Below are 144,179 nucleotides of genomic sequence, written 5' to 3'. Positions count from 1 at the left end.
TTCATCCTCCTCCTTTTCCTCTTCCTCCTCGTCATCATCATCTATCTCGCTGTCCGCCCAAGCGCGGAATCGCTTTGCCGGCGGATGCTTAGCGGAGGAGGGGGAATCATCCTCCTCCTTTTCCTCTTCTTCCTCTACTTCTTCTTCTTCCTCCTTCCCGTCGGAGGAGGTGGGTTTCACCCAGGGATGGAGGTCGTCTTCGCTGTCGCTTATCAGCTCCCCTTCGATGAGGAACTTGAGGTCGTCTTCCCCATCGGTCAGAGGCAGGTCGCCATCTGACCCGACGAGTGCTTCGGGTGGGCCGTCTGGCACATGATCGAAGTTCCACTCCGGCTCGCTCGAGGAGGAAGACTGGAGGGAGAGGCCGGAGGAGACGGAGGAAGAGGAAGACATTGCTACAGGGATAGAGGGTTTTTTCGTGCCGATAGCTAGAACAGAGGAAGGGGATGAAGAGAGCTAATCAATCGGCATAGTTAAATAAGGAGGACCCTAGTGGAGAATTAATGCCATTGCAATTTCCGAGGAAGTGGTGCTAAAGCTATCAAATTTGACAGAAAAGTTGAGAAGACGAGGCATCATGATGAAGGATACTGCGACGGTTCTGCTCTACCACGACATGACCCGACGAAGGAAAAGCAGAGTGATTTTGGAATTATCAATTCCAAAACCAGGGGGCATGTGTTATCACCAGAATTTGACCAAGTCAGAGGTGGGCCGCGATCAAGATGGGCTTGAAGAATAAACATGGAAGAAATACGTGAATCGGCCTTATATGCAAGTTTGGGCTAGTTTGCCCTTGTATCTGTAACATAGTAGGATACGTGTCGGTTAGTTAGAGTTTATCTCGTGCACGGTGGGGATTATTCCCACGTTAGAAAGTCTACGGACTATAAATATGTATCTAGGGTTTATGAAATAAACAACAATCACGTTCACCACAAATCAATCTAGGCGCATCGCCAACTCCCTTGTCTCGAGGGTTTTCTTCCGGGTAAGCATCATGCTGCCTAGATCGCATCTTGCGATCTAGGCAGTGCAAGTTTATTCACCGTTCATGTGTTGCTCGTACTGAAGCCTTTTTGATGGCGAGCAACGTAGTTATCTTAGATGTGTTAGGGTTAGCATTGTTCTTCGTATCATATGCTTTGTCGTAGTGCAACCCTTATACATCTAGCCGCCCTTATACCTATCTCGGGTGTAGGGGCGGCACCCCGCTTGATCGTTATTTAGTAGATCCGATCTGTTATGATTGCTCCTTGTTCTCCAAGGATTAGTTTAATATCTGCATAGTTAGGCCTTACAAAGGGTTGGAGGATCCAGCGACGCGTAGGGTGTAGTTTGCTAGCCCTAGACAGGATGTTCCGGGGATCAACCTCGTGTTGGTTTTTAGGCCTTGTCTAGGATCGGCTTACGATCACCGTGCGTGACCGCGAGGCCCAATCACGAGTAGGATGATCCGATTATGCGGTGAAAACCCCAAATCGTCGTAGATCGTTTTAGCTTTATCTTGATCAAGCAGGACCACCATATATTCGTACACCTCGTGCGAATCATGGGTGAATCGGCTCCTTGAGCCGATTCACAGGACAACCTGAGAGCCGATCGAGGCTCGTATTTAATGTTTACGTGTATGCCATGCAGGAAACTAAGCGAGGCATCTCCATCACCTTCCTGACCAGGTATAGGTCAGGTGGCACGCCCTTGCACCAGCATCGGACGTGCGTGCCGGAGTTCTGTGCGGGCCATCGCTCGGAGGGACCAGGGCCAGCCGCAGCCCTAAGTTGTTCCCGGCTCTCCTGTGTTGCCCGTCGCTGCTCGCCGGTGGGTTTCGACCGCAACACACATGCGGTATCACTCGAGAGGCTTCCGAGGCTGGCATTGCCGATTTAGCACAAGTACGACGAAGCGCGGAGAAACGGTGTCGAATACGTCCGGCGCTTCATGACCGTTAGGAACCGATGCTATTCGGCTCGTGTGACTGAAAAAGAAGCGATCGAGTTGGCGGTGGTGGGTCTCGCATCACCGATCAAGGACGTGGCCTCCCAAACGAACTACCCTTCAGCTGGCGCACATGGTGCAGAAGCTGTCAGTATATGAACAGCGCCACCCGGATGTATACCAGGATAAATTCAAGCGTGCGGTGGCCCTGGTTGAGGTAGATGAAGACGAAGGCTCTGCGGGAGATCAAGAGGTAGCAGTGGCTGAATGGACTCGGGGGGCAAGCCCCGTGTCCCTGCAAGTGGTTAAAGCCACAAGGTCCTCCCAGAGGGTTTGACTTCGACGTTACCAAAGCTGAGCAGATTTTCGACCTCTTACTTAAGGAGAAGCAGCTAAAGGTACCCGAAGGCCACAAGATCCCCACGGCGCAGGAGCTGAACGGAAAGCCATACTGCAAGTGGCATAACACGTTCACCCATGCCACCAACGACTGCGGGTGTGGCGGCGGCGAGTCCAAATGGCGATAGAACAAGGGCGTCTAATTTTCAGCCAGTACGCCATGAAAGTCGACACACACCCCTTCCCCGCCGTTCACATGGTGGAGTGCACTTACCCTGGAGGGTGCCGGCCAGGATTCTCGTTCAACATCAACATGGTAGGACCTGGACACCACTCTGGTAAGGACGGAGACGAGGGCAGCTGCTCTCATAGCAAGAACACAGAGGAAGCCGTTCCACGCGACCGGCTCCGTCACGATGGCAAGCGCTACATCACAGAGGGAGAAGTGAGGAATGTGAGATATCAGCGACCTCTCTCTGATCACCTCCTCAACAAGTATGTGAGTCAGTATGACCAACGCCGACGACCCAACGACGATGATGAAAGAGATCGTCTGGCTAGGGACGCCAGGAGACATCGTCGGCATGATCGCGACGAGGAGAGATATGAGCGCCACGCCAAGGAAAATTCAAGAGAGCAAGACGACGAGGATAGGCACTGGGACTGTCCCTTCTTCAGACACTGCTGGGATTCGGGAATGAGCCGATTGCCTACAATCGGCAACTACCCAGAATGTAGACAGAAGAGGAAGGATGCAGCTAACGTGTCCGTGTTCGAACGTCTAGGGCCTCTCCCGCCTCGGAACAAGCACGCTGAGTCCTCTCGGGTGGAAGATCTCGAGGATTTGGAAGACGATGATGAAGAAGGAGAAGATAAGTACCACCGGCCAAGGTGGTGCCCTGATGGACTCAGCCATTCCCAAAAGCGTAGGGTTCAGCGACTACGTGGTTTGGAGGAAGCCGAAAGGTTATGCCTGCACACGTTGAGGAAGGCGCGGCCTGATCTGGCCGCTAAAATTCAGCGAACCCTGGACGAAGAAGGTCGGCCACAAAGGAAAGAGTGGCGCCCCAGACAAAAGAAGGCCGATGATGAAACATCGGCTGGCACAAACATGGTGTTCATCCTTTCGACGGAGTTTAGTGCTCCAGGATTAGACGAAGCACCTGTGGCACAACTTGACTGCGGCCCACGGCCAGTTATCTTTGAGAAGCCACGAGAAAGAAGCTACAGACATCTGAAGGCCCTGTACTTGCGAGGTTATATCAATGAGCAGCCTGTCAACAAGATGCTTTGGTGGACACCGGAGCGGCGATCAACATTATGCCATACTCCATGCTACGTCGGTTGGGACGCTCTAGCTCGGATCTGATCAAGACCAACGTGACACTGGCGATTTCAACGGCCAAGCGTCGACGCACAAGGTGTTACGAACGTGGATCTGACCGTAGGAAGGAAAACCATCCCTACGACGTTCTTTATTGTCGATAGCAAGAGCACCTATGCTGTCCTGCTTGGAAGAGATTGGATCCACGCCAACTGTTGCATTCCATCCACGATGCACCAATGCTTAATACAGTGGGATGGAGATGAAGTCGAGGTCGTCCATGCAGATGATTCGGCCGAGATTTCAACGGCTGGCATGAACGTTTGGGAGACAACAGGCCAAGAGCCACTCTCAGGCATCAATTTGGACGACTGCTAGCGCATCGACGTGACGAAGGACGGGGTTAGGCTGGTCTTATCCACCGGCCTGACCGTATAGCAAGAACAAACCTGTGGACAAACGTGGCGAGGCCGGTCCTTGGGATCGGCCCCAAAGATCTATGGAGGAACATTGCAAAACCTTCATTGAGCGATTGAATCAACATGGAGGCCGATTCCAGCAATCGGCCAAAATTATCCTCACCAGACGTTCTGCCTGTGTTCAACGTCGATCTAATGGGCAGCGATTTTACGTCGGCAGATGAGCTGGAAAAAGTCAACATTAGTCCTAACAGAGCCGACGTTCAAATACAGTGCCTTGGCTAACTACAGAGCCGATATCCATGATTACACGACAGATTCGGCTCGGGGGGCACCTAATCAGATGAACATGTGCGATACATGTGCAGTGAAATATTGGGGGCCGATAGAAAAATCGGCCAGTAAAAAAAATTCTCATGGTATACAGCCTATGCACGGACATCGACTTTAGAGCTAAGAAACAAAGCCGATGCACAGCCATCGACTCTAGTACAATTACACAGGATCTACCCGCTGCGTGTTCAAGACGCGGATTTTCACCAAGTCGGTCTTCAGTTCAGCTTCGAGGCCTTCTGCTTCCTTGAGGGAGTGAACAATGAGAGCTTCCTCAGCTGCAATGAGCCGATTTTGGTGCCCGAACTTTCTCTTCAAGGACTTCCAACCCTTTGCGCCAGGTCAGCAGTACTGTCAGAAGCGTCAGTTTTGGCATGCAAGGCAGCCTTTTGCTCATTAAGCCGTTGGTGTTTCGTCTACAATATCGGCTTGCAACGGAAGAAAAGGCGATCGATGAGGGCAAGTTTGGCTGGCTCTGCATGGTGGCTGTCTCAGAATTACCTGAGTTCAAAGCCCTTTGTCTGATCTGTGCATCCTCACCGCTATTCTCGCCTTGACTGAGGCTCGGGGGGCAGCTGGCCTGGTAGATGCTCTGTTTTTAGAAGCCGATTGGGGTGTCATCGGCTGGTCCTTCGTCGCAACCTTCTTCAAAAATGGTGAGTTCTTGCAGAAGAGGATCACTTGGAGGCAAGGGTCTTCCACATTATCCACCAGATCTCAAAGTCATCAGTCAAAGAGTTGAAGGATAGATTGTGAAGAACCGATGCGTTGCCATCGGCTCATTGAGCATTGGCTAAGTGAACAATCGGCAAAGTTAGTATGAGGGGAAATCGGCTAAATTAGCTTAAAGGGAATCGGCAAACTCAAACTGGGGAAATTCTTCATTGATAAATAGGATTTCTTACATAAAGAGCTGATTGCTCTCAAAAGGAAGTACTAGGGGATACATTGCCCCATCTCGCTACTGATCCTATGCTAAGGGTCCTATCTATGGGCCGTCGCTGCCCTCGTCGTCGCCGTCGTCGCGCTGTCGGTGCTACTCCGGCGGGCTCGTCGTCGCTAGCTACGGCGGCCGCCGGCGGGGCCCTCGTTGTCCTCGTCCTCCTCGTCAGCGCGTCGTCGTCGTCGGCTGTCGAAGTCGGCCCAGGTTCCCCGGCCGGCGGAAGCGCTTGGCCGGCGGTTCGTCGGAGGAGGTGTCGTCCTCCTCCTCCTTCTCCTCATCCTCCTCCTCGGGGGAGGTGAAGTCATCACAGGAGAAGCGATCGTCATCGCTCTCCTCCTCCGTTTCCCTGTCGGCAAGGAAGCGGAGGTCACTTTCCCCGTCGGTCGAGGACTTGTCGTTCTCAGACCAGACAGAGAAATCGTGACTGGACTCCTCCCCGGCTTCGATGGCGCGGCGGGTGTTGGCCGCATGGGCCTCCTCCGGGTCCCACTCCGGCGTCGGCTCGCGGGAGGAGGAGGATTGGGTGGAAAGACCCGATGAGCGAGAGGAGGAAGAAGACATGGTGGCGCAGGAGGGCTTTTGGAGTGCTAATGCGAAGGGGATGAAGAAGCAAACTGTTTGGAGCGGTTAAATAAAAGGGGATATAGTGGAGATTCAATGCCACAACAGTTTCCGAGGAGGTGGTGCCCAAAGAGAAAAAAAACTGCCAAGTCACGCGGAGAAATTGAGAAGGCAAGGCATCATGATGAAGGATACTGCGACGGTTCTGCCACGACATGACCTGACGAAGAAAAAGCGGAGTGATTTTGGAATTATCGATTCCAAAACCAGGGGGGCATGTGTTATCACCAGAATTTGACCGAGTCAGAGGTGGGCCGCGATCAAGATGGGCTTGAAGAATATACATGGAAGAATATATGTGAATCGGCCTTATATGCAAAGTTTGGGCTAGTTTGCCCGTGTATCTGTAATATAGTAGGATACGTGTCGATTAGATAGAATTTGGCTCGTGCCCGGTTGGGATTATTCCCACGTTAGAAAGTCTACGGACTATAAATATGTATCTAGGGTTTATGAAATAAACAACAATCACGTTCACCACAAACCAATCTAGGCGCATCGCCAACTCCCTTGTCTCGAGGGTTTCTTCCGGGTAAGCATCATGCTGCCTAGATCGCATCTTGCGATCTAGGCAGTACACGTTTATTCGCTGTTCATACGTTGCTCGTACTGAAGCCTTTTTGATGGCGAGCAACGTAGTTATCTTAGATGTGTTAGGGTTAGCATTGTTCATCGTATCATATGCTGTCGTCGTGCAACCCTTAGACGTCTAGCCGCCCTTACACCTATCTTAGGTGTAAGGGCGGCACCCCGCTTGATCATTATTTAGTAGATCCGATCCGTTATGGTTGCTCCTTGTTCTTCAAGGATTAGTTTAATATCTGCATAGTTAGGCCTTACAAACGGGTTGAAGGATCCCGGTGGCGCGTAGGGTGTGGTTGCTAGCCCTAGACAGGATGTTCCGGGGATCAACTTCGTGTTGGTTTTTAGGCCTTGTCTAGGTTCGGTTTACGATCACCGTGCGTGGCCGCCAGGCTCAATCACGAGTAGGATGTTCCGATTATGTGGTGAAAACCCTAAATCGTAGTTCGTTTTAGCTTTATATTGATCAAGCAGGACCACCATATATTCGTACACCTCGTACGGATCATGGGTGGATCGGCTCTTTGAGCCGATTCACGGGACAACTTTGAGAGCCGATCGAGGCTCGTATTTAATGTTTACGTGTATGCCATGCAGGAAACTAAGCGAGGCACATCCATCACCTTCCTGACCAGGTATAGGTCAGGTGGCACGCCCTTGCACCAGCATCGGACGTGCATGCCGAGCCTTTGCGGGCCGTCGCTCGGAGGGACCAGGGCCAGCCGCGATCTGGGAGCCTCCCGGCTCTACTTTGTTGCCCGTCGCTGCTCGCCGGTGGGTTTCTGACCGCAACATGATCTTGATCATGTTAGGCAGCTCACAAGATCCAACAATGAAGCACATGAGGAGAAGACAACCATCTAGCTACTGCTATGGACCCATAGTCCAGGGGTGAACTACTCACTCATCACTCCGGAGGCGACCTTGGCGGTGAAGAGTCCTCCGGGAGATGATTCCCCTCTCCGGCAGGGTGCCGGAGGCGATCTCCAGAATCCCCCGAGATGGGATTGGCGGCGGCGGCGTCTCAGTAAGGTTTTCCGTATCGTGGCTCTCGGTACTGGGGGTTTCGCGACGAAGGCTTTAAGTAGGCGGAAGGGCAACGCGGGGGGCCACGCGAGGGCCCCACACACCAGGGCCGCGCGGCCAAGACCTGGGCCGCGCCGCCCTGTTGTGGCGGCGCCTCGTGGCCCAACTTCCTTTCCCCCTCGGTCTTCTGGAAGCTTCGTGCAAAAATAGGACCCTGGGCGTTGATTTCGTCCAATTCCGAGAATATTTCCTTTGTAGGATTTCTGAAACCAAAAACAGCAGAAAACAGCAACTGGCTCTTCGGTATCTCGTTAATAGGTTAGTGCCGGAAAATGCATAAATATGACATAAAGTATGCATAAAACATGTAGATATCATCAATTATGTGGCATGGAACATAAGAAAGTATCGATACGTCGGAGACGTATCAGTCGGCATTCACCAGAACTCGCTGAAGAGGACACGTGTGGACTTCCATGTTTCACACGACGGGTCCGAAAAACTCGAGTTCCATCAGGATTCAAGCTACCCGATAGTTTCAAGAAATTCGATGGCCTGCAAGACCCCGAGGATTGGCTAGTCGATTACCTCGAGACAGTAAAATTGATAGGCGGGACCAGAGCGACAGCCATGCAGAGCATCCAGATACATACGAGCGGAGCCGCCAGATCATGGATAAAGAAGCTTCCCCCAGGTTCCATCGACAGCTGGGAAAGTTTTGAGGACGTGTTTATCAAGAATTTCCGGTCAACCTGCAAGAAACCTGCGACACTAGAGGAGTTGAGGTCATGTCGACAAAAGCATGATGAATCAATGAGGAAGTATATCCAAAGGTGGAACATCATCAAAAACTCGGCAGAAAATATATCTGACGAAAGAGCGATAGATGCATTTTTGGGAGGAGTTCGACGAGGAGATTTCGTGGAGGACTTGGGGAGGACAAACCCAAGAACGATGCTCGGCATTAATGGAAATAGCAAACGAGATGGGCAGATGGTGAAGATGCGGTACATAACAAACGACATAGGTCCCCAGAGGGAAGATCGCAGTCGAAATTTCCAAAATAGGCGCCGATTTCCCCGTCAATTTTCAAGTTACGATGCACCTGGCCAAATATCGGCTGGCTTTCGGGGAAACAATGGAGGAAATAGTAGAGATGACTACCAGAGAAGCAACGCACAGCAAGGCGACAATAGAGATAACGAGCAAAATAAGCGGGTCAAGGTTTCAAAGACCTTTTGTGTCCCCCGAAGAGATGATGAACGGGCCGTGTCAGATGCATTTCTTTCTCGATAGCAATGGAAAAAGACAGTCAGGACACTTGCAAAAGGATTGTCGAAATTTCCAGGCAATGTTAAGATGGGCAGGACATGCAAATGCTCAGGCAGCGCATAGAAATCCTCAAGGACCTAGGAGTGAGATTCACTTGCCACCTCCTCTCGCGATTACAGATGAAAATCGACATCGGCTCGAAATAGCGGCAGCACCTGCTCCACTGCCCTATGTTGATCCTAACTCTAACGGAGGCGGTCTCGATGATTCGTAAAGGTAGGCCATCCAATAGAGCTCAGAAAGTAATCTCGCGACAAGTGTTTATGGCAGAGAAAATGCCACCACCAACAGTCGAGTACCTTAACTGGTCAGGGCAAGATATTGGCTTCACAATAGCTGATCATCCACAGCAAGTTCCTCGACCAGGGCAGTCAGCAAGATCTTACCGTGAATTGCGGGATTCGATGTATCTCGAGTATTCATAGATGGTGGCAGCAGTTTAAACCTTATGTACGCGAGATACGCTAAGGAAGATGAATATTTCCTCGCAAATTTGAAACCAACCGACACACGGTTCCACGGCATCACACCAGAAAAGCCAAGTTACCCACTGGGGAGGATCAATCTCGACGTTCAGTTTGGGACCCGAGAAAACTACATGATAGAAAGGTTGGAATTCGAAGTTGTGGATTTCCCGTCGCAGTATCACGCTTTGTTGGGGCGACCAGCATATGCCAGGTTTATGGCGGTCCCACATTACACGTACTTACTTTGGAGGTTACCTGGACCCAAGGGACCAATCACAGTCAAAGGAAGCTTTGCGCTGGCCGATAAATGCGACAAAGATTTTCATCGACTATCAGAAACCTTCGGGATGCAGGCAGAGTACGCAGCGTCAAGGCTCATGACTGATTATGATGTGCTGCCAGACGTAGGGAGGCCCAACAAGGAATCAACTTTCAACACCGCTAAAGATTCTAAGGAAGTGCAGATCCACCCAACCGATCCGAAGAAAACGACATCCATCGCGACAAACATGGACCTCGCATAGGAAAGCGCGCTCGTCGAGTTCCTCCGTGAGCACTGGAAAATCTTCGCATGGTGTCCAGCTGACATGCCAGGAGTACCCAGGGAACTTGCCGAGCACCACCTAAACTTGGATCCAATAGCAAGACCAATCAAACAACCGCTGCGGCGTTTTGAACCAAACCGCAAAGCCATGCTTTGTCGAGAAATTGATCGACTTAGAGAAGCTGGTTTCATTAAAGAGATATCTACCGAGGCCACTTGGGTAGCTAACCCAGTGATGGTGCCGAAGAAAAACACGAAAGTCCTTCGCATGTGTGTCGACTTTACGTGCCTCAATAAACATTGTCCAAAGGATCACTTTCCCCTCCCAAGGATCGATCAGATTATCGACTCCACGGCAGGATGTGAACGTCTTTCCTTCTTGGACGCATATTCTGGTTATAACCAGATCAGATTAAAAGAAGATGACGAAGCCAAAACAGCGTTCATCACATCGTATGGCGTATTTTGTTACAAAACAATGCATTTCGGGTTAAAAAACGCGGGAGCAACATATCAACGGATGATGCAAAAGTGCTTAGCAACACAGATTGGGAAAAATGTGCAAGTAAAGTATACATCGACGACGTCGTCATCACATCAAAAAAGGGGGCAACATTAATCGAGGACTTGAAGGAAACTTTCGACAACCTCGACAAATTTTGTCTCAAGTTGAATCCGACGAAATGTTCTTTCGGCGTCCCTGCAGGAGAACTTCTCGGGTTCCTAGTTTCAGCAAGAGGGATTGAAGCAAATCCCGAAAAAATCCAAGCTATCGTAACAATGAGGAAGCCAACAAAGTTGAAGGAAATACAGCAGTTAACTGGGCGAGTTGCAGCTTTAAGCAGATTCATCGCCAGGCTGGGAGAAAAGGCGCTACCATTCTACGCCTTAATCAAACAAGGAGAGAAGTTCCAGTGGAACGAAGATGCGAACGAGGCCTTCGAGGACCTCAAACGGAAAATTTACGACACCACCAATTCTAGTGGCGCCAAAAGAGAAAGAACCGCTCCTGTTATATATTGCGGCTACACCTCGGGTGGTCGACACGGCGCTAGTTGTCGAAAGAGAAGAAGAAGGAAAACTCCATGGAGTACGGAGGCCAGTATATTTCATCGGCGAAGTATTATCATTGTCAAAACAGAAGGTACCCGCAGTACCAAAAGCTAGCATATGGAGTATTCACAACCGCAAGAAAATTGCACCACTATTTTTTGGCGCATCCGATAATAGTGGTCAATGAGGCGCCTTTATCCAACATACTCAATAATCCAGAAGCTATAGGCCGTGTCTCCCTTTGGGGAATAGAACTTTCCCCTCGGGACATCACGTATGAAAAAAGAAAGGCAATAAAGTCACAAATTCTACCAGACTTCATCGCGAGTGGATGGAATTGCAAAACACAGGACCTCCGGATTTATCAAGAACCTGGACTATGAACTTCGACGGGTCCAAAAGGTTAGAAGGAGCTGGAGCAGGGGTGATACTCATATCACCTGAAGGCGACAAATTAAAATACGTCTTGCGGATGACGTTCCCAAACGCATCTAATAATGAAGCAGAATATGAAGCCCTCATACATGGGATGAAGATGGCAAAAGCCTGCGGCGCAACTCGACTAAAAATATTTGGCGACTCACAATTGGTAGCTCAGCAAGTCATGAACCAATGTGATGCGGTCAACGATAGCATGGTGGCGTACAAAGAGATGTATAATGAGCTGGAGAAGCTGTTTGACGGATGCGAAGTAAACCATATCGATGGCTGAGCAACGATGAAGCCGATGTTCTTGCAAACATCGGGTCGCAGTTGTCTCGCAATTCCTCCAGGTGTGTTAAGGAAGAGATAACAGAAAGATCCACAAAGCCGAAGAAATCACCAAAGAAGGAGAAGAACGAGAAACCCTCGGGGGATGTGAAAGAAACATTGGAAGAGGAAGAAGAAGAGGAACAGGATCTAGTACTGATGGTGCAAATCCCATGGATGCAGGTGTACATATCGTATATCCTAAGGAAAACAATACCCGACGATCCAGTTGAAGCAAGGCGAGTTATCAGGCGCTCCAAAGCTTTCACAGTGATTAAAGGGGAGTTGTACAAACGAAGTATTTCGGGTGTGTTACAAAGGTGCGTCACACCCGAAGAAGGAAGGATAATCTTAAAGGAAGTACACGAAGGAGTATGCGGCCATCACGCAAGCAGTCGAGCTATCGCGGCCAAGGTTTTTCGAGCCGGATTTTACTGGTTAACAGCAATCGAGGACGCAAAAGAGATAGTGCGAACTTGTGACGCGTGCCAGAGATTTGCCGCAAAACCCCACTCTCCGGCGGCGGAATTGATGCCCATACCTTTATCTTGGCCCTTTGCTCAGTGGGGTCTCGACATGGTGGGAAAGTTACACAAAGCCTCGCCAGGAGGATATGAGTATATGCTCGTCGCGGTCGACAAATTTACCAAGTGGATAGAAGCAAAGCCGATAAATTCACCAGATGCAGTGTCAGCAATAAAATTCGTGAAGGGCATCGTTTTTCGGTTTGGAGTACCTCATAGCATCGTCACGGACAACGGCAGTAACTTCACATCCAAGGAATTCAAAGCGTACTGTGCAGAGGTAGGCATTAAATTGCACTTTGCGTCAGCTGCACATCCTCAAACCAATGGTCAAGTCGAGAAAGCCAATGGCATCATCTGCAATAGCATCAAGAAGCGTTTGTTAGGGCCGCTGGAAAAAGCTCGACACACTTGGCCAGAAGAGCTGCCGAGCGTGTTATGGAGCATCCGAACAACGCCAAATACAGTGACACAGGAGACTCCGTTTTTCTGGTCCATGGGGCAGAGGCAGTGCTGCCGATAGAAATAGAGCACGACTCTCCGAGAGTCACGGAATACAATGAAGAAACTTCCAGAAGAGCATTGGAAGACGACGTTGACGCACTCGACGAAGCTCGAGACGAAGTAATGTCAAGGGTCACTAAATATCGGCAAGACCTCAAAATTACCACGATCGACGATTGCGACCAAGGTCCTTTCAGGTTGGAGACCTAGTTCTGCGACTCAATCAAGAGCGTGCGAAAAACTTGAGTCACCATGGCTTGGCCCTTACGTCATCACAGAAGTCATCGAAGGAGGAGCGTACAGGATCAAGGACAAGAAGACAGGGAATCTCGAGAAGAACCCCTGGAATGTGGCACAGCTAAGGCGTTTTTACGCTTAGTGTCGAAATATAGTCCTCCTTGTAAAAATACAAATGTACTGAAACACCCGCGAGCTTTCAGACGCACTCTTTTCCTTTTTCGGGGCACCGAGTGGGGCCGGGAAAGGTTTTTAATGAGGCGGGCTCGCGGGGCTGCAATAAAATAAAGATAGTGGAAATATATATCTTTTCTTCGACACGATCAGGGGCTTACGCCTCGAAGCTGCAATATAGATGAACTTAACTGACAAAATTATCTCGCCTTGGTACCGAATACCTCGCCAGATAAAAAGAAGACACAAAATAGCAACGAAAACAGAGCAAAAACACTAGGGCTTATACCCGCAAATATAGTATACTCAATAAAAATTCAGATGCCTTGGTTTACAACCTCGCATAGAAAATAAAGAGATTTACCACCGAAACACTCGAGGGCTTGAGGAAGAAAAATAGAAATATCCCCTAAAACTTTACAATACAATATATGTATACAACCATACAGATGCCACTTTAAGAGAAAAATCGACAAGTCCAAAGAAAAAAGAAAGTCAATTCCGGCTCAGTATATTATCTATGGTCATCCGCCCAGTATTTGCAGTGCGGGTACTATGTTCAGCATAGCTGCCCCTTACAAAGAATTCAGAGTCCATCCGAAGAAGTTCGTCCATCATATCTTCTGCAACAGTGGTCACATGATCATCAATTTTACTGACGTCCCTCTTTCTTTTCGCCATCTTGGCTAAACACTTGGTAACAATTTGGCTCATGTCAAATTTGGGATAGCAGATTTTGATCATCATCATAGCAAACCTGGCACCGGCAGATAGTTGAGCCCGTACAAAATTATGGATACGAGGAGCATCCCGAAATTTTTCCATTAAACCAAGAAGAGTGTCGGGTGCCTCGTTCCGAGGAAACATTGTCTTGTAAACCAAGGACAAGGTCTTGGTGCAGAAATCAAGGAAATCGTGAACCTGACAGGCGCGATCTTGAAACCTGACAATCTGTCGGGTACGTTCTGGAGTGGCCCAGAAAAGAGAACCATGTTCAAGAGAAAGGTTAACAAGGAGATTAGTCCTTATGTTGACCCTCTCGTCTTCAGCAGCAGCGTCGAGAAATGATCCTATTTGGCGACAGCATAAGAATCGCAACACAGAAATAACAAGGAAGCAGAAGAAGTCTTGATGTGCAATATTATACCTGACATATCCGCACTGGCTTCATTCATCAAATCAAGCATACAATTTTCTCGGATGGTCGCTTTTTCAGCTTCAGAAACAGCGGCTTCCTTAGCAGCTATGGCATCTTGAGCCTGTTGAAGTGCAATCTTCTCTCTCTCGGATGATTTTCGAGACTGCTCCATTATCATAAGTGATTGTTTTTTCAAAGACTGGAGTTGCTGGCGAAGTTCTTCCAAATCCTCTGCTGAATTTGTACTTGAAGAATTTTCAACACGTTCGACAGCCAAAGGAATTTTCTTCGAATGGGACGACGCAGGTAACGCAGCAGAAGGACGAGGAGTCGCAGAATAGTTGTCAAAAATCAACTGAAAGAAAAGGCGTGACATCAATCATCAAGCAAAGATAGATCTCCGTTGATTCTCAAAGTATGTACATTGCTATTACAAAATAAAGGTCCCTACGGGACTATTGAAGCAGCTGTCGCTAAAACTAACTAGGGCGACAGCATCAAAAGATAGAAAAAACTAAAAGAGAAGACAGTGTGGTCTACTAGACCTCCGGCTTGGACGAGCTAGGCGCAGGGGTAGGCGCGAATCCAAGATAAGCGAGGACCTTCTTTGTGTTGGGCTTCGCAGCCCTGATCAGTGACCGCCACTTCGTAGTCTCCATCTCCTGTGTGTCGCCAACTTTGCTCCAGTCGATGTTCTGCTGACTGTCGGCAACAAGGGCAACAGTGCTTTCAACAGCGACCTTCATATTTTCCTGGCGCACCTTCAGCCCAAGATCTTTTGGCGGATTAAAGCACTTGGCAAGAGCAAGGAAAGTTGCGGGTTCCTCTTTCTTCGGGAAGAAGTAGGGGAAGAGTCGCGACAGCCCTGCTTTAGCTTGATCAATGCCCTCACGTGCTTCTGTTCCATGAAACTCAAGGAACGAAAGGGCGTCAAGGAGAGGATCATTGTCGGGATCTTCAAGTTCAAATTCTTGAGATGTTTTATCTGTCAAGATAAAAACTTATTGATTACCAAACGAGTGAAGGAAAGAAAATCCAAAGGATGTGAAGTGGTTCAGATACTTACTGACAAAGCGACGGTTTTGCGACCTTAGGCGTTTAATAATCGCTTCCTCGCGAGCAGATTGTGCGGCTATATGCTCGCTCAGCGAAGTTTCAGCATCGTGAAGTTTCTTCTTAAGATCTTCGACACCAACAGCATCGGCCCTGGCCTTGTCAGCCTCTGCTCTAGCTTGAATAGCATCTGATTCGGCCTTCTTACGAGCCTCTTCACTTTGCTCTAATTTTTGAGCAAGTGTACTGGCACGCTCGTTGACCTCTGCCAGTTTTTCTGCCGAGAAAGTTAAATATAGTTAAAAAACATCGACAACAAAGGAGTAAGAAGGCAAGGGCAAAAAGAAGCAGCAAGGCATTACCTTCAGCTTTACTGGCATAGTTATGGTACCCAACAAATTGGGCACCGAAACGAATGAATTCCTTAATCAAAGGCTGTTAAAAGAAAGAGAGAGAAAGAAAGCATCGGTACGGAATAAAGGGTGATAGCACAAAATAAAGTACACAGAAAAAACATCGGCAGAATCAGAAAATATGCAGGAACTTACATCATCCAGAAGAGGAGTCGAGGAGCCACCCAATTGTAGGGTAGGCTGTGTAATTGATTCAACTCTCGCCCTTTTTGGTGAAGGGACAAGAGGGCTTGCAGGAGGAGTAGGTGCGTCGGTGTTTTGTTGAGGAGGCGAAGATTCCTCTCCTTCAACGTGCACCTCAGAAACAACTAGAGTATGCGACGTACTCGTTTGAGCAGTCGCATCAAGAGCTGGCATTTCTTCCTCGTCATCACTACGATGAAATGACGACAAGATAAGAAACAAGATAGACAAAGGTCTTCAAGTAGCAAAACAATAAGAAACAGAAAATGACTTACGAACTGACGAGAGCTTCCAGGTATGGATCGAAAGCTGCCTTCCGACGTGAAGGAGCAGCTTCTTCGGCTTTGGAAGTGCCGGAATCTTCGACATCAGTCCTCTTCCTTTTGTTCTTCGGAGATACAGCGGGAGGAGGAGAGTGTGTCGAGGTAGTATCCTCGGATTCAGCTTCCTTTTCAGAAGATCCCGCAGATTTTCGAGAACCTGCGGGTTCACTATCAGCGCCAGGAGCATCTTGGTTATCATCATCGATAACGGCTCGTTCGTCGACTTCCCCACCTTCAGGAAGGGGCGGAAGAGAGACAATATTTGGATGGTTCTGTATAAAGGAAAAAGAGATGTCAATAAAGCAGTTATGCAGAAGATGTCAAACAAACATAGAGAGTTGATAAAAAGTTACCTTGGGGAGCGCATTGGCGGCGCTATATGGTTTTACCCGACAAGAGGACGGAACAGGATCTTTTTTGCTGAGGGAGGAAATTTTTCGGACAAGCTTTTCTAAATCCTTGATCGATAAATCCACCGACAGGCGATCCACATCCTTATCGCCAGTATACTTCCAGAGAGGATTTTTGCGAGCCTGCAGAGGCTGCACTCTGATTCTAAGGAAATAGGCCGTGATTTGAATACCCGATAGTTCTTGGCCGCGGGTGTTTTGCAGCTCGCGGATGCGAGTCATCAGTGCTTCCGTCGCCGTTTCTTCTTCTTCGGTAGCATCTGCATCCCAGGAACGGCGGCGGTGGATTTTCTCGGCACCGTCAAAAGGAGGAATATTGTCTTCAGCACATCCATGGTTCTCCTCATGGATGTACAGCCACTTCTTGCGCCATCCTTGAACTGAGTCAGGGAATTTGACATCGAAGTAATTGATATCTGGGCGAACGGAGATAACAACGCCGCCTATATTATAGGAGATATTGGGAGAGCCATTACGGCGGCAGAAAAAGATACGCTTCCACAACGCCCAGTTTGGTTGGACGCCGAGGAAGGATTCACAAAGAGTGATGAAAATGGAAACATGGAGGATAGAATTGGGTGTGAGGTGATGAAGTTGCAGTCCATAAACGAAAAGCAACCCCCGAAGAAAAGGATGAATGGGGGCAGAGAGGCCGCGGATGAGATGATCGACGAAACTAACCCGATACTCCATCGGAGGAGTTGGATAACTTTCTTCACTGGGGAAGCGAATCGCATCCTGTCTCTTGCTGATCCCCAGTTTCTTCAGCAGGTTGATGTCTTGTGAGGAGATTTTGGATCTCTCCCACTCTGTGTTCGCCAGATCTTCAGTCGCCATCTTCGATTCAGGTGTGCTATGCCTGGTGAGTTTACGCGGAGGCATCAACAATGGCGTCGGAGCAAGGTGCGAGTATGGTTGAGCTCAAGAGCTTTACGGCGCAAGGGAGGATTTTTTGACAGAGGAGAACGGAGGAGCGGCGCGAGCGAAAGGACTAGAGGAGGAAGACGACGCCCTTATGTAGAGGTGCGGTGAACCGTCACGCCATTGGATTGACAAATTACGCCACAGATGGTGTACACGTGGACAAGGGGTAAACGGTAATTTCATATAGACGAGAAAGTGTAGCAACTACAGTACTTGCACCAGGAAAAGCGGAGGACGTGTGTCCCCTACTTGCACGACGTGTCAATATGATGCGGAGTTTGGGCCCGCAAGGCAGTGAGAAAGAACATCTCGCAATTTCAATATACATTGGTCGTGGCTGTCATCAGCAGTGATGTCACCTTGGTAAAAGAAAATCTCGGCTATGAAGCTTGGAAAGAATGGCGACAGCATAAGGTTGTTTCGAGAGCTTTTGAACAAATACAAGTTTTTGCCCAAATGCTCGGGGGCTATTTTGGAAAAAATGAAAAGGTTGAGAAAGTCAAAATAAGAAATGGCGAGAGTCTATGATCAAATACAAGTATTTGCTCATAGCCTCGGGGGCTACTCCCATCGGGAGCGCTGTTCGCGCACCCGATAGATTTAAAAAATTATGCGACAAGAGAAAAATATAGCGACATAAGCCATGGAGCCTACACTCAAGCACAAGTTCTTGACTGTAGCCTCGGGGGCTACTCCCATCGGGAACGCTGTTCGCGTGCCCGATGAAATTATAAAAAAAAAAGAGAAGGGAAAGAAAGAAAAAGAAAAAGGAAGTGAGTATACTTCGAGTTATACAAATAACTCTACATATACTCCCATCGGGAAAGCAATATAAGTCATCCATTGACTCAATAAAACTAGCAGGAGGGCCCGCGCATTTGCGCGGCTAGAATCATAATTCATATCACGTGTGTCATGGTTCGCCTTTATCCATTATGTAGTTCTTTGGTGTTTGTAGAATCATAATTCATATCATATGTGTTATATATAACTTCCAAGATATATATACCAATTGAGACTTTATATGTGTATTTCTCATTCCATCACAGAATGCAACTCTTGTCGTATTTGTTAGGATCAGCAGTCATGATTTGTCCTAATGTTATTGTTGAGACATCCTAAATTGTATTCTGATCCAATAGATGCATCACTGGTTGCGCGAAGTGAGTCGGCAATATTTACTATTTATGGTCGTAAAGTATATTCATGGGTTTGATGTGTATATGGGTTTGCACAAACGTGTTTTGTCGCTCGAAAGAAACTGAGAGTACATTATTCTAGCGCAAACTGACTTTTGGCAGTGCCAAACAATCAATATAATAGTTCTAACGGAATAACAGAAGGCTTGTTAAGTCTGTTCAGTGGATTTTTCCTTTATTTTTTCACATTGTTGAGTGACATTAAGAACAATGTGATTTTCTATTAAATATTCACCTGAATGATAAGTGAAATCTAGTCATGATTTGAGTCTGTGTTTTCACTCTACATAATAAATTCTAAATTATAGGTTTACTGATAATCTTGAAGTACAAATTGACTCTCAATTTGCATCTTGGATATCTGACATTCATGGGTAAGCAATGCTATCATTGATTCTGTTGACTTAATCTTGGTGAGAATCTAGGACCATCTTCAAAGTAACCCAAATAATATATAAGTCGCTAATATCACATGGAAGTTATAAATGTAAATATGACTACTGTCATACCTGCTGACTTGGGGCACACTGCCAGGCAGCGCCTGCCCGCGTTTTCGTGCAGTGATCAATGTTGGTCTTTCTGTGACTGTTCTTGTAGAGCATATTGATCCTTAGTGAATTCATAGAAACAACTGAAAAAATATATGATGATCATTTTCACATAATTTTATCTGTAGGAGCCGAAAATATATATCCTGGTAGTAATTTAACAATAGTCGAATTGGTCTAATCAAACAACCTCGCCGCCCTTCCTGTAATATTGCATGTTTGTCATCTTCTGTTAGCTCGCTTAATTTCTTTGTGGACATGTTGTTGTTTCCTTCAGAACTACGTTGAAGAATTTTTTGTTTATTGATAACATACACACATATGAATTTTGATCAGAAAATCAGAGATTACTACAGAAAATGAACATGGATTTTATTTTGTTAATAAGGAAGCTGCGGTAATGGTTAAGATGGAAACATCTAAACACACATGAAGACCTGTGGATATTACTCGTACTTGATTACTTCGTTCAGCTGTGGTGCTCCATCTCCTCGATCTGTGCATGTAGGCTGCATCTTATCACATCGGACGACCTCTTGCTCTTATATGGGCATATGAGCAAATCCAGTTTTAGATTTCTTTGCTTCACTGATTTTGATACTCCTCCATAAACCTGGGCATTCGCGGTTTAGCTGGTTTTGGACGGGTTACTGAAACCGGCATATAATCAGGGGTCTCGTACGGTTTGGTTTGGACGGGTTCAACGGTTTTGGCCGGTTTGCTACTTAGCATAACAGATAGCGCGCAGCGATGCATGTGTGTCAATAGAGATCAGAAAATAGCGAGCATGGATAGGTAACCCAGCAGCGATACATAGCTCGACGCCACGACGTAGGCCGTCCTGGACGTCGAGTGCTCATGCCGCCGCGGCGCAGCTCAACGCAACGATGTCGGCCGTCCTGGACGCTGCGTGCTCTGCCGCCGGGGCGCAGCTCAAGGCGACGACGCCGGCCGTCCTAGACGTAGAGTGCTAGTCCCGCATTGGCGCATCTCAAGTCGACGACGCTGGCCATCCTGGACGCCGCGTTCTCGTGCAACCGCCGCACAGCTCAAGGTGACGACGCCCGGCCAGCCAGGACGCCGCGTGTAGCTCAAGGCAACGACGTTGGCCGTCCTGGACACCGTGTTCTCATCATGACGGCGCGGTGCAGCTCAAGGTGTCGACGCCCGCCCGTTCCTGGACGCCGCGTGCTCGTGCCGCGACGGCGCAGATCAAGGCAACGATGCCCGGCCGGCCAGGACGCCGCGGCGCAGCTCAAGGCAACGACGTCCCGCAGACGTGGCCGAGTATCAATTATGCGAACTTGCAGGTTCTGCTTCGTACTGTGTGTTCATCGTCCTGCACCCATGCACTCATCCGGTGTTGATTCACTGCGCTGCCGCTCGCCGCCGGTGATCGATCAATCTAAGAATGTACGGCAGATCGACGGTACCTCGTTCCTTGCATCCATCCAAGGAGGGGGTCCTTGAAGAAGGTGGGGCGCATGATGACGACGGGGATGGCGCTGTGAAGCTCTGCGAGCAACATCTCGCCCATGGCCTCCTGAGTCCTGACAGCTTCAGCTTCTCGCACTTTGATGATGATCGTGTCCATCGCTCCGCACCTATGCACAGATCAACCGTTAGTTAAACATGAATGCTGCTCATGAGCCGCCGGCAATATCAATCTACCGAATATCAGGCCGACCGGCCGATCGATGGTCGTTCATTGCATCCATCCGTGGGAGATCATTGAAGCTTTTTTTTAGGCGCATGAGATGAGACGATGATGGCGTCGTGGACTCGAGCTGGCCTAGCAGCATAGCAGCACCTTGTTCACACGTTCGTGTTGTAACAACCGAAGTGCTGCCGTGCTGGGAGACCGTAGCAGGGGCAGCTCCTTCATGGATTTTTTCTGTCCTCTGGTCGTCGGCCGGAGCCTTGGCGTCATCGCCGGCGTCGTCCTGCAGGGTCGCCAACCGGCCGCAGCTCGTCCTGAGATATCCTGGTACCTGCCTTCCGCGAGATGCAAGCGATCCCGTCTCTCTATTTATTTCGATCGGTTATATATGCATCTCCTTTTAGATTGGACGTGCGTGCCTAGGCATCTATCGGTGTACCTTTTAAATTTGCTATCTTGTAGCTGAGTCATTTATCTAGATTTCAGATTGCTGTGCGGTATCTTTTTTAGATTGGACGTGACGTGTTGATCTTAGACACGTATCTGTGTACCATTGAAAATTTATTTCTTGAACCGGTGTACATTTTATTTTGAGATTGCACGTGCCGTACCGTTTTAGATTGCAAATGTGCGGCCCTTTGAGTTGGCTCTCGTGCCATGCTATACATAATAAATCTCTACCGTTCCTTAATCTTTGTTTTGGGGGGATAAATCTAAACCATTGGTTTGTTGTTGTTTTAATAATATAATAGATGTGCTATTCCAGCAGCCGAATAAGCACTCAACAATATATTCTCAGAGCAACAAAGTCGCGAATAAATCTCTGAATGCCGCAAAATTTGCGAAGGTAAGACCCCAGATCCGTTCTGTGCGGCGTGGCGCCGTCTCTGACGTCGGTTTGCTACTTTTTTCCGTATCAACAGATACAAAGAAAAATCCTAACGGACGCGTTAGGTACCCGATAAAATATGACTGGGACTCGACAGAATGGTAAGACCTTAAGCGGCACCTGTCGAAGTTTACACCAGTATCCCGAGATCATGTCCGGGGACGTGATCTTGAAGTAGGTTTTTGCGGATTGCCACTAGAGCAGTTAACTAGTACCTGATCCGTCAGATGAACTAGCCCCAATTACCATTATCCCTGTACAATATAGAAATTCATACGAGAAAATATAGAAAAGGTTAAAATTGTCGAGTAAATATAAACAGTGAAGATTTTCCCTGATTCTGCGATTCAAGCAAAATCTCGGGGGCTACTGACATAGGCATACCCAATGGGCCTGCCGAATATGGTACCCGGGGTTTACTGAAGGCCCACGACCCGAAGTATAAGGAGAATCGGAAGCCCAAGTTGTTACTAAGGAAAGCTAGAGTTGTAATAGGAGTTGTTATTTGTAATCTTGCGGGATGGGTTGGAAACCCTCCCGGACTCTGTAAACTTGTGTATCACGAATGATATGCAAGGTATGCCATGCGCACATGCACACTAATTATATATATATTATGAGACAACTTAATCAAATGTGTTTTCATTCAAGATCGAGAACTAGTCAAAAATCAAGTTAATTAATTTATCAGCGCTAATTAGTTGGTCGCCTGCTTGATGCGCAATTAAGTGCCGTTGGCCTATATATGTAGGGTTTAATTAGGGTTTAGGGTTTAGGGTTAGCTAGGGGTTAGGGTTAGGGTTAGGGTTAGGGTTAGGGTTAGGGTTAGGGTTTAGGGGTTTAGGGTTTAGGGTTTAGTGTTTAGGGTTTAGGGTTTAGGGTCTAAGGTTTAGGGTTTAGTGTTTAGGGTATAATTGGGGATTAGGGTTTAAGGTTTAGGGATCATCGATCGAGTGCACACACACACATTATTAGAGGCACCCGCGCCAATTTGCGCATAAAGTACATGCATATATATATAAGTGTGTTTCTTGGCCACCAACGATATATAGATCTAGAGAGAGATTGAAATATATTTAGGGTTTAGGGTTTAGGGTCGTTTAGGGTCTAGGGTTAGGGTTTAGGGTTTAGTGTTTAGGGTTTAGGGTTTAGGAGGGTTTAGGGTCTAGGGTTTAGGGTTTAGTGTTTAGGGTGTTTAGGGTGTCCGTTTAGGGTATAATCAGGGATCAGGGATTAGGGTTTTAGGGTTTTAGGGTTAAACGTTTAGGGATATCATCGATCGAGCTAGTGCACACACACATTATTAGAGGCACCCGCGCCTTTGCGCATAAAGTACATGCGTATATATATAAGTGTGTTTCTTGGCCACCAACGATATATAGATCTAGAGAGAGATTGAAATATATTTAGGGTTTAGGGTTTAGGGTTTAGGGTTTATTAGGGTCTAGGGTTAGGGTTTAGTGTTTAGGGTTTAGGTTCTAGGGTTTAGGGTTTAGTGTTTAGGGTGTTTAGGGTGTACGTTTAGGGTATAATTAGGAATCAGGGATTAGGGTTTTAGGGTTTAAGGTTTAGGGATCATCGATCGAGCTAGTGCACACACACATTATTAGAGGCACCCGCGCCTTTGCGCATAAAGTGCATGCGTATATATATAATAAGTGTGTTTCTTGGCCACCAACGATATATATAGATCGAGAGAGAGATTGAAATATATATATATATATATCCCCAAGAATATGTTCAGATATATATTGAAATATATAGATGCACGAATGATATGTGCATGGTATGCCATGCGCGCATGCACACTAATTGTATATATATTATGAGGCAACTTAATCAAATGTGTTTTCATTCGAGAGAACTTGTCAAGATTCAAGTTAATTAATTTATCAACGCTAATTATTTGGTCGCCTGCTTGATGCGCAATTAAGTGTCGTTGGCCTATATATATATATATATATATGTAGTGTTTAATTAGGGTTTAGGGTTTAGGGTTAGCTAGCTAGGGTTTTAGGGTTAGGGTTAGGGTTAATTAGGGTTTAGGGTCTAGGGTTTAGGGTTTAGGGTTTGGGGTTTAGTACGTGTTTAGGGTTTAGGGTCTAGGTTTAGGGTTTAGTGTTTAGGGTTTAGGTTCTAGGGTTTAGGGTTTAGTGTTTAGGGTGTTTAGGGTGTACGTTTAGGGTATAATTAGGGATTAGGGTTTTAGGGTTTAAGGTTTAGGGATCATCGATCGAGTGCACACACACATTAATTATTAGAGGCACCCACGCCTTTGCGCATAAAGTGCATGCGTATATATATAAGTGTGTTTCTTGGCCACCAACGATATATAGATCTAGAGAGAGATTGAAATATATTTAGGGTTTATGGTTTAGGGTTTAGGGTTTAGGGTCAAGGGTTGGGGTTTAGGGTCTAGTGTTTAGGGTTTAGGGTATAGGGAGTAGTGTTTAGGGTTTAGGTTCTAGGGTTTAGTGTTTAGGGTGTTTAGGGTGTATGTTTAGGGTATAATTAGGGATTAGGGTTTTAGGGTTTAAGGTTTAGGGATCATCGATCGAGTGCACACACACATTATTAGAGGCACCCGCGCCTTTGCGCATAAAGTGCATGCGTATATATAAGTGTATTTCTTGGCCACCAACGATATATAGATCGAGAGAGAGAGATTTAAATATATATATCCCCAAGAATATGTTCAAATATACGCACGAATGATATGCAAGGTATGCCATGCGCGCATGCACACTAATTATATATATATTATGAGACAACTTAATCAAATGTGTTTTCATTCGAGATTGAGAACTTGTCAAAATTCAAGTTAATTAATTTATCAGCGCTAATTAGTTGGTCGCCTGCTTGATGCGCAATTAAGTGTCGTTGGCCTATATATGTAGGGTTTAATTAGGGTTAGGGTTAGTGTTAATTAGGGTATAGGGTCTAGGGTTTAGTGTTTAGGGTTTAGGGTTTACTGTTTATGTTTTAGGTTTTAGGGTTTAGTGTTTAGGGTTTAGGGTTTAGTGTTTATGGTTTAGGGTTTAGTGTTTAGGGTGTTTAGGGATTAGGATTAGGGTTTTAGGGTTTTATGGTTTAAGGTTTAGGGATCATCGATCGAGTGCGCACACACATTATTAGAGGCACCCACGCCTTTGCGCATAAAGTGCATGCGTATATATATAAGTGTGTTTCTTGGCCACCAACGATATATAGATCGAGAGATAGAGATTGAAATCCCCAAGGATATGTTCAAATATACGCACACACATGAATTATTAGAGGCACCCGCTGACATAGGCATACCCAATGGGCCTGCCGAATATGGTACCCGGGGTTTACTGAAGGCCCACAACCCGAAGTATAAGGAGAATCGGAAGCCCAAGTTGTTACTAAGGAAAGCTAGAGTTGTAATAGGAGTTGTTATTTGTAATCTTGCGGGATGGGTTGGAAACCCTCCCGGACTCTGTAAACTTGTGTATCACGAATCCCTCGGCTCCGCCTCCTATATAAGGGGGAGTCGAGGGACAAAGAGAGGATCGAATCTACTGTCAACACAACCCTAGTTTTTATATTGTTGAGCACTTTTCGGCTGAAACCTTCGAGATCTACTTGCCCTCTACATCTAACGAAACCCTAGTCTACAATCCGTAGGCATTGACAAGTTAATCCCTTGTCACCCGCGCCTTTGCGCATAAAGTGCATGCATATGTGTGTTGTTCTGGCCACCAACGATAGATCGAGAGAGAGAGATAGATTGAAATCCCCAAGAATTAGAGGACCCCCTTGCACAAGTGTTGGCCATCTATATATAATATGAATCCCAATAATGTTCATACATGATAGGGCATATGTGTGAAGCAATTTTTTCGAGAACTTGTAAAGATTCAAATTTATCAGTGCTAATGGAAACTAGTGCACATTAGAGAACCCCCTTGCACACGTGTTGGCCATCTATGTATAGTTTGAATCCAAATAATGTTCATACATGATAGGCTATATGTGAATCAATTTTTTCTTCCAAGAACTTGTCAAGATTCAAATTTATCGGTGCTAATGGAAACTAGTGCGCACTAGACGAGCCCCTTGCGCAAGTGCTGGCCATTACATATAGTTTAAAACTCAAGAATGTTCATACATGATAGGCCATATGTGCAAAGGAATTTTTTTCCCCGTGAACTTGTCAAAATTCAAGTTTATCGGTGCAAATGGAAACTACTCCAAAAAATTACATAGAGGTCCAAGAGAACTAGACAATAACTAATAGGACCTGCAACTTTACAAAAAGGACCCCAAAACATATAGAAGAAAATCAATCGAGTCCTTATGAACCGCACATCAGATCTCTGCTCCGCATCCTTTCCAGCAACTCCGTCGCCAGGGACGCACCACTTGGGACGGTGTCGCCGGTAGTCGCCAGGACGAAGGAGAAGAAGGGCCTCAGCAACGGCATATTGGCTCTGAGAAGGGCCGCTGAAAGGCCAAGATGTTCACAGGCAAGACGGATGACGCCGTCGTATGCCCCGAGCTTGTGAACGTTAGCAGCTTGACTTCCCCATTGGCCAGATCTGATGCACTAACCAAAGCAAGCCTCACCGTTAGCGCCATCACCTTGATGGCACCAGATCGGGGTTTGGCCGGCAAGATCCACCAGATCTGATCCGCCAGATTCACCATAGGCCAGATCTGAAGCCGATGACGAGATCCCCGACTCCACTGCGCCATTTTGCTCATGGGAAACACTGGATCTAAGCTTACAACAACATGAACTCCCTCGGATCCAAATTAACTGACTCAACTTTGCTTATCTAAATATGGATGTATCCACACATGTTTTTACTCGAGATACATACACGTCTAAGGAAAGTTGAATCAATTAATTTAGTTCGGAGGGTGTACGATATACAGAGAGAAGTCGGCCTCCTCTCCGGCCGGCGAGGCTGCCGGAGAGAAGGGGGAGAGGAGCCAGGGGAGTGGGAGAGACTCGAGAGAGAAAGAGAAGAGGAAGAAATGAGAGCTCCCTGGGGAAGAACATTATTTTTGTCGTTCTGCTCGTAGCTAGAAACTGAAAATTTCGGCCGCGCGCCAAATCATCCCGCCGCATCCATTCGAAAATCCCGTGACCAGTTTTACCCTTTTAACCCTGGTCCGGAAGCTACAACCCACCGACCATGGAGGGCTCATTCGGTAACAATGAAATATCTTGCCTAGATCCCGAACCCTCCCCACAGGCCCACACCCACCCACCAACCATTCGCCCCATTAGCTCAAAAATACTCTCACACGCCAAAGCTCTGACTCTCTACAGTACTAGATCTGCTTCGCTGCCGGCATACTCCTCCACAGCGTAGCCTTGATCGTGTTGGTTGTCCACCCACCTGATCCACTCCCCCGCCGCCCTTGCCACCGACGGATCTGCTTCACCGCCGACCTCGCCACCGACGGATCTGCTTCACCGCCGACCTCGCCACCGACGGATCTGCTTCACCGCTGACCTCATCCACAGCGTAGCAATCAACGCCTTTCCTGTCCACGCACCGGATCCTCTCCAACGGAACCGTGTCTACTTCACCGCGCCCCCCCCTCCACAGAAGCCAATCTATTCCACCGACTACCTCGGCGCAGCGGCTGTATCAACTTCACCGAATCCCTTGCCAGCCAACCAGATCTGCTTCACTAACGCCCGCTTCTACTGAAACAGGGTCGACTCATCGTCTCCCGCGTTCGCCGCCGCTGGAATGCAAGTTGCCGCCCCCGTCCACCCCGCCGCAGCTTGGTTAGTACGCTGGCCCGTTAGATCGCGGTGTTTCTTTACCCATGTTTTGTGTAGTTATTTGCAGATCTCATATGCCATTAAATTTCTTGATGTGTTACTTCGCATGAAGTTCGTTTAAATATTGTACAGTACCAAAGCATTATCCGGTCGCTACCATCCTGTTCATTCTACTGACACCTGTGTGCATCCACATATTTATAGCCTTATACCCATTCATTTGCTGCCAACTGTTTTTGTACTGCATGTTATTCCTTTTATAGTCATGCTATGGGCATTTCCAATCTGGTTGTTCTTATACCACGTCATTAGCTCACCGCTAGCCGCTAGCTGTTTTCTCGTGTCTGCTATTCTCACACTTCTTTTATAATCATGCTATGTGCATTTCCAATCTGCTTGCTCTTATACCTCGTCTTTAGCTTATAGCTATTTTTCCATGAATGCTCCTGTCGCACAGCTTGTATAGTTATTGCTGCTTGCCTGTCTGGTCTTTGTATTATCGTAGACTAACTTGTCAATGTTATTTTTCCTAGGGATTGATCATGCGAACCACTTATTAGAATATCCAACATTAACAGCGGGGACGCTAGGGAAGGTTGGAATATGAGTTCTTGGTTGGTAACTTTGGCAGTTTACTTCCGTTATTATCTATAACCTATATGCATTGTTCCTTATGCAAGAGATTAACACTTGGAACCCTGCCATAGCAATGCCATCCATGCTTTACTATGTTCTGCCTATTTGATATGCTTGTCTTGGAGCAACTGCGAAGGTGATTTGAACCTGACATTTGGTCATTCTTAATGCCAGTTTACTTTATGTGGAAAACCTTGGCATTACCCTACTCTAAATCTGAATGTCTGAAATTCTTATCTCATGCAAAGCAACATCTAGTTGGTTTTAATCTGATATCTTGTAAATATTGGCTTATTCATTTGGCAGCTCAAGTTTTTTGTTATTTGAAACCAACTGACTTGGTGTTAAATGTGATACCTAAACACAGATTAAGGACAATGGAGCAGGAGGATTAGCAATTCACTTGATGGCTGAACCTAAAATGATAGGCATGTCGACCACGACTAGTGCACGCAAGAGAAGGACCTGCAGCGAGCCAGTATGTTCTGCTACATGCTGTTATCTGATCTCTACATTGCGTAATACATGTTTGAATAGTTAATTGTTGTAACTATTTTTGCAATATTACCAGAATGCATTTTTAGTGAAGCAGTCATCATTAGAAGATAGTCGCCAAAGCGACCCTGTGCAACATTATGATGTAAGTCTGCTTAGTACAAGTTCCATACATTGTCTTATTTATGCAACTTGTTATTATCTTATATCTACATTGCATAATAAATGTTTGAATAGTTCACTGTTGTAACTATGTTTGCAATATTACTAGAATGCAGTTGTAATGAAGAAGTCCTTAGTAGAAGATAGAGCGCAAAAAAGGTTCCGGCGTGAGCCTATGCAACGATATAATGTAAGTCTGCGCTTAGTACTTGTGACTATCTCATATCGACAATGCTTAATACATGTTTGCATAGTTCATCGTTTAACTCTTTTTGCATTATTATCAGAATGCAGTTCTGATGAAGCAATCTTCATTAGAAGAGAGGCCCACAAAAAGTTCTGATCTTTGTTCTGATGCATCCTCTCATAGCCGTCAACCTAGACCATTCTTTTCATCAAACAGTGAACATCTCAAGGCTGTACTTTATAAAAGACATGGTATTGCTGCTTTAAGGTCTGTAGCTGATATGTTGACCAAGAGTACACAAGATTCAATCAAGGCGATTGCCAAATGTCAACGTGTTATTGATGATGCTAATAGAAGTCCTCAATGATTCTATGTAATTTTTTTATTTGGGCACATTAATTGCCTTGTAATTTTCCTAGTTATTTTATTTGTGTATGTAATTGTGTGTATCATTGATATCAGATTTTAGGCTCATGAAATTTAATGCAAGTTGACTAGTCAAACAACCAGGGCCCTATAACAGATTGGGCCGGCCCATTAACAGTAGTGTGGGACCCACTTTCATTTTGGGCCGGCTCACTTACTTACTGGGCCGGCCCGTTAACAGGAAAGTGGGACCCACCTGTGCTTTTGGCCCGGCCCACTATCTTGTTGGGCCGGCCCACTTGCTACATGATGGACCCCACATACTAAATGGGCCGGCCCTGTAAGAGGAAAGTGGGACCCACCTCTGTTTTTGGCCCAGCCCACTAGCGTGTTGGGCCGGCCCACTTGCTATATGGTAGACCCCACATACTAAATGGGCCGGCCCTTTAACTGGAAAGTGGGACCCACCTGTGCTTTTGGCCCGGCCCACTATCTTGTTGGGCCGGCCCACTTGCTATATGGTGGACCCCACATACTAAATGGGCCGGCCCTTTAACTGGAAAGTGGGACCCACCTGTGTTTTTGGCCCGGCCCACTATCTTGTTGGGCCGGCCCACTTGCTATATGGTGGACCCCACATACTAAATGGGCTGGCCCATTAACAGGAAAGTGGGACCCACCTGTGCTTTTGGCCACGGCCCATCAGCTTGGTGGGCCGGCCCATTTGATCTAATGTGGACCCCACGCACTAAATGGGCCGGCCCGATAGCAGGAAAGTGGGACCCACATGCTAATTGGGCCGGCCTAATAACTTCTTGGGCCGGCCCACTTGCTTTAAGGTAGACCCCACTTGGTAAATGGGCCGGCCCGATAACAGGAAAGTGGGTCCCACATGTTTTGTGGGCCGGCCCTTTTGCCTGTTGACCGGTCAAACGAGTGCATTCGGCCCGGCCCACATGCGTAGTGGGCCGGCCCATTAATGTTTTGACCAGTCAACCTTAGAGGTTAGGCCCGGCCCACGTAACTAATGGACCAGCCCACCTATATAGTTGACCGGTCAAACTAAGTCAGCTGGCCCGTCCCGCAAACTTAATGGGCCGGCCCGCTTAAGACGTGGCAGGCCTTGTGTGGGCCTACCATCTACCACGGGGTTTCAGCCAGTTAACGCCGTTGCACGCGATTAATGGCGTCTGCCACGTGTCAGTTTGCATGACGTCAGCAGTCAACGGGCTCCCGGAAACACTTCTGCAACGGTCCGATTTTCCGGGGCGGAAGGGCGCCCTAGCGCGACTGACCGAAAAAATCGTCGTAGGACTTTGCCTGACGCAGTTTCGACAACAGAACCCATATCGTCGGGTTAGGCCCATAGGCGACGAAAAATACCCCTTAGCGGACGATTTTGAGACGTCGTCTATGAGAACTTTTCTTGTAGTGTAAACCCCCCTAAACCCTAAACCGTAAACACTAAACCCTAAACCCTAACCCTAGACCCTAAACGACCCTAAACCCTAAACCCTAAATATATTTAAATCTCTCTCTAGATCTATATATCGTTGGTGGCCAAGAAACACACTTATATATATACGCATGCACTTTATGCGCAAATTGGCGCGGGTGCCACTAATAATGTGTGTGTGTGCACTCGATCGATGATCCCTAAACCTTAAACCCTAAAACCCTAATCCCTAATCCCTAATTATACCCTAAACGTACACCCTAAACACCCTAAACACTAAACCCTAAACCATAGACCCTAAACCCTAAACCCTAAACACTAAACCCTAAACCCTAACCCTAACCCCTAGCTAACCCTAAACCCTAAACCCTAATTATACCCTACATATATAGGCCAACGACATTTAATTGCGCATCAAGCAGGCGACCAACTAATTAGCGCTGATAAATTAATTAACTTGATTTTTGACAAGTTCTCGATCTCGAATGAAAACACATTTGATTAAGTTGTCTCATAATATATATATATATAATTAGTGTGCATGTGTGCGCATGGCATACCTTGCATATCATTCGTGCATATATTTCAATATATATTTGAACATATTCTTGGGGATATATATATTTCAATCTCTCTCTTATCTCGATCTATATATCGTTGGTGGCCAAGAAACACACTTATATATATACGCATGCACTTTATGCGCAAAGGCGCGGGTGCCTCTAATAATGTGTGTGTGCACTAGCTCGATCGATGATCCCTAAACCTTAAACCCTAAAACCCTAATCCCTGATCCCTAATTATACCCTAAACGTACACCCTAGACACCCTAAACACTAAACCCGGCCTATACCCTATACCCTAAACCCTAAACACTAAACCCTAAACCCTAAACCCTAACCCTAGCTAGACCCTAAACCCTAAACCCTAAACCCTAGATATATTTCAATCTCTCTCTAGATCTATATATCGTTGGTGTGGCCAAGAAACACACTTATATATATATACGCATGCACTTTATGCGCAAAGGCGCGAGTGCCTCTAATAATGTGTGTGTGCACTCGATCGATGATCCCTAAACCTTAAACCCTAAAACCCTAATCCCTAATCCCTAATTATACCCTAAACCTACACCCTAAACACCCTAAACACTAAACCCTAAGCCCTAGACCCTAAACCCTAAACACTACACCCTAAACCCTAAACCCTAAACACGTACTAAACCCTAAACCCTAACCCTAGACCCTAAACCCTAAACACTAAACCCCAAACCCTAAACCCTAAACCCTAAACCCTAATTAATTAACCTTAACGCTAACCCTAACCCTAAACCCTAATACTACATATATATAGGCCAACGACACTTAATTGCGCATCAAGCAGGCGACCAACTAATTAGCGCTGGTAAATTAATTAACTTGAATCTTGACAAGTTCTCTCGAATGAAAACACATTTGATTAAGTTGCCTCATAATATATATACAATTAGTGTGCATGCGCGTGATGCGTGCAGTTGACACACGTCCGTTAGGAACCCCAAGAGGAAGGTGTGATGCAGACAGTAGCAAGTTTTCCCTCAGAAAGAAACCAAGGTTTATCGAACCAGGAGGAGCCAAGAAGCACGTTGAAGGTTGTTGGTGGCGGGATGTAGTGCGGCGCAACACCAGGGATCCCGGCGCCAACGTGGAACCTGCACAACACAACCAAAGTACTTTGCCCCAACGAAACAGTGAGGTTGTCAATCTCACCGGCTTGCTGTAACAAAGGATTAGATGTATAGTGTGGATGATAATTGTTTGCAGAAAATAGTAAAGAACAAATATTGCAGCAGATTGTATTTAATGTAAAAGAATGGACCGGGGTCCACAGTTCACTAGAGGTGTCTCTCCCATAAGATAAATAGCATGTTGGGTGAACAAATTACAGTCAGGCAATTGACAAATAGAGAGGGCATAACAATGCACATACATGATATGATGAGTATTGTGATATTTAATTGGGCATTACGACAAAGTACATAGACCGCTATCCAGCATGCATCTATGCCTAAAAAGTCCACCTTCAGGTTATCATCCGAACCCCTTCCAGTATTAAGTTGCAAAACAACAGACAATTGCATTAAGTATGGTGCGTAATGTAATCAATAACTACATCCTCGGACATAGCATCGATGTTTTATCCCTAGTGGCAACAGCACATCCACAACCTTAGAACTTTCTGTCACTGTCCCAGATTTAATGGAGGCATGAACCCACTATCGAGCATAAATACTCCCTCTTGGAGTTAAGAGTAAAAACTTGGCCAGAGCCTCTACTAATAACGGAGAGCATGCAAGATCATAAACAACACATAGGTAATAGATTGATAATCAACATAACATAGTATTCTCTATCAATCGAATCCCGACAAACACAACATATAGTATTACAGATAGATGATCTTGATCATGTTAGGCAGCTCACAAGATCCGACAATGAAGCACATAAGGAGAAGACAACCATCTAGCTACTGCTATGGACCCATAGTCCAGGGGTGAACTACTCACTCATCACTCTGGAGGCGACCATGGCGGTGAAGAGTCCTCCGGGAGATGATTCCCCTCTCCGGCAGGGTGCCGGAGGTGATCTCCAGAATCCCCCGAGATGGGATTGGCGGCGGTGGCGTCTCAGTAAGGTTTTCCGTATCGTGGCTCTCGGTACTGGGGGTTTCGCGACGAAGGCTTTAAGTAGGCGGAAGGGCAACGCGGGGGGCCACACGAGGGCCCCACACGCCAGGGCCGCGCGGCCTAGGGCTGGGCCGCGCCGCCCTGTTGTGGCGGCGCCTCGTGGCCCCACTTCCTTTCCCCCTCGGTCTTCTGGAAGCTTCGTGCAAAAATAGGACCCTGGGCGTTGATTTCGTCCAATTCCGAGAATATTTCCTTTGTAGGATTTCTGACACCAAAAATAGTAGAAAACAACAACTGGCTCTTCGGCATCTTCTTAATAGGTTAGTGCCGGAAAATGCATAAATAAGACATATAATGTGTATAAAACATATAGATATCATCAATAATGTGGCATGGAACATAAGAAATTATCGATACGTCGGAGACGTATCAGCATCCCCAAGCTTAGTTCCTGCTCGTCCCGAGCAGGTAAACGATAACAAAGATAATTTCTGGAGTGACATGCCATCATAACCTTGATCATACTATTGTAAGCATATGTAATGAATGCAGCGATCAAAACAATGGTAATGACATGAGTAAACAAATGAATCATAAAGCAAAGACTTTTCATGAATAGTACTTCAAGACAAGCATCAATAAGTCTTGCATAAGAGTTAACTCATAAAGCAATAAATTAAAGTAAAGGTATTGAAGCAACACAAAGGAAGATTAAGTTTCAGCGGTTGCTTTCAACTTATAACATGTATATCTCATGGATAATTGTCAACATAGAGTAATATAACAAGTGCAATATGCAAGTATGTAGGAATCAATGCACAGTTCACACAAGTGTTTGCTTCTTGAGGTGAAGAGAAATAGGTGAACTGACTCAACATAAAAGTAAAAGAAGGGTCCTTCAAAGAGGAAAGCATCGATTGCTATATTTGTGCTAGAGCTTTTATTTTGAAAACATGAAACAATTTTGTCAACGCTAGTAATAAAGCATATGTATTATGTAAGTTATATCTTACAAGTTGCAAGCCTCATGCATAGTATACTAATAGTGCCCGCACCTTGTCCTAATTAGCTTGGACTACCGGGATCATCGCAATACACATATTTTAACCAAGTGTCACAAAGGGGTACCTCCATGCCGCCTGTACAAAGGTCTAAGGAGAAAGCTCGCATTTTGGATTTCTCGCTTTTGATTATTCTCAACTTAGACATCCATACCGGGACAACATGGATAACAGATAATGGATTCCTCTTTAATGCATAAGCATGTAGCAACAATTAGTGTTCTCATATGAGATTGAGGATATATGTCCAAAACTGAAACTTCCACCATGATTCATGGCTTTAGTTAGCGGCCCAATGTTCTTCTCTAACAATATGCATGCTCTAACCATTAAAGTGGTAGATCTCTCTTACTTCAGACAAGACGGACATGCATAGCAACTCACATGATATTCAACAAAGAGTTGATGGAATCCCCAGAAGCATGGTTATCGCACAACAAGCAACTTAATAAGAGATAAAGTGCATAAGTACATATTCAATACCACAATAGTTTTTAAGGCTATTTTGTCCCATGAGCTATATATTGCAAAGGCGAATGATGGAAATTTAAAGGTAGCACTCAAGCAATTTACTTTGGAATGGCGGAGAAATACCATGTAGTAGGTAGGTATGGTGGACACAAATGGCATAGTGGTTGGCTCAAGGATTTTGGATGCATGAGAAGTATTCCCTCTCGATACAAGGTTTAGGCTAGCAAGGTTATTTGAAACAAACACAAGGATGAACCGGTGCAGCAAAACTCACATAAAAGACATATTGTAAACATTATAAGACTCTACACCGTCTTCCTTGTTGTTCAAACTCTTTACTAGAAATTATCTAGACCTTAGAGAGACCAATTATGCAAACCAAATTTTAGCAAGCTCTATGTATTTCTTCATTAATGGGTGCAAAGTATATGATGCAAGAGCTTAAACATGAGCACAACAATTGCCAAGTATCAAATTATTCAAGACATTTTAGAATTACTATATGTAGCATTTCCCGATTCCAACCATATAACAATTTAACGAAGAAGATTCAACCTTCGCCATGAATACTATGAGTAAAGCCTAAGGACATATTTGTCCATATGCAACAGTGGAGCGTGTCTCTCTCCCACACAATGAATGCTAGGATCCATTTTATTCAAACAAAATCAAAAACAAAAACAAACCGACGCTCCAAGCAAAGCACATAAGATGTGACTGAATAAAAATATAGTTTCTGGGGAGGAACCTGATGATGTTGTCGATGAAGAAGGGGATGCCTTGGGCATCCCCAAGCTTAGACGCTTGAGTCTTCTTAGAATATGCAGGGGTGAACCACCGGGGCATCCCCAAGCTTAGAGCTTTCACTCTCCTTGATCATGTTGCATCATTTCCCTCTCTTGATCCTTGAAAACTTCCTCCACACCAAACTCGAAACAACTCATTAGAGGGTTAGTGCACAATAAAAATTAACATGTTCAGAGGTGACATACTCATTCTTAACACTTCTGGACATTGCATAAAGCTACTGGACATTAATGGATCAAAGAAATTCATCCAATCATAGCAAAAGAGGCAATGCGAAATAAAAGGCAGAATCTGTCAAAACAGAACAGTTCGTAAAGACGAATTTTACAATGGCACCAGACTTGCTCAAATGAAAATGCCCAAATTCAATGAAAGTTGCGTACATATCTGAGGATCACGCACGTAAATTGGCATATTTTTCTGAGCTCCCTACACAGAGGCAGGTCGAAATTCGTGACAGCAAAGAAATCTGTAACTGCGCAGTAATCCAAATCTAGTATGATCCTTACTATCAAAGACTTTACTTGGCACAACAAAACACAAAACTAAGATAAGGAGAGGTTGCTACAGTAGTAAACAACTTCCAAGACTCAAATATAAAATAAAAGTACTGTAGTAAAAACATGGGTTGTCTCCCATAAGCGCTTTTCTTTAACGCCTTTCAGCTAGGCGCAGAAAGTGTATATCAAGTGTTATCAAGAGATGAAGCATCAACATAGGTGTTGGGAGTTTTCTCAACTATGCATTTTATCTTATCTATGTGAGTTTCAGAGGCTCCCTTTTCATTATTCTTAGGTTTGCTATCCTCGTCAAACAAATTTTCAGGAACAAGCCAACCATAGTTATTTTCTAGAGCGCCATTCATTCCCAGGAGCTTACAAGGTATTGTTGTCTTAATCTCCCCACCATCATTAATATTATTAGTGTACCTTACTCTCTCCATATCCATCTTTTCAAGGATACTAACAAAATTGGTATAAGAGCCAAGCATATTGTATTTGATAAAGACCTTTCTAGCCTCTCTTGCTACACCACCAAATTCTTTAAGAAGGGTTTCTAAAACAAAATCTTTCTTTTCCCCTTCTTCCATATCACCGAGCGTAAGAAACATGTGTTGGATTATAGGATTGAGATTAACAAATTTAGTTTCCAACATGCGAACTAAAGCAGCAGCAGCAATTTCATAAGTAGGAGCAAGTTCTACCAAGTGTCTATCTTCAAAATTTTCAACGATACTAACATGATTGAAAAATTCTTCTATATTATTTCTCCCAACTATAGACCCATGTCCTACCGGTATGTCTTTTACGGTAAAATTAAAAGGAAACATGTTGAAATAAGTAAGCAAATATAAGTAACTAATTTTTTTGTGTTTTTGATATAGAGTGCAAGACATTAAATAAAGTAAAGCTAGCAACTAATTTTTTTGTGTTTTGATATAATGCAGCAAACAAGAAAGTAAATAAAATAAAGCAAGACAAAAACAAAGTAAAGAGATTGGATTGTGGAGACTCCCCTTGCAGCGTGTCTTGATCTCCCCGGCAACGGCGTCAGAAAAAGAGCTTGATGCATGCAGTTGACACACGTCCGTTGGGAACCCCAAGAGGAAGGTGTGATGCAGACAGTAGCAAGTTTTCCCTCAGAAAGAAACCAAGGTTTATCGAACCAGGAGGAGCCAAGAAGCACGTTGAAGGTTGTTGGTGGCGGGATGTAGTGCGGCGCAACACCAGGGATCCCGGCGCCAACGTGGAACCTGCACAACACAACCAAAGTACTTTGCCCCAACGAAACAGTGAGGTTGTCAATCTCACCGGCTTGCTGTAACAAAGGATTAGATGTATAGTGTGGATGATGATTGTTTGCAGAAAATAGTAAAGAACAAATATTGCAGCAGATTGTATTTAATGTAAAAGAATGGACCGGGGTCCACAGTTCACTAGAGGTGTCTCTCCCATAAGATAAATAGCATGTTGGGTGAACAAATTACAGTCGGGCAATTGACAAATAGAGAGGGCATAACAATGCACATACATGATATGATGAGTATTGTGAGATTTAATTGGGCATTACGACAAAGTACATAGACCGCTATCCAGCATGCATCTATGCCTAAAAAGTCCACCTTCAGGTTATCATCCGAACCCCTTCCAGTATTAAGTTGCAAAACAACAGACAATTGCATTAAGTATGGTGTGTAATGTAATCAATAACTACATCCTCGGACATAGCATCAATGTTTTATCCCTAGTGGCAACAGCACATCCACAACCTTAGAACTTTTCACATCCGTCCCAGATTTAATGGAGGCATGAACCCACTATCGAGCATAAATACTCCCTCTTGGAGTTAAGAGTAAAAACTTGGCCAGAGCCTCTACTAATAACGGAGAGCATGCAAGATCATAAACAACACATAGGTAATAGATTGATAATCAACATAACATAGTATTCTCTATCCATCGGATCCCGACAAACACAACATATAGAATTACAGATAGATGATCTTGATCATGTTAGGCAGCTCACAAGATCCGACAATGAAGCACATAAGGAGAAGACAACCATCAAGCTACTGCTATGGACCCATAGTCCGGGGGTGAACTACTCACTCATCACTCCGGAGGCGACCATGGCGGTGAAGAGTCCTCCGGGAGATGATTCCCCTCTCCGGCAGGGTGCCGGAGGTGATCTCCAGAATCCCCCGAGATGGGATTGGCGGCGGCGGCGTCTCAGTAAGGTTTTTCGTATCGTGGCTCTCGGTACTGGGGGTTTCGCGACGAAGGCTTTAAGTAGGCGGAAGGGCAACGCGGGGGGGGGGGGGCCACACGAGGGCCCCACACGCCAGGGCCGCGCGGCCTAGGGCTGGGCCGCGCCGCCTTGTTGTGGCGGCGCCTCGTGGCCCCACTTCCTTTCCCCCTCGGTCTTCTGGAAGCTTCGTGCAAAAATAGGACAATGGGCGTTGATTTCGTCCAATTCCGAGAATATTTCCTTTGTAGGATTTCTGAAACCAAAAACAGTAGAAAACAGCAACTCGCTCTTCGGCATCTTGTTAATAGGTTAGTGCCGGAAAATGCATAAATACGACATATAATGTGTATAAAACATGTAGATATCATCAATAATGTGGCATGGAACATAAGAAATTATCGATACGTCGGAGACGTATCAGCGCGCATGGCATACCTTGCACATATCATTTATTCATATATTTCAATATATATCCGAACATATTCTTGGCGATAAATTTATATATTTCAATCTCTCTCTCTCGATATATATATATCGTTGGTGGCCAAAAAACACACTTATATATATATACGCATGCACTTTATGCGCAAAGGCGCGGGTGCCTCTAATAATGTGTGTGTGCACTCGATCGATGATCCCTAAACCTTAAACCCTAAAACCCTAATCTCTAATCCCTAATTATACCCTAAACGTACACCCTAAACACCCTAAACACTAAACCCTAAACCCTAGACCCTAAACCCTAAACACTAAACCCTAAACCCTAAACCCTAAACCCTAACCCTAGACCCTAAACCCTAAACACTAAACCCCAACCCCAAACCCGCCTAAACCCTGAACCCTAGACCCTAAACCCTAATTAATTAACCTTAACCCTAACCCTAACCCTAAAACCCTAGCTAGCTAACCCTAAACCCTAATTAAGCCCTACATATATATATATATATAGGCCAACGACACTTAATTGCGCATCAAGCAGGCGACCAACTAATTAGCGCTGATAAATTAATTAACTTGAATCTTGACAAGTTCTCTCGAATGAAAACACATTTGATTAAGTTGCCTCATAATATATATACAATTAGTGTGCATGCGCGCATGGCATACCTTGCACATATCATTTGCGCATATATTTCAATATATATCTGAACATATTCTTTGGGATAAATATATATATTTCAATCTCTCTCTCTCGATCTATATATATATATATCGTTGGTGGCCAAAAAACACACTTATATATACGCATGCACTTTATGCGCAAAGGCGCGGGTGCCTCTAATAATGTGTGTGTGCACTCGATCGATGATCCCTAAACCTTAAACCCTAAATCCCTAATCCCTAATCCCTAATTATACCCTAAACATACACCCTAAACACCCTAAACACTAAACCCTAAACCCTAGACCCTAAACCCTAAACACTACACCCTAAACCCTAAACCCTAAACCCTAAACCCTAACCCTAGACCCTAAACCCTAAACCCTAAACACTAAACCCCAAACCCCAAACCCTAAACCCTAAACCCTAGACCCTAAACCCTAATTAATTAACCTTAACCCTAACCCTAAAACCCTAGCTAGCTAATCCTAAATCCTAATTAAACCCTACATATATATATATAGGCCAACGACACTTAATTGCGCATCAAGCAGGCGACCAACTAATTACCGCTGATAAATTAATTAACTTGAATCTTGACAAGTTCTCTCGAATGAAAACACATTTGATTAAGTTGCCTCATAATATATATACAATTAGTGTGCATGCGCGCATGGCATACCTTGCACATATCATTCGTGCATATATTTCAATATATATCTGAACATATTCTTGGGGATAAATATATATAGTTCAATCTCTCTCTCTCGATCTATATATATGTCGTTGATGGCCAAAAAACACACTTATATATACGCATGCACTTTAGGCGCAAAGGCGTGGGTGCCTCTAATAATGTGTGTGTGCACTCGATCGATGATCCCTAAACCTTAAACCCTAAAACCCTAATCCCTAATCCCTAATTATACCCTAAACATACACCCCCTAAACACCCTAAACACTAAACCCTAAACCCTAGACCCTAAACCCTAAAACCCTAAACACTAAACACTAAACCCTAAACACTAAACCCTAAACCCTAAACCCTAAACCCTAAACCCTAACCCTAACCCCTAGCTAACCCTAAACCCTAAACCCTACATATATAGGCCAACGACACTTAATTGCGCATCAAGCAGGCGACCAACTAATTAGCGCTGATAAATTAATTAACTTGATTTTTGACAAGTTCTGGATCTCGAATGAAAATACATTTGATTTGCCTCATAATATATATATAATTAGCTAGTGTGCATGTGCGCATGCATGGCATACCTTGCATATCATTTGTGCATATATTTCAATATATATTTGAACATATTCTTGGGGATATATATATATATTTAAATCTCTCTGTTATCTCGATCTATATATCGTTGGTGGCCAAGAAACACACTTATATATACGCATGCACTTTATGCGCAAAGGCGCGGGTGCCTCTAATAATGTGTGTGTGCACTCGATCGTTGATCCCTAAACCTTAAACCCTAAAACCCTAATCCCTAATCCCTAATTATACCCTAAACGTACACCCTAAACACCCTAAACACTAAACCCTAAACCCTAGACCCTAAACGTACACCCTAAACACCCTAAACACTAAACCCTAAACCCTAGACCCTAAACCCTAAACACTAAACCCTAAACCCTAAACCCTAGACCCTAAACCCTAATTAACCCTAACCCTAACCCTAAAACCCTAGCTAGCTAACCCTAAACCCTAAACCATAATTAAACCCTACATATATATATAGGCCAACGACACTTAATTGCGCATCAAGTAGGCGACCAACTAATTAGCGCTGATAAATTAATTAACTTGATTTTTGACAAGTTCTTGATCTCGAATGAAAACACATTTGATTAAGTTGTATCATAATATATATATAATTAGTGTGCATGTGCGCATGGCATACCTTGCATATCATTCGTGCATTTATTTCAATATATGTTTGAACATATTCTTGGGGATATATATATTTCAATCTCTCTCTCTCGATCTATATATCGTTGGTGGCCAAGAAACACACTTATATATATACGCATGCACTTTAATTTATTTGCCTCACAATATATATAATTAATATGCATGCATGGCCTAACCATGTATGCTTATATATGTGTTTAATTTGGGGATTTCAATCACTCTCTCGCCGCTCTCTCGTTGGTGGCCAACAACACACACATGCACTTTGTGCGCAAAGGCATGTGCCTCTAATAATGTGTGCGCAGTCGATCGGTCTAGTTTTGATTAATCATAGCACACAAATATAGAAGTTGTATTTGAATCCACACAACCCTAATCTAAAACACATAGCCCCTAACATGGCCTAATTAACTGACCCCTTCTCTCTAGCTAATTAGTGGAAATTGCACAAAATCAAAAGGGGTCCCTCACTAATTATACATATATATCTAGATTGTGATAAACTTTTGCCCCATATTTGGTGGATGGGTGCATCTTGGCATGTAAAACAATTAATGTTTGCAAATGGCGTTGTCAAAATTTATGTACAAATGATTTCTTTCCATCCAAAGTGCATAAAATGGGAGTTTTAATGAAGAAGGTACAAATAAAACAGCTCAACATGCCTCCACACCCTGATTTTCACACGAAGTAGAGCATATTTAAAGGATAATTCCAGAGTTTTACTATTTTTCAAGCAACTTTGCTAATTTCCACCCACTCACATGACTTTATGTCGATTTAACGAAAATAGGGCGAATTTAAACTACATGGGCGGGATAGTTTGAATTGTGCGCGCGGCAAAGGGAACCGACTATTCCTCAACCTTGTGCACGGCAAATTACACACGCAACTCCATTAAACACCACCTACCGGGCGGCCCGGCCGCATGACCCCCCACCCACCGCTACACAACTTATCCCCGTCCGTGCGAAGAGCTTCCTCTCCCCGTCCCGTCCGTGCGAAGAAGAAGCTTCCCCTCCCCGTCGTTCTTCTCGAGACGCACCGGCGGTCAAGTTGATTCACGGTAGGGTTGCTATCTCTAGCTCAATCATGCATCGGGCAAGACGGCCTAACGATTTATATTTTCTTGATGCTGCTAAAAAAATCGTCAGTATGCTCGAACTAATTGTCACTTTTTAGTTTTCCGCTCGATTTGTCCTCGATCAATTTGTTCATTTGCGTGGGCATATAGAGTCAGTTCTGCACTCGATCCGTTAATTTGCTGAAATGCCATGGCAGAGTTTTGTACACGATCTATTTGCTAAAATGTCGATGGGCATTTTTTGTTTTGTACTCGACATGATTGCTGAAATGCATAATCATGTACTAGTATAGTTTTGTACTCGATGGATATACATTTCCTACTTCGCCTTAAATTAATCACCAACCATTGTATCTCATAACTAAACAGATGGACAGAACTTGGATACTGCATGGACACTTATGTTCCCCTTCATATATAAATGGTGTTCAACCCTTTATGGGGTTTATTAGAGCTCATGAAGGTCACGACCTGGACGTGTATTGCCCGCGCTGCACATGTATGAATGGTGAGAAGAGGCCTCACCATGTAGTGGAAGATCATTTACACATTTTTGGGATGGACCGCGCATATGTTAGGTGGGTTTATCATGGTGAACCACATAATGATCCTTCAGCGGGAGAAGCAGATCTTGCTCACACTGTATGTGTGCTGGCATATGTAGTTAATTATTTATATTGATGTTGCCGCTGTTTCGATCAATAGTTTGCATTGCTGTGCAAGGTTCTGTACTCAAATTTAACTTGTTGCAGATGGATGGACGGGAAGGAGAGAAAAAGCGCTTGCTTCAGGAACCGGGTTTCAGCTCTGGGACATGTGTTGTGCCAGATGAGAAGGTAAATATGTAAAATGGCATTTGTTCAGGTTGCATCCCTTAGATGTTTGTCTAATCTGTTGATGTACTAATTGCAGAAGCATAGAGTTGAAGGGGTCTCTCAGTTTGATGGGAGATTTGAAGATGAATCTCAGTTTGGTGCACCTGTGGATGGTACTGATGACGGGCCTTTCATAGACGAAGGTCCTGCACCTGAGATTATCCAGCCTACAGAAGGAGGCCGTGGACCGAGTACACAGCTTTGCGTTGAAGTGGATGCACGCCCAGAGATCATCAGTGGCGTCCGGGTAGTCTCAAGACCACCCAGCCCTGATGCACCTGTGGATGGTACTGATGACGAGCCTTTCATAGACGAAGGTCCTGCACCTGAGATTATCCAGCCTACAGAAGGAGGCCGTGGACCGAGTACACAGATTTGCGTTGAAGCGGATGCACGCCCGAAGATCATCAGGGGCGTCCCGGTAGTCTCAGGACCACCCAGCCCTGATGCAAAATGTTGAGCTACTTTATGATTCGTACTCTTATGTTCTGGTGTTGTAGTATGTACTATCTTTGTTATGATTTGTACGCCTTTGGCGCTAGAACTATATTTAAGCATTCAGTGGATGATCGCGTTGCAAAATTTGACACCCACACAATCAGTTCATCGTATGAGTAGTAGCACAATTACTTCTACGACCCGATCCTGCCCGGCGCATTAATTGGTAGCATGAAACACTTTCAGGCACTCCCCTCTGATTCATATTAATTGACTCAATTTTGTCTAGATATGGATGTATCTAGATGCATTTGTTAACTAGACTAACAAACTTGAGTCAGTTAATATGAATCGGTGTAAACCGCCCAAGTCCTCGAGTAGCTAGTTTATTGACTCTGGACTCCAAGCCTCTCGCGGCAAGCCATCGACGAAGCTTTGACCAGATCTTGGCCCGCTTTTTTTTTGCGAATAGCAAAGCTTTGACCAGTTCCTCTTGGGATACAGCACGCCGGTGAGCTTGCACGGTTGCCATGAGCACTTTCCGGCGGAACTTCCTCTGCAGCGCCCTCACGCTGCCGCTGCGAGACAGCACGCAGTGCCTCGAGGTGGACGGAACGGACGAACTCGGGATCTCAGGGCGGGGGGTCCGCCTCGTGCGGGAACGATCTCCAGCGGGTTAATGAGGACATGCATGGCGGCCAGGGGATTTGGGGTTTTTTTGTTGTTGTTTGAGCTTGGGATTTGGGGTTTTTTCGGATAGGGGAGGAGGAACCGAGGAAGAGGAAGGAACAGCCCGCGTGCTTGGCGCGTGGCAGTGTGCTTGAATTTCGAATTTTTGTGAAATGTTTCATTTCCCCGCTACAATTCGGGGGTTTTCTTGACGCGCCAATGCGTCCCGCCGGGCAGGTTCAAGTGAATTTGGGGTGCCACACTATGGGCCCCAGTTTCAGTGAGACATGTAATGACTAATCACATCAGTAAGTTCACTGTGTAATAAAATATGTTACCCCTCCCCTTTATGTAGCCCCCTTGTCTCTCCCGATCGAGTGCCAACAGCCGACGGATGCAAGCTGCTAGCTCGATCCCCTCCTTTCGCCTCCACCGTCCAGGCATCCAGCTTGGAGGGGCAAGCTGCATCTAGACCAAGCGGATTAGGTAGTACTAGTACTGCTCTTTCCTTTCTCGAGATCGGTTCTTTTTTCCTCACCTCGATATCTTGCGCATCTATTTCCTATTCTGGGCGAAGGGGTGTCTTTCTGGTCACCCTCGCGCTGGGAGTGATTGATGGGGGTGGGGGGCGGGGGCTACCTTTGCTTGGATTGGGGTGTTCTTCCTTTATTTGTCGACATTTGCAACCTTTGTAGTTTCTGCAGATACTCAATGTATCTTTTGTCAGCTTGTACAGGAAAGGAAATACCTCGGTGGTGGTGGGGGGCAATGGAGCGTAAGGCCACCACGCATGTGGGCAGTTGGCTGAGCCTGAGCTGCGTCCCCAGCCCCGCAAAGCAGGTACTCCGTTTGCTTATCCACTCTGTCTGTCTGCATCCTCAATCTGTTCCTGTTCTGGAAGATGCTTAAAATAGCACTTGTCTTCAGCTGTTTGTGCATAAAGCCTCTATGACACCATGCTCTATATTCTCTGTATCAGTTTGGTACCTCCAGGTTCCGTGCTGAGGCTATGGGGAACGAGAATAGCGCCCCACCTGCTGCAGGAGCATGGCCCGATCTGCAGCACAAGAAGCGAAATGCCACTGCCGAGCTGGGCAGGGACCGCCGAGGGGTATTTTTTTTAACCAACTTACCATGATGTAGTCTGAATCTGATACTCCCTCAGATCCAAATTAATTGACTCAACTATCTGTAGATACGGATGTATCTAGATGTGTTTTTAGCTCTAGATACTACTACCTCCATCCCAAAGCTTGGGGATTATATTATTTTTAGAAAGTCAAACTATACCATGTTTGACTAAGCTTTTACCAAAAATCATTAACATGCAAAATACAAAATTAATATCATTAAATAGGTTGTGAAATATATTTTCCTACGGTATCTACACAGTATTATATTTGTTGATAGAATGTTCTAAAATTTTGGTCAAACTTTACTTGTTTTGATTTCTCAAAAATAAATAAGCCTAAAGCTTTGGGATGGAGGTATCTAGACAAAGCTGAGTCAACTGGAGTAGTTTTTTTTGTCTGTCCATAGCTAGTGTTCATGGTGCAAAAGGCTAAGAGCATCCACTATATGCATCAGTCTATCTCATACAGTAATTCAATATCACTGCTGAGGTCTGCCTTTTGTTTTGCTATTCATATGCAGACTGAAACTTTAGGGCCTTTACTCAAAAGGAAGATCAAAACTGCGGCTGATCAGGCTGCCAGTATGTTGATGCCGCCCCCATCTTCTAAATGCCTCTACAAGCACAAGGCCACGCGCCCGCTGGGTGGTGATCTTTTAATGAATATGGTATATTTTCTTAATCCACAAAACATGCCTTGATTTTTATCTGTTTATTGTCGGTTTTTTCTAATGCTTGCCAAAAGTTTACAACAACAACAACAACAACCAAGCCTTTCAGTCCCAAACAAGTTAGGGTAGGCTATAGTTGAAGCCCATAAGATCTCGAAGCCAAAAGTTTAGAAACACCAAATTCGTTTGCTTACAATCATCATACAGTAATGTTCATCTACTCTCCAGTTCCCCTAACCCAACAAAAAAATGATGTTAATTACGATTTTTAGATTAAAAGAGCACCATTAGGCGCTATTAATTACGATTTTGAGATTAAAATGTCATTTGCAATTGCTAATTACAATTTTGAGGCAAATGATTAGTTTAACCTTGATCTGTTCTGCTCTCCATTTTTCCCAACCGAAAAAATGTAACCATTCCATTCCTCTGAAATGGAACCATTCCATTCCACGCTGTTTCAGAACCGAACACACCCTTGCATTGTTGTGAACTGTTGCCATACACAGCCATACCCTTCCACTTACATCCAGCACTATATGCATCGGTCTGTCTCAGAGTCATTCAATATCACTGCTGAGATCTGTTCCCATTCTTATGCAGGCTGAAACTGCTGCGCCTTTACTCAAGTGGATGCAAAATGAGGCTGATGAGGCTGCTGTGAGGACGATGGTGTCGGCACCATCATCCGAAAACCTCTACAAGCACGAGGCCATGGGCCAGCTGGGTGGTGACCTTTAATGAATCTGGTATATTTTCTTAATCCACATACATGATTTTATTATTATCTGTTTAATTACTGTTGGCTTTGCCTAATGCTTACCAAAAGTTCAGAAACACTGCGTTTGCTTACAATCATCATACACTAATTTTTCACTTTTCAGTCTGTCTCATACAGTATATAAACTGTTGAGTTCCGTTGGCTTGTTTTGTAATCATTTGCATTGTTGTCAACTGTTGTCTATGCACAACCATATTCTTCCACTTACATCCCGCACTATTTGCATCAGTCTATCTCATAGATTTATTAAATATCAATGATGAGTTCTGTTGCTATTCATATGCAGGATGAAGCTTCTGTGCCTCTACTCAAATGGATAAAAAATGATCTTGATGAGGCTGCTGTGAAGACGATGGTGCCGCCACCATCTTCTGAAAACCTCCTCAAGCACAAGGCCACGGGCCAGCTGGGTGGTATCCTTTTCAGTAAGCAGGTATATTTTCTTAATCCTCATACATGATTTGATTTGTCTGTTTATTGCCGGCTTTGTCTAATTATGCTTACCAATAGTTCAGAAACACACACAACCCTATTCTTCCACTTACATCTAGCACTATATGCATCAGTGTCTCATAGATTCATTTTATATATCACTGCTGATGTCTGTTGCTCTTCAATTTTCATATGCACACTGAAACTGCTAAGCCTTCATTGGTCAAAAGGATTGCAACTGCTGCTGATGAGGCATCTGCAGAGGCTGCCACCAAGTTACTGTCAGCCCCACCTTCTGGATGCTTATATAAGCTCAAGTCCAAGGACCAGCCGGGCCGTAACCATCCAAGGGTTCGGGTATATTTTCTTAAGCCACATATACATGCCATGATTTATGTCTGATATTATCACCGGCTCTGTCTAATGCTTCTTGGAATTCGGAAACGCCAAATTAGCATGTTTATATTCATCATACACTAAATTTTGACTGTTCAGTTTGTAACATAGTGTTATGCACTCGCTTGTCAACATTTGCATTGCTCTGAACTATGCACTTTACACAACCTAATTCTTCCACTTACATTCAGCGCTACGCACCAGTAGTACCTCCCATGTTTCCTTCACCATCCCGATGCCGAGCTTGCGGGAATATGGCGGGCCCATGTACATACCCCGCATATAACACCTCCTATGGCTCTATCTACATTTCTAATAACTCCTTCACAGAGTTACAGGTATGTATTCTCAGTGGTTTAGCATGAATTGGTATATAGTAAAGTCTTGTTTTTAGTCTTCCTGCTTCTTACATTAGTATCAATTTTCACCTGCAGACTGTACCTTGTGAACTTCGTCCAATGATTAACCAGATGTGTCCGCATGAAGGGTCTTTCACTATGCATGGCAATGGCAAATTGATGAACACCTACACGGTCTATGAGGTGTATGTCTACAAGACGCATGCCATCACATATTTGTATGGACATGATTGGAGAAAGTTTGCTTTTGACTACGGTCTGAAGAAGGGCGACGAGCTGAGGATCAGAAACTCAAACGGGCAGATATACGTAACTGCTTACAGAGTTGGAGACACTTCCAAATATATAATATGTAACTTTTTTGTACTCATATCCTTTGATTACTGCATTCTGAGCAGTTGTTCTAAACCATTCCCTCTGTTCTAGCTTGCTGGGTTTAACATGATCAAAGCTGCAGATCTCCTGATGGAACAGGAGCGGATGTCACAAAGGGCACCCACACCAGCACCGGCACCAGCTTCCCACTCTCCTGCATCAGCACCGGTTCCTGTACCAGCACCGTTTATTGCATCTACCGGTAGGCCCCTACATCGGCATTGGTTCTGTAGAGGCCCCATATACTACACCTGCCCGGCAGGCTCTGCATCGGCCTTTGGTTCCTCTAGCCTGCACCGTTCTTGCACACCTTGATCTCCTGCATCAGCACCGGTTCTTCTAGAGGCACCGTTTATTGCACCTGCCCAGCAGTCTCCTGCATCAGCACCAGCTCGTGTACTAGCCCAGGCTCCTGCACCTACCCCAGCCAGATCGCCGAGGTCTCAGCTCATTGCTGTGGCCACCCGTGTGGTGACCAGGACGCATCTGAAGGCTATGTTCGTGAGTATATGATAGCATAACTGCTCTTATCTTGATGTCTTCTCTGCTCAAAGTCTCACATGGTTTAGTCTTCAGTGCATTGGTGCCATTGACTAATTTTTGTTGGTATCTCTTGCTTTGAATCAGAAATTGCCTAAAAGTATCACCAAGGATCTCAATGCTAGCCGAAGGGGCAAGATTTCCCTCTTCATGGAGAGTGAAGGTCTCACCGTGGAGGGACGGTACTCCGTCAGTCCCACAGATGGCTGCTTGGCTGTTACTTCCAGGTGGAAAAAGTTCATTGACGGTGCCAAACTTCGCATTGGATCAAAGTTGAAGGTCAAGATCTTTCGATGCCGCTGTGACATGCTTGTCATCAAGTTTGCGGTTGTCTAGTTCTATTGTCCCATGAGCCCTTAGCAAATGCATTTGTAGTTATACTTATATAAGGTTGTCTTATCTGAACCGCTAATTAATTGTATGGGTGGTAAAACTCTGGCAAGCTTTTGCTCTTAGCAAGTATGTATGCATGATCAGCTATTATGATAACTAATGTTTGTGTTCATCTTAATTTGCATTTTCGTTTTAGAAAAAAACTTAATTTCTATTTTGGCTGACCTGTTAGAGAACTATCAGATTGAATCCACAACATGATTCAAATAGATTCATTACACCAAGCCACATGTCTTGACCTTGCTATACACTAGTTCCATTAATCAGTGCAAGAAGGCTTACGAGATGCAGAACCACGGCAGATTCGAATCCACCTTAGCTATCTAGCTAGAAATACAACCTTTGCAGAAAGAGGATTTGCAGTACGGGGAGGCTGACATTGGGGACCCATGAGCCAGCAGCGTCGTCAACGTTTTAAAGGCGGCAGGAGATCGAAACAAAAAAAATAAGCCAAAAATCAGTTGGTAAACAAAATCCAAGAAATGAAACTTTTACCTTTCTGAGAGGATGACATGCGGGACCCATGAGGCAGCAACATCCTCAACTATTCCAAGGCGGCAGGGGATCAAAATAAAAATAGGAAATAGCCAGAAATTAATTAGGGTCAAAAATAAATCTATCAAAGGAAACCTTTATTGTTCATAGAGGATGACATGTGGGACTGACCTGCCAGCTGCGTCGTCATGGTTTCAAAGGGGGCAGGGGATCAAAAGAAAAAGGCAAATAGCCAGATATTAGGGGTAAAAAATAAATCCAACAAAGGAAACTTTTATTGTTCATAGAGGATGACATGCGGGACCCATGAGCCAGCAGCTTCCTCAACGTTTCAAAGTCGGCATGGGATTGAAAGAAAAAGGCAAGTGACCAAATATCAGGAGCCAAAAATAATCCAAGAAAAGAAATTTTATTGTACATAGAGGATGACATGCGGGTCCCATTTTGCAGCAGCGGTCTCAACGTTTCCAAGGCGGCACATGACCAAAAGAAAAATGAAGTAGCCAGAAATCAGGGGGTGAAAAAAATCCAAGAAAAGAAAGATTTCAATTGGGCTGCATCTGGACATCTAGGCCTTCGAACTATCATGCTGGGCCTTTTGACTCGTACAATTTCAGCCCACTCCAAAACAGGAAAGTTCGGATTTTTCTAAAAAAAAAGGAAAGTCCTATGCTTCGCAAAAACACAAAACAAGGAGATTCAACATATAAGTTTGTTTATGTAAAAATAAAGATTTAATTTATCCGTTTGCAATAGCTCAGAGCGAAATACAATGTTTATTGTCTGCAAAATAATCAAGATATCACATGTTTCTTGTACGGGGAGGCTGACATCGGGGACCCATGAGCCAGCAGCGTCGTCAACATTTTAAAGGCGGCAGGGGATGGAAAGAAAAAATAAACCAAAAATCTGTTGGTAAAAAATCCAAGAAAAGAAACATTTTCGTTCTGAGAGGATGACATGCGGGACCCATGAGGCAGCAGCATCCTTAGCGTTTATTGTTCATAGAGGTTGACATGTGGGACCCGTGAGCCAGCAGCGCCCTGAACGTTTTGAAGGCTACAGGAGATCGAAAGAAAAAATAAGCCAAAAATCGTTTGGTCAACAAAATCCAAGAAAATAAACATTTACCGTTCTGAGAGGATGACATGCGGGACCCATGAGGCAGTAGCATCCTCAACGATTCCAAGGCGGCAGGGGATCAAAGGAAAAAAAGGAAATATCCCGAAATTAATTAGGGGTTCAAAATAAATCCATCAAAGGAAACTTTTATTGTTCAGAGAGGATGACATGTGGGACCGACCTGCCAACAGCGTCCTCATCGTTTCAAAGGGGGCAGGAGATCAAAAGAAAAAGGCAAATAGCCAGAAATTAGGGGTCAAAAATAACTCCAAGAAAGGAAACTTTTATTGTTCGTAGAGGATGACATGCGGGACCCATGAGCCAGCAACTTACTCAACGTTTCAAAGGCGGCATGAGATCGAAAGAAAAAGGCAAGTGACAAAATATCAGGAGCCAAAGATAATCCAAGAAAAAAACTTTATTGTACATAGAGGATGACATGCAGGTCCCATGAGTCAGCAGGGTCCTCAACGTTTCAAATGCGGCTTGAGATCAAAAGAAAAAGAAAGTTGATTGTACATAAACGATGACATGCGGGTCCCATGAGTCAGCAGCTTACTCAACGTTTCCAAGGCGGCAGGGGATCAAAAGAAAAAGGAAATAGCCAAAAATCAGAGGGTGAAAAAAACCCAAGAAAATAAACTTTTATAGCACATAGAGGATGACATGCGGGTCCCATGAGCCAGCAGGGTCCTCAACGTTTCAAACGTGGCATGAGATCGAAAGAAAAAAGGCAAGTGACCAAATATCAGGAGCCAAAAATAATTCAAGAAAAGAAACTTGATTGTACATAGAGGATGACATGCGGGTCCCATTTAGCAGCAGCGGTATCACCGTTTGAGAAGCGGCAGGGGATCGAAAGAAAAAGGCAAGTGACCAAATATGAGGTGCCAAAAAAATCCAAGAAACAAGTCAAAAAAAATCCAAAAAACGAATGTTTTATAGTACATAGAGGATGACATGCGGGTCCCATGAGCCTGCAGGTTCCTCAATGTTTCAAACGTGGCATAAGATCGAAAGAAAAAGGCAAATGACCAAATATCAGGAGCCAAAAATAATTCAAGAAAAGAAACTTGATTGTACATAGAGGATGACATGCGGGTCCCATTTAGCAGCAGCGGTATCACCGTTTGAGAGGCTGCACGGGATCGAAAGAAAAAGGCAAGTGACCAAATATGAGGTTCCAAACAAAATCCTAGAAAAGAAAGTTTTATAGTACATAGAGGATGACATGCGGGTCCCATTTAGCAGCAGCAGTCTCACCGTTTGAGAGGCGGCAGGGGATCGAAAGAAAAAGGTAATTAAGTGACCAAATATGAGGTGCCAAAAAAATCCAAGAAAAGAAAGTATTATAGTACATAGAGGATGACATGCGGGTCCCATTTAGCAGCAGCGGTATCACCGTTTGAGAGGCGGCAGGGGATCGAAAGAAAAAGGCAAGTGACCAAATTTGAGGTGCCAAAAAAAACTCCAAGAAAAGAAAGTTGATTGCTCATAGACGATGACATGCGGGTCCCAATTAGCAGCAGCGGTCTCAACGTTTCCAAGGCGGCAAGGGATCAAAAGAAAAAGGAAGTAGCCAGAAATCAGGGGGTCAAAAAATCCAAGAATAGAAAGAATTTTGGTTCATAGAGGATGACATGCGGGACCTATGATCCTGCATCGTAAACGGCTCGATCGGAAAGCGTTGAACGAGATGGCACGATCGAGAAAAAAAACAATGCCAGAGAGGCTGCCATCTGGGCCCTACATCCCTCGGTGGTGCGGATTTGCGTTGACTCGGCCGGCGAACCCGAGAATTCGAGATGCACCACGTCCCGGGACACCATACGCCATGTTTTGGCCGTTTTCGTCGGGCTAGGTGGCCTCAAAAACGAGAAAAAAAACGTTTTGACATGCACAACGGAGAGACCAAAAATCATCGGCCATGGTGCACCAGCAACCACGGCGCGACTTCAACTTTGTCGGCCATGGCAACTTTTCTTGTAGTGCTCGATGGCTATCACAAAGGAAAGTAAGCTCGGGTATAGAAATAACCGAGTCACGCGGAGACGAAGATGTATTCTCGTGTTCCCTTCCTTTGCAATAAGGTACGTCATGATTGGAGAGGTGGGGGTCCCACGAAGGATTCCCCAACGCCACGATGGCTCACCTTCTTCTCTTAGCAAAACCCACGAAGGATAATGGCTCTTTCCTTATGGTTAACTTTTCCTCCACTTCAGAGATGGAAAGCTCCACAACCACTTCACAAGCTCCACGAAGGAGAAGCCCGAGCCTCTTCACAATCTTCCACGAAGAGGTCACCGGGATAGCAACCAACACTACAAGAAAAGTTCTGATAGGCAACGTCTCAAAATCGTCCGCTAAGGGGTGTTTTTCGTCGCCTATGGGCCTAACCCGACGATATGGGTTTTGTTGTGGAAACTGCGTCAGGCAAAGTCCTACGACGATTTTTTCGGTCCGTCGCGCTTGGGCGCCCTTCCGCCACGGAAAATCGGACCGTTGCCCAAGTGTTTCCGGGAGCCCGTTATTCGCCGACGTCATGCAAAGCGACACGTGGCGTACGCCGTTAATCGCGATTAACGGCGTTAACCGCTGAAACCCCGTGGTAGATGGTAGGCCCACACGAGGCCTGCCACGTCTTAAGCGGGCCGGGCAGTGACATAGTTTGACCGGTCAACTATATAGTTGGGCTGGTCCATTAGTTACGTGGGCCGGGCCTAACCTCTAAGGTTGATGGTCAAAACTTAAATGGGCCGGCCCATTTACCATGTGGGGACCACCTTACAAAGAATCGGGCCGGCACAAGAAGCAAGTGGGCCGGGCCAAAACACAGGTGGGTCCCACTTTCCTGTTAAAGGGCCGGCCCATTTAGTGTGTGGGGTCCACCATATAGCAAGTGGGCCGGGCCAAAAACACAGGTGGGTCCCACTTTCCAGTTAAAGGGTCAGCCCATTTAGTATGTGGGGTCCACCATATAGCAAGTGGGCCGGCCCAACAAGATAGTGGGCCGGGCCAAAAATACAGGTGGGTCCCACTTTCCTGTTAAAGGGCCGGCCCATTTTGTGTGTGGGGTCCACCATCACGCAAGTGGGCGGGCCCAACAAGATAGTGGGCCGGGCCAAAAGCACGAGTGGGTCCCACCTTCTGTTAAAAGGTCGGCCCATTTAGTATGTGGGGTCCACCATATAGCAAGTGGGCCGGCCCAACAAGATAGTGGGCGGGCCAAAAACACAGATGGGTCCCACTTTCCGGTTAAAAGGCCGGCCCATTTAGTATGTGGGGTCCACCATATAGCAAGTGGGCGGCCCAACAAGATAGTGGGCGGGCCAAAAACACAGTGGGTCCCACCTTCTGTTAAAGGGCGGCCCATTTACCATGTGGGACCACCATATAGCAAATAGGCTGGCCCAACAAGATATTGGGCCGGCCCAATAAGCATGTGGATCCCACTATCGTGTAACCGGCCTACTAAAGAAGTGGGCTGGCCCAAAATGAAAGTGGGTCCCACACTACTATAAGTGGGCCGGCCCAATCTGTTGTAGTGCCCTACTTGTTTGACTAGTCAACTTGCATTACATTTCATGAGCCTAAAATCTGATATCAATGATACACACAATTAAATACACAAATAAAACAGTAGGAAAATTACAAGGCAATTAATGTGCCCAAACAAAAAAATTACATAGAATCATTGAGGACTTCTATTAGCATCATCAATAACACGTTGACATTTGGCAATCGCCTTGATTGAATCTTGTGTACTCTTTGTCAACATATCACTCTGAGATCTTAAAGCGACAATACCATGTCTTTTATAAAGTACAGCCTTGAGATATTTACTTGTTTGATGAAAGCAATGGTCTAGGTTGACGGCTATGAGAAGATGCATCGGAAGAAATATCGAACTTTTTGTGGGCCTCACTTCTAATGAAGATTGCTTCATCACAAGCGCATTACGATAATAATGCAAAAAGAGTTAAACGATGAACTATGCAAACATTTATTATGCAATGTAGATATAAGATAATAACAAGTTGCATAAATAAGACAATGTATGGAACTTGTACTAAGCACAAACTTACATCATAATGTTGCACAGGTCGCTCTGAGATCCTTTTTGGCGACTATCTTCTAATGATGACTGCTTCATTAAAACTGCATTACGGTAACATTGCAAACATAGTTACAACAATTAACTATTCAAACATGTATTACGCAATGTAGAGATCAGATAACGACATGTAGCAGAAATAAGCACAAGATAAGATAAGATGCATGTACTAAGCACATCTTGGCTCATTCGGTCCTTCTCTTGCGTGCACTAGTCGTGGTCAACATGCACTGTCATTTTAGGTTCAGCCATCAAGTGAAATGCTAATCCTCCTGCTCCATTGTCCTTAATCTGTGTTTAGATATCACATTTAAGACCAAGTCAATTTGGTTTCAAATAACAAAAAACTTGAGTACCAAATGAATAAGCCAATATTTACCGAGATATCGATTAAAACCAACTAGATGTTGCTTTGCATGAGATACGAATTTCGGACATTGATTTAGAGTAGGGTAATGCCAAGGTTTTCCACATAAAGTAAACGGCATTAAGAATGACCAAATGTCGAGTTCAAATCACCTTCGCAGTTTCTCCAAGACAAGCATATCAAATAGGCAGAAACATAGTAAAGCATGAATGGCATTGCTATGGCGGGGTTCCAAGTGTTAATCTCTTGCATAAGGAACAATGCATATAGGTTATAGATAATAACGGAAGTAAACCGCCAAAATTACCAACCAAGAACTCAGATTCCAACCTTCCCTAGCGTCCCCGCTGTTAATGTTGGATGTTCTAATAAGTGGTTCGCATGATCAATCCCTAGGAAAAATAACATTGACAAGTCAGTCTACGATAATACAAAGACCGGACATGCACGCAGCAATAACTATATAAGCTAAAGACGAGGTATAAGAGCAAGCAGATTGGAAATGCACATAGCATGATTATAAAAGCGATGTGAGAATAGCAGACACGAGAAAACAACTAGCGGCTAGCGGTGAGCTAATGACGTGGTATAAGAACAAGCAGATTGGAAATGCCCATAGCATGACTATAAAAGCGATGCGACAATAGCATGCGGTACAAAAACAAGAGGCAGCAAATGAATGGGTATAAGGCTATAAATATGTGGATGCACACAGGTGTCGATAGAATGAACAGGATGGTAGCGACCGGATAATGCTTTTGTACTTGTACAATATTTAAACAAACTTCATGCGAAGCAACACATCAAGAAAGTTAACGGCATATGAGATACGCAAATAACTACACAAAACATGGCTAAAGAAACACCGCGATCTAACGGGCCAGCGTACTAACCAAGGCTGCGGCGGGGTGGACGGGGGCGGCAACTTGCATTCCGAGCGGCGGCGAACGCGGAGACGATGAATCGACCACTGTTTCGATGAAGCGGGCGTTAGTGAAACAGATCTGGTTGGGCGGCAAGGGATTCGGTGAAGTTGATACAGACAGCTGCGCCGAGGTAGTCGGTGGCGAGGTCGGCGGTGAAGCGGATCCGTCGGTGGCGAGGTCGGCGGTGAAGCAGATCCGTCGGTGGCGAGGTCGGCGGTGAAGCTGGATCCGTCGGTGACGAGGGCGGCGGGGAGCGGATTAGGTGGGTGGACAGCCAACACGATCAAGGCTACGCTTGTGGAGGAGTATGCGCGGCGGCAGATCTAGTCTTGTAGAGAGTCGAGCTTTGGCGTGTGAGAGTATTTTTGAGCTAATGGGGCGAATGGTTGGTGGGTGGGTGTGGGCTTTGTGGGGAGGGTTCGGGATCTAGGCAAGATATTTCATTGTTACCGAATGAGCCCTCCATGGTCGGTGGGTTGTAGCTTAGGACCAGGGTTAAAAGGGTAAAACTGGTCACGGGAATTTCGAATGGATGCGGCGGGATGATTTGGCGCGCGGCCGAAATTTTCAGTTTCAAGCTACGAGCAGAACGACAAAAATAATGTTCTTACCCAGGGAGCTCTCATTTCTTCCTCTTCTCTTTCTCTCTCGAGTCTCTCCCACTCCCCCGGCTCCTCTCCCCCTTCTCTCCGGCGGCCTCGCCGGCCGGAGACGAGGCCGACTTCTCTCTGTATATTGTACACCCTCCGAACTAAATTAATTGATTCAACTTTCCTTAGACGTGTATGTATCTAGAGTAAAAACATGTGTGGATACATCCATATTTAGATAAGCAACGTTGAGTCGGCTAATTTGGATCCGAGGAGTTAGTGTTGTTGTAAGCTTAGATCCAGTGTTTCCCATGAGCGAGAATGGCGCAATGGAGTCGGGGATCTCGTCATCGGCTTCGGATCTGGCCTATGGTGAATCTGGCGGATCTTGCCGGCCAAACCCCGATCTGGTGCCATCAATGTGATGGCGCTAACGGTGAGGCTTGCTTTGGTCAGTGCTTCAGATCTGGTCAATGGGGAAGTCAAGCTGCTAAAGTTCACAAGCTCGGGGCATACGACGGCGTCATCCGTCTTGCCCATGCACATCTTGGCCTTTCAGCGGCCCTTCTCAGAGCCAATATGCCGTTGCTGAGGCCCTTCTTCTCCTTCGTCCTGGCGACTACCGGCGACACCGTCCCAAGTGGTGCGTCCCCGGCGACGGAGTTCTTTGGAAAGGATGCGGAGCAGAGATCGATGTGCGGTCGAGAAGGACTCGATTGATTTTCTTCTATATGTTTTGGGGTCCTTTTTGTAAAGTTGCAGGTTCTATTAGTTATTGTCTAGTACTTTTGGTCCTCTATGTAATTTTTTGGACTAGTTTCCATTGGCAGATAAACTTGAATTTTGACAAGTTCACGGGGAAAAAAATCCTTTGCACATATGGCCTATCATGTATAAACATTCTTGAGATTTAAACTATATGTAATGTGCCATGCATTAACCCTAAACCATATATATGTAACTAACCCTAGCTGATCAAACCCAACTTAATTAAAACAAATAACCCTAAACTATACGCATGCACTTTATGCGCATAGGCGCGGGTGCCTCTAATAATGTGTGTGCGCACTCGATCGATGATCCCTAAACCTTATACAACCACAAACCCTAATCCCTAATCCCTAAACCCTAAACACCCTAAACACTAAACCCTATACCCTAAACCCTAACCCTAAACCCTAATTTAACCCTATATATAGGCCAACGACACTTAATTGTGCATCAAGCGAGGCGGGGGTGCCTCGCGGTCCTCTAATTAAATTAAATGTGCCATGCATTAACCCTAAACCATATATATGTAACTAACCATAGCTAATCAACCCTACTTAATGAAAACACATAACCCTAAAGTATACTAGCTATAACCCGATCTAATAAAAACATGCTCTATATATAGCAGCTAGCTAGCAAACCTTAGATTAACACCAATTAATATATACATGGCCTATATCGATCATGTTGTATAACATATCCCTGAGATTAATTAATTAATTATATAATTATCGTGATAAATTAATTAACTCTAATTTTGACAAGTTCTCTCGAATGAAAACACATTTGATTAAGTTGCCTCATAATATATATATAATTAGTGTGCATGCATGGCCTACCATGCATTCGTGCATATATTTTAATGTATATTTGAACATATTCTTGGGGATTTCAATCTCTCTCTCTCGATCATCTATATATCGTTGGTGGCCAAAAAAACACACATATATATGCATGCAATTTATGCGTAAAGGCGCGGGTGCCTCTAATAATGTGTATGCGCACTCGATCGATGATCCCTAAACCTTAAACAACCCTAAAACCTTAAATCTCTAATCCCTAATCCCTAAACCTAAACACCCTAAACACTAAACCCTAAACCCTAGACCCTAAACCCTAACCCTAACCCTAACCCTAACCCTAAACCCTAGCTAACCCTAAACCCTAATTAAACCCTATGTATAGGCCAACGACACTTTAATTGTGCATCGAGGCCGGGGGTGCCTCGCGGTCCTCTAATTAAATTAAATGTGCCATGCATTAACCCTAAACCATATATATGTAACTAACCCTAGCTAATCAACCCTACTTAATTAAAACACATAACCCTAAACTATACTAGCTAGCTATAACCTGATCTAATAAAAACATGCTCTATATATAGCAGCTAGCTAGCAAACCGTAGATTAACACCAATTAAAATATACATGGCCTATATCGATCATGTTGTATAACATATCCCTGAGATTCATTAATTAATTATATAATTATCGTGATAAATTAATTATCTTGAATTTTGACAAGCTCTCTCGAATGAAAACACATTTGATTAAGTTGCCTCATAATATATATATAATTAGTGTGCATGCATAGCCTACAATGCATTCGTGCATATATTTTAATGTATATTTGAACATATTCTTGGGGATTTCAATCTCTCTCTCGATCATCTATATATCGTTGGTGGCCCAAAAAACACACATATATACGCATGCACTTTATGCGTAAAGGCGCGGGTGCCTCGATCTAATAATGTGTGTGCGCACTCGATCGATGATCCCTAAACCTTAAACAACCCTAAAACCCTAAATCCCTAATCCCTAATCCCTAATCCCTAAACCCTAAACACCCTAAACACTAAACCCTAGACCCTAGACCCTAAACCCTAACCCTAACCCTAACCATCTGCCCTAGCTAACCCTAAACCCTAATTAAACCCTATGTATAGGCCAACGACACTTAATTGTGCATCGAGCAGCCCAGGGGTGCCTCGCGGTCCTCTAATTAAATTAATTAAATGCGCCATGCATTAACCCTAAACCATATATATGTAAATAACCCTAGCTAATCAACCCTACTTAATTAAAACACATAACCCTAAACTATACTAGATATAACCCGATCTAATAAAAACATGCTAGCTCTATATATATAGCAGCTAGCTAGCAAACCGTAGATTGACGCCAATTAAAATATACATGGCCTATATCGATCATGTTGTATAACATATCCCTGAGATTCATTAATTAATTATATAATTATCGTGATAAATTAATTAACTTGAATTTTGACAAGTTCTCTCGAATGAAAACACATTTGATTAAGTTGCCTCATAATATATATATAATCAGTGTGCATGCATGGCCTACAATGCATTCGTGCATATATTTTAATGTATATTTGAACATATATATTCTTGGGGATTTCAATCTTGATCTCTCTCTCTCGATCATCTATATATCGTTGGTGGCCCAAAAAACACACATATATACGCATGCACTTTATGCGTAAAGGCGCGCGCGGGTGCCTCTAATAATGTGTGTGCGCACTCGATCGATGATCCCTAAACCTTAAACAACCCCTAAAACCTTAAATCCCTAATCCCTAATAATCCCTAGCTAATCCCTAAACCCTAAACACCCTAAACACTAAACCCTAAACCCTAAACCCTAACCCTAACCCTAACCCTAACCCTAAACCTAAACCCTAGCTAACCCTAAACCCTGAACCCTAGACCCTAAACCCTAGACCCTAAACCCTAACCCTAGCTAATTAACCCTAAACCCTAGCTTACCCCTAAAACCCTAATTAAACCCTATGTGTATAGGCCAACGACACTTAATTGTACGTGCATCGAGCAGGCCAGGGGGTGCCTCGCGGTCCTCTAATTAAATTAAATGTGCCATGCATTAACCCTAAACCATATATATGTAACTAACCCTAGCTAGCTAATCAACCCTACTTAATTAAAACACATAACCCTAAACTATACTAGCTAGCTATAACCCGATCTAATAAAAACATGCTCTATATGTAGCAGCTAGCTAGCAAACCGTAGATTAACACCAATTAAAATATACATGGCCTATATCGATCATGTTGTATAACATATCCCTGAGATTCATTAATTAATTATATAATTATCGTGATAAATTAATTAACTTGAATTTTGACAAGTTCTCTCGAATGAAAACACATTTGATTAAGTTGCCTCATAATATATATATATAATTAGTGTGCATGCATGGCCTACAATGCATTCGTGCATATATTTTAATGTATATTTGAACATATATATTCTTGGGGATTTCAGTCTCGATCTCTCTCTCTCTCTCTCGATCATCTATATATACTAGTTGAATGCCCGTGCGTTGCTACGGCTTCTTTTTTTCTCACATTGTGTCAATACAATAGTTGTAAAAAATCACGTGTATCAAAATCACAGGATATTTAGAAAAAATTATAAGATTCTAACCAGTCTGAAATATATTTAACAACCATATATTTGACATCGTTTGAATATGCAATAAGTACTCCACTAATTAACTATTTTATATTAAAAAAATGTCCTCCTCGATACTTCTTAGAGTATGTTGTACAATGTATGGAATATTTTCGAGTGCTTCATTTTGATGGTACTTGAGCAAGCGTACCAAAAAATTCTTCCTCAGGTCCATAATATTCTGCACAACAATACTTATCATTAGCATGTATAGTTTTAGTGAAAAAATAGAAAGTGTAGCGTAAAGTACCCACCGTGCATATTGGATGAACCAACTTTTTACCATTCCATGAGAACATAATATAAAAAATGAAATAACCAGACGCTTTCCTGTAGATAAATGACTCGTTATTATCTTAATTACCGAAGAAATTAAAACATATAGGTTTTATTTTAGAGATACTCACATGCTTGAACTTTGCGGAATATCAGTTGGCGACGTGCGTGGCCAGAAAAATATATCGGCATCCCAACCAGGTTGTGCTAATGCAAGTACGTCGGTTAGGTAGATTGCAATTCTTTGTAAGATCAATTTCATCTTATGCGACCGAACCATTTTACCCTCCGACGATGACGGCATGGACCAAGGATCAATAACAGACACAGTACATTCATGCTTATCGATGGAGAACAAGTTAAAGTGACCCGCGGATACATAAGGGAGAAAAACCTTCAAAAGGACAACCATTAGAAACACATGTAATGTGACACCATTGGATAAGTGAATATATTTACCAAGTTGCGTGATGCGATTTTGTAGTCTATCCCAGGCCAACTATTGAACAATGTTGCTAGGGACTGTACATTTGGCTTTACTCGGTATTTTTTACCTCGTGCGGAATCCACCATTGCCGCCTGAGAAAAAAAAATGTTTAGAAACATAGTGACAACAATGAAAATGCCAGATTGAAGTAACTTACACAAAAGCGTAGATCCATGTAGTGCACATCAGTCTCTGCTATCTGTAGGATCTCATCGCATGCCACTATACGAATTCCCAAGTTGAAGCAGTCATTGTCCATATGTTGGTCCATCCTAAGTATGTCCTGGATTTTCTTAAGACTCAAGCCTATTGGATACGGTTTGGAGCTCCGCACCCATTCCTGCCTATGAGAAAAATGTTAAAAATGATAAAACCATAGCAATGCATATTATCGTATTTTTTTAACATACTACTTACTCCAATAATTTGGGGTCTTGAATCGCCATGATGTGTTGCAAAAGCTCGTCAACTAACTTGCGTGGGTTTGTGGGTATGATGTGGACTTTATCACTCAAGTATAGTTGCTTCGGACCCTCCACAATCACACAATCAGAAGTAGACACATTGTTTTCATTGGTAGGTTTATAGTATATTGGCTTTCCTTTTATCTTATTCAATTCAAACTCCACCAGTACAACGATTAATTTTCGGCGAAATTCTTTCATATCCTTCTGCAAAATATGATATTTAAAAACATCTCCTTAAGACAACTATTGAAAATGTAAGCGGCTACTCATGTTATCCTAAAAAATAATAACACACCTGAGTGAACTGATCAGACAACACATCACCTGTCCAATATTCCATATAATTAAGCATGAATAACCCGCACGATGCGCTACAAGATTATTAGGCACTAATTCAGTAATTCATATAGAAAAATCAACGTAAATACATTTGAACATGTATAAAATTAATTGTACCATTGGTACACGTATAAACCCATCCATCTAAAAAAGAGAGGTCAACATACCCATCAGTTTGCATACGTTGTTGAAACTGTTCTACTACTGGCCATGTTGTGACATCGAGATCCATCCACCTATCACCTTTGTTAAAATCTTTCATTTGGGATGCGATTTTCAAATGCTTCTCAAGTCCCTGCAACTTTTATATGAGACAAAATGTATTAGATATTGAGGCAAACATAATGTAAAAAGCGAATCAAAATCAATAGGTATTTACCATAACACTGATGTCACTCCGCCCCATTGAATCACCAAGGGAGTCCAATATTTGTATCACACGCTTTTTTGCATTTACGACCAGTAAATACCAGTGCGTCTTACTTATATTTATAGGAAATAAGACCTGAAGTAAATATTGTATAATACTAAGAAACAGCCATATTCAAAACACATGAATGAGATCCATAGGGAGATCACATAATTCTTACCATGTCATGCTTTAGATAAAGATGCACCCGTTTCATGGCACGGTGATGTTCTGATTTTTTCAGTACGGCAGCTGCGAATGTGGTATCGAGATATACCTTTCCACCCGGTCTCTCCCGCAGATGATCACATGCGCTTATACAATAAATATATGCATTTATAACCTATAATCGAACACATAAAAGATATTTAAGTTCAAGACAATTTTAGATAATGTGTAAGTAGTGGTCTCTGTGTTGTTGACTTACGTCGCCTGGCAAGAATGCATCATCACGTGTAAGACATCTCAAGTCATCATTAGATAATAAAGAATCACCAATGTCGACGAACTTAGTATCTTTAGGCGCAGACATGATTGATTCAATAATAGCAAAATCTTCACTGGTGCAGACGTAGTCTGCCATGATATTTAAGTTCGGTAAAAATAATCAAGCATAAAGGAAATGAGGACAACCGAGCGAAACTAAGTACCTTCAGGTATAACATGTGTGTTTGCTTTCTTGGGCTTATTATGCCGTGAATGCATCTCTTTTGACTGCGTATAAGCCTGTGAAGTCTCTTCCAAAAACATCGTGTTTGGCTCTTTGATGGTACCTTGTTCTGGAACACTGATGACATCCATATCTATATTGTTCATGACCTGCGAAAGTGGAACATTTTTATGTGCAAAATTTATGGAACAAAATTAAACTTAAAACATTGGCATATGGAAACAACATGCGTAGAAAATAAAGACAATCACCTTATTCGGTTGTTTAATAGTCGATGAGTTTTTTATCTCTTCTACCAACATTGGATCTGTCCCTATGGCGGTGTGTTCTTTCGGAGTATCGATAATATCTGTTTTGGCCCCGACAATGATCTACAAAGGTGAAACATATTATCAAATAAAAACTCTACATACCGAAATATGAAAAATGCATTTAAACATAATTTTTCATTGCACCTCGTTTGAATGTGTCAAATTCGGTGAGCTTTTGTTTCCGTCAAACATCATCCGGTCAGGATTTGTTGTCTCCATGTGTTTATGTGATCTAAAAAACATATAACAAAGTTAGAAAAATGGAAATAGCTGAAATAAATGATAAGTATACATGTGACAATCTCTTAAAAAAAAAAACCCTTCTCACTGTCTCTATCGTATTCCCTCCCCAGTCCCCATCCTGCCCAAATCCTCTAGCCGCCCGGACGAGAGGTGCGCCGCCACGCCTGAGCCCGCCCGGCCGGCAGTCCTCCGCGCCACCACTGCTGAGCCCGTCCGCCCGCCCGCCCGCCCGGCCGTCCTCCTCTTCCTCCCTTTCCCTCAACCCCGCCGACCCAATCATCGAGCCCGCGTCCCGTCGCCGCACACGTCTCCCGCCTCGCCACCGCGGCCCCTGCACGCCGGAGCCCGCGCCGCCGTCTCCCGCCTCGCCACCGCGGCCCCTGCACGCCGGAGCCCGCGCTGCCGTCTCCCGCCTCGGCACCGCGGCCCCTGCACGCCGGAGCCCGCGCGGCCGTCTCCCGCCTCGCGTGTGCGGCGCACGCACGCCGGAGCCCGCGCGGCCGTCACCCGCCTCGCGTGTGCGGCGCCCGCACGCCGGAGCACTTGCGGCCGTCGTCCGCCTCGCCGGCGCGGCGCCTGCACGCCGGTGCCAGCGCGGCCTTCCTCCTCCCGGCCTGCTCGGCGCCTGCACGCCGGAGCCCGCGCTGAACCCCGCCCACCCTGGTCCAGACGCGCCCGCTCCTCTGCGCTGCCGCAGACCCCCCCCTGTCGCATTATGCCGCAGCGGCAGCTGTCGGTAACCTGGCCGAGAGGAAGGCCTAGGTGCGGGGCGCTGACGGACGAATTCGAGGGCGCGGCGTTGATGGTACAGGGATTTGGCGGCGCACCTCTCGTCCATGCTTGCCGATGAGGATTCGTTGTACCGACGCAGCTGGTGAAGGTTGATCAGGGAGGAGAGGTAATCTCTTTTGTTTTATATTGATAGATATGATCGAAATTTGGTAGGTGTTGTAGCACAGAATATTTCCTGTTTATTTTGGTGTAGGATCATGTTCTTTTAAGGTGATTGATCCTGAGCACTTCCTGTTTATTTTGGTAGCCTATAATGTATTTTTAGCTTCCATCTTTGTTATTAAACTTTAAAATAGAATTGAATCTCAAGTTTGTTGAGACACCGATGTCTGCATATGTGCAGAACATTCAGATCAATGACCTGAATAAAGCAGATCGATCATTCACCGTGGGACGGCTGCACCCTGGTAGACTTTGTCATGCCTTTTTAGATTTATTTAATTAGATTTTCTTAAAGTTCACCGCATCATGTATGTATGAGTATATATGGTGCAATATTAAAATTCTTGGTTGTACATCATGCCAATACACAGGTCGAACATAAAAATTGAAAGTATTTTTTATTGCAAGGAAGAAATGCACCTCTTATCTTACGCAAAAGGAAGCAAAGCAAAAAGTCTCTCATGTCAACCTTTTTAATTTCTTAATTTCCACCCACAGATGTGGAGCTCGTTGTCTGTGTAGATATGGCACTAATTTTTCGACTGCATTTAACAAATAAGAATGATTTTTATGGTAACAAGCAGCGCATAATTCAAGTTTTTTTAATTCTTTGCTGGTATGTTCTTTCAAATAATTGCTTAAGCACGGACATTTTTTTAACTATGTTCTCTGTTCCTCAGTGAAGCAGATCAAATTTACAAAATCTGTAGCATTATTGGCACTCCAAAATCATTATAAGGACTCCAGCTTGCAGCATCTATCCATTTTTTCCTCGGGTAAAATCCTTTAATACTCTTCTCTCTAATTCAGATATCTAGTTTAGGACATATAATATTGATGTTTAACTGGTAAATATTCTCAATAGTCTGGAATTATAGTTGTTTTGTTATACAAGATTTTGCTTTGTTTGCTGCTTTCAAAATTTATATGATTTTCGAAGGATGATCAAATATAATTAATTAGAAAAATGTGTACAAAATTGAAAGATTGTTTTACGGATGACCAAACATATCAATGACTTATCGAAATGATACAAACTTATAAGAAAGTTACAACCATAGATAAATAATTTGTTTCACATATGACAGTTTGAATTAAAAACTTCATCGATAAACACCACCTCATGACCACACTAATTCTTATTTATTTTTATTCTGGACCATAGATAAATTTAATCCAGCACGTCCATCTTGTTCTCTGGTATGATTCCTTCGGGCTGCGTGCGGCTTGTTCCAACTTCAAAATTTTCATTTTTTAGAGGGAGCTTCTTCAAAGGGATCGATGTTACCCTCGTACATGTCTCTCCTTAATAGTACTAAACTTTTGACTTGCTCCCGTATCGACATGTCAATGCGAACATGGGCTCTGACACCTAAGACATAACCAAATGAACATTAACGATATATAAAATAATATTTAGTCAGATTCCAAACAGCGGATAGTGTCCAAAAGTAACCTGGTCTATGCGGATAGTGTCCAAAAGTAATCTGGTCTTGCGCAACAAATTTTCCTACCAGTGCAAAGATTAAAATCTTGCCAACATGACATTACGTTTCATAACAGCTATCAGCTCATGGCACGTCCCTTTCAAAGCGTTACTGACAAGTTCAATATCATTTTGGCAATAACCAAGACATTTCTGGGAAAAATGATGTGATTCTCAACTTATACTCTCTGGTCCTAAAATGATAATAGTAGTCTACTCCGAGCTATAACCTCTAGTCTCGAACTGCCTAGATATAATTGACAGCAACAACACTGCCAGCCATAAACTTTAGCTGCTTTATTGGTTTTTAATGTCATCTACACACATGTAAAATATTCAAATAGATGAATTGACAGTTAACTATGAAACGTTCATATAACCATTACAGATTTCAAGAAGCCGGTACTGATGTTCTCTACAATACTCATCATTTAAGATGATCAAATTGTCTCTGACGTGTTCAAGTGGTAAGGACTTCCTTGTAGACAATGTTCTTCATGGTCGTTACCAAGTCCTCGGATCTCTTTCGCTTTTTGGAATTATTGTTCTGGTCGGTGCCCTCGTCTTTACCTTTGCCTAATGGACCTATGACGATCTCCTTGCCCTTGCGCTTATCTTTGATGGCGAGGATCTTAATGTTAACCTTTGCAGTTGCTCTAGACAACGCGACATACAGCTGGCCATGGGAGAATACGGGTTCTGGTAGGTAAACACCGACAGTAGGGATAGTCTGCCCTTGCGCCTTGTTAATCGTCATGGCAAAGCTGAGTCTGATCGGGAATTGTTTCCTTTTGAATTTGAATGGGAACATGTCGTCATCAGACGGGCAGAGAGGTATCCGAGGCAGGAACACCCTCTCCCCAGTGTGTTGTCCTACCACGATCTCCGCATCGATAGCGTTCTTCTGGAACCCTCGAACGACAAGCCTCGTGCCGTTACATAGTCCGTTAGCAGGATCAATGTTCCTAAGGAGTATAACGGGACAATTTATCTTCAACTTAAGCTCATGCGGGGGCAGCCCATTAGGAGTTAGCGAGTGCAAGAACTCTTCAGCGTAGTACCCATGCGGATCATCCTCTGCACTGTCGAAGCTGTGGTATATCTTCTCCTTGCCGTTAAAACGTTCTATCATGGTCTTGTTTATACCATCAACATAGTCATTTTTGGTTGAGAGAATCGCCCGAGAAGTCATGTAATTCGGATCGGCCATGTTATCGCCTAGAGAAGGAAATACATGCTTGATCAGCTTCTCTAGGTCGTCCTTCTCCAGGTCTGTGGACGGTACACATATATCTGTGGGGAGCTGTATGTTACCTTCCTTGTCAGTTTCCTCGGTGCCATTCCCTACCCTCAACAAGTAATCCGCGAACCATGGGTCGCTATGCGCCCTCATGTTGGTGACGAGCGGCAGTTGATGCATGCCCTTCCAGAGGTGTGAACTCCGCAAGGCTGCGTCGATTATCTCGGCCCGTGTCCCCTTCCTGACAACCGGAAGCACTTGCCTAAAATCCCCTCCGAAAACGATAGTCTTTCCTCCGAACGGTAGGCCCCGTTGCCCCATGATGTCACGCATGCTGTTGTCTAACGCCTCAACTGCCTGCCGCTTTGTCATTGTCGCCTCGTCCCATAATATGAGCGAGGCCATCCTTAGGAGCTTGGCTGTCCCACTTTGCTTTGTGAAGTTACACGACGACCCATCTTCGAGGTTCAATGGGATCTTAAATCTCGAGTGGGCAGTCCGACCTCCAGGCATGATGGAAGCGGCAACGCCTGATGTCGCCGTTGCAATCGCAATCTTTTTCTCGCCTCGGACCTTAGCAAGGAGTGCCCTGTACAAAAAGGTCTTCCCCGTCCCCCCCGGGCCGTCGACAAAGAAGACAGCTCCATCACCATTATCAACGGCTGACAATATCTTGTCATAGGCACGCCTTTGTTCTGGATTTAGTGAGGATGCTAGAGCGCTATCATTTGGATCAACCTCGATATTTCTCTCTTCAATGATCTCTCTGGCTTCGCCTCCTGTGGTGTCATATGTCTCGTCTATATCGGGGAGATCAAACATCTTTATGTCTTTGCCCATAGATTGCAACATGCCACTAATGTCAAGTAACACATTCTGCTCTACTACGTTTGGGCACGTGTGATGTCTCCGGAAGTCATCTGACATTGCTTCTAGGTGCCTATTCCACAAACCTCTCACGTCACCAGGCTCACAGAATACCAAGATTGTTGCGAAGAGCCTCCTGAGAGAAGCTGGCATTGCGAACTGTTCTGACTCGGTGAGACACTCATCGAGCGTGTTGTCTGCCTCGATGAGACCCCTCCTCTCAGCGGCCTCGCGAAAGCTGCCACACAACACACCATCGACAGTTTTAAGATCATCAAAGGATGTTGATCCTGGTACATGGTTTAGCAGAACCCTCAGAAAGTATCGATCCCCCTCAGCTGGATGGGCTGACATGGCTCGACCTACTTGATGACGTTCTTGCCTTGGCTTCCAATACTTAGTCGCTTGCCATGTGAAGCTTCCGGGAAAATCCCTGTACAAAATATGTCGAGCCCACGGATGGTTATTGTTAGCCACGAAATACTCTGTGAGCATTGAACTCTCCACATTATCCCGAGCGATAACGTCTTTCAGATCCTGTCCCGCTGTGAAAGTGACCCTGTGCATATCTGGAAGATGAAGCGGCAGCTGTAGGACCGATGGCGAGTTATCACAGAGCTTGAAGCCAAATATCCTCCACATAGCCTCCGGTGGAGTAACCCACCTTGCGTCAATGTATCTCTTGATTTCATCTATGTTACCGTCACTGTCAGGCTGGTCGATGTTGAACGAAGCCCGATCGTGCCCCTTGTATATGTACTTATAAAGGTACTTCACAGCTTTGATGCTTGAGCAGACCTCAACATTGATGTGGCAGTTAAACATGCGGAGAAGGTATGGGTTATAGGGCACAACCCATCTGTTGTCCAGAATCTGACCACGGACCTTAGCGACGCGACCGTCCTTTCGTCTGCGATAAACAGGGTAGGAGTCCTTCCCTTGTACGGTGTTCTCGTTGAAAGCTCTGGGGTATCTGCATTTGCACACCCCATCTTGCATGCACACGTTGTTGGGCTTGAGAACTCCGCATGGGCCGTGCATCATATGCTTTACGACCATGGCATAGAGTTCCGGGTACTTTTTCTTGTCAGGGAGCTCGGCAGATATGACACGGTCGTACTGATCTGGCACAACGAGCTTATATGTTGAATCCATGATCAACAGGAAATGGGCATGGGGGAGGCCTCTCTTCTGGAACTCGACGACATATACATGTGCTGTGACAACACCGAGGATGTGATTTTTTAGGAGCATCTCCTTCATGGCCTCCAGCTTGGCTCTAAAAACACGGGCAACAAGATCTGGTCGATCTTGCGGGGTCTGGCCAGGCAACAAGTCATCAACTATCTCCGGCCAGTTTGGGTTGCAAGTCATTGTTAGGAAAATGTCAGGCTTTCCGTACGTTTGCACCAGTGCCATGGCATCCATATGTCTCTTCTTCATGTCTCGATAACCCCCATTGAAGGTAGATGGGAGCACTGTCCTTATGCCAACAGCGGCAGCTCGAGATTCTCCTGCAGCGACGCTATCAACAATGCCTTTATACAAATCAGCACGTATCTCCTTCTGGTGCTCCCTGAACCAGTTCAACCTGCAACCCTCAATCTTGATGTACATGTCTACAGCAAACTGCTGGAACAATCGTCCTCCATGCAGTATGGGGTTGAATATGGCAGGACGCGTCTGCAGCCTATAGCAGTAATAGTCCCTGACAGAGACGCACATCCTGCTTCTTCCCTCTGTCGAAAGGCAAAAGAGAAAAATATTAGGCATCAGATGGGAATGAATAGCAGAAAATATATGAATATATACGGCAGATCGAACCTGCATCGTTATCCCGTTCTGCTCTTGACTTTTGTGCAGCTGCGTATGATACATTATGTTTAGGTATGTTAGGATGCCAGCCGAGCTCAGCATTTGGGAAGAACAGGGGGTATGAGAGCGGGTCGTAACAGCCCTGTGTCGCCTGTATACCATATCTCTCATTGTTATTACCATGGAGGATAATGCTGCGCTCGAACCTTCTTGCTAGGTTGTTGCCCTCTACCCAAATAGCAGCCACCTCATCTGATATAGGTTTGTTATATCTCCTTTGGTCTAGCTTCTGGTCAGTGTTCAGCTCAATGCGGTACTCATCAAGATTTTCCTGCTGGGCTCCTAGTCTCCTAAACTGTTTTGAGTAGGGGTTTTCTTTGAGGATGTCCACCAACATCTTGACGACATTCTGATCTAAATTCTCTGTGGATTTGGCACGATGGTTTAGGTTCGGGTCATCGTCGTAGAAGTATAGCTGCAGATGTTCTGGACGAGAACCTGGCCCGAATGAATGCACATTGTGGTACATAGTTCTCTGTGCTCGAAACGTGTACACCCCGGACTTCATGTTTGTGTAGTTGTTGTCGAGGGTGACGCCAAGGGTTGTGAAGGAGAAGTGGCCGTTGAAGAACCGGATGCTCTCCCTGAAATGCCGAGAGTCCGCATCGGAGCTAGACCAGAGCCTCATTAGCTCCGGTATAGGTTCCGGTTCAAGCAACTCGGTTTGCCCATTCCGACAGCAGAAACCGTCGGTCTCGTACTGGAATTTCTTGGCGTTGCAGTGTTCGCAGTTCTCGGCGTGCTGCAGGATGTGTGTGCTGTCTGGCAGGTTTGAGTAAACAAATTCAAAAGGATCCAGGTTGATGGTGTCCGTGCCAGTCGACTCTGGTTCATCGAAGTCCATGCCATGAACATCGGAACCTGCACGGGTTACGGAGTTATATAGCATGTAATACCATTACCTGCCAGGTTTATATAATGGTAGGCAATCAGTCATACCTTCACCTTCATCGGCGAAAAGATAATACTCATCATCCATGAGGTCTCCTGGGGTGGGATTTTCCTCCATGAGCCTGGCAAGGAATGCCTCCATATCACCTTCACAATTTTTTAGTCGGTAAGTAATAAATGATATATGATATATTCCTTGTGCATATATAAGAAGATGACCAAGACACAGCTAAGTTACCATCTGTCCCAACGGTGTAAGCTGGTGTGCTCGCTGAAGCTGATTCAGGGGGTGATGCTTGGGTGCTTGATGATGGGTCGGGCGGTGTTGAGGTTGATGCACCGGGGCATGACATTGTAATGGACTCGGCGCGTTGAGTGGTCTGCTTAGCCGAGAATCGTGCATTCGAACGTTGTTGCTGTGCATGCCTCTCACCGTGTGGTATGTTTTGTCTGTTAGATCTTCGGTGTGCAATTGAATCTTGTATTTCAGCCTGTTCCAGCAATACTTTTTCAGTTCGCTCCCGAGACCTTCTATGAGCTCTGCTCTCTTGCGTCTGCTCGTCTGCTTGCTGGTCATTGGTCTGTTGCGTCTCATTCATGAAGCCATCATGTATTAGAGTATTGCCCAATGTCCTGCTAAGATACTCTCCTGCACAGTGATTGAGCTGGTCATTAATTGTTCGATTAGATGATAAAATAACTGAGCAAAGATGATAATTTACCATCAGTTTCAGTGGTGTAGTTTGGAGAGCACCCTGAAGGTGCAGCATGAGGTGGATCGGATGTCTCCATGACCGATGATGCATTCGTGTCTGTTGGTGGGCATGACATCTGTAAAGTTAGAGCATGTGGGCACATCATTGCGATGGATTCAGGGCAGGGGGTGTTCCGCCTAGCCATGGCTTTTGCATTGCGCTTATTTAGCATTTTCTGCCTATCCCCTGGGGTTAGGGTGTGGCTGCGAGCTCTTCTTTGTGCATTTATGACTTGTATCTCATCTGATGTTAGGTTTTTTCGACGTGCTTGATCACGATCCCGCCTAGGTTGATTCTTGTCAGTGTCATGTGTCCCTGAACATGATTGACCTACTTGAATAAGTGTCATTCCAATAATTAAATAACGATTCATATATTTGCTTACCTTGGTCTGGAAGATGCAGAGTTGTAGCCTTTTTCTGTTGGCGTGCGATCCGCTGCTTCAGTAGGTATTCCTTTTTCTTTTCAGCAGACATCCGTGAATACCAACTCGTACTACTACTTGGTTTCTGTTCTATATTCTCATCATCAACAGCAAAGTTTATGTTGTTAGTAGTAGTAATAGCTGGATAAGAATGTTTTTGCACAGAACGTTTCGAATACTGGTTATTATGTGTTACCTTTTTGTGCGAACTGCTTTGGTTCCGTACAATTGTCACGCATCGTGTCTGCATATGTCTCAGTTTGATTTGGCGATGGTGACACTCCAGCTTCAGCAGTTGGATGTGCATCGTCAAAGGGAAGCAGCACTTTTTTCGCAGCCATGTTTTCAGAACATGGCTTACTTAAATGAGTGCCTGATGATAAATTAGATATCAATAGTTGAATTAGTATGTGTATACAAGAGATATGAATAATTAAATTCTGATTTGTACGTTTCATACTTTGATCTGGAAGCTGCCTTGGGTCCTCAGCTGAACTCGTACCAGTTCCATTTGGCGATACTGACACTTGAGATCCATCCCTATTTTGCGCATGATCAAAGGAAACCAGAAGATTTTTCCCAGTAATAATGTTTTTAGAACATGGTTCACCTAAATGATTTCCTGCTGATCAATTTGATTTAACATGATTTGTATGTATACAAGAGATATCAAATTGATTTTATGTATATACCTTTTCCTGCATTTAACGTTGGGTCATCAACTTTACCAACTGAACCCAATAGAGCTGCATCTTTTTTTTTGCGGTATGCTATCCGCTTTTTCTGTAGGTATTCTTCTTTCTTCTGAACAGACATTTGAGCATACCGACTCCTATTACTGCCTTGTTCTTGGTTTTCGTCAGTAGCTTTGTTGGTTATGTCACTAAAGGGGGTACGATTTCCTGTTTATTTATGACAGGAAATAATACAGATATTACTGCCTTGATTGATCTGGTGTGGACATGACTTAAGATGGTATGGCGTACCTTGCTCTCGTTCATGATTTGGAGTCTCCGCCTTTTTTTGTTGCCGGGCGATCCGCTGCTTGTGTAGGTACTCTTCTTTCTCGTGAGCAGACATTCGACTATACCAATGCTTGCTCTTTGCTTGCTCACCTGTCTCACAGGTATCTTTGTTTGTTAGGTCTTTAAATGGGGTATGCCCATCCGGCGGAGATTCTGATGAATTCTCTTGATATATCATCTGCTAGGAGTATTGAGAGCCACGTATAAAGTTGGACAGGTTCCCATTTGAAGAGAGCTCCAGCAGCAAAGTTATTTAGTGACTGTAAAGTTGACTTACTGCTGTGTTGAACAATAGCTGGAATGCCGGAGATATGACAAGAAACAATGGCGTGAAGGTGATGATGGCAACGAGCTGAGGCGACGGCGGGCACGGTGACCGGGTGAAACTCGGAGGTGGCGCGGTGACCGGGTGAAACTCGGAGGCGGCGACCGTACGCGGCGGGTGATCCTGGCGGCGGCGATCCTGTCGTGGGCGGCGGGCGAGGCGGCGGCGATCCTGTCCTGGCGGCGGGTGATTCTGGCGGTGCAGCAGGCGTGGGCGGCGGGTGATTCTGGCGGTGCAGCAGGCGTGGGCGCGGGTGATACTGATGGTGCGGCTTGCCGGTTTTCAGAATGAGTTTGCAGCGCGTGACTTCAGGAGCTTCCATGTTTGATTCCAGTCTATCTGGGAAAGAGAGCATACGTGGTACGTGGAAAGGAAAGATATTTGCAGCGCGTGATTTCAGTTAACTGTGAAAGGAAAGATTATTAGAGCATACGTGGACAAATATTTGGTTGCCTTACAGACGTTAGATTTAACCGAACGGTCAGGATGTTCCCAATCTCCTCACCAAACGCGTTGTATGACGTACGACCAACTCGAATTTAATAGTAAAGATATCGTTGGTGGCCCAAAAAACACACATATATACGCATGCACTTTATGCGTAAAGGCGCGGGTGCCTCTAATAATGTGTGTGCGCACTCGATCGATGATCCCTAAACCTTAAACTTAACAACCCCTAAAACCTTAAATCCCTAATCCCTAATAATCCCATTCCCTAAACCCTAAACACCCTAAACACTAAACCCTAAACCCTAGACCCTAAACCCTAACCCTAACCCTAACCCTAACCCTAAACCCTAGCTAACCCTAAACCCTAAACCCTATACCCTAAACCACCCTAGACCCTAAACCCTAACCTAACCCTAACCCTAACCCTAACCCTAAACCCTAGCTAACCCTAAACCCTAATTAAACCCTATGTATAGGCCAACGACACTTAATTGTGCATCGAGCAGGCCAGGGGGTGCCTCGCGGTCCTCTAATTAAATTAAATGTGCCATGCATTAACCCTAAACCATATATATGTAATAACTAACCCTAGCTAATCAACCCTACTTAATTAAAACACATAACCCTAAACTGTACTAGCTAGCTATATATAACCCGATCTAATAAAAACATGCTCAATCTATATATAGCAGCTAGCTAGCAAATTAAACGGTAGATTAACACCAATTAATATATACGACATAGCCTATATCGATCATATGTTGTATAACATCTCCCTGAGATTCATTAATTAATTATATAATTATCGATGATAAATTAATTAACTTGAATTTTGACAAGTGTTCTCTCGAATGAAAACACATTTGATTAAGTTTCCTCATAATATATATATAATTAGTGTGCGCACTCGATCGATGATCCCTAAACCTTAAACAACCCTAAAACTCCCCTAAACCCTAAACACCCTAAACACTAAACCCTAGACCCTAAACACCCTAAACACTAAACCCTAAACCCTAGACCCTAAACACCGTAAACACTAAACCCTAAACCCTAAACCCTAAACACCCTAAACACTAATTAAACCCTAAACCCTAGACCCTAAACACCCTAAACTAAACCCTAGACCCTAGCTAAACACCCTAAACACTAAACCATAAACCCTAAACCCTAGCTAACCCTAAACCCTAATTAAACCCTATATATAGGCCAACGACACTTAATTGTGCATCAAGCAGGCCAGGGGTGCCTAGCTCGCGGTCCTCTAGTTAAATTAAATGTGCCATGCATTAACCCTAAACCATATATATAACTAACCCCTAGCTAATCAAACCCTAGTTCATTAAAACACATAACCCTAAACTATACTAGCTAGCTATAACCCGATCTAATAAAAACATGCTCGATCTATATATAGCAGCTAGCTAGCAAATTAAACGGTAGATTAACACCAATTAATATATACGACATGGCCTATATCGATCATATGTTGTATAACATCTCCCTGAGATTCATTAATTAATTATATAATTATCGATGATAAATTAATTAACTTGAATTTTGACAAGTTCTCTCGAATGAAAACACATTTGATTAAGTTTCCTCATAATATATATATATATATAATTAGTGTGCATGCATGGCCTACCATGCATGCATTCGTGCATATATTTTAATATATATTTGATCGAACATATTCTTGGGGATTTCAATCTCTCTCTCTCTCTCGATCATCTATATATCGTTGTTGGCCAAAAAAACACACACATATACACATGCACTTTATGCGCAAAGGCGCGTGTGCCTCTAATAATGTGTGTGCGCACTCGATCGATGATCCATAAACCTTAAACCCTAATTCAATAAACCCTAATCCCTAATCCCTAAACCCCTAAACACCATAAACATTAAACCCTAGACCCTAGACCCTAAACCCTAACCTCCTAACCCTAAACCCTAAACCCTAATTAAACCCTATATATAGGCCAATGACACTTAATTGTGCATCAAGCGAGGCCAGGGGGTGCCTTAGCTCGCGGTCCTCTAATTAAATTAAATGTGCCATGCATATATATATGTGTTTAATTTGGGGATTTCAATCGCTCTCTCGTATGTAGATCTCTCTCTACCTCTCTCTCTCTGTCTCTCTCTCTCTCTCTCTCGTTAATTGGTGGCCAACAACACACACATGCACTTTGTGCGCAAAGGCATGCGCCTCTAATAATGTGTGCGTGATCGATCAATCTAGTTTTGATTAATCATAGCACACAAATAAAGAAGTTGTATTTGAATCCACACAACCTAATCTAAAACACATAACCCCTAACATGGCCTAATTAATTAACCCCTTCTCTCTACCTAATTAGTGGAAATTGCACAAAATCAAAAGGGGTCCCTCACTAATTGTGCATATCTGCTAGATTGTGATAAACTTTTGCCCCATATATATTTGGTGGATGGGTGCATCTTGGCATGTAAAACAATTAGTGTTTGCAAATGGCGTTGTCAAAATTTATGTACAAATGATTTCTTTCCATCCAAAGTGCATAAAATGGGAGTTTTAATGAAGAAAGTACAAATAAAACAGCTCAACATGCTTCCACACCCCGATTTCCACACGAAGTAGAGCATATTTAAAGGATAATTCCAGAGTTTTACTATTTTTCAAGCAACTTTGCTAATTTTCCCCCACTCACATGACTTTATGTCGATTTAACGAAAATATGGCGAATTTAAACTACATGGGCGGGATAGTTTGAATTGTGCGCGCGGCAAAGGGAACCGCCTATTCCTCAACCTTGTGCACGGCAAATTACACACGCAACTCCATTAAACGCCACCTACCGAGCCTTAATTATCACCCCGGCGGCCCGGCCGCATGACCCCCACCCACCCCTACACAACTTATCCCCGTCCGTGCGAAGAGCTTCCCCTCCCGTCCCGTCCGTGCGAAGAAGAAGCTTCCCTCCCCGTCGTTCTTCTCGAGACGCACCGGCGGTCAAGTTGATCCACGGTAGGGCTGCTATCTCTAGCTCAATCATGTATCGGGCAAGACGGCCTAACGATTTATATTTTCTTGATGCTGCTAAAAAATTCGTCAGTATGCTCGAACTAATTGGCACTTTATAGTTTTCCGCTCGATTTGTCATCGATCAATTTGTTCATTTGCGTGGGCATATAGAGTCGCTCGCACTCGATCCGTTAATTTGCTGAAATGCCATGGCGAGTTTTGTACACGATCTGTTTGCTAAAATGTCGATGGGCATTTTTTGTTTTGTACTCGACATGATTGCTGAAATGCATAATCATGTAGTATAGTTTTGTACTCGATGGATATACATTTCCTACTTCGCCTTAAATTAATCACCAACCACCGTATCTCATAATTAAACGGATGGACAGAACTTGAATACTTTGCATGGACACTTATGTCCCCCTTCATATATAAATGGTGTTCAACCCTTTATGGGGTTTATTAGAGCTCATGAAGGTCACAACCTGGACGTGTATTGCCCGCGCTGCACATGTATGAATGGTGAGAAGAGGCCTCACCCTGTAGTGGCGGATCATTTACACATTTTTGGGATGGACCGCACATATGTTAGGCGGGTTTAGCATGGTGAACCATATAATGATCCTTTAGCAGGAGAAGCGAGATCTTGCTCACACCGTATGTGTCTTTGGCATATGTAGTTAATTATTTATATTGATGCTACCGCTGTTTCAATCAATAGTTTGCATTGATGTGCAAGGTTACGTACTCAAATTTAACTTGTTGCGAGATGGATGGACGGGAAGGAGAGAAAAAGCGCTTGCTTCAGGAAACGGGTTTCAGCTTCTGGGACATGTCTTGTGCAGATGAGGAAGGTAAATATGTAAAACGGCATTTGTTCAGGTTGCATCCCTTAGATGTTTGTCTAATCGGTTGATGTACTAATTGCGAAGCATAGAGTTGAAGAGGTCTCTCGGTTTGATGGGAGATTTGAAGATGAATCTCAGTTTGATGCACTGTGGATGGTACTAATGACGAGCCTTTCATAGACGAAGGTCCTGCACCTGAGATTATCCAGCCTACAGAAGGAGGCCGTGGACCGAGTACACAGCTTTGCGTTGAAGTGGATGCACGCCCGGAGATCATCAGGGGCGTCCGGGTAGTCTCAAGACCACCCAGCCCTGATGCACCCTGTGGATGGTACTGATGACGAGCCTCTCATAGACGAAGGTCCTGCACCTGAGATTATCCAGCCTACAGAAGGAGGCCGTGGACCGAGTACACAGCTTTGCGTTGAAGAGGATGCACACCGGAGATCATCGGGGCGTCCCGGTAGTCTCGGGACCACCCAGCCCCGATGCAAAATGTTGAGCTACTTTATGATTCGTACTCTTATGTTACGAGTGCTTTGTAGTATGTTATGATTTGTACGCCTTTGGCGCTAGATTAAGCATTCAGTGGATGATCGCGTTGCAAAATTCGACACCCACACAATCAGTTCATCGTATGAGTAGTAGCACAATTACTTCTACAGCGATTCCTGCCAGCGCATTAGTTGGTAGCATGAAACACTTTCAGGTACTCCCCTCTGATTCATATTAATTGACTCAATTCTGTCTAGATATGGATGTATCTAGATACATTTGTTAACTAGACTAACAAACTTGAGTCAGTTAATATGAATCCGTGTAAACCGCCCTTGATCCTCGAGCAGCTAGTTTATTGACTCTGGACTCCAAGCCTCTCGCGGCAAGCCATCGACGAAGCTTTGACCAGATCTTGGCCCGCAATTTTTTGTGTGTGGCGAATAGCAAAGCTTTGACCAGTTCCTCTCGGGATGCAGCACGCCGGTGAGCTTGCACGGTTGCCATGAGCACTTTCCGGCGGAACTTCCTCTTCGAGCGCCCTCAAGCCGCTGCTGCGAGACAGCACGCGGTGCCCTCGAGGTGGACGGAATTCTGGATCTCGGGCGGGGGTCCGCATCGTCCGGGAACGATCTCCAGCGGGTTAACGAGGACATGCATGGCGGCCAGGGTTTTTTTTTTTTTGGTTTGAGCTTGGGATTTGGGGTTTTTTCGGATAGGGGAGGAGGAACCGAGGAAGAGGAAGGAATAGCCGCGTGCTTGGCACGTGGCGGTGTGCTTGAATTTCGAATTTTTGTGAAATGTTTCATTTCCCCGCTACAATTCGGGGGTTTCTTGACGCGCCAATGCGTCCCGCCGGGCAGCTTCAAGTGAATTTGGGGTGCCACGCTATGGGCCCTAGTTTCGATGAGACATGTAATGACTATAGTCACATCGGTAAGTTCACCGTGTAATAAAATATGTTACCCCTCCCCTTTATGTAGCACCCCTTCTCTCCCGATCGAGTGCCGATTGCCGACGGATGCAAGCCGCTAGCTCGATCCCCTCCTTTCGCCTCCACCGTCCAGGCATCCAGCTTGGAGGGGCAAGCTGCATCTAGACCAAGCGGATTAGGTAGGACTAGTAATGTTCTTTCCTTTCTCGAGATCGGTTCTTTTTCCTCTCCTCGATATCTTGCGCATCTCTTTCCTATTCAGGCGAAGGGGTGTCTTTCTGGTCACCCTCGAGCTGGGAGTGATTGATGGGGGTGGGGGCGGGGGCTACCTTTGCTTGGATTGGGGTGTTCTTCCTTTATTTGTCAACATTTGCAACCTTTGTAGTTTCTGCTGATCCTCACTGTATCTTTTGTCAGCTTGTACAGGAAAGGTAAGACCTCGGCGGTGGGGGCAATGGAGCGTAAGGCCACCACGCATGTGGGCAGTTGGCTGAGCTGAGCTGCGTCCCCAGCCCCACGACAGTACTCCGTTTGCTTATCCACTCTTTACCTTTTAAGTGTCTCTCTGCATCCTCAATCTGTTCCTGTTACGGAATATGCTTAAAGTAGCACATGTCTTCAGGTGTTTGTGCGTAAAGCCTCTGTGACACCATGCTCTATATTCTCTGTATCGGGTTGGTACCTCCGGGTTCCGTCTTTGAGGCTATGGGGAACGAGAATAGCGCCCCACCTGCTGCAGGAGCATGGCCCGATCTGCGACACAAGAAGCGAAATGCCAGCTGCCGAGCTGGGCAGGGACCGCCCGAGGGTAATTTTTTTTAACCAACTTACCATGATGTAGTCTGAATCTGATACTCCCTCGGATCCAAATTAATTGACTCAACTATACGCAGATACGGATGTATCTAGATGTGTTTTAGCTCTAGATACTATGCCTCCATCCCAAAGCTTTGGGCTTATATTATTTTTAGAAAGTCAAACTATACCATGTTTGACTAAGCTTTTACCAAAAATCAGTAACATGCAAAATACAAAATTAATATCATTAAATAGATAATAAAATATATTTTCCTACGGTATCTACACAGTATTATATTTGTTGATAGAATGTTCTAAAATTTTGGTCAAACTTTGCTTGTTTTGATTTCTCAAAAATAAATAAGGCTTAAGCTTTTGGATGGTGGTAGTACATTCATATCTAGACAAAGCTGAGTTAACTAGTTTTTTGTCTGTCCATAGCTAGTGTTCCCACTTGTTGCAAAAGGCTAAGAGCATCCACTATATGCATCGATCTATCTCATACGGTAATTCAATATCACTGCTGAGGTCTGCCTTTTGTTTTGCTATTCATATGCAGACTGAAACTTTAGGGCCTTTACTCAAAAGGAAGATCAAAGCTGGCTGATCGGGCTGCCGGTATGTTGATGCCGCCCCATCTTCTAAATGCCTCTACAAGCACAAGGCCACGCGCCGGTGGGTGGTGATCTTTTAATGAATATGGTATATTTTCTTAATCCACAAAACATGCCTTGATTTTTCTCTGTTTATTGTCGGTTTTTTCTATGCTTGCCAAAAGTTTACAACAACAACAACAACAACCAAGCCTTTCAGTCCCAAACAAGTTGGGGTAGGCTAGAGTTGAAACCCATAAGATCTCGAAGCCAAAAGTTTAGAAACACCAAATTCGTTTGCTTACAATCATCATACATTAATGTTCATCTACTCCAGTTCCCCTAACCCAACAAAAAATTATGTTAATTACGATTTTTAGATTAAAAGAGCACCATTAGGCGCTGTTAATTACGACTTTGAGATTAAAATGTCATTTGCAATTGTTAATTACAATTTTGAGACAAATGGTTAGTTTAACCTCGATCTCTTCTGCTCTCCATTTATGCCAACCGAACAAAAATTTAACCATTCCATTCCTCTGAAATGGAACCATTCCATTCCATTCCACATTTGTTTTCAGAACCGAACACACCCTTGCATTGATGTGAACTGTTGTCCATACACGGCCATACCCTTCCACTTACATCCAGCACTATATGCATCAGTCTGTCTCAGAGTCATTCAATATCACTGCTGAGATCTGTTCCCATTCTTATGCAGGCTGAAACTGCTGCGCCTTTACTCAAGTGGATGCAAAATGAGGCTAATGAGGCCATGGGCCAGCTGGGTGGTGACCTTTTAATGAATCTGGTATATTTTCTTAATCCACATACATGATTTCATTATTATCTGTTTAATTACTGTTGGCTTTGTCTAATGCTTACCAAAAGTTCAGAAACACTGCGTTTGCTTACAATCATCATACACTAATTTTTCACTTTTCAGTCTGTCTCATCCAGTATATAAACTGTTGATTTCCATTGGCTTGTTTTGTAATCATTTGCATTGTTGTCGACTGTTCTCTATGCACAACCCTATTCTTCCACTTACACCCGCACTATTTGCATCAGTCTATCTCATAGATTTATTAAATATCAATGATGAGTTCTGTTGCTATTCATATGCAGGATGAAACTTCTGTGCCTCTACTCAAATGGATAAAAAATGATCCTGATGAGGCTGATGTGAAGACGATGGTGCCGCCACCATCTTCTGAAAACCTCCTCAAGCACAAGGCCACGGGCCAGCTGGGTGGTACCCTTTTCGATGGCAGGTATATTTTCTTAATCCTCATACATGATTTGATTTTTGTCATTTTATTGCCGGCTTTGTCTAATGCTTACCAATAGTTCGTAAACACACACACCTATTCTTACACTTACATCCAGCACTATATGCATCGGTGTCTCATAGATTCATTTTATATATCACTGCTGATGTCTGTTGCTCTTCAATTTTCATATGCAGACTGAAACCGCTAACCCTTCATTGGTCAAAAGGATTGCAATCGCTGCCGATGAGGCATCTGCAGAGGCTGCCACCAAGTTCTTGTCAGCCCCACCTTCTCGGATGCTTATATAAGCTCAAGTCCAAGGACCAGCCGGGCCGTAACCATCCAAGGGTTCGGGTATATTTTCTTAAGCCACATATACATGCCATGATTTATGTCTGATATTATCACCGGCTCTGTCTAATGCTTTTTGGAATTCGGAAACACCAAATTAGCATGCTTATATTCATCATACACTAATTTTTCACTGTTCAGGTTGTAACATAGTGTTATGCACTCGCTTGTCAACATTTGCATTGCTCTGAACTATGCACTTTACACAACCTAATTCTTCCACTTACATTCAGCGCTACGCACCAGTAGTACCTCCCATGTTTCCTTCACCATCCCGATGCCGAGCTTGCGGGAATATGGCGGGCCCATGTACATACCCCGCATATAACACCTCCTATGGCTCTATCTACCTTTCTAGTAGCTCCTTCACCGAGTTACAGGTATGTATTCTCAGTGGTTTAGCATGAATTGGTATATAGTAAAGTCTTGTTTTTAGTCTTCCTGCTTCTTACATTTGTATCAATTTTCACATGCAGAAAGTACCTTGTGAACTTCGTCCAATGATTAACCAGATGTGTCCGCATGAAGGGTCTTTCACTATGCATGGCAATGGCAAATTGATGAACACCTACACGGTCTATGAGGTGTATGTCTACAAGACGCAGGCCATCACATATTTGTATGGACATGATTGGAGAAAGTTTGCTTTTGACTACGGTCTGAAGAAGGGCGACGAGCTGAGGATCAGAAACTCAAACGGGCAGATATACGTAACTGCTTACAGAGTTGGAGACACTTCCAAATATATAATATGTAACTTTTTTCTACTCATATCTTTTGATAACTGTTCTGAGCAGTTGTTCTAAACCATTCCCTCTGTTCTAGCTTGCTGGGTTTAACATGATCAAAGCTGCAGATCCCCTGATGGAACATGAGCGGATGTCACAAAGGGCAACCACACCAGCACCGGCACCGGCTTCCCACTCTCCTGCATCAGCACCGGTTCCTGTACCAGCTCCGTTTACTGCATCTACCCAGCAGTCCCCTACATCGACATTGGTTCTGTAGAGGCCCCATATACTACACACGCCTTGAGGCTCCCGCATCAAGCTTGGTTCCTCTAGCTGCACCGTTTATCGCACCTGCCCAACAGTCTCCTGCATCAGCACCGGTTCCTCTAGAGGCACCGTTTACTGCACCTGCCCAGCAGTCTCCTGCATCAGCACCAGCTCGTGTACCAGCCCAGGCTCCTGCACCTGCCCCAGCCAGATCACCGAGGTCTCAGCTCATTGTTGTGGCCACCCGTGTGGTGACCAGGACGCATCTGAAGGCTATGTTCGTGAGTATATGACAGCATAACTGCTCTTATCTTGATGTCTTCTCTGCTCAAAGTCTCACATGGTTCAGTGCATTGGTGCCATTGACTAATTTTTGGTGGTATCTCTTGCTTTGAATCAGAAATTGCCTAAAAGTATCTCCAAGGATCTCAATGCTGGCCGAAGGGGCAAGATATCCCTCGTCATGGAGAGTGAAGGTCTCACCGTGGAGGGACGGTACTCCGTCGGTCCACAGAGATGGCCGCTTGGCAGTTACTTCCAGGTGGAAAAAGTTCATTGACGGTGCCAAACTTCGCATTGGATCAAAGTTGAAGGTCAAGATCTTTCGATGCCACCGTGACATGTAGGTCATAAAGTTCGCGGTTGTCTAGTTCTGTTGCCCCATGAGCCCTTAGCAAATGCATTTGTAGTTATACTTATATAAGGTTATCTTATCTGAACTGCTAATTAATTGTATGGGTGGTAAAACTCTGGCAAGCTTTTGCTCTTAGCAAGTATGTATGTATGATCAGCTATTATGATAACTAATGTTTGTATTCATCTTAATTTGCATTTCCATTTTAGAAAAAAACTTAATTTCTATTTTGGCTGACCTGTTAGAGAACTATCAGATTGAACCCACAACATGATTCAAATAGATTCATTACACCGAGCCACATGTCTTGACCTTGCTATACACTACTTCCATTAATCAGTGCAAGAAGGCTTACCCGAGCTGCTGAACCATGGCAGATTCGAATCCACCTTATCTATCTAGAAATACAACCTTTGCGAAAGAGGATTTGCGGTATGGGGAGGCTGACATTGGGGACCCATGAGCCAGCAGCGTCGTCAACGTTTTAAAGGTGGCAGGAGATCGAAAGAAAAAATAAGCCAAAAATCAGTTGGTAAACAAATTCAAGAAAAGAAACATTTACCTTTCTGAGAGGATGACATGCGGGACCCATGAGGCAGCAACATCCTCAACTATTTCAAGGCGGCAGGGGATCAAAAGAAAAAAGGAAATAGCCAGAAATTAATTAGGGTCAAAAATAAATCCATCAAATGAAACTTTTATTGTTCATAGAGGATGACATGTGGGACCGACTTGCCAGCTGCGTCGTCATCGTTTCAAAGGGGGCAGGGGATCAAAAGAAAAAGGCAAATAGCCAGAAATTAGGGGAAAAAATAAATCCAACAAAGGAAACTTTTATTGTTCATAGAGGATGACATGCGGGACCCATGAGCCAGCAGCTTCCTCAACGTTTCAAAGTCGGCATGAGATTGAAAGAAAAAGGCAAGTGACATAATATCAGGAGCCAAAAATAATCCAAGAAAAGAAACTTTATTGTACATAGAGGATGACATGCGGGTCCCATTTTGTAGCAGCGGTCTCAACGCTTCCAAGGCGGCACAGGACCGCAAGAAAAATGAAGTAGCCAGAAATCAGGGTGTGAAAAAAAATCCAAGAAAAGAAAGATTTCAATTGGGCTGTATCTCGACATCTGGGCCTTCGAACTATCCTGCTGGGCCTTTTGACTCGTACAATTTCAGCCCACTCCAAAACAGGAAAGGTCGGATTTTTCTCAAAAAAAAAGGAAAGTCCTATGCTTCGCAAAAACAAAAAACAAGGAGATTCAACATATAAGTTTGTTTATGTAGATATAAAGATTTAATTTATCCGTTTGCAATAGCTCAGAGCGAAATACAACGTTTATTGTCTGCAAAATAAAATATCACATGTTTCTTGTACGGGGAGGCTGACATCGGGGACCCATGAGCCAGCAGCGTCGTCAACGTTTCAAAGGCGGCAGGGGACCGAAAATAAAAAAAAGCCAAAAATCAGTTGGTAAAAAAATACAAGAAAAGAAAACATTTATCGTTCTGAGAGGATGACATGCGGGACCCATGAGGCAGCGACATCCTCAACGTTTCAAAGTCGGCATGAGATCGAAAGAAAAGCCAAGTGACATAATATCAGGAGCCAAAAATAATCCAAGAAAAGAAACTTTATTGTACATAGAGGATGACATGCGGGTCCCATTTTGTAGCAGCGGTCTCAACGTTTCCAAGGCGGAACAGGACCAAAAGAAAAATGAGGCAGCAGCATTCTCAACAATTCCAAGGCGGGGGATCAAAAGAAAAAAGGAAATAGCCGTAAATTTATTAGGGGTCAAAAATAAATCCACCAAAGGAAACTTTTATTGTTCATAGAGGATGACATGTGGGACCGACACATGCCAACAGCGTCCTCATCGTTTCAAAGGGGCGGGGGATCAAAAGAAAAAGGCAAATAGCCAGAAATTAGGGGTCAAAAATAACTCCAAGAAAGGAAACTTTTATTGTTCGTAGAGGATGACATGCGGGACCCATGAGCCAGCAGCTTACTCAACGTTTCAAAGGTGGCATGAGATCGAAAGAAAAAGGCAAGTGACCAAATATCAGGAGCCAAAAATAATCCAAGATTTATTGTACATAGAGGATGACATCTGGGTCCCATTTTGCAGCAGCGGTCTCAATGTTTGTAATGCGGCTTGAGATCAAAAGAAAAAGAAAGTAGCTAGTAATTAGGGGGTGAAAAAAATCCAAGAAAAGAAAGTTGATGGACATAGAGGATGACATGCGGGTCCCTTGAGCCAACGACTTACTCAACGTTTCAAAGGGGGCGGTGATCAAAATAAAAAGGCAAGCCAAAAATCGAGGGTGAAAAAAAAATCCAACAAAGGAAACTTTTATAGCACATAGAGGATGACATGCGGGTCCCATGAGCCGACGAGGTTCCTCAACGTTTCAAACGTGGCATGAGATCGAAAGAAAAAAGGCAAGTGAAAAAATATGTGGAGCGATAATTAATTCAAGAAATGAAACTTTTATTGTTCGTAGAGGATGACATGCGGGTCCCATGAGCCAGCAGGTTCCTCAACGTTTCAAACGTGGCATGAGATCGAAAGAAAAAGGCAAGTGACCAAATATGAGGAGCCAAAAATAATTCAAGAAAAGAAAGTTTTATAGTACATAGAGGATGACATGCGGGACCCATTTAGCAGACGGTATCACCGTTTGAGAGGCTGCAGGGGTTCAAAAGAAAAAAGAAATTGCCAAAAATCAGAGGGTGAAAAAAACCAAGAAAATGAACTTTTATAGCACATAGAGGATGACATGCGGGTCCCATGAGCCTGCAGGTTCCTCAACGTTTCAAACGTGGCATGAGATCGAAAGAAAAAGGCAAGTGCCCAAATATGAGGTGCCAAAAAAAATCCAAGAAAAGAAAGTTGATTGCTCATAGAGGATGACATGCGGGACCCATTTAGCCGCAGCGGTCTCACTGTTTGAGAGGCGGCGGGGATCGAAAGAAAAGGCAAGTGAACGAATATGAGGTGCCAAAAATAATCCAAGAAAAGAAAGTTTTATAGTACATAGAGGATGACATGCGGGACCCATTTAGCAAAGCGGTATCACCGTTTGAGAGGCGGCGAGGGGATCGAAAGAAAAAGGCAAGTGCCCAAATATGAGGTGCCAAAAAAATCCAAGAAAAGAAAGTTTTATTGTACATAGAGGATGACATGAGTGTACCATTTTTGTTAAGCTGTATCACAGTTTGAGAGGCGGCAGGGGATCGAAAAAAAAGGCAAGTGACCAAATATGAGGTGCCAAAAAAAATCCAAGAAAAGAAAGTTTTATAGTACATAGAGGATGACATGCGGGTCCCATTTAGCAGCAGCGGTATCACCGTTTGAGAGGCGGCAGGGGATCGAAAAAAAAGGCAAGTGACCAAATATGAGGTGCCAAAAAAAACTCCAAGAAAAGAAAGTTGATTGCACATAGAGGATGACATGCGGGTCCCATTTAGCAGCAGCGGTCTCAACGTTTCCAAGGCAGCAAGGGATCAAAAGAAAAAGGAAGTAGCCAGAAATCAGGGGGTCAAAAAAAATCCAAGAATAGAAAGAATTTTGGTTCATAGAGGATGACATGCGGGACCCATGATCCTGCATCGTAAACGGCTCGATCGGAGAACGTTGAACGAGATGGCGCGATCGAGAAAAAAAACAATGCCAGAGAGGCTGCCATCTGGGCCCTACATCCCTCGGTGGTGCGGATTTGCGTTGACTCGGCCGGCGAACCCGAGATTTCGAGATGCACCACGTCCTGGGCCACCATACGCGACGTTTTGTCCGCTTTCGTCGGGCTAGGTGGCCTCAAAAACGAGAAAAAAAAAGTTTTGACATGCACCACGGAGGGACCCAAAATCGTCGGCCATGGTACACCAGCAACCACGGCGCGACTTCAACTTCGTCGGCCATGGCAACTTTTCTTGTAGTGCAAGCCAACTAGGAGGTCACCATCCAAGAGTAACAAGCTCACGGTCTCTCACTCGAAATAATCGTGGCGGAGAGCTCAACACTATGCAATGATGCAAAGCAAGAACATGAAAGGTGTTCAAATCCTTCACACTCAAATTCCACCAAAGCAACAAATGCTAGGATGAGATTAGAGAGGAAGAACAAAGGAGGAAATCAACAAATGACTCCAAGATCTAGATCCAAAGGGTTTCCCTCACTTAGAGGAGAAATGGATTGGTGGAGATTGTAGATCTAGATCTCCTGTCTTAGATCCCTCAAGAATGAGCAAGAATCATGGGGGAATCAATAGGGCAAGTTCTTCAAAGTCAACAATGGAGGAGAGAGAGTGGAAGAACTTACCCAACCCAAGGTGGAAGAAGGTCTATTTATAGCCTAAGGAGAAATAGAGTCGTTGGGGAATAAAACGGGCAGAAAAACGTCCCTGCCGGCCAACCAGCCGGTCCACCGGGCCGGGCGTCGGACAGGCCGGCACACAGGCCGGCAGCGCCGGCCGCCAGGCCGGACGGGGTGCAGCGAGCCGATGGTGGCCAAAAGAGCCCAACCGGCAGAGGGGCCGGTTCGGCCGGGCCAGGAGCCGGACCATCCAGACCAGAGGCCGGTTCGGCCGGGTCAGGGGCCGGACCGTGCGCCGGGCCATATCCGGGCAAAGATGAAAACATTTCTGGATTGTGCCCGGTTGGCACTGGCGCCATGGTCGGTGGCAGGCCCAGCGGTGCCGGGCGGTGGGCCGGACTGCTTTAGGCCAAAACATTTTTCTTTTTTCTTTACTAGCAAAAGTGCCCGTGCGTTGCACCGGGAGACGAAAATTACATATATATTTTGTTCTTTGGCGTTGTTGAACCACTCGTGTTCATCGTCGGCTACACTTAGATGATAATTTTGGGTGAGCACCACCACCGGGACATCGAGGGATTACTCCCTATACCTAATCTTCGCACCAACCGCATCAAATATCTTCTTATTTTGCATGGTTATCACCTCGACATTATGATAATACAAACTGATTTATCAGTTCTTTAATTAAATTTTATCAGTCTCTATAACCATAGATCACTGATTTATCACTACTACTTTGAGAAAACTAAACAAAATTAAACTATAATTAGAGAAAATAAAAAGACATGGAGCTTACAAAAAAAACTCATAGTACTCCTACCTTATTCTCTAGAATAAATTTTTGTTGGTTGTAACTAAAATAGTTTTTTCATTTGTGGTATAGAAATAAGCTACATAAGCAGACTGAAAAACATGGAGAGAGGAAGACTACACTTTTTTTAAACTCTTTTATGTTGCACGCGTGATATCTGGATCACATCTCTTGTTCTGTTGTGGGTCCCATGACTAAAAAAATCTGCTCGCACGCATCCTTCCACGGACACCAATAATGATGCATGTTTCCCTTTCTGTGCATCTCTCCTCCATGGCTGATCCCCAAGAGCTCCAGATACTTGCGTCTCCGTTCGGGTCCTGTAAAATTGACGATATATCTTTCTTCCCATCCTGTGCACGAGCTAATTTATCTATTCATGGCGAGAAACTCATCCCAAAGCTTACCATGGAGAGAGCCGCATAGGTGACGACTTCGACGAGCTGGTGCTGCTCCTCCTGCTTGCAAACTCCGCGTGGTAGTGTTTGTCGCGTGTGGAAGAACAACGGGTTTTGTCGTACCGATACAGTGACGGGAGGGCCACCCTGGGCTAGGAATCGAACCAACAAATTGGTTCCTCCGGCTGCAACCCAGTTCCTCACCTCGCCGGAAGCCCTGGTCTCCGACGGAAAGCCTCCTCGGCTGCTGGCCGACATAGAGCCCCTGCTCCGGGCAGCATGTCCCCCTCGTGCGCAACTCAGGCCAGCCTGAATTCCTCGTCTGAGCGCAGCCCCGTCCGCTCGGCCGGTCCCGCCGCCGCCGCCCCTCTCCTCTCGCCGGTGCTGGGAGCGGGCGGCCGGCTCAGGCCGTCCTGAATCCCTCTTTTGAGTGCAGCCCTGTCCGCTCAGTGAATCCCGTGGCTGCCATCCCTGCTCCTTGCGCCGTTGCCGAGGGTACGGCGAGCCAGATCGGCGAACGAGGACAAAGGCATTGGTGGGGAGGCAGCTAGCCACCGGGAAGGAATCGGATGTGGATGTCGATCTCAAGCGGCGCCGGGGACTGGGGACAGAGCCGGGGATGAGGAAGGGCGCTCGCCGGCGACCAGGTACTGACGCTGGGTGGGTATCAAGCGCAAGCGGTGGTCATGCGTCTGTGCGGGTCCGACTTTTCTATTCGAGACTACTGAAACGTTTTTAATAGCGAAACGTTATATCACTCAGCGGTGGTATGTCCAGTAAATATTTTCAAAATCCAGGGTAGTTTCGGAAGTCGGACGAACGACCGAGGGAGAAATCTTTTTCCTTTATTATTATATTATTATTATTAGGGATAGAAAATAGAAAATGCTCCCGAACTCCGATTGACATGAAATCAATTTTTTTGGAAAGATAACAACAAATTGAACCCCAACATGCTTGGGCTTGTTGTAAAGCTAGCAACAAGCTCAACAACCTCACACAGAGAAACACCAAGAAGTAATAGGGATATGCAAAGTATGCAAAGGGTTGAGCTCCCTAAGACGATGTGATCAAGTTACCCAACCGAAAGCCCATCTTGATAGTGCAGCTACCTATCCTATAACCCGGTCTCCCAACAACCACCTTGAGACCGGTAGAAGAAAAACCTAGCAAGACCATACCTTTGCCTTGCGCATCCCGCTTGATCTTGATGATAACTCTTCAAGCTCCACTCAATCTGAAATGCCTTACTTGATCATTGTTGCTTCGTGAAGACTCACAAATGCTCCCCCATACACCATGATGGGAAATCTCCATTGATGCACATCTTCACATGTCCATTATCACTAAATGGATGGAAAGCTTCAAGCATGTGATTCTCTTGAGATGCTCAACTTGAACTTGCCCAACTCAACCTTGATGACGATCACCACTTGATGTCATCCTCTCATGGGCTATATGAGATCTCACTTTTGATGCATGCCCATGAAAAGATACCTAACCCATATAGACAACACAAGGACACATATATGATGGGTTAGTTCATGAAGCATAATTGAAAAGGCTTACCATACCACATGACTTCATGTGGCACATTCTTATGCTTCATGTGTTGACCAAACTAGAATCTATTCTCCACTCTTTGTATTGGTCAACCTTGTATCTTCTCATGCTCTATCATACTATCTTGGGGTGTATAAAGAACTCTTCATTTGTTTGCATGCTCTAAATCTTAGTCAACCATAGCTCAACTCATGAGCCTATCATGATACCGACTTAGAGCCATATCTTGAGTTCTTCATTGGAAATAAGCACTCAAGATCTTGATCATTCATTGTTTAACACATAAGCTAGAGCTAATATTGAGTTCCACATAAGAACTCCATCTTCATTTCTTCTTCTTGATCATATCACATATATGTTTTCAAATCGATAATCTTGATACCAATACTCAAGGTATATATTTTATCATCATGGCATCCATACTTGAATCCAACACATGAACTAGAAGTAGTACCTATGAAATATTCCTTCATATAAAATCAATAAAAACATTAGTTCATAAGGATTATCATTAATTACCAAAACCACATGTAGCGGCAATGTACCCTTTCAGTGGCAGACAAATGATAGACAAGAATACAATCAAATGGAGTCTAATCTATATCAGGATGAGCCGATGAGGTACACCGTCATATATAACCTTGCTGTGTATATTTACCTAATTGACATAACATGACTAACTAACTAACCTTTTTTTTTGCTTTTAGTCTGCACGTGCGTTTATTTCAAAGGCCAGAGCACAATATATATGCATGAATATAGATCAACTATTTCTGAGATAATGCATGATAAGAGAAGGTGAAAAATATGAAAAGAATACATGCAATATGATCTGCTGCTTGAAGGAACGTATGATAGATATAAAGTATGTTGCTTCCCTGTCCTCAACTTCACAATATCCTGAATGATACGATCAACTATTTACAATTGTAGAACAATGTAATTTAAGTGAGTTCTAATTGCTTTTCTTTTATGATATTCTTACTATGCCATCTCTATACTTATTCCTGAAGAAATGGACCATGATGGGTAAAGATGAATAAATGTACTCCCTCCGACCCAAAAACTGGGCGGGCGGGCGTTTTAATTCAATTTTATTGAAAACCCCTTAGAATTTTAAAAACTTTTGCAATCAGGTCCTCCCGTCGTGTTCCTCGCATCCTGGCGACCTGATGCGTGTAGTTGACACGTCCGTTGGGAACCCCAAGAGGAAGGTGTGATGCGCACAGCGGTAAGTTTCCCTCAGTAAGAAACCAAGGTTTAATCGAACCAGTAGGAGTCAAGAAGCACGTTGAAGGTTGATGGCGGCGGGATGTAGTGCGGCGCAACACCAGAGATTCCGGCGCCAACGTGGAACCTGCACAACACAACCAAAGTACTTTGCCCCAATGAAACAGTGAGGTTGTCAATCTCACCGGCTTGCTGTAACAAAGGATTAACCGTATTGTGTGGAAGATGATTGTTTGCAGAAAACAGTAAAACATGTATTGCAGTAGATTGTATGCGATGTAAAGAATAGGACCGGGGTCCACAGTTCACTAGAGGTGTCTCTCCCATAAGATAAAAGCATGTTGGGTGAACAAATTACAGTCGGGCAATTGACAAATAGAGAGGGCATAACAATGCACATACATGTCATGATAAATATAGTGAGATTTAATTGGGCATTACGACAAAGTACATAGACCGCTATCCAGCATGCATCTATGGCTAAAAAGTCCACCTTCAGGTTATCATCCGAACCCCTTCCAGTATTAAGTTGCAAAACAACAGACAATTGCATTAAGTATGGTGCGTAATGTAATCAATAACTACATCCTTAGACATAGCATCAATGTTTTATCCCTAGTAGCAACAGCACATCCACAACCTTAGAACTTTACATCACATGTCCCAGATTCAATGGAGGCATGAACCCACTATCGAGCATAAATACTCCCTCTTGGAGTTAAGAGCAAAAACTTGGCCAGAGCCTCTACTAATAACGGAGAGCATGCAAGATCATAAACAACACATAGGTAATAACTTGATAACTAACATAACATAGTATTCTCTATCCATCGGATCCCGACAAACACAACATATAGTATTACAGATAGATGATCTTGATCATGTTAGGCAGCTCACAAGATCCAACAATGAAGCACAATGAGGAGAAGACAACCATCTAGCTACTGCTATGGACCCATAGTCCGGGGGTGAACTACTCACTCATCACTCCGGAGGCGACCATGGCGGTGAAGAGTCCTCCGGAGATGAATCCCCTCTCCGGCAGGTGCCGGAGGAGATCTCGAGAATCCCCGAGATGGGATTGGCAGCGGCGGCGTCTCGATGGAGTTTTCCGTATCGTGGCTCTCGATGCTGGGGTTTCGCGACGAAGGCTATTTGTAGGCGGAAGGGCAGGTCGGGGGCCACACGAGGGGCCCACACTATAGGTCGGCGCGGCCAAGGCTGGGCCGCGCCGCCTATGGTTTGGCCACCTCGTGGCCCCACTTCGTCTCCTCTTCGGTCTTACGGAAGCTTCGTGGCAAAATAGGACCACAGGCGTTGATTTCGTCCAATTCGAGAATATTTCTTTACTAGGATTTACGAAACCAAAAACAGCGACAAAGACAGCGGCACTTCGGCATCTTGTTAATAGGTTAGTTCCAGAAAATGCACGAATATGACATAAAGTGTGCATAAAACATGTAGATATCATCAATAATGTGGCATGGAACACAAGAAATTATCGATACGTCGGAGACGTATCAGCATCCCCAAGCTTAGTTCTGCTCGTCCCGAGCAGGTAAAACGATAACAAAGATAAAATAAGGAGAGACATGACATAATAACCTTGATCATACTATTTGTAAACATATGTAATGAATGCAGCGATCAAAACAATGGTAATGACATGAGTAAACAAGTGAATCATAAAGCAAAGACTTTTCATGAATAGTACTTCAAGACAAGCATCAATAAGTTTTGCATAAGAGTTAACTCATAAAGCAATAATTCAAAGTAAAGGCGTTGAAGCAACACAAAGGAAGATTAAGTTTCAGCGGTTGCTTTCAACTTATAACATGTATATCTCATGGATAATTGTCAACATAGAGTAATATAATAAGTGCAATATGCAAGTATGTAGGAATCAATGCACAGTTCACACAAGTGTTTGCTTCTTGAGGTGGAGAGAGATAGGTGAACTGACTCAACATAAAAGTAAAAAAGAATGGTCCTTCAAAGAGGAAAGCATCAATTGCTATATTTGTGCTAGAGCTTTTATTTTGAAAACATGAAACAATTTTGTCAACGGTAGTAATAAAGCATATGAGTTATGTAAATTATATCTTACAAGTTGCAAGCCTCATGCATAGTATACTAATAGTGCCCGCACCTTGTCCTAATTAGCTTGGACTACCGGATCATCGCAATACACATGTTTTAACCAAGTGTCACAATGGGGTACCTCCATGCCGCCTGTACAAAGGTCTAAGGAGAAAGCTCGCATTTTGGATTTCTCGCTTTTGATTATTCTCAACTTAGACATCCATACCGGGACAACATGGACAACAGATAATGGACTCCTCTTTAATGCATAAGCATGTGGCAACAATTATTATTCTCATATGAGATTGAGGATATATGTCCAAAACTGAAACTTCCACCATGAATCATGGCTTTAGTTAAGCGGCCCAATGTTCTTCTCTAACAATATGTATGCTCCAACCATTAAGGTGGTAGATCTCTCTTACTTCAGACAAGACGGACATGCATAGCAACTCACATGATATTCAACAAAGAATAGTTGATGGCGTCCCCAGAAACATGGTTATCGCACAACAAGCAACTTAATAAGAGATAAAGTGCATAAGTACATATTCAATACCATAATAGTTTTTAAGCTATTTGTCCCATGAGCTATATATTGCAAAGGTGAATGATGGAATTTTAAAGGTAGCACTCAAGCAATTTACTTTGGAATGGCGGAGAAATACCATGTAGTAGGTAGGTATGGTGGACACAAATGGCATAGTGGTTGGCTCAAGTATTTTGGATGCATGAGAAGTATTCCCTCTCGATACAAGGTTTAGGCTAGCAAGGTTATTTGAAACAAACACAAGGATGAACCGGTGCAGCAAAACTCACATAAAAGACATATTGTAAACATTATAAGAATCTACACCGTCTTCCTTGTTGTTCAAAACTCAATACTAGAAATTATCTAGACTTTAGAGAGACCAAATATGCAAACCAAATTAGCAAGCTCTAGGTGTTTCTTCATTAATGGGTGCAAAGTATATGATGCAAGAGCTTGATCATGAGCACAACAATTGCCAAGTATCAAATTATTCAAGACATTTTAGAATTACTACATGTAGCATTTTCCAATTCCAACCATATAACAATTTAACGAAGAAGAAACTTCGCCATGAATACTATGAGTAAAGCCTAAGGACATACTTGTCCATATGCTACAGCGGAGCGTGTCTCTCTCCCATACAGTGAATGCTAGGATCCATTTATTCAAACAAAACGAAAAAAAACAAAAACAAACCGACGCTCCAAGCAAAGCACATAAGATGTGACAGAATAAAAATATAGTTTCAGGGGAGGAACCTTATAATGTTGTCGATGAAGAAGGGGATGCCTTGGGCATCCCCAAGCTTAGACGCTTGAGTCTTCTTAGAATATGCAGGGGTGAACCACCGGGGCATCCCCAAGCTTAGACCTTTCACTCTCCTTGATCATATTGCATCATACTCCTCTCTTGATCCTTGAAAACTTCCTCCACACCAAACTCGAAACAACTCAATAGAGGGTTAGTGGACAATAAAAATTAACATGTTCAGAGGTGACACAATCATTCTTAACACTTCTGGACATTGCATAAAGCTACTGGACATTAATGGATCAAAGAAATTCATCCAACATAGTAAAAGAGGCAATGCGAAATAAAAGGCAGAATCTGTCAAAACAGAACAGTCCGTAAAGATGGATTTTATTGAGGCACCAGACTTGCTCAAATGAAAATGCCCAAATTGAATGAAAGTTGCGTACATATCTGAGGATCACGCACGTAAATTGGCTTAATTTTCTGAGCTACCTACAGGGAGGCAGGTCGAAATTCGTGACAGCAAAGAAATCTGAAACTGCGCAGTAATCCAAATCTAGTATGAACTTTACTGTCAAAGACTTTACTTGGCACAACAAAACACAAAACTAAGATAAGGAGAGGTTGCTACAGTAGTAAACAACTTCCAAGACTCAAATATAAAACAAAAATACTGTAGTAAAAACATGGGTTGTCTCCCATAAGCGCTTTTCTTTAACGCCTTTCAGCTAGGCGCAGAAAGTGTAAATCAAGTATTATCGAGAGACGATGAATCTTCAGCGGGGTTTGGAGTTTTCTCAACCATGCATAGTATATTGGATACATAAGTTTCAGCGGCTCCCTTTTCATTAGTCTTGGGCTTGCTACTCTCATCAAACAAATTTTCAGGAACAAGCCAAGCATAGTTATTTTCTAGCGCTTCATTTATCGCTAGGAGCTTACATGGTATCGGCGCTTTGATCTCCCCACCATCATTAATATTATTAGTGTACCTTACTCTCTCCATGTCCATCTTTTCAAGGATACTAGCAAAATTGGTATAAGAACCAAGCATCTTATATTTACTAAAGACCTTTCTAGCTTCTCTTGCTATACCACCAAATTCTCTAAGAAGGGTTTCTGAAACAAAATCTTTCTTTTCCCCTTCTTCCATATCACCGAGTGTAAGAAACATGTGTTGGATTATAGGATTGAGATTAACAAATTTAGTTTCCAACATGCGAACTAAAGCAGCAGCAGCAATTTCATAAGTAGGAGCAAGTTCTACCAAGTGTCTATCTTCAAAATCTTCAACGGTACTAACATGATTGAAAAATTCTTCTATATTATTTCTCCCAACTATAGACCCACGTCCTACCGGTATGTCTTTCGTGGTAAAATTAAAAGGAAACATCATGAATCAAGTAAAGTAAATGCAAGTAACTAATTTTTTTTGTGTTTTTGATATGGAGTGCAAGACAGTAAATAAAGTAAAGCTAGCAACTAATTTTTTTTGTGTTTTGATATAATGCAGCAAACAAAGTAGTAAATAAAATAAAGCAAGACAAAAACAAAGTAAAGAGATTGGGAAGTGGAGACTCCCCTTGCAGCGTGTCTTGATCTCCCCGGCAACGGCGCCAGAAATTTGCTTGATGCGTGTAGTTGACACGTCCGTTGGGAACCCCAGGAGGAAGGTGTGATGCGCACAACGGCAAGTTTCCCTCAGTAAGAAACCAAGGTTTAATCGAACCAGTAGGAGTCAAGAAGCACGTTGAAGGTTGATGGCGGCGGGATGTAGTGCGGCGCAACACCAGAGATTTCGGCGCCAACGTGGAACCTGCTGTTATCACCAGAATTTGACCGAGTCAGAGGTGGGCCGCGATCAAGATGGACTTGAAGAATATACATGGAAGAAATACGTGAATCGGCATGTTATGCAAAGTTTGGGCTAGTTTGCCCGTGTATCTGAAATATAGTAGGATACATGTCGGTTAGTTAGAGTTTGGCTCGTGCACGGTTGGGATTATTCCCACGTTAGAAAGTCTACGGACTATAAATATGTATCTAGGGTTTATGAAATAAACAACAATCACGTTCACCACAAATCAATCTAGGCGCATCGCCAACTCCCTTGTCTCGAGGGTTTCTTCCGGGTAAGCATCATGCTGCCTAGATCGCATCTTGCGATCTAGGCAGTACAAGTTTATTCGCTGTTCATGCGTTGCTCGTACTGAAGCCTTTTTGATGGCGAGCAACGTAGTTATCTTAGATGTGTTAGGGTTAGCATTGTTCTTCGTATCATATGCTGTCGTAGTGCAACCCTTAGACATCTAGCCGCCCTTACACCTATCTTAGGTGTAGGGGCGGCACCCCGCTTGATTATTATTTAGTAGATCCGATCCGTTATGGTTGCTCCTTGTTCTTCAAGGATTAGTTTAATATCTGCATAGTTAGGCCTTACAAAGGGTTGGAGGATCCAGCGACGCGTAGGGTGTAGTTTGCTAGCCCTAGACAGGATGTTCCGGGGATCAACCTCGTGTTGGTTTTTAGGCCTTGTCTAGGATCGGCTTACGATCACCGTGCGTGACCGCGAGGCCCAATCACGAGTAGGATGATCCGATTATGCGGTGAAAACCCCAAATCGTCGTAGATCGTTTTAGCTTTATCTTGATCAAGCAGGACCACCATATATTCGTACACCTCGTGCGAATCATGGGTGGATCGGCTCCTTGAGCCGATTCACAGGACAACCTGAGAGCCGATCAAGGCTCGTATTTAATGTTTACGTGTATGCCATGCAGGAAACTAAGCGAGGCATCTCCATCACCTTCCTGACCAGGTATAGGTCAGGTGGCACGCCCTTGCACCAGCATCGGACGTGCGTGCCGGAGTCTTTGCGGGCCGTCGCTCGGAGGGACCAGGGCCAGCCGCAGCCCTAAGTTGCTCCCGGCTCTCCTGTGTTGCCCGTCGCTGCTCGCCGGTGGGTTTCTGACCGCAACACATTCTGGCACGCCCGGTGGGACAATCTTCGACATCAACCACATCGCCATCTACATCTGAGATGGCGGATGGCACTCCAGTCACATACGAGGATCTGACCGAGGAGCTCAAGAAGAAGTATGACGAGGTCAAAGCGATCCTCGAAGCCGACCTCATCGGCTCCTTTCACAGAACCCGCTCACATGGCATCAGGTGGAAAGGGTTCTCGCCTGAAGGTGCGCTCGATGGAATAGACCTGTCCGCCCCGTCAGAAGAACGCACCAGGTCCCTGCGTCAGGAGATTAACTACATGGTGGCTCACTCGCTGCACCGCCACTCTGAGAACCTGGTGAACACTTTGGAGCGTGTTGCTCTTCGGGTGATCCAGGAGATCATGAGGCACCAGTACTCTCCGTCAGGACCAGCTCTCGGGACATACCAAGGAGAGATGCCACTCCAGTCCCGTCCACCGCTGCCATTCGCGTTGGCAGCACTAGAAGTGCCGAATTCACCGGCATTCATCGTCTACAAGATCGGTGGTGACCCTAGTGACTACCAGTTCTTGCACGAGGCGCCTAAGGAGATCCCTCACAGGTACACGTGCACATACGTGCCAGACTGCGGTAACTGGGCACTCACAAACCAGGCCGCAACAGCAGGGACTTCTGGAAAAGCAGGAGGAACTTCAGCGACGGATCTTGAGAAGCGAGACGTGGCTAGCTAAGTACGCCACTCCAACAAACCTCCGAGCTCAGCTCCTGCGGTTGGCTCGAGAGATGGAAAAGCAAGCATGGCTGGCTAAGTATGCCACTCCGGCGAATCTTCGTAGTTCGACTCTGCAGCCAGCACCGCGGATCAAATCGATACCATGCGAGAGACCAGTTCGGCATGGTGCCGAAAAGGAAGACAATCGGCTATTCCAAGCCGTACCCCAACGAGTACGAGTTGATCCTGCTACCACCCAAATATCGGCTCCCTGATTTCTCCAAGTTCAAGGGATCAGATGGTTCCAGCTCCATCGAGCATGTGAGCCGATACTTGGCACAGCTGGGCACGATCTCAGCAGCAGATGAGCTACGTGTGAGGTTCTTCGCACAGTCCCTCACAGGATCGGCTTTCAGGTGGTACACTTCGTTGCCACCAGACTCGATCCGGACTTGGAAGCAGTTGGAAGAACAGTTCCACATGCAGTATCACTCGAGAGGCTTCGAGTCCGGCCTTGCCGATCTAGCACAAATACGTCGAAGCGTGGAGAATCTGGGGCAGTATACGTCCAGCGCTTCAGAAATCTAAGGAACCGATGTTATTCGGCTCGTGTGACTAAAAAGGAAGCAGTCGAGTTGGCAGGGGTGGGCCTTGCATCACAAAGCCAGTATATGGCCTCCCAAGCGAGACTACCCTTCACCGGGCGCACATGGTTCGAAAGCGTCATTATATGAACAGCGCCACCGGGACTTGTACCGGGACAAATTCAAGCGTGCGGTAGTCCTGGTTGAGGCGGATGAAGACGAAGGCTCTGCGGGAGATCAAGAAGTAGCGGTGGCTGAAAGGACTCGGGGGCAACCCCGTGTCCTGCAAATGGGTTAAGCCACCAGGTCCGCCCGAGAGGGTTCGATTTTGACGTGACTAAAACTGAGCAAATCTTCGACCTCTTACTCAAGGAGAAGCAGTTGAAGTTACCCGAAGGCCTCAAAATCCCCACGATGCAGAGCTGAACGGAAAGCCATACGCAAATGGTAACTCGTTCTCCCATACCACCAACGACCGCAGGGTGTGGCGTCGGCAGATCCAAATGGCGATAGAACAAGGACGTACGATTTTTAACCGATGCCATGAAGGTCGACACCCACCCCTTCCCCGCCGTTAACATGGTGGAGTGCACTTACCACTGAAGGTTGCTAGCCAGGATTCTCGTTCAACGTCAACATGGTAGGACCTGGACACCACTGCAAGGATGGAGACGAGGCAGCTGCTCTCGTAGCAAGGACACTGAGAGGAGGCCGCTCCACGCGATCGGCTCCGTCACGATGGCAAGCGCTACATCACGAGGGAGAAGTAAAGAATGTAAGATATCGACGACCTCTCTCTCGATCACCTCCTCAACAAGTATGTGAGTCAATATAGCCAACGCCGACGATCCGGCGACGATGATGATAGAGATCGTGCGGCTAGGGACGCCCGAGACATCGTCGGCATGATCGCGATGAGGAGGAGTACGAGCGCCGTGCCGGGGAAGAATCGAGGAAGCAAGACGACGAGGATAGGCACCGGGATTGCCCCTTCTTCGGACAACGCTGGGATTCAAGAATGAGCCGATTGCCTACAATCGGCAGCGCCAGAATGTAGACAGAAGAGGAAGGATGCAGCTAACGTGTCCGTGTTCAAACGTCTAGGGCCTCTCCCACCTCGAAGCAAGCGCGCTGAGTCCCCTCGGGTGGAAGATCTCGAGGATTTGGAAGACGATGATGAAGAAGAAGAAGAAGACAGGTACCACCGGCCAAGGTGGTGCCCTGATGGACTCAGCCGTTCCCAAAAGCGTAGGGTTCAGCGACTGCGCGGCTTGGAGGAAGCCGAAAGGTTATACCTGCACACGCTAAGAAAGGCGCGGCCTGATCTGGCCGCGAAGATCCAACGAACCCTGGATGAAGAGGGTCGACCACAAAAAATGGAGTGGCGCCCCAAGCAAAAGAAAGCCGATGATGAGACATCGGCTGGCACAAACATGGTGTTTATCCTTCCGACGGAGTTTAGCGCTCCAGGATTAGACGAGGCACCTGTGGCACAACTTGACTGCGGCCCACGGCCAGTTATCTTTGAGAAGCCACGAGAAAGAAGCTACAGACATCTGAAGGCCCTGTACTTGCGAGGTTATATCGATGGGAGGCCTGTCAATAAGATGCTGGTGGACACCGGAGCGGCAGTCAACATTATGCCATACTCTATGCTACGTCGGTTGGGACGCTCTAGCTCGGATCTGATCAAGACCAACGTGACATTGAGCGATTTCAATGGCCAAGCGTCTGACGCACAAGGTATTCTGAACGTGGATCTGACCGTAGGAAGGTAAACCATCCCTACGACGTTCTTCATCGTCGATAGCAAGAGCACCTATGCTGTTCTGCTAGGAAGAGATTGGATCCACGCCAACTGTTGCATTCCCTCCACGATGCACCAATGCGTAATACAGTGGGATGGAGATGAGGTAGAGGTCGTCCAGGCCGATGACTCAGCCGAGATTTCAATGGCTGGCATGAACGCTTGGGAAACAGCAGGCCAAGAGCCACTCTCAGGTATCAATTTGGACGACTGCGAGCGCATCGACGTGACGAAGGGCAGGGTTAGGCTGGTCTTATCCACCGGCCTGACCGTGTAGCAAGAACAAACTGATGAGCAAACGTGGCGAGGCCGATCCTTGGGATCGGCCCCAAAGATCTATGAAGGAACATTACAAAACCTTCATTGAGCGATTCAATATGGAGGCCGATTCCAGCAATCGGCCAAAATTATCCTCACCACATGTTCTGCTTGTGTTCAACATCGATCTACTGGGCAGCGGTTTTACGTCGGCCGATGAGTTAGGAAAAATCAACATTGGTCCTACCAGAGCTGACGTGCAAATACAGTGCCTTGGCTAAGCTACAGAGCCGATATCTGCAGTTACCTGACAGATTCGGCTCGGGGGGCATCTAATCAGATGAACATGTGCAAATGAACATGTGTGCAGTGAAATGTTGGGGGCCGATAGAAAAATCGGCCAGTAAAAAAAAAAATCAGCATCACGATATATAGCCGATGCACGGACATCGACTTTAGAACTAAGAAACAAAGCCGATGCACAGCCATCGACTCTAGTACAATTACACAGGATCTACCTGCTGCGTGTTCAAGACGCGGATTTTCATCAAGTCCTCTACTTCCTCGAGGGGGCAAACAATGAGAGCTTCCTCAGCTGCAATGAGCCGATTGCAGCAGTACTGTCAGAAGTCAGCTCTGGCATGCAAGACGGCCTTTTGCTCGTTAAGCCGTTGGTGTTTCGTCTACAATATCGGCTTTCAACGGAGGAAGAGGCAATCGATGGGGGCAAGTTCGGCTGGTTCGACATGGTGGCTGCCTCAGAGTTACCTGAGTTCAAAGCCCTTGGTCTGATCTGTGCATCCTCACCAATATTCTCGCCATGACTGAGGCTCGGGGGGGCAGCTAGCCTGGTAGATGCTCTGTTTTTTAGAAGCCGATTGGATTGTCATCGGCTGGTCCTTCGTCGCAACCTTCTTCACAAACTGATGAGTGCTCGCAGAAGGGGATCGCTGGAGCTGGTGCGAGAAATTTAAGGGCTCTCTTGAAAACTCTACAGTATCCACCAGATCTCAAGGACATCAGCTGAAGAATTGAAGGATGGTTTACGAAGGACCGATGTGTTTCTATCGGCTCATTAAGCATTGGCTAAGGGGACAAATCGGCAAAATCAGTATGAGGGGAAATCGGCTAAATTAAGCTCAAGGGAAATCGGCAAAATCAAATTGGGAGAAGTTCTTCATGGATAAGCAAGATTTCTTACATAAAGAGCTGATTGCTCTCAAAAGGAAGTACTAGGGGATACATTGCCCCATCTACTACTACTGATCCTATGCTAAAGGTCCTATCTACGGGCCGTCGCTGCCCTCATCGTCGCCATCGTCACCGCTGTCGGTGCTACTCCCGGCGGGCTCGTCGTCGCTGCTCCAGCGGCCGCCGACCGGGCCTTCGTTGTCCTCGTCCTCCCCGTCAGCGTCGTCGTCGTCGCTGTCGAAGTCGCTGAGGTTCCCCGGCCAGGGGCAGAAGCGCTTGGCCGGCGGCTCGTCGGAGGAGGTGTCATCCTCCTCCTCCTCCTCCTCCTTCTCCTCCTCCTCCTCCTTGGGAGAGGTGAAGTCGTCGCAGGAGAAGCGATCGTCATCGCTCTCCTCCTCCGTTTCCCCATCGGCGAGGAAGCGGAGGTCACTTTCCCCGTCGGTCAAGGACTTGTCGTCCTCAGGCCAGACGGAGAAATCATGGCTGGATTCCTCCCCGGCCTCGATGGCACGGCGGGTGTTGGCCGCATGGACCTCCTCCGGGTTCTGCTCCGGCGTCGGCTCGCGGGAAGAGGAGGACTGGGTGGAAAGATCCGATGAGGTAGAGGAGGAAGAAGACATGGTGGCGCAGGAGGACTTTTGGAGTGCTAATGCGAAGGGGATGCGGAGGTAAACTGTTTGGAGCGGTTAAATAAAAGGGGATATAGTGGAAATTCAATGCCACAGCAGTTTCCGAGGAAGTGGTGCCTAAAAAAAAAACTGCCAGGTCACGCGGAGAAGTTGAGAAGGCAAGGCATCATGATGAAGGATACTGCGACGGTTCTGCTCTGCCACGACATGACCCGACGAAGAAAAAGCAGAGTGATTTTGGAATTATCAATTCCAAAACCAGGGGGGCATGTGTTATCACCAGAATTTGACCGAGTCAGAGGTGGGCCGCGATCAAGATGGACTTGAAGAATATACATGGAAGAAATACGTGAATCGGCCTGTTATGCAAAGTTTGGGCTAGTTTGCCCGTGTATCTGTAATATAGTAGGATACTTGTCGGTTAGTTAGAGTTTGGCTCGTGCACGGTTGGGATTATTCCCACGTTAGAAAGTCTACGGACTATAAATATGTATCTAGGGTTTATGAAATAAACAACAATCACGTTCACCACAAATCAATCTAGGCGCATCGCCAACTCCCTTGTCTCGAGGGTTTCTTCCGGGTAAGCATCATGCTGCCTAGATCGCATCTTGCGATCTAGGCAGTACAAGTTTATTCACTGTTCATGCGTTGCTCGTACTGAAGCCTTTTTGATGGCGAGCAACGTAGTTATCTTAGATGTGTTAGGGTTAGCAATGTTCTTCGTATCATATGCTGTCGTAGTGCAACCCTTAGACATCTAGCCGCCCTTACACCTATCTTAGGTGTAGGGGCGGCACCCCGCTTGATTATTATTTAGTAGATCCGATCCGTTATGGTTGCTCCTTGTTCTTCAAGGATTAGTTTAATATCTGCATAGTTAGGCCTTACAAAGGGTTGGAGGATCCAGCGACGCGTAGGGTGTAGTTTGCTAGCCCTAGACAGGATGTTCCGGGGATCAACCTCGTGTTGGTTTTTAGGCCTTGTCTAGGATCGGCTTACGATCACCGTGCGTGACCGCGAGGCCCAATCACGAGTAGGATGATCCGATTATGCGGTGAAAACCCCAAATCGTCGTAGATCGTTTTAGCTTTATCTTGATCAAGCAGGACCACCATATATTCGTACACCTCGTGCGAATCATGGGTGGATCGGCTCCTTGAGCCGATTCACAGGACAACCTGAGAGCCGATCGAGGCTCGTATTTAATGTTTACGTGTATGCCATGCAGGAAACTAAGCGAGGCATCTCCATCACCTTCCTGACCGGGTATAGGTCGGGTGGCACGCCTGCACCAGCATCGGACGTGCGTGCCGGAGTCTTTGCGGGCCGTCGCTCGGAGGGACCAGGGCCAGCCGCAGCCCTAAGTTGCTCCCGGCTCTCCTGTGTTGCCCGTCGCTGCTCGCCGGTGGGTTTCTGACCGCAACACCTGCACAACACAACCAATGTACTTTGCCCCAACGAAACAGTGAGGTTGTCAATCTCACCGGCTTGCTGTAACAAAGGATTAACCGTATTGTGTGGAAGATGATTGTTTGCAGAAAACAGTAAAACAAGTATTGCAGTAGATTGTATGCGATGTAAAGAATAGGACCGGGGTCCACAGTTCACTAGAGGTGTCTCTCCCATAAGATAAAAGCATGTTGGGTGAACAAATTACAGTCGGGCAATTGACAAATAGAGAGGGCATAACAATGCACATACATGTCATGATAAATATAGTGAGATTTAATTGGGCATTACGACAAAGTACATAGACCGCTATCCAGCATTCATCTATGCCTAAAAAGTCCACCTTCAGGTTATCATCCGAACCCCTTCCAGTATTAAGTTGCAAAACAACAGACAATTGCATTAAGTATGGTGCGTAATGTAATCAATAACTACATCTTTAGACATAGCATCAATGTTTTATCCCTAGTAGCAACAGCACATCCACAACCTTAGAACTTTCATCCATCGTCCCAGATTCAATGGAGGCATGAACCCACTATCGAGCATAAATACTCCCTCTTGGAGTTAAGAGCAAAAACTTGGCCAGAGCCTCTACTAATAACGGAGAGCATGCAAGATCATAAACAACACATAGGTAATAACTTGATAATTAACATAACATAGTATTCTCTATCCATCGGATCCCAACAAACACAACATATAGTATTACAGATAGATGATCTTGATCATGTTAGGCAGCTCACAAGATCCAACAATGAAGCACAATGAGGAGAAGACAACCATCTAGCTACTGCTATGGACCCATAGTCCAGGGGTGAACTACTCACTCATCACTCCGGAGGCGACCATGGCGGTGAAGAGTCCTCCGGGAGATGAATCCCCTCTCCGGCAGGGTGCCGGAGGAGATCTCCAGAATCCCCCGAGATGGGATTGGCGGCGGCAGCGTCTCAGTAAGGTTTTCCGTATCGTGGCTCTCGGTACTGGGGGTTTCGCGATGAAGGCTATTTGTAGGCGGAAGGGCAGGTCACGGGGCCACACGAGGGGCCCACACTATAGGTCGGCGCGGCCAAGGCACAGGCCGCGCCGCCTATGGTTTGGCCACCTCGTGGCCCCACTTCGTCTCCTCTTCGGTCTTACGGAAGCTTCGTGGCAAAATAGGACCCTGGACGTTGATTTCGTCCAATTCGAGAATATTTCTTTACTAGGATTTACGAAACCAAAAGCAATGAAACAGCAACTGGCACTTCGGCATCTTGTTAATAGGTTAGTTCCAGAAAATGCACGAATATGACATAAAGTGTGCATAAAACATGTAGATATCATCAATAATGTGGCATGGAACACAAGAAATTATCGATACGTCGGAGATGTATCACGACCGTGCGCCGCTGCTCCCCGGCGACCTTGCGCAGGTACGGCGCGCCGTCCATGCTCACCTTGACGTACAGCCCACCGCCCGCTGGTTTCTTCCCGGCCGCGGTGGCTTCCCACGCCTCGCTGGCGCCGTCCTTCTCCTTCGCGGCCGTGGATGTGGACGTTGCCGACTGGAACGTGCTCTTCCTCTATGCGCCCACCGGAGGCCAGCCCACCACCTGCACCCTGGAACCAAGAAGTCATGCGCACTGTCAGCTCTTGTTCGTGATGTAGTTGTGATGAGGTTTAAGACGGCGGAGCCATGATGAACCGTAAGCTTACTTGGAAGCCGGTGCGGTGTCGTGGTCATCGGTCCCGGAGGCCTCGCTCCTGGCCGCTGCCGCCGCTGACGACGGGGACGGCCGTTTCTTCTGCGCCGCCGAAGCGCCGAAAGCCAGGTCGCAGAGGCTGCCGGGCGGGCCGAGCCGCAGCTCCGCGTCGATGATCTCCATGGCCGGGAAAGAAACGAGGAGTGCGTGAGAGAGATAGCAGCTAGCTGGGTTTGAGTTGCTGAAGTGGATGGACTTCACTGGATCCTGGTGCAGTTCTTACCATGTTGGCCTTCTTGGCTGACTTTGCCCTCCTGTTAATCCCCAGAGAAAGGTTTTTCTGTAAAATTTGGTTTAACACTTAGAATCTAATCACTAGATTAAACCAAATTCACTAAATATGGGAAATACATACTCAGCATCAACTATCCGGCGCTGATCCAGCATATCTTTTCCAGTGATACCGCCAGTTATCTTCAAGGATGCCAAGGCCTCCCTACACATTTCAGTTTGAACTGTGAATATCATGTCTGTAGGCTGCTCTAAGGGAAAGATCATTGCAACAAGGAATCTGCTTAATTTCATCCAGATTATCATTTGTTCTTCCAAATTTTGATTTAGGACTTCTGCCTTCCTTTTAGTACAATGAGACAAGCAGGATACCTTAACTAGACTTGAATGTAGCCAAAAGAGACAAGCAGGATACCTTAACCCTTCTTCGATCTCTGTGTTGCCTGCCTCCAATTTAACACCTTCAAGAAATCCACCACATGTCTTTTCGTAGTCCTGAAGACAAAGAGCTTGCACGTGCATAAAGAATGAATTTGCCACAAAAATGCACCACATGCCTTTTCATGCTTATGTCAATGAATCTTAGTTTGGCCAAAAAAAAAGAGAACTTCAACTGTAAATTGGCAGCACCCAATAATCTACAATTTTTCACCTGGCAGCACCCAATAAATTGGCACCAAAATCACACAAACACTACCATGACTGAATATATCCATATAAACAATACATAAGCAATCCATACTATTACAAGTTGCATCTGGCAGAAGGAGAAGAAGCTACAGGAAGCTTACCATTGCGCACCTAATGCTTATAAGCAAAGAAGAAGAACTGATACATGTCTCAGTTGTTCCTAGGTACTCCAGCTTAAGTAATGTGTCTGCTGGTTCCATCTTGTCTACCAGCTTAAGGAACTCATCTTCTTGCTACATAAAGTACTGTTGATACAGGCCTAGTAAGGAAGGCTCAATTTCCAGAGCAAGGAGCACTCGCTGGGATCTGCCTCGGCGTGATCCGCCTCCGTATAAAATCCTGCTTTAGTACCTTAGCAAATTTCTTTAGTACCTTAGCTACTTCAAGTTTCTGCATCAAAGGAAGTAACAATCAGTATAAAATCCTGCAGACCATGTAATCATGTAATGCTTAGTTTAGGCAGCTGCCATGAATCATTATTATCATGCCAAATTCTTGATGTAAAGCATTTATCGATGCTCTAGGAAAAGTCATGGTCATACCGCGCCATTAGTTTCGATGAACACCGCAGATGTTCATGCAATGGACAGTAAGGTAACAATCAGATTAGTTGTCGTACCAGTTGCGGCGATGTTGGTGTGCTTCTCCACTAACTGCTCCTCCTCAGACCTGAAGTGGAACAAGAAGATTAGATGAGCTTACACAATAATAACCATCAGTTTATAATGTTTTTTGCGAGGTGAAATGCACTTTGACAGGATTATAAGCTAGTATGCTACAGTCATGCTTATAATATGGAACATTGTAATGACATGGATTTATTTTCTGCAGCTGGTCCATAATAGGCGAAAATTGTCCTGCTCATTGATATCAACTCAACTCCTCCAGAAGAGGAGGATGATGTAGGGAGGGTTCTAGATCTGAACTTCAGTCCACATACTCCACAAGAACAAGAACAAGCTGCTCAGCCAGGTCACATTCCAGATGAACAAGAACAAGCTGCAGAGCTAGAACAGAATCCAGAACAAGAACATGAACAAGCTGCGGAGCTAGACCAGAATCCAGAAGAAGAAAATTTGCAGCGGGGCCGTAAGGATGTGCTAGAGAAAAGCAAATTTGCCTCATATATTGCATTGAAAGCTTTAGGAAAAGATAGACCTGTTGTGAAGGTAGATAAAGAAAATGTGGCTCAACTCTTGGGAATAAGTCTTCGATCAGTCGAGAAGATATGGAAGAAGGCAATGGATCAAGAGGCCAGGAATGAAGTGGTTGATTTCTCCAATAATCGGAAGATGTGTGGAAGAAAGAGGAGAGAGCTTAATCTGGATGAAAGGGTTCCTCAAGTTTCATTGAACCAAAGGGGTACACTGAGGGCGCTGGCAAGGTCCCTTGGTGTCCCTTTCTCAACACTACAAAGATGGTTGGCATGGGGCGATTTAAGGTGCCATACTAATAGTCTGAAGCCATATCTATCTTTGGAAAACAGACTCAGAAGACTTCTATATTGCATCTCAATGATAGATGAAAAATGGCTGAAGGATCAGACAAAAGGCGATTTGATGCTAAAGAATCTCAATGTTACTAGAGACGTGATGCGGGAATACCTCTGTGAGAAGGTAATTCCAGCAATTGTTGAAGTATGGCCCGACGATGGAGACGTGGGAACCATATGGATACAACAGGACAATGCAAGAACACATGTTCCGCCTGATGATCCTATTTTTCAAGCCGCCGTAAAAGCTTCAGGATTGGATATTAGGTTGACTTTTCAACCTCCTAACTCCCCGGATGTGAATGTTCTGGATCTTTGCTTCTTCAGTTCAATCCAATCCTTGGCATTTGAGAGTGCACCCAATACTCTCAAAGAACTGAGAGAATCAGTAGAACAAGCTTACGATGCATATGACGTGAATACACTTGCCAAAGTGTATGCCACCTTGCAGTCTGTCCTTGTGCAGATTATGAAAAACCAGGGTGAAAATACGTACAAGCTAATTCACATGGGCAAGGACAAACTGATAAAGGAGGGAAACTTGCCTGACACACTAGAGGGTGATAGCGAACTATATGAAGAAACCTTAAAGTTGATAGAGGAATATGAGATCCAACTAAAGGAGGAAGAGATCAAGGCTACACAAGCAAAGAAAGCATCAAAGATAAAAGGAAGATCCCAATTAATTGTGGATGATGACCTAGTTATCACAGGAAACGAATATGGCACATGGTTGGAGGACCCATCAAGCATTGTCCGTCCAAAGCGACGAGTCAAGATTGTATGTCCATGTCTTATTGCTTGTAATTTCTGTTTTAAGATAGGTCTAAACAGATGCATCTTACTGACAGAATTTATGTTTACTATTTACAAAAAAACTTGATCTCATCCAGGAAAGACAAGTAAGCGAATTTGAAGTTGCAATACAAAAAAAGAAGCCTGAGGAGGAGAAGCGAAAGGGAAAACAACCAATAATAGAAGAGAAGCATGAGGAGAAGAAGGTGAGCAAAATAAGAAAACAACCCACAATAGAAGATACTAGAGCAAACAAGAGGCCAAGGAAGGCATAAAACAAACACCTAGTCATCATAAACTAGCTGGCATGTAATCGCCACCACATCTACTCTATTTTCTGCAATTTGTTCAACATTGAGGCAAATGCAGTTCAACATTGTTGCGCTATTTGAAGGTCTTCTTCTAGCTTTCAACCTACGATACTTGCAAGGTATCAACTAGTACTGGACTATCACACAGAGTAGTATCAAGCAAGCAAGGAATAGAAAATAGGTATCCATAGTTTATCATGTATCCATAGTTTATCAGAGTTATCATGTATCCAGAGTTTATCAAGCAAGCAAGCAATAGAAAATAGGTATCCATAGTTTATCATGTATCCATAGTTTATCAGAGTCATCATGTATCCAGAGTTTATCAAGCAAGCAAGCAATACAAGGAGAATCGATAAGAGTTATCATGTATCCATAGTTTATCTGAATATGTACTGATAAATCAGACAGTGCCAGATGCAAACCCAACAGGTAGAGTTACTCATATTGTCCATACTATATCTGAATGTAAAAATAAATCGGCAGTGACATCAGCTTATCAGAAAAGGTTAGAAGCAATTGAGTATTGTACCTAGTTTTGAGGCTTGCTCAGTTTTGGTTATTTGACCTATACATTGAACTCAAGCGTGTAGCCTACAACAACTGAACCATAAATTTGGTGTATCCTCCTAGTAATAGCATGTGCCACGAATTTAAAAACAAGTCAATTTTCATGTTTACCAATGTTCTATTGACCACGCTAGTCCATCTTTGCCCCCATGAGTCTGAAACTTGAATCAATAAGAAGTAATCTGTGTATTCTACTGCTTAGCATGTATCTTTGACAGAGTTATCATGTATCCATAGTTTGTCTGAATATGTACTGATAAATCAGACAGTACCAGATGCAAACCCAACAGGTAGATTTATCATATTGTCCATACTACAGTATATCTGAATGTAAAAATAAATCAGGAGTGACATCAGCTTATCAGAAAAGGTTGGAAGCAGCACGCATTGGAAGAGGAACCTGACCTGCTGTGGCCCTGGCGGCCGGGCCGTGCTCGTGGGCAAGGCACGGCTGGAGGGAATCGGACTGGTGGTAGGCGTAGAAGAAGGAGGCGGACATGGGGAAGAGCGAGCAGACCGGGACGCCCCTCCGGTTTCCGACGCCGACGAAACACGTAGCTGTCGGCCACGAGCGCGGCGACCGGCAGACCCTCCTCCTCCGGTGAGCTGGACGACGGCGCCGGCGAAGACCCGTCCCTCGAGGCTGTCGAGGATTTGTGTAGCCGCCGTCCAAAAGAATCGAAATTGGATCGAAAAACAGAGCCTTGACTGAGCCTCGGCTAGGGTTTGTGGAGGGGCTGCGTAGCCAAGCTTCCAGACCATGGGATCTACAGGGAAGGATGCGGTAGCTCTGGGCGGTGGTCGCGCGGCGAAGGTGGTGGGCGGAATCAACCGGAGACGGCCTGGCGCCGGCGGCGGGTGAAATGGGGAATGGGAGGCGGACAGGATGGGGCGTTGACGAACTGATTTCTTCAGGTGAAAAACTGCAGGGGCGTTTTCGTAAAATTACCCGTGCAAACAGTTTTTCGGGTCGGAGGGAGTAACTTGATTATGAGATTTTAATTAGTTTATCTGCATATTCCTATTAATTAATCATTCACTTCTATTTTTAATTCCATATAGCTTTTGAAGCTTATATTAATTCAGTATCATATTTTTTCTCTACACTGTCAGTGTGGACAGCGGGTGCTGACAGGCGACACGCTCAGTTTTGATGATGATGATGGGCGCCTGGCGACGAACCTCGTAGTGCTCATGGCGTCCAGCACGAACTGTAGTTGGTTACCCCTTGCTGCCGCAACCAACAGATGACCCTGGAGTGGCCGTCCTCGAACCCGAGCGATTGATTCTCGTCCAGGTAATCTCTTCTGTTCTCCGCAGCTAATCTCAGCCTATTACACACCAAAATAAAGTTATATGTGGCACTTATATGAAAAATAACATGGACTATTTTTGACCAATTAATTATGCACCCAGGGACCAAACCACGCAAACTTTCACACTGCATGGAGATAGGCACAAATAATTAATCTTTGGATACAGCGCTGATTGAAGCCATGAATTGGCTAGTGTGTGGGCAGGTATACGATGTTTGGGAACATCATGAACGCCTAGATGGCGACGGCACCGACGATGGGCAACAGTACGGCAGTGATGTTCCTCTCGCTGGCCCTCCATTGCCAGATAGAAGCACGAAACAGTGTCCTTGTCTAGCGTCGTCAGGGTAGGGAACGCCATGAGGGACAGGCCGCGTGCACGAAAAATAACTGGCGTGGTGGTTGTACCCGGATAGGTCTCTTCCATTGGCAGCACCCTGATAATCGGAGATTGTGCACATATCGCGCCGGAAGGCTATCTCTGGCGCCGGCGTGCGGATCAATGGAGAAACCGCGAATCCCTCACAGGAAACCCACTCGATCGGAAGGCTGGAGGACCTCCATCGTTCCGCCCGAACCGACGGCGCCGACAGGGACGGGGATTGGGTTCACTTAAAGTTTGACTCGCAGCTGCAGCCTCCTCCTTACGGCGAGTGAAACGACGGACCGGTGGCGGCGCTGCCGCTGAAGGAACCGTCCGCCGTCTGCGTCATCCACAGCCAGTCCCAAACGAGTCCAGTGGAAAATTGGGGATTTCCGGCCGGTGACCCTCTCTTCAGAACCAGCGCTCTGGGAGGGCGCGGCGGCAGATTAGAATGGGCTCGAGCCTAAGTAAAAAATGATAAACGTGTGGATCTGGATATGCATATTTCAAATCAGGGCGTAGGAAGTGCCTCATCCCTCGCCTGGTGACTGAGGAGGGCGAGATCTCAGACCAGGCCGAGCTGATGGGGCATGTTTACCAATTCTACCATGGCTTAATGGGCGCTGAGGGGGAGGAAAGGGCTTTCTCTCTAGCTCAGAACCTTTGGCCGCCTAACAAGAGGATTTCCGATGAGGAGAACAGGAGCCTGGAGCTTACCTTTACTTCGGAAGAGTTGGACGAGGTGCTCGCGGGCATGAAACCAGACTCGACCCCAGGCCCGGACTGGCTTCCGATCCTCTTCTTCCAGAAATTCTGGGATTTTCTGAAAGGACCGATCCTCCGGATCCTGAACGACTTCGCCCTAGGGAGGGTTGACATAGCGCGCCTTAATTTTGGAGTCATCTCTCTTATTCCGAAAGTTCAGGGGGCAGACACCATCAAGCAGTTTAGACCCATCGCTTTAATCAACGTTATTTTTAAATTCGTCGCTAAGGCTTACGCTACCCGCCTTGCCCCGCTAGCGCATAGGACGATCGATCGCAGCCAATCGGCATTCATCAAAGGGAGATGCCTGCACGAGGGTGTGCTTGCACTCCATGAGATCGCCCACGAGTTGAGGGTTAAGAAACTCAAGGGCCTCCTTCTCAAACTTGACTTTGAGAAGGCCTTCGATCGGGTAAGTTGGGACTTCCTGAGAGAAGTTCTGTTGAGGAAGGGCTTCTCCCCCATGATCGTTCACCGCTTGATGCAACTGGTCTCGGGTGGCCAGACCGCGATCAACGTGAACGGTGTCATCGGGGAAAACTTCAGAAACACGCGAGGTGTGAGACAAGGGGACCCTCTTTCCCCGATCTTGTTCGACTTCATGGTGGATTCCCTGGCTGCTATCATCGCCAGGGCTACCGATTCTGGGCATCTCAAGGGTGTGGTGCCCCACCTGATCCCTGGAGGGATCACCCACCTCCAATATGCGGATGACACCTTGATTCTGATCGAGCCATCCGACTTGGGGTTGGCCAACCTTAAGCTCCTGCTCCTCTGCTTTGAGAACATGTCATGACTTAAGATTAACTTCGCTAAGAGCGAAGCGGTCGTGACAGGGGTCCCCGACCTGGAACGTCAGCGGGTGGCTGACGCCCTCAACTGCAAGCTGGGGAGCCTGCCGTTACACTACCTCGGCTTACCGGTCAGCGACCGCCCCCTTTCTGTTGCGGACTGGAACTTCCTCACTGAGAAGGTTGGCCATAGGGTGGAGCCTTGGCAAGGTCTGTTCCTTGCATCAGCCGGCAGACTGGAGCTCACCAACTCCTGCCTCTCTAGCCTACCGATGTTTGCAATGGGTCTCTATCTGCTACATGACTCGACGCATGCAGCGATGGATAAACACCGGTCCCGCTTCTTCTGGGAGGGGGTGGGACCCAAACGGAAGTACCATATGGTGGACTGGGCTACGGTGTGCAAACCATGCGAGTTTGGAGGGTTGGGAATCCTCAACACCAAGTGCATGAACATCGCCCTCATGCTAAAATGGATCTGGAAGATCTATCAGAATGAGGAAGGCCTATGGGCTGACCTTCTTAGGGCTAAGTACCTGGGGGACCATGATCTGTTCTCTCCGGTGGTTCCCACCAAAGGATCACAATTCTGGAACGCCATCCAGAAGATCAAATGGTACTTCAAAATGGGTGCGAAGCATCAGGTTAACAGTGGGCGGCGGACCTACTTCTGGTTAGACTGGTGGACGGGCACGGGGCCCCTTCGCTTTACTTTTCCTAGGTTGTTCGCATGCTGCGACAACCACTTTGTGACTGTTCAGGGTGTTAGGTCCAGCAGGGGCTGGAGAATTCGCTTTCGACGCTCCTTCGGCCTTGCAGAGAGGGTGGAATGGGACAACCTCTGCAGGATCTTCGACCTATCGCCGGCCTCGGAGGGTGATGGTGTGGTCCGATGGGCGCTTGAGCAATCTAGGGAGTACTCCACTCGCTCGATGTACTCCAAACTGTCCCGGGGTGGGACGGTCGCACACTTCAAGGATATTTGGCGCACTAGAGTTCCGCCAAAATTCCGGGTCTTCCTCTGGCAACTCATCCGAGGGAGGCTCCCGTCAGGGGACCAATTAGTAAAGCGCCACGGGCCATCGAATGGGCGGTGTGCCCTTTGTGGTGAATGGGAAACTTGCGACCATATCTTTTTCACTTGCCATATCGCGAAGTTTATGTGGGCAGGGATCAGGGACCTTCTCTCCTGCTCATGGAACCCAGCAGGGGCTGCAGACTTCATCGCCATTGCCAGCGGCTTGTCGGGTAGACTCCGTAGGATAGCTTGGTTCACTTTCGCAGCGCAATGCTGGACGCTGTGGAACATCCGTAACAAGCTAGCTATCGAGGGCTCTCTCATCTCCAGCCCGGCTGATGCTATCTTCAAAATGTCTATCTAGATGCAGAGCTGGAGGGTTCTGGTCAGACCGAGGGACAGACCACTGCTGGACGCGGCGCTGGACGAGGTTAGGAGGCTGCACGCGAGGACCCGGGCCGGAGGACACTGACGCCATCGACGACTGCACGCTGCCGCTAGCGTCCGCTCCTCGCACTTTACCTCCCCTGTTTTATCTTTGAGTTGTTCTTGGTACCAAACTATGCTTAGTTGTATTGTGGCACCAGCACTTTGGAGGCATCAATCTTTGTTGGGTGTGTGTTGTATCGCTACTCTATGGTTGCCATGTTGGCTTTATATATAAAGCCGGGCCAAGGGCTTTATGTTTAAAATATTTCAAATCTCCAAATTTTAACAGATTTTTTTGTGAGTAGCCTACAATATAATACATGCTAGTAAGTTGCTTCATTTACTATGTCCAGATTTATTTTTAGATATTTTTGAAATAAATATGTATGGTTTTCGATTTTTTTTAAACAGCTGGAGTATTGGTGCCGAAGAGTCAAAGACAATTTTCGTTTGATTGTTCCCTATACAGCTAAATTGGGTACAACTATACTTCAGCATGCACCAAGGTGCGTAGAACCACCGATAACGTAAGGAACTACATACATCATCTAATTTATAGTCTTCCATATACAACTCAATTGGGGAAAAATGAACAAACTACCGGAACCTACACCATGGCCCGCCTAACAACATGTGGATCTTCATGCAAAAGGAGTGTGTCTACGCTCTACCATCCACCTAATTTCAAAGTTGAGATAAGAACAAGACAAAATTCGGCAGCATAGAATCGATCCTAGAATCGAAGGGAATCTAGGCCCTACATGGGGATTGGGGATGTGCCATGTGGTGGGGGGATTTTAAGCACACATGCTTATGTGAGGATCTCGATATCCCATTGCTCACGCATGCAAAGCTCTCCGATGACCAATTCGACGCCCTCCTCTCGCACGGGGGTCGATCTCCGTCGCCAAGTTTGACGCACTCCCGTGCGCCTCGCCATCCGCCCAGAATATGATGCTCCTCACGATTGGGGAGCGCTCACGCTTTAAAATCGGCTCCTGCCTCGTGCGAGGAGGTCGATCTCCGTTGCTGAGCTTGGCGCAGTTCTGCATGCCTCGCCTACCAGTGACAACCTCCCGCTTCTTAAGAGTGTGAAGCTCCCTCTCGATGCCGACCTAGAAACCCTCCTCCCTTGTGAACCCTTCTTGTAGATGACCAAACCCCTCAAACCCTACAAAAATCGGAGGATGCAAACCTCGTGATGGCAGAGAGAGAAGTGAAGGGGAAGGACGTTCAACCTACATCTGGGCATGGGCAGCCCGGCCCGAAAATCCCTGGCCGGGCCGGGTCGGGCTTGCACATCGGGCCGGGCTCGGGCCTGAAATCTGAGCCTGAACGTTGGGCCAGGCCGGGCTCGGGCCTTCATTTTCCGCATTTTAGCCTGGTCGGGCCGGGCTTCTCGGGCCGGGCCGGGCTTTTTGGTCGTTCGGGCCAGGTTCGGGTTTAAATTACAGGCCCGACGGTCGGGCCGGGCCGGGCTCGGGCCTAACTTTTTACCCGCGGGCTTTTTAAAGCCCGGCCCGAAGCCCGGCCCGGCCCGGCCCGAACTTTGTCCAGGTGTAGTTCAACCCCCATGCGCGCATCCAACCATCCTTCTCACACCACGCATGCTATGGGCTAGATCCCTCTGGCGGAAACTGGTCGAGACGACCATGCTCGCGGGAGCCATGGATCAGATGATCGAACGGCTGGTAATCGACGGGTCGGCAAGAAAGCTGGCCAGCTCACTTGGGAATACTATTGCCCTGAAAACTGTCCTCGGATCCGGGGACGAAGAAATCAACCTAGTCAGACGGTGCGTGATGACAAAACCTAGCACGTCTTTCTTAACATGCTAAGGGCATCTCCAACGCGGGGACGCAAAACGCAAAACGGACAGCCCGCGCGTCCGTTTGGGTAAAAACATGACCCAATGCGCGGACCCAAATGCAAAACGGACAGCCCGCGCGGTCCGCCACGACCCAAAGCCGGCCTAAATTTAAGAGCTATTTGCGTGGTGACGGACGTGTCCGCGCGTCCGTCCTTGTCCGCTGTGTCCGCCCCCAACCCCACTTGGCAGCCACCGCGAGCCACGCGTGAAGAGGCCGCCCGCGCCGCAGGCCGCCGCCGCCGGCCGCGCGTCGGGCCGCCGCCGCCGGCCGCGCCGCGCCAGCTGCGGACACAGCCATCGTCGGCGCTGCCGCAGTAGTACCTCTGGAGCGCCCTGGGCAGGTAGAAGGGCACGAGCAAGGCGAACAGGTTGGCGCCCCAGAAGGCGAGGTTGGCGACGGCGAGCACCCTCCCAGCCACGAGCCGCCGCGGGTCGACGCCGGGGCCACCGCGCTTCTCCTCCATCTCCTGCCGCACCCACTCCCCGGCGGCGAACATCCTTGCGCGCGCTGTACATGACCAGGACGGCGGCCCTGACTGGGAGCGAGAAGCCACGCGTGAAGAGGCCGCCCGCGATGCTGGCCAGCCGCCGCCGCCGGCCGCGCGTCGAACGCCGCCCGCCAGCGCGCGTTAGGCCGCCGCCGCCGGCCTCGAGCCAGCGCGCCGCTGCGGACTGGCCGCGCGTCGGGCCGCGCGCCAGCGCCTCGGGCCGCCGGCCGCGCCGCGCCGGCTGCGGTGACGCGCCTCGGGCGCCGCCGCCGCCGCGCCGCGCCGGCTAACTGGCCGCGCCGCTGGCCGCGCGCCGGCCTCGCCGTGGCCGCGCCTCGGGCCGCGGCTATCCCGTGCCTCGCCGTGCCTCGCCGCGGGTGGGGCTGCCGGAGCAGAGCTCGCCGGGGCGGAGGTCGACGCGGGCGGACCCTGCCGGAGCCAGAGCAGCACGTGCAGCGCGGCCACGCCCGAGAACCAGCCGAAGAGCTTGCCGGCGTCGGAGACGAAGGCCAGTAAGTTGAGCTGCACCTGGGAGATGCTCCTTGAGCTGCGACGAGTAGACGGGGAAGTCGCCGTTGATGGTCTGCAGCCAGATGCTGCCCACGACTGCTAGTTGGTGTTTATCTGCTGCCTGTTGCTGCTCGCTCCGCCAGATCTGGTGTACTGCTAGGGGAAGAAGAAGGAGAAATAATTATTTGGGTCACAGTGCGTTGGGGAACAAAATGGGTCGCGGACGTTTCGGACTGTCCGCATGTGCGGAGGCCGACCCAAACGAACCAAAACGGACGTCCTAAAGCGTCCGTTTAGGTCGCTGCGTTGGAGATGCCCTAATCACTCCACACTCCCAGTTTTCTTCCCTCCCTTGACGGCACGTGAATGGATGGATACGCACGCACTGCTACTCCCGATGGGCGAGGATAAACATCGTATGACTACGAGCACAAGGATGGCGCCAGTCCCACAGTGCGCGTCGGGAGACGAGCCCGAAAAGTCCAAGTCAATGCTCCCCTTTCCCCAGCCAAACAAACAAACAGCCGGGAGCCGGCCGTGCCATCCTCCTATCAATCAGCTATCAGCGAGCACCACCCCGCCGGATATTTTTGACGGCACCGGACCCGACGGCCCACCCACGCCACGACTCGCATCGCCGCACGCACCACCACTGGCTGCGCCGCGCCCGCGCCCAGCCGCCCGTGTGGCCGTGTCCCCTTTATAGCTACCGGCGTCGTCTACCACTACCAGTACGGCAGAGCAGAGCAGAATCTCCTACCCAGACCACGCCCAGCCCACCCCGTCTCTCTCTCTCTCTCTCCCCTTCAACTCCTGCTCTGCCCCCGGCCCTTTCGCCATGCCGCTCCCCCGCTTCGGCCGCCTGCTCCTCGCCGTCGCCGCGTGCCTCGCGTGCGCGCTCGCCGACGCCGCCCCGAAGGAGCTCAAGGTCGGCTACTACGCCAAGACCTGCCCGGGCGCCGAGTACGTGGTGCGGGAGGCCATGGCGCGCGCGCTCAAGCGCGAGGCCCGCAGCGTCGCCTCCGTCATGCGCCTCCAGTTCCACGACTGCTTCGTCAACGTGAGCGCGCGCTCGATCGATCCCTCTCCCTCCGTCCCTGCTTTGCGCGCGCGCGCGTGATCGAGCGATCCCGTCTCTGACCGGTGGTTTCCTCTCGTGGCAGGGGTGCGACGGGTCGGTGCTCATGGACGCGACGCCCACCATGCCGGGCGAGAAGGAGGCGCTCTCCAACATCAACTCGCTCCGCTCCTTCGAGGTCGTCGACCAGGTCAAGGCCGCCGTCGAGGACCACTGCCCCGGCGTCGTATCCTGCGCCGACATCATCATCATGGCCTCACGCGACGCCGTCGTCCTGGTACGTACGCCCTGTCATCCCAAGCAGCCCGCAGCCGCAGCGCAAATTCTCCCTAGCTTCTCCCGTGCACCAGACGAGACGAGACGACGCGGCGACGATGCCGATGCGCACGCGAGCTTTTATTATTCTCCTGCCTGCCTGCCTGCCGTTTCCCGTTTCCTGCGCAATTGATCTACCGGCGACCGGCCGGCGGTTTCGGTTCCGGAATCCAGAGTCACCCCCGGGTCTTTCAAAACGAAAAACGGAGAGCAAAACATTAGTACGAGCAGTAGTTCAAAATTGCCTTGATTAATGCTTTTCTCGTCGAGTAGTAGCACTGCTGCTTGGTCGACGGCGCTCACTGTGGCAGGCCAGCTTTTTTCGTCGCCAGGCGACTACGTGTGGTCAGCGTCCCTCCCACGCACCGTCATCCCCTTGACATTTTTCCACTTCGTTGGTCCAGAGGCTCCTACACTATGCATGGACGGCCCAATCAGTGACTGAGAATCGCTTCATTACCTTCCAACTGACTTTACTCTTCTACGGCCATTTTTGTCAAGTTGTGAGTCCAGAAACGCGGGAATAACACGGGAAATTAGCTTCTGCATTAAACGTTTTAATGTCATTAACCTTTGGCTATGTTTGGTGGAAAGTACTCCATACGTCCAAAAAATATGTTGCATGTATTTTTTACTAGTATAAATGGGAAGGAGGGAGTAACATCGAATTCATATTAATATAATTATTTATATAATTGATTAAATTTTACAAAATTTAACTTTGACAAAATATTATATGCAACATATTTTAAGATGGAGGGAGTACTTTTAAAGTATTTTAACAATATGAAATCAAGTAGTGCCACAGAAATAAATAATCATGCCCAAGTGTATGTATGTCTTGAGCGTATCTCGAGATCATCAATTTGACAAATACATACTCCCTTTGTTCATGAATACTATAAGACCACATTGTTTTCCGTGTCAAAATTTGACCAATGATTTAGTCAACCAAATATAAGTTATACTATGTCATTTAGAAATATACAATTGAAAAATTCATTGAAATGTGCACTCGATGATATAGTTTTAAATTTCATGCAACTTATATTTAGTTGACCCAATTATTAGTTAATGTTTGCCTAAAAAATAGCTTTGTATTTAAGAACGGGGGGAGTATTATAAATTGTACACCACAAAAATATACAATTAGAAACTATAACATCTAAAGTTCCTAATAATTACTCTCTCCGTTTCTAAATATAAGGTGTATAGTTTTTGGCACGAAAATTAAGAAACACACATTGAGGCAAGTTACACGAGCTTTGGGCAAGATTACCCATGAATTATTGCTTTGAGAAAGTAGAGGAGTTTGCATTAGCTAAGAAAAATGCAATCGAATCCGTAAAAAAAAGTCCAACTAACTAGTTCTACGCAATACACGTTATATCAAGGAACGGAGGAGTATGTTTTGTAATATAGTATATTATATACTTATTAGGTTGGTTAAATTGGTGATTTAGATTACACATAGTGGGAGTAACTAAGGTAGTAATATAGAGCTACATGCATTGCCAACTAGGCAAATTGATGACATGGCATGATATTAAATGAAGAAAGAGATGGTTGTGGTAACTAGCTATGTTACCACAACACTTTTCAAGATAGAATGAGTCTACAAGCTAATTAATGCACTCATGCATGATACTACATCTAAGTTACTATGCATGACACTACTATATGATACTCCCCACTATGACTAGTCTTAGAGATACACGCATGACCTATATACCAAGACCGAGGTAGTACTTCATGATGTGACTAAATGTTGTGGTATTAATACTTCAGTATCTCTAAAAAATGTGTTATTTGTTAAGCATTGGAAAAAAACAACCCCGACCACTTTTTCTGAAAATAGAGTATTGCTAGCCCAGGCATTTAGATATTACTATCATTTTGTAATACTTTAAATTTGAAAATACCGAGATGCCAAACTAGGCCGGCCGCAAATGCTGATTTGACAGGGACGGCAGCATGTGTGCCCTTGCTCCCCGTAACCACCACACTGCGGCACTGAACAAGATGAGGCAGAATGGCGTCAGCGTCAGCCTCCTCCATCCTGCACACTGCACCTGCACCTGCACATGACTCCCCGTAGGCAGGCAGGCGCATTGAACGAGGCCGGCCGGAAAAGGCCACGCGAGGTGGGCTCGACGACGGAAGCGCCAACGGCACGGCCTACAGCTATAGGAACCCTGGACGCTCTCGTGCCGACACCCAACCTGGTCCCTGCGATCGACAGGCGTAGAGCATCGAGGATGGGCCTGCGTCGATCGTCGATTGGCGATCCTTTGCCCTTCTCTCGCACGCTCCTGTCGGATCAGAAGATGATAGTGATGCTGCGGGCTCGTTTTCGTACTTGGCCTGCTTCCTTGTTCGTTTGCGCGTGTGTCGCCATGCCAGCCATACCATTTTTTCTTCCCTCCTCTGAGATTCCTGGTGCTTGATTGCTGCAGGTGATGGCGATGCTACTACCGGCATAGTATTTCATTTTCGTATCTAATTAGTGGTCTGTGTTTAACTTTAAGCCATTGCTTGACGGCTCAAATGCTCTGCCATAATTAAACACTGCGCCATTACTCATGAGCCTTGATTTTCATTATTTCCATCAGCAATTAAGCTCTGAGTGCGCCAAGCTTTGACTGACAATGGAGCCAGTACGCTGACTTAGCTCGACTCTAACGTTTTTCTCCCTTCTCCGGCAGACCGGCGGGCCGCACTGGGACGTGAAGCTGGGGCGGGAGGACAGCCTGACGGCGAGCCAGGAGGACTCGGACAACATCATGCCGAGCCCGCGCGCCAACGCGACGGCGCTCATCCGCCTCTTCGCCGGCCTTGGCCTCAGCGTCATGGACCTCGTCGCGCTCTCGGGGTCCCACTCCATCGGCGAGGCGCGCTGCTTCTCCATCATGTTCCGCCTCTACAACCAGTCGGGCTCCGGCAGGCCCGACCCGCACCTGGACCCGGCCTTCCGGACCACGCTCGACGCGCTCTGCCCCCTCACCGGCGACCAGAACGTCAGCGCCGGCATGGACGCCACCCCCGTCGTCTTCGACAACCAGTACTTCAAGGACCTCGTCGCCCTCCGCGGCTTCCTCAACTCCGACCAGACGCTCTTCTCCGACAACCCCTTCACCCGGGCCATGGTGGAGCGGTTCAGCAGGGACCAGGACGCATTCTTCAGGGCATTCGCCGACGGGATGGTCAAGATGGGCGACCTCCAGAACCCCAGGAAGGGGGAGATACGGGCCAACTGCCGCGTCCGAAACGGCTCACCGCCTCCGCTCAAGAACCACGCCGCGCCGTTCCGGCTGCTCGACTTCTGATTCATCTCTTCTAGGCCCTGTAGCTGGGTGAGCGCTCTCATGTCTCCGGGAAAGTGATCGATATGTTTAACATAGGTTTGGTTGGGGCTCGCAGCTCTGTGCTTACTACCTAAGATCGGTTTCAGGTCTACCTATTGCTTATTGCTAATTGTTGAGGAATAATACAGAAAATCGAGGCCTCCTGGTACTGATAGCCAAAGGCTCAATCAATCAAGCATTGCTTCTTTGTTCACTCACCAGAGGTTTTTTTTTTGCTTTGTTCATTCTCCAAAGGTTAACTACTTCCCAAATGCCTCTTGCCCTCGATCCTTCCAAGATCATTTTAACGCATCCCTTGCCAAAACTTTCATCGTTATAAGTAGAGTACTCACTACCAAGCACCCAGAAGAACAGTTCCAAGAAATCATCAGAACGTAACAAGGATTGTCTCATTGTTGATTATCTACAGGCTAAGGGCATCTCCACCAGTATTTTGAACACCAATTTTTTTTTTGTCTATTTAGGTCGAGCCGCTGACACAAATTCAGCCGTGTCCTCTCCTTACCTTTTTGGGTCGGGTGTTAGATCCAAAGGCCAGACCCATTTGGTCCGCGCTACCTTTTGCATTCTTATTCGCTTAGGGCATGTACAATGGTCTTATCTTAGTCTTATCTTAGGAATGCCACATAAGATAATTGCTGAGTTGGAGGAGAGAGAAACAAAAAAGGATCTTTGCCTTCTCTTGGCTAAGAGATCATCTCTTAGCACAATATGTCTCACCATATTTTTAGGAATACACGAGACTAAAGATAAGACAAAAAAAATAACTCATTGTATACCATGTTTTGTTGTTATATCAACAGACATAAGATAAGACCGTCTTATCAACCATTGTACACGCCCTTATCAACCCTTGGCACGAATGAATGGAAAACATAGGTTTGATCGTGTCGCAGTTCTGTCCTACTTAAGAATGGTTTTAGATCTAGTTATTGTTTATTCCTAATTGTTGAGGAATAATATAGAAAAGTCGAGGCTTCTACCACTGATAGCCAAAGGCTAAACTAAGGTGCGATCCACTAGGTCTTTCTCATTTCAACTCTTTTTTTTTTTGAAGTCTTGAGTGCAGGCTTCTGCCTTGAAGTGTTGGTGAATAATATATTCTTTAACCTTATGATCTGTGACCCAGCCATTAGTATTACTATGCTTGATTTTTTTTCACTCGCCCTTAGGTGAAAAAATCTCGTGTTGGCATCTGCCTCTTTGATATTGCAAACCAGCCACATTGTTTCTTTCTTGCTCACTCAATCACGGCCCAAGCATCTACTTCTTTGATGTTGCAAACCAGCCACATTGCTTCTTTCTTGCTCTTTCAACCACGGCCCAGCCAAATACTTCTGTTGTAAGACGGTGCCAAATATCAAGCTCAGTTTCAGACTTTCAGTTACATGTTCTCCAAATTCACGCCCCAACCAATTCCTTTTCGACTTTGCCGAAGATCAGCGCGTTTTGAGTTACACGTTCTCCAAATTGACCAATATTCCACCACTGCCACAGTGCCACTCATGTTCATCAGTTTCATTATATCTGAAAGTGGAAACTATGCTCTTGCATTCGGAGGAAAAGTTCACCACCACAACCAGTGCATCTCTCCCAAAGCACAAAGTTCAGTGTGAGACAGAACACCAAGCGCAAGACAACGCTGTGAAACAACAGACGTCGCACTCGTTCCAAAACAGTACCTGTTTGAGATACATGAATTTCACAACAAATTAGAGCATTTGTTTGGTAAACCAACCGAGTTTTTCAAGATTCCCAAGTTCCAAAGTAGTCCTAGCCTCCTAGGCCAATACCCAATGCAAAGACAGAACAGACAAACTTGACAGCTATGCAGAACCCTTCAAGGAAGCCAAACACCAACTGCAAACGTTAGACAAACGGAAAACAACACAAAAGATAGAACTAAATACTAAGCTAAACCTAAAAAAAAGAATATGCCTTCTAGAGTACTAAAAAATGCCTCTTCCAGCTTACAAACTGTCCTCTCCTGACACAAGGTCGAAAGAGAAGAAAAGAGAAAACCCTACACTACCTAGAGCAAAGCGAACACCTAAACAACTTTTACAGATGCTCAACGGAGATGAGCAGCACACAAAATCATCTATTATCATCATTTGGACAGCTAGCTCGCAGACACTGAATCATCCTCAGTTGGCTGTATAAATGCTAAACAATCAACAAATAGCTGGACCATATTTACCGAAGAGGTATCTACAGAAAGCCTGTGTAACTGCTCTTGATCACATTGTCCTGTTGCCGAAATGAAACCGATTGCTGACAACAAGGTTTTCTGCAAGTAGAAGGATGGGAGTCCTGATGGCCTTAGCATTTGGAGAGACAGACTCCGGAAGACTGGGTAAGCAGGTTGGTAGATGTTCACCATGTTCCTCAGGATGAAAATAGAAGAGGACTGCTCGACAGAAAATAAATCTGACAACAAATAAAGAAGAATGTTAACACTTACATAAAAGAAATCAAGAGTGTCCAGAATGCACGACAAATAACTTCATGTAGAAATAAATGCTGGGAAAAAGATACAAACATAAAATGGAGAAAGCATAAGATATGCAAACATAATAAATCTAGCTAGCCAACCATATTGCCAGGACAAAATTTAGTTGGCATATGCGATGAATTTTCAATGTAAACGCGTTCTTTTACCCCGCGAAATGAGTATGCATGCAAATAGTATGGACATACAGTTCATGTTTCAAGATACCTTTACATGTTATACTGCAAAACTAACATGCAACTGCCAGAAACTCAAGGATTGAAGGTACTCCATATGAATTAATGTACCTGAGAATCAGTCGCCTGAGAAATGGATCAGGTAAAATTTGTCCCCAAACAATGTTCAGCCCAACAGACGTACAGAGGGTTTCTTCATATTGCTCCAAAGCAGACAAAAGTATGTTTTCAGCATTGGCATATGTATCCTGAAACCAAGACCGAAAAAATAAGACAACTGAAATAAATATCTCAGGAGTACTCAACTCAAGCATAAAAGAACGTACAACGTCAATGTCGGAAGTTATTCCAGCTAATTGGCAGAAGGCTTGCATCGGTGCAGTCAGGAAATACGTAAATTGGCCTCCATTACACAAAGATTCTGCACCAGGCATTGCCGATGATATCCTAGGAGAAAGAAGTAAGGCAGCTGGCTCTCCTTTCTCTGCATTATGTATGGCCTGGCAATGATACAAGCAAATGATAATTCGTTCAAGGAAATTTGTTCTGCCTTGTCATTACAAACATAATGGAGAAAGAACCACTTCCAAAAATTAGAATTTACTACTCCCTCCGATCCAAATTTATTGACTCCACTTTTGCTAGATATGGATGTATCTAGACGCATTTATTATCTAGACAAAGTTGAGTCAGTTAATATGAATCGGAGGGAGTATCATTTGTAATCCCGTCTTCATGAGATAAAATGGGTTGTTATAGAGAAAAGCTTGTTCTAGAAAGTTTTTACCAATCCATTATGAATTGTACTCCCTCCGTCCATAAATAGATGTCTTATATTTGTCTAAATTTGGATGAATCTATACACTAAATAGTGTCTACATACATCCAAAATTTGATAAACCTAAGACATCTATTTATGGACAGAGGTAGTAATATAACTATGTGCAAGGAAAACAAAAGGACCAAAGAAAGAAGAAGTGCATGGGGTGGCTTTACATAACAAGGGCAAGTTTTCTGTATGACAGTAGGTAAGGCTACATATTTCAAATATAAAATTAAGTGGAACAGAGATAGCTCCATAATACTGAGCTCACTAGAACTAGAAACCAACCTTCTCAATTCAGAATATGTTATGCATCAGATGACCAATATGCTATGCATCAGATGACCATCTTAATCTCTATTTAGTGGTTTAAAGATAAAAAAGCCATGAATCTATGAGCCCTATTGGACAACAATACCATAATAAATATAGAGATGCTTCCGCTTAGAAAACAAGTGAGTGTTTGACCCTTCAAATTCAATTACTCACTCTGGCCCTAAATACTTGTCACAGGTTCAATGAATTTAGACACATTTTAGCCAATATTTTGCCTAAATATGTGACAAGTACTTAGAGCCGGAGGGAGTAATACAATAAATCATTAAGTGAACTACAATGAGAGAAAAAGATACTACATACATAAAACAACTGAAAGCTCACACATTATGGTAACAAAAAAAATTCTACCAAGCCAAGATTAAGTTCTGACAAACCTGCCTTGAATGCATGACTATTTTCACTGTCAATTACAAGGAAGAGTGGATATCTTGTAAACGGTATCAGGTCTTCTGGATAAAGATTGTTTGGACCTGGCAAAGTGATAACCTTGTGAACGTGAGAAAAAGCCGGTTATCCATCCTTAAAAAATAAGATATTATTTCACAATCTAGTCTCCCACCAAACTAACAAACCATAACAAGTGGACTTAATTGGTAACTGACATTGCCATGATATATAGTTCGGTAAAACAGTCATGAGAAAACAGGAGCATACCACCATTTCCACGAGGACCAAGCCATAGATGACTATTTGAACCAGTATGTGAATTTGGCTTATCGGTGGAGAAAGCAGAAGCAGACCTTGCACTTGATGAGGAGCTAGACGCATACTTTTGAAAAGCATTCTGGTCAGGAAAGCCTGAAAGTGTAATGCTGGAAGTTAGAAGTGAAACCTACTAAAAACGAGAGTGCAATATAAATTAGAATGTCAGATAAAAAAAGGAACCTGATGCTGATATATAAATGAGTAAAATGCTATCTTGAGAAAGCTCCTCGCAGATTGTGGCAAGAACCTGCAATTACCATTCATGAACTGGATTATTATGAAGATTCTGGTGGCAAAAATAGAGAAAAAATACTATGCAGATCAAAATTATTTGTTGTCGGTATCCATGTGACATGAGTACGTGTCCCACAAGATGTAGTGATATATTAAAGTTTAAAGATGTTATTATCAATTTGTAGGAAAGTCTGAACATCTACATATGCAATTTGCCACGCAGTACCTCTGCTCAAAATTCTGAAGCTTCTGCTAACAACCGTGTATAACATCACTATGCCTATTTACAAGATGTGTTATTACCAGTGAATGTGCTATGGGGCCATTATTGGCAGTTAACGTGCGTATTGGAAATGTCTGTATTCACAACTCAGATATTCAATTCCTCTTTTCATCTTATTCTTGTAGAAGGGAGAAAAGGTATACAGTCCTATGCACAACAGTCCTATATCATATGGAACTTCAAACTGAGAAATATTAAATACATCTCCATGGACTGCAGCAAACAACTAAAGTGGTAAAGCGGAACTGCAACATCACAGAGCTGAAAATCTTCTAATAACTATTCCGTCAACAAAACAGGATAATGAACATATCACAAAATACATGTATCCCAGGGTTGAGAAGGCGACACATCCAACTCACAGTGAGGAGCAAAGGTCGCCTGCCAACCATGTTGCAGCAGTAATGCAGGCAATACTTCAGTTTTGCTCAACTTTTTTTTTTTGAACCGTTTCTACTTAACTTATGCTCAGTTTAGTACACTTTGTCGTAACTTTATTTTATTGCATAAAAACAATATATTCTATATCATTTCTTTGGTCGACAACACAAACAATTTTACACAGCATTATATCAGTAATCAAATCACAAACATCAACCACACAATCAACATGCAGGCATGAAGCATCTTTGTTGATTAACTCAATACTGCAATTTTCCATGAAAAATCTATAAGATTATACCAGTATTACTCATGCCGCTTATAGATATGCAAAATTTTAACTTAAGAGGGGAAGCAAAAAAAATTGAGAAGATGCCTACCGCTATAAGATGAGAGACTGTAGGGTGATATATAATTGCTTTTTGAGGATTTGAAGGAAGATTTCCGTCAGCGATTTCTGTGGAAAGGTGAATATCAATCAGACCAGAGGGTCCACTCTGATCACTCATAGTGCCATTTTCTGTAAGTTCTTTAACTGCTATTTGGTAAGACCCTGTGGGCTCCCATTCTAAACACTGTAGCATTCTGAAAGTGTCCAAAGTTAGCTCCGTGAACTTAACCTGCAGACAAACAAATACCATGAGGGATTATAACCATAATATTCAAAAGAAGCTAAAACTAGAGGAATAGTAAAATTATTGATGAAGGGGGTATATAAGTAACCTCATTTCGGCGGTAACTTGTTAATACAGCTTCCTTCAGTTTCAGTACCCGTTTCGAATGGAATCTTGCAATAGATGCAAGGTTCGATGCGTAGGAATCAAACAAATTGTCATAACGGAGTGATCTAGATCCCTTGTATGCTCCATCAGCTTTCAAGAATCTCTCGAGCTCTTGAAGCACTTGTTTCCATTCCTTGAAATTGGTTTTCTGAGAACAGGTCCCAGTGTAAGTTATGATGGAAGAATTAAACGATAAGCAAAACAGACTTAAAATGCCACAGTGTACTGAAATGAACAGAAATTGGAACCTGGTTTCAAGAAATTCCAACACACATTACATCACGATATGTTTCAGCTTTCATGCAGGCATAGTAATAAAATACTCATCACTGGCCCCTCACGCTGTTATGCATAGGCCTATTGATGTGTTGCTCCATTCCTAATAATGTACCAGTGATTTTAAAATTGCCCTAATGTGCACAATCATTTTCAACCATCATCCACAAGTAACCAAAAATTTACAGATCCTAACGGAACTCCCTCTCTTGTTATGATCATCAACCCTCAGTATACTCAAATATAAACGAAAACTGAGTGATACCCCTTGCTTAGGCTCTTTTGTAAACTGAACCGCAGCAGGAAACAACAACAAAAAAAAAGGAACAGCATAAGTGCCACACAACACAAGCAGAATCGAGTTGTAACTCAAACTGAATTGCAAAAAAAAAACTACTCGATTGAACTGCTGGCAAAACAACTCACGAACGGCAAATTGGGAAGAAAAAATCATACAGTAGTACATTGGTTCGCTAATGGGGAGATACTAACCAAAAAAACAAGACCTAAACGCGTTAGGCTGTTCCCAATTGGAATTCGAGTTCGAAGCACAGAGGAGGAGGTGAGCTTTCTTACGGGATAGGCCGACTTGGATTCGTGGACGAGCGAGCGTAGGCGTCCGGCGAGGTGGTCCACCGCCTCGGCCCGTCGCATGAGCATGGCGACGACGAGGAAGCGCGCGATGAAGCGCAGCTCCTTGTATCGGATCAGGAGGCCCTGGTGCTTCCCTCCTCCTCCGGCCGCAGAGCCGGAGGCGTGGGCGGGTGCGGGCGCAGCGAAGTAGCCTCGGCTGTAGATGGCCTCGTAGAAGACGTATGCGCCGACGAGCGAGCGCGGCTCGGCGGTGCGGAGGTAGCGCGCGTAGTAGAGCTGGCCGATCCGCGAGGCGACCTCGCCGATCTCCCAGCGGCGCAGGCCCGCGGCGACGAGGTCCCGGCGGCGCTCCTGCTGCAGGCGCCACAGGCGCGTGTAGGCCTTGAAGGCCTTGCGGCTGTGGTGGTCCCCGCCGCCGTAGAGCGGCAGGTCCCGCGCGCGCGCGAACTTGCGGTCCGCCGCCTCCACCAGCGCCTTGAACTCCCTGTACGCGGCCTCGCCGTCGGCCATCGCCGGCGACGGGGCGAGGAGGGGCGCGGGGGAGCTCCCACCCCTCGCTCTGTCTGTCCTACGGATTCGGGCGGCGAATGGGCGGAGGCGAGATGGCGACGGTGGAGAGAGATAGAGAGAGAGTAATAAAAGGGGAGTTGGTTCGAGAAGAGATAAAAAAGCGGGCGGAGTGAGGGCTGAGGGGTGAGCTGTTTGTTGCTCTGTAAAAACGCTGTCATTAATTGGGCTGTTATGGGTCAATCATTCGAGCTTTGTTTAATGGCCTCCTCGTCCTCCCTGTCGCTCCACACACCAGCCACAGTGTGAGCATTTTCATTTTGACAGTGATAGTCTACGCCCATCTATCTCGTTTGGTTCTGCTGCGTAGTACTACAAGTCAGTCAGTGTGGGATCCATGTCACGATTGAGGAAGTCGCGCTGATTGACCGAGGTGAAAGCGATGAAGATACGCACTGGCAGACAGGGGGGAGAAGAAACGCAGCGAGTTGGACCCAAAAGGCACAGAGAATTGACTCCCCTGCCGGGACTGTCAGACAATGTTTAGTCATCTTCGATTCGGTTTGGGATCTTCGCTCGAGAACTAGTAACGGACAATAATCAAAGTGAGTGAGCCTGATATTTAGTTGCCAATAATCAAAGTGAGCTAACGGACAATAATCCAAGTGAGCGAGCGTGATATTCAGTTATGAATAAGCTCACCAGCGTGTCCTTGTCGGGTGAAGTCTGGTCGAACTGAGGGGCACGATGCAAACGGATTAACATGATCTATTTTCTTCCGCGTGGATAGAACCGTAGAAAACCCTAGCCTAGCGGTTCGACGCTAAGGTACCGAGTTGTTCACGGCAACATATTTAGTGCCCATATTTGAGCTAGGAATGCATCAGGACACGCCGCGACCCGTCCGTGTGTCCCACCGTGTAGTCCTTGGGCCTGCCTGGCAGTGACCGAGCCGCCGCTTCGCCTTCTGCCTCACCACTTGTAATGGTTGGTTGAGACCGCCACGTCATCAACATCAGATGCTTGGCTCCTATGCCGACATTGATGATGGTTGCCCGACGTCGTCTTAAAACCAAGCGGCGGCACGCGTCTGTCCTTCATCAATTACCATTGCCCCTTCCAGCCTTGCTTACCACCGAAAGTTGAACCCTTCTCTCCCACCATAGGCTATGGCTGTCCTAGCACAAGGCCACTGATTGCGCCAAATACAACATACACGTGTTGCCAAAAGGGACAGTGCCGATGGGCTTTACCATCAACCTCGGCGTGGTGCCCGCGTTGCCACTGCGCATCGGCGAGGACTTCGGCCGCGGGGTCTTGTAACGCAAGCAGAAGCAAGCCCTATGGCTTGACCCAAAAATATGATGCCGATTGCGGCTATGGCTGACGCTATTCACGAGGAGCGAGAGGCGGCGCACCCACCGTTAAGGACGTCATCGCAAAAGCCATCAACGGAGCCTTCATTTTGGCGACACGAGATCCTGACCTAGGCGACGAAGCCTTCGATAATTAAGGAAGACTTTACCTTCCTTTTAGTTATCTTTTGTGTGTAGCTTTCGTTTCTTCCTCTTGCTTCATCATTTTTTATGAGATATTTTTCATCTTAAAGTAAAATAAAGTATAGTGATTTCCATTTTATGCGTCAGACCGTCGGGACTACCACAATGTAAACAGACCGGAAAAGCCAGACGAACTATTTTGTACCCGTGACCTCAAAGCGAATTAAAACAAACACTTCTGGTCAAAAAGTTTTGCGCACTGGTTTGACAATTGACAGCGTTAGTTTCTTATTCTTTTATGGAGACGATTATTCTCTTGCAGGTGCAGGTGGTGGTGGCTAGGCTGCGATTCCTGTTTTTCTATGTCTCGTCAGAGTTTGGTGAAGGAACGAACAGAAAAACAGTTAACTCCGAAATGAGCAACGTATATTCAAGGTTCCTAACCACCACAAGTCCACAACTGGCAGTATTATTAATAAATTGACAAAATGTAGTAAGAGAATCGGAGAATATGCACCTGCTCTGAGACTGCTCATAGTGGGAGTAACATAGCTAGTAACATCACACATCTCAAGGCATTTTGGTGACATGGCATGCGAATAAATGAAGAAAGAGAGTGAGGTGGTAACTAGCTATGTTACCATAACATCACACACCCCAAGGCAAAATGAGTCTACAACATAATAAATGACACAATGCATGACACCGCATATAAGTTACTACCCACTATGAAGGTAGTAACCTAGACTAGTAACATGACATATGTTACTAATCTAAGTTACTCCCCACTATGAGCAGAGGAACCAGCTCCTCTAACGTGCTGTAGCCAAGTCACCCAGCTACAGTAGCAAGATAGTGTAAAACTGTGAAGTAAAGTCAGAGTACTGTAGCGTGCACTGTTGTATTACGTTTTGCAGCTAATTACTGTACGTAATTACTGTAGCACAAATTCCTAAACTAAAATTTCTTACCTCGTTATTTTCATGGCAAGTATGGAATGTTAGTATATACCGTAAATTTGTTGTATACAGATTAATTTAAATCAGAAAACCTATGTTTTTTGAAGAAGCAAAGTTAGAGTATTGCTCTTCTCTAACTTTCCTTCAGGACGTTAGAGGATCCAGCTCCCTGCTCTGAACCATTGACATTGAGCCGCCTCATTTGCATAACTAACCGTACTTTTGGAAAGATATTAAAAGGAGGCTATCTAAATTGTTGCACGAGCAGACACGGCCACAAAGAAACTCTCTGTAATCGATTAAAGTACGCCGCTTTTGCTGGAACCATGATTCTTCTTCTGCCCGAGCGAGCTTGGTGGGTTTCAGCAGTACTCCCTGGTCGGTGCGGTGCCTGGCCGTGCAATCATTCGGCGAATCGGCGACGAGTCCACTCATCCGGCCCGGAGGCTTTATTGCAGCTGGCAGCAGGCCCAAATCTTTGCCCTGAATGCTCGCTCGCTGCATGGAACAGGCTGGTGCTGCGGTGCCGCAATGGCAAGGGTCGTTAACAAATCCGGTAAGCTGGGGAATCTCTTTGGAAGGCCTTCAGAGGTGGCTGCGACGTGGAGATTAGGACAGGATTAGCTGAGCTCGCCGCACTGGCGGCTGCTTTACGGCTACGTTTCACGGTGAAGTTCCCTTAAACTTCAGCTTGGCTTGGTACAGCGCCGGTCCCAGCAATGCCAACGGATGGGCTAGTTGAAGGATTTTAAAGAGACACTACAAATCTTCTATCTTCTATTTCTAAATAGTTGGTCCCAATTTCCTGGTCTCTCGTGAGGCCACGTCACCCCTTTTCCCACCAGGTTTGTAATGCCGAGCGTCGCTTCAGACGGGCTTATCCTCGCTTCCTCCACCCGATACTATACATGGGCATTGTTTTGCGCTGGTGAGCCACGCCTGGACCTTCTCGCAGAGAAAAGAAACGCCTGGACTGATAATTCCATTCTATCCCTCACCAATTCAGCCTTTATTCCTCTTCAAGTCTTCAATCTACAAGATCTCCGAGGAAGGCGAGCGGTCGACCCACCACTTGGGCCTTTTCATCTTCAATCTGCGTGGTCACTAAAGAATTGTCTCATCTTCAATCTGTGAGGGAGGAGAGCAGTTCACCGTCCCACCACTTCCGCTTTTTCCTCTATGATCGATTGATCGGTAAGGAAGGCGAGCACCCGGCCGCCCATATTCTACCCAAGCGACGCCCTTCTCATAGCCCAAATCTAATGTACTCTCTCCTCATCCTGCAGCGCTGTCTCTTCATCTGCCCTTTGAGCTGCAAGGTCACAAAGGGAAGCCAGGGGAGAGTACGCCCAGTCGGCAGATCACAGGGAACCCCATTCCAAGGTGAGTTTATCTGGCCTTGACTTGATTTCCCCCATTTTATTTGGGGTTGTGCAGGAAAGGGTGGACTGCATGCTGGAGAAGATTGATCTGGTCATCAGAATGGTCATCTCTATTTTGACTTCAAGGAGAATGAATCCATCGTCAAATGTATTTTGTTATCCTTCCATGTTTTTTTTCTAAGTTGTTCTGATGTTTATGGTCGGATTTTTATAGTTGGTTTGAGTGGCGAGAATCTACTGGGGCAGAACATCAAATCAATTGTTTGCTGAATCAATATTCAGATTGGAAATCATTCAGTGCTTTTGCTGGTACTGTTTTTAAGTTCTCCTCTGATGCGGCCATGAAGCTCGAAGGTAACCGTCGCCGCCGGCCGGCCGGTAATTTCTTTGCTGGTAGCAATAATTCCATTGCACGATGGTCAAACGCCCACCACTTGGTACGTGCCTTTTTTATATTCAGTTCATCTTCTTACCTATTTGTATATCACTATATGCTGAATAGCGAGTTGGTTTCAGTAAGTGAGTACGCAATGGGTTTTGATTATAGGCCACTGCACATGCATGTTTTTCTTTATCTTCTACTTCTATTTGCATATCAGATCATTGATCCGATCCACATGACTCTACAGTATCATAAATCAAGTCCATTGACAATTCGTCATTACAACTTTCTTAATAATTCATTCGCCTCTATTAATTCTGCAGACTGCGGGGAATGTTCATACGCAAGCAAGACTAAACCTTTGCGCAGTTGCGGAGGACTGGGCTGGTTAGATGTTATGATCAGTCATTGCATGACTATTCTCCCACTTTTATTTCAGATTCCTCTCAGGGAAACCTTCAATACTGTTTAATTTGATTTCAAGTCTTTTCTGCTCTTGCATGTATCGTATATTTTTCAATTTGCAAAGCTGAAATCTACATCTTGCCACTCTCCATCTCATGGAAGCTATATTTCTGTTTACTTTCTCCCAACGAGTTACTTTCATATGGTAAGTAAATACCAGACCACACAAATATCTCTTCCTTATTCATGCTTGACGGAATTTTCCACGTTCAAACTTTAATTTGTAGATGCATTACTTTGTACATTCCATGTTCTTCCATTGAATGTAGACAATTTTCAAGGTTCTGGATGGATCATAAATAAAGCGTCTTCAATAATCTTATCCCTTATGTTTTCATGGGCGTTGGTTAATTCTCTTGAAGTATGGTGAGTTACAGCATGTGTGCATTATCTATGTATGATTGAGCCTATCAGATTCTGTAAGTGGCACTACTTTCGTTTTTGCTGCAGAATGTTTTTTGGGCAATCTGTTTGAGTCCATATTCATTTATTTCTGTTCTAGACTACAACAGGGGTTTGCATTTAGAGGTTGCAAATACTGACACCAAGGCGAAATTAGTTGCTCGGTTCCTTCAAAAGCTTTTATATGTCATGATATTTCGTAGTTTGGTATGCTTAAAATGGAGACCAAGAGGAGAGCTTTGCGAGGAGAACAACTGTCTACATATACTCAATGTGAACTTTTGAAAGCGTTTATTGGCACACTTTTAAAATAATGCACACTTCCATTTGAACATCTTGATTAAATAATTTGGTTGATTTCGGTGACAGGTGTACATTGCAAGCTGTAACTTTTATATATGTGTATTTCTGTACCATAAGAAAATTTAGATTTCAGTATAATGTATCACAAGTAATTTATACAATGATTTGTAAGCAATGACTCATTGATCCCGTGGGCTTAGGTACTGTTGCTTATTTTATCTTTTCTTATCCCCTTGCTGAAACATGTTTTGTTGGGTCAGTCAGTTGATCTTAGAAAGATAGTTAGTTAAATCGAAAATCAAATTTGATGTCAGGTGCATATGCTCGCTTTACTTAAACAAATTAGAATGTTAAAATATTCAGATAATTTTTGCCTGCATATCTACACATTTTTTGTGCGCACATAATATTTCACTGAAAACCTAGAACTTTTGTACCCTGCAAAAAAAAATATATCTCTAGAATGGTCTTATTTTTAGCACTGAATTTTATCTTTTTACACGGGATGCACAAAAAGTCAATTTTCGCTGACACAACTTTGAGAGCATGTAGGATCTAGAGATATGCACATAATATTTAATTTTCATTTTTTAACATGTTTAAAATGCATTTCAAATAAAGGGAGCATATATAGCTGTTATCACCAGAATTTAACCGAGTCAGAGGTGGGCAGCGATCAAGATGGATTTGAAGAATATATATGGAAGGAATACGTGAATCGGCCTGTTATGCAAAGTTTGGGCTAGTTGGCCCGTGTATCTGTAATATAGTAGGATACGTGTCGGTTGGGTAGAGTTTGTCTCGTGCACGGTGGGGATTATTCCCACGTTAGAAAGTTCCTTGGACTATAAATATGTATCTAGGGTTTATGGAATAAACAACAACCAACGTTCACCACAAATCAATTTCGGCGCATCGCCAACTCCTTCGTCTCGAGGGTTTCTACCGGTAAGCATCATGCTGCCTAGATCGCATCTTGCGATCTAGGCAGCATAAGCTTCTTCGTTGTTCATGCGTTGCTCGTACTGAAGCCTTTTTTATGGCGAGCAATGTAGTTATCTTAGATGTGTTAGGGTTAGCATTGTTCTTCATATCATATGCTGTCGTAGTGCAACCCTTATGCATCTAGCCGCCCTTACACCTATCTTAGGTGTAGGGGCGGCACCCCGCTTGATCATTATTTAGTAGATCCGATCCGTTACGGTTGCTCCTTGTTCTTCAAGGATTAGTTTAATATCTGCAATAGTTAGGCCTTACAAAGGGTTGGAGGATCCAGCGACGCGTAGGGTGTCGTTTGCTAGCCCTAGACCGGATGTTCCGAGGATCAACCTCGTGTTGGTTTTTAGAACTTGTCTAGGACCGGCTTACGATCACCGTACGTGACCGCGAGGCCCAATCGTGAGTAGGATGATCCGATTATGCGGTGAAAACCCTAAATCGTCGTAGATCGCTTTAGCTTTATCTTGATCAAGCAGGACCACCATATATTCGTGCACCTCGTACGAATCATGGGTGGATCGGCTCTTTGAGCCGATTCACAGGATAACCTGAGAGCCGATCGAGGCTCGTATTTAATGTTTACGTGTATGCCATGCAGGAAACTAAGCGAGGCATCTCCATCACCTTCCTGACCAGGTATAGGTCAGGTGGCACGCCCTTGCACCAGCATCGGACGTGTGTACCAGAGGCTTTGCGGGCCGTCGCTCGGAGGGACCAGGGCCAGTCGCAGCCCTAAGTTGTTCCCGGCTCTACTGTGTTGCCCGTCGTTGCTCGCCGGTGGGTTTCTGACCGCAACACATTCTGGCACGCCCGGTGGGACAAGCTTTGTCATCAACCACATCGCCATCTACATCTGAGATGGCGGACGGCACTCTAGTCACGTACGAGGATCTGACTGACGAGCTCAAGAAGAAGTATGACGAGGTCAAAGCAATCCTCGAAGCCGACCTCATCGGCTCTTTTCACAGAACCCGTTCACATGGCATCAGGTGGAAGGGGTTCTCGCCTGATGGTGCGCTCGATGGGATAGACCTCTCTGCCCCGTCAGAAGAACGCACCAGGTCCCTACGTCAGGAGATCAACTACATGGTGGCTCACTCGCTGCACCGCCACCCTGAGAACCTGGTGAACACTTTGGAGCGTGTCGCTCTCCGGGTGATCCAGGAGATCATGAGGCACCAGTACTCTCCGTCAGGACCAGCTCTCGGGATACACCAAGGAGAGATGCCACTCCAGTCCCGTCCACCGCTGCCATTTGCGTTGGCAGCACCAGAAGTGCCGAATTCACCGGCATTCGTCGTCTACAAGATCGGTGGTGACCCTAGTGACTGCCAGTTCTTGCATGAGGCGCCTAAGGAGATCCCTCACGGGTACATGTGCACATACGTGCCGGACTGCGGTAGCTGGGCACTCACAAACCAGGCCGCAACATCAGGGACTTCTGGGAAAGCAGGAGAAACGTCAGCGACAGATCTTGAGAAGCAGACGTGGCTAGCTAAATATGCCACCCCGACGAACCTCCAGAGCTCAGCTCCTGCAGTTGGCTCAGAGCTGGAAAAGCAAGCATGGCTGGCTAAGTACGCCACCCCGGCGAATCTTCGTAGTTCGACTCCTACGACCAAGACCGTGGATCGGATCGGCACGATCCTGAGGGACCAGTTCGGCATGGTGCCGAAAAGGAGGACAATCGGCTATTCCAAGCCGTACCCCGATGAATACGAGTTGGTCCCGCTACCACCCAAGTATCGGCTCCCTGACTTCTCCAAGTTCAGCGGATCAGATGGTTCCAGCTCCATCGAGCATGTGAGCCTATATTTGGCACAGCTAGGAACGGCCTCAGCGTCGGATCCACTGCGCGTGAGGTTCTTCGCACAGTCCCTCACGGGATCGGCTTTCGGGTGGTACACTTCGTTGCCACCGGACTCGATCCGGACTTGGAAGCGATTGGAAGAACGATTCCATATGCGATTTCACTCGAAGCTTCCAAGGCCGGCATTGCCGATCTAGCACGAATACGTCGAAGCGTGGAGAAACTGTGGCGAGAATACATCCAGCGCTTGAAATCTAAGGAACCGATGCTATTCGGCTCGTGTGGTGAAAAGAAACGATCGAGTTGGCGGTGGTGGGCCTTGCCTCACAAATCAAGGATATGGCCTCCCAAGCGAGACTACCCTTCACCAGCGCACATGGTTCGAAAGCGTCGGCATATGAACAGCGCCATCCGGACTTGTACCGGGACAAATTCAAGCGTGCGGTAGTCCTGGTTGAGGCGGATGAAGACGAAGGCTGCGGGAGATCAAGAGGTAGCGGTGGCTGAATGGACTCGGGGGCAACCCCGTGTCCTGCAAATGGGTAAAGCCACCAGGTCCGCCCAGAGGGTTCGATTTTGACGTGACCAAAACTGAGCAAATCTTCGACCTCTTACTCAAGGAGAAGCAGTTGAAGATACCCGAAGGCCTCAAAATCCCCACGGTACAGGAGCTGAACGGAAAGCCATACTGCAAATGGCACAACTCGGTCTCCCATGCCACCAACGACTGCAGGGTGTGGCATCAGCAGATCCAAATGGCGATAGAACAAGGACATCTGATTTTCAACCAGTACGCCATGAAGGTCGACACCCACCCCTTTCCCGCCGTTAACATGGTGGAGTGCACTTACCCTGAAGGTTGCCAGCCAGGATCCTCGTTCAGCATCAACATGGTAGGACCTGGGCACCACTACGGCAAGGATGGAGACGAGGGTAGCTGCTCTCGTAGCAAGGACACAGAGGAGGCCGCTCCACGCGATCGGCTCCGTCACGACGGCAAGCGCTACGTCACAGAGGGAGAAGTGAGGAACATAAGATATCAGCGACCTCTCTCTGATCACCTCCTCAATAAATATGTGAGTCAATATAGCCAACGCCGACGATCCAGCGACGATGATGAAAGAGATCGTCTGGATAGAGAAGCCAGAAGACATCGTCGGCATGATCGCGATGAGGAGGAGTACGAGCGCCGTGCCAAGGAAAAGTCAAGGGAGCCAGACGACGAGGATAGGCACTGGGACTGTCCCTTCTTCAGACACTGCTGGGATTCAGGAATGAGCCGATTGCCTACAATCGGCAATTGCCCAGAATGTAACCAGAAGAAGAAGGAGGCAGCTAACGTGTCCGTGTTTAAGCGTCTAGGGCCTCTCCCACCACGAAGCAAACGCGCTGAGTCCCCTCGGATGGAAGATCTCGAGGATTTGGAAGACGAGGGAGAAGAAGAAGAAGAAGACAGGTACCACCGGCCAAGGTGGTGCCCTGATGGACTCAGCCGTTCCCAAAAGCATAGGGTTCAGCGATTGCGTGGCTTGGAAGAAGCCGAAAGGTTATATCTCCACACGCTAAGGAAGACGCGGCCTGATCTGGCCGCGGAGATCCAGCGAACCCGGGATGAAGAGGGTCGACCACAAAAGATGGTGTGGCGCCCCAAGCAAAGGAAAGCCGATGATGAGACATCGGCTGGCACAGACATGGTGCTCGTCCTTCCGACGGAGTTTAGTGCTCCAGGATTACACGAGGCACCCAATTTTGACGGCTGCGAGCGCGTCAACGTGACCGTGTAGCACGAGCAAACCGACGAGAAACGTGGCGAGGCCGATCCTTGGGATCGGCCCCCAAAGATATATGAAGGAAAATTACAAGACCTTCATTGAGCGCTTCGATCAATATGGAGGCCGATTCCAGCAATCGGCCAAAATTATACTCACCACATGTTCTGCTTGGATGCAACGTCGATCTACTGGGCAGCGGTTACGTCGGCGGATGAGAGTCAACACGAATCCTAACGGAGCCGACGTACATATACAGTGCTTTGGCTAAACTACAGAGCCGATATCTGCAGTTACCTGACAGATTCGGCTCGGGGGGCACCTAATCAGATGAACATGTGCAGATGAACATGTGTGCAGTGAAACATTGGGGGCCGATTAGAAAAAATCGGCCAGTAAAAAAAATCATATACAGCCGATGCAAGGACATCGACTTTAGAACTAAGAGACAAAGCCGATGCACAGCCATCGACTCTAATATAACTACGCAGGATCTACTGGCTACGTGTTCAAAGCGCGGATCTTCACCAAGTCCAGTTCAGTTGTGGGGCCTTCTGCTTCCTCGAGGGAGTAAAACAATGAGAGCTTCCTCAGCTGCCTTGAGCCGATTCTCGTGCCTGAACCTTCTTGTCGAGGATTTTCAACCCTTTGTGCTAGTTTAGCAGTGCTGTCAGAAGAAATATATCGGCTTTCGAGGGAAGAAAGGTGATCGGTTTTGGTGCATCCTCACCGATATTCTCGCCTTGAGCAAGGCTCGGGGGGCAGCAGGCCTGGTAGATGCTCTGTTTAGGAGCCGATTGGGGTACCATCGGCTGATCCTTCGTCGCAACCTTCTTCAAAAATGGTGAGTTCTTGCAAAAGAAGATCATTGGGCCTGGTTGGAAGAATTTAAAGGTTCTCTTGAAGACTTCACATTATCCACCAGACCTCGAAATCATCAGTTGAAGAGTTGAAGGATGGATTTTAAAGGACTGATGCGTTGCTATCGGCTCATTACGCATTGGCTAAGGGGACAAATCGGCAAAATCAGTATGAGGGGAAATCGGCTAAATTAAGCTCAGAGGAATCGGCAAAATCAAATTGGGAGAAGTTCTTCATTGATAAGCAAGATTTCTTACATAAAGAGCTGATTGCTCTCAAAAGGAAGTACTAGGGGATACATTGCCCCATCTACTACTACTGATCCTATGCTAAAGGTCCTATCTACGGGCCGTCGCTGCCCTCGTCGTCACCGTCGTCACCGATGTCGGCGCTACTCCCGGCGGGCTCGTCGTCGCTGCTCCAGCGGCCGCCGACCGGGCCCTCATTGTCCTCGTCCTCCTCGTCAGCGTCGTCGTCGTCGCTGTCGAAGTCACTGAGGTTCCCCGGCCAGGGACAGAAGCGTTTGGCCGGCGGCTCGTCGGGGGAGGTGTCGTCCTCCTCCTCCTCCTCCTCCTCCTTCTCCTCCTCCTCCTCCTCGGGGGAGGTGAAGTCGTCACAGGAGAAGCGATCGTCATCGCTCTCCTCCTCCGTTTCCCCGTCGGCAAGGAAGCGGAGGTCGCTTTCCCCGTCGGTCAAGGACTTGTCGTCCTCAGACCAGACGGAGAAGTCATGGCTGGGCTCCTCCCCGGCCTCGATGGCGCGGCGGGTGTTGGCCGCGTGAACTTCCTCCTGGTTCGGCTCTGGCGTCGGCTCGCGGGACGAGGAAGACTGGGTGGAAAGATCCGATGAAGCAGAGGAGGAAGAAGACATGGTGGAGCAGGAGGGCTTTTGGAGTGCTAATGTGAAGGAGATGCGGAAACAAACTGTTCGGAGCGGTTAAATAAAAGGGGATATGGTGGAAATTCAATGTCACAGCAGTTTCCGAGGAAGTGGTGCCTAAAAAAAAAACTGCCAGGTCACGCGGAGAAGTTGAGAAGGCAAGGCATCATGATGAAGGATACTGCGACGGTTCTGCCACGACATGACCCGACGAAGGAAAAGCAGAGTGATTTTGGAATTATCAATTCCAAAACCAGGGGGGCATGTGTTATCACCAG

General features: G+C 45.8%; 3 protein-coding genes, 5 long non-coding RNA genes and 1 pseudogene across 15 annotated transcripts; 4 read left to right on the top strand and 5 right to left on the bottom strand.

Moving 5' to 3' along the window:
• Positions 1-28,680: 28,680 nt before the first annotated feature.
• On the top strand, positions 28,681-29,094 carry LOC139831363 (uncharacterized). The gene is made up of 3 exons (XR_011746074.1): positions 28,681-28,731; positions 28,825-28,893; positions 29,020-29,094. It is a non-coding gene; the product is annotated as an uncharacterized lncRNA (long non-coding RNA).
• Positions 29,095-61,701: 32,607 nt separating this feature from the next.
• On the bottom strand, positions 61,702-62,344 carry LOC127298226 (uncharacterized). The gene is made up of 3 exons (XR_007849674.2): positions 62,138-62,344; positions 61,985-62,060; positions 61,702-61,911 (listed from the first exon to the last, which is right to left on the bottom strand). It is a non-coding gene; the product is annotated as an uncharacterized lncRNA (long non-coding RNA).
• A 124-nt stretch (positions 62,345-62,468) lies between these two features.
• Positions 62,469-63,324, bottom strand: LOC127298225 (uncharacterized). The gene is made up of 3 exons (XR_011746073.1): positions 62,911-63,324; positions 62,651-62,837; positions 62,469-62,585 (listed from the first exon to the last, which is right to left on the bottom strand). It is a non-coding gene; the product is annotated as an uncharacterized lncRNA (long non-coding RNA).
• A 1,699-nt stretch (positions 63,325-65,023) lies between these two features.
• LOC127304095 (uncharacterized) lies at positions 65,024-75,283 on the top strand. Of its 7 annotated transcripts, none has more exons than XR_011745508.1 (6): positions 65,024-65,830; positions 66,567-66,662; positions 67,761-67,839; positions 73,405-73,449; positions 74,344-74,477; positions 74,568-75,283. It is a non-coding gene; the product is annotated as an uncharacterized lncRNA (long non-coding RNA). The 7 variants fall into 7 exon arrangements; XR_011745507.1 differs by having other exon boundaries at positions 73,399-73,449; XR_011745510.1 differs by lacking the exon at positions 73,405-73,449 and adding an exon at positions 66,068-66,131.
• LOC127304094 (uncharacterized) lies at positions 67,833-73,526 on the bottom strand. Its single transcript, XM_051334805.2, has 6 exons — positions 73,386-73,526; positions 72,968-73,315; positions 72,484-72,894; positions 72,294-72,392; positions 71,304-72,215; positions 67,833-71,218 (listed from the first exon to the last, which is right to left on the bottom strand). The coding sequence occupies exons 1-6, from the start codon at positions 73,474-73,476 to the stop codon at positions 67,833-67,835; spliced, it is 5,247 nt and encodes a 1,748-aa protein (XP_051190765.2). The 5' UTR covers positions 73,477-73,526.
• Positions 75,284-107,761: 32,478 nt separating the features above from the next.
• LOC127301946 (auxin-responsive protein IAA14-like) lies at positions 107,762-108,427 on the bottom strand (annotated as a pseudogene).
• Positions 108,428-120,530: 12,103 nt separating this feature from the next.
• On the top strand, positions 120,531-124,772 carry LOC127301945 (peroxidase 17). The gene is made up of 3 exons (XM_051332256.1): positions 120,531-120,881; positions 120,985-121,176; positions 123,920-124,772. The coding sequence occupies exons 1-3, from the start codon at positions 120,660-120,662 to the stop codon at positions 124,538-124,540; spliced, it is 1,035 nt and encodes a 344-aa protein (XP_051188216.1). The 5' UTR covers positions 120,531-120,659; the 3' UTR covers positions 124,541-124,772.
• A 1,626-nt stretch (positions 124,773-126,398) lies between these two features.
• LOC127301944 (uncharacterized) lies at positions 126,399-132,362 on the bottom strand. Of its 2 annotated transcripts, XM_051332254.2 has the most exons (9): positions 131,667-132,355; positions 130,756-130,962; positions 130,413-130,652; positions 129,315-129,381; positions 129,084-129,227; positions 128,808-128,899; positions 127,594-127,767; positions 127,379-127,515; positions 126,399-127,009 (listed from the first exon to the last, which is right to left on the bottom strand). In XM_051332254.2, exons 1-9 carry the CDS (start codon positions 132,192-132,194, stop codon positions 126,820-126,822), a joined length of 1,779 nt encoding a protein of 592 aa, XP_051188214.1. In that variant the 5' UTR covers positions 132,195-132,355; the 3' UTR covers positions 126,399-126,819. The 2 variants fall into 2 exon arrangements, with proteins under 2 accessions (XP_051188214.1, XP_051188215.1); XM_051332255.2 differs by lacking the exons at positions 126,399-127,009; positions 127,379-127,515 and having other exon boundaries at positions 127,624-127,767; positions 128,804-128,899; positions 131,667-132,362.
• Positions 132,363-135,552: 3,190 nt separating this feature from the next.
• On the top strand, positions 135,553-136,967 carry LOC127301943 (uncharacterized). Its single transcript, XR_007852522.2, has 4 exons — positions 135,553-135,843; positions 135,936-136,032; positions 136,246-136,468; positions 136,737-136,967. It is a non-coding gene; the product is annotated as an uncharacterized lncRNA (long non-coding RNA).
• The last annotated feature ends 7,212 nt before the right edge of the window (positions 136,968-144,179 follow it).

The sequence above is a fragment of the Lolium perenne genome, chromosome 5 (assembly GCF_019359855.2).
Source record: "Lolium perenne isolate Kyuss_39 chromosome 5, Kyuss_2.0, whole genome shotgun sequence".
Lineage (NCBI taxonomy): Eukaryota > Viridiplantae > Streptophyta > Magnoliopsida > Poales > Poaceae > Lolium > Lolium perenne.
Note: the sequence above shows the minus strand (reverse complement) of the source record. Positions and strands in the feature narration are given on the sequence as shown.

Bases quoted from the DNA above. Each gene is read 5' to 3' on its own strand.
- LOC127301944 (XM_051332254.2), bottom strand. From the start codon at position 132,194: ATGGCCGACGGCGAGGCCGCGTACAGGGAGTTCAAGGCGCTGGTGGAG. The intron at 130,963-131,666 runs GTAAGAAAGCTC...ACCTGTTCTCAG, and splicing joins AATCCAAGTCGGCCTATCCC to AAAACCAATTTCAAGGAATG. The intron at 129,382-130,412 runs GTAGGCATCTTC...TGGTAATTGCAG, and splicing joins CAGTCTCTCATCTTATAGCG to GTTCTTGCCACAATCTGCGA.
- LOC127304094 (XM_051334805.2), bottom strand. From the start codon at position 73,476: ATGTCTGCTGAAAAGAAAAAGGAATACCTACTGAAGCAGCGGATCGCA. The intron at 72,393-72,483 runs GTAACTTAGCTG...AAAATTGTGAAG, and splicing joins TTACACCGTTGGGACAGATG to GTGATATGGAGGCATTCCTT. The intron at 72,216-72,293 runs GTATGACTGATT...TAACCCGTGCAG, and splicing joins TTTCGCCGATGAAGGTGAAG to GTTCCGATGTTCATGGCATG.
- LOC127301945 (XM_051332256.1), top strand. From the start codon at position 120,660: ATGCCGCTCCCCCGCTTCGGCCGCCTGCTCCTCGCCGTCGCCGCGTGC. The intron at 120,882-120,984 runs GTGAGCGCGCGC...CTCTCGTGGCAG, and splicing joins TCCACGACTGCTTCGTCAAC to GGGTGCGACGGGTCGGTGCT. The intron at 121,177-123,919 runs GTACGTACGCCC...CTTCTCCGGCAG, and splicing joins CACGCGACGCCGTCGTCCTG to ACCGGCGGGCCGCACTGGGA.